Raw genomic sequence first — 144,179 nt, forward strand, 5'->3', positions numbered from 1 at the left:
GGTGTGAGGGATGTTCCGATCTGTATCAAAAGATCACAAGATCAAAAGATTCACGAACCGGCTCCAAAGTTCCGATCAAATGATTCATGCTCCATGAATCATTTGGGTCTGGGGGGGGGGAGGTCTGGAACATTTAACTGTTCATTAGGTATATTGCCCGAGGGAAGAAACTGTTCTTATGTCTGGCTGTCCTGGTATTTGTGGCTCTGTAGCGCCGACCAGATGGCAAAAGTTCGAAAAGGGGATGACATGGGTGTGAGGGATGTTCCGATCTGAATCAAATGATTCGCGATACAGCGAAGTTCCGATATAAATGAAATGATTCGCGAACCAGGTCCGAATTTCCGATCTGATCGGAGCAAATTCGCGAATCATTTCGCTAATTTAATGATACGCGATCCGCCCTCCGAAGTCCCGATCTGATATGACTGTTCATGAATCATTATTCAGAACGGGACTACTGTACACGGATCACGCTCATTCGATTTAGATCGGAATTCCGGAGTGGGTTCGCGAATAATTTCGCGAAATGGATGATTCGCGATTTGCGCTCCGAAGTCACGATCTACATGTAAAATGATGATTCGCAAATCATTATTCAGAATAGAACTACGGAGGGTGAATTGCAAATCATTTAGATCGGAACTTCGAAACAGGTTTGTGAATCTTTTGATTCAGGTCGGAACTTCGGATCAGATTCGCGAATCATTTCGCGAATTTGCGATTCGCACTCCGGAGTCCCGATGTGAAATGATGGTTCACGAATCATTATTCAAAAAGGGACGGAGTGGGTTCGCGAATCATTTCTCTGTTTTCTTTCTTTTCTTTTTTTTTTAAATTAAACCGTAAACATCAAAAAATAATGAAAGAGAGAATACACAAATACAAATCCATGTTTTTGTTCATGGTACAAATCCGTTTCTGGTTACAAATTAACCTCGATTTTATTGTAGTAAAAGTGTATAAACTATGAACCTTTTTTTAACTACCATGGCCTACCATGGTTAAAGTATAGTTACCTTGTACCATGTATATATTATGTGAAATTTAGTTAGCAGAAAACACAAATTAAGTTACATTTTCCTATTCTCTTTTGAGTACTCAAACAATCCAAAGAAAACATCTTTAAAATAGAAAGCAAATACACCTACAAAATAAGATTATAAACATAAAAAATGCCCTTACCAATCCAGCAACTACTAAATTGTCCCTAGCAATAATTTTATCAAACAATTAAATGTCTGTTGTCTGCCGCTTTGTCCACAACAATGCCAAAAAAACACTACCTCACCACAAAAAATAAAATTCTGACCTTTATTTACTCTCAAGTTGTAACCTGTATGTTTCTTTCATCTGGTGAACACAAAAGAAGATATTTTGAAGAATGTTGGAAACTGAACAGATGCTAGTCCCCCACTGACTATTTGTTTTTTTTTGTAAGTTTGTGGGGACCCAAAATTTTTGGGTGAACTATCCCTTTAAGTGTCTAAATACAAATGGGATCACTACATATCACAATATCATTGTATTACCACTTTCAATTAAGAAGGAAGAGGAAAAATGTGTTTTGACACTGGACAAGCTCAGGCTTTTGTTCACAACTGCATTTTATTGTAACAATCAAACACATGAATGATGAATTGTGTACATACCTTCCATGAGAAATGTTCAGCTTGTCATAACAACACTCACAGACATTAATCAAGAACTGTATCACTTGGTGAATAGGCAGGCAAGTTGATTTATAAAAACAAAGCAGAACTGCAACGTAAGAAAAGCATTGTGACCTAACGTTTCATTTAGAATAACACTGATCAACCTTACACATGCCGGACGATCCGTTTGACAGACAGAGTCACTGCAACCTTCAAAATGTCCTCACGGTAAAGGTCGGTTCTGTTGCGGGACGGAAACGGGAGGGGGTGTGTAGCTGCCCCGTGGAGCGACTGTGACGTCACAGGGAAACGGTTGAACTCATGCCGAGATCCACCGCACAAATAAATCCCCCGGTGTGAAGAGGTTATCGGGGCAACGCTCCAGCACGGCACGGCTGTCGTAACTAATCAGCATCCGCACCGAGTGATCGGGACAGTTGCTATAGTAACCGACATCCTCCTAAACCGAAATGAAAGGGTGAAAAGAGCAGCTCCCTCTCGATCTGCTATTCATTCAGAGAGCTTTCCTTTATTTTCCTAAATGTACCCCCTTCGTGCAACTGTTGGACAAAGTAGGAATGGACAGTTTGACATTTACAGCGAAAAATGAGTGAATTCAAATCACACCAAAACCCCACAGGACTGCGCACCACGGCCAAAAACACCACTGTTAGTCTTTTTTGTTTGCTCTAAACATCTTCAAAACTGCAGTTAAATAATACTGAGAAAATAACCAAGTGCAAAAACGTGAGGAAGACAAACGTGAAGAGATTTCAGGGAGCGGTGAAACACTGACCTGAAACCGAAATCATTACATACATGGAAATAAAAAAGAATCAAACTATTAAGTTCATTATAAAACAACATTCTAAAAACTTGTAATAAATCAGGCGTCTGTGGAAGAGTTGACACTTTTGCAAAATGTAAAATACAAATGTGGTTTGAATCCTAAACAATAAATAACTCACCGACTCTTCCTACAAGGAAAATAACAAATCAAAATGGCGACAGCACGTTTTAATACTTAACGATACAGGCGGACGTTTTGTGCTGTTCTTTTCCAGAATGCAAACAAATAAAAACATTAAAACATGGCGGCAAATGACGGATTGTACTACCCAGCTAACAAAATGTTATTAGAACGTTCTGGCAAGATTCTCTCAAAAGTTAAACATTATTTATACATCATCCATGGAACGTTTTTCTAACATTTTTAACTGTTACTACTACTACTTTTAGAATGTTTAGAACATTCAAAAGTAACATTTGCAAAACGATAAAATGGAATGTTCCCTTTATGTTTTCTCTAACGTTCACATAACCAAGATAAAACTGGATGCTTTGAATGTTTAACGCAATGGAAATGTTAGCAAAACGTTCTAAGAACATATTTTTGTTAGCTGGGTAGTTCCTGTCCTTTGAATGTCGATTACTAGCTTAGCCGGATAAATTTCAGGAACACTTGGCCAAAAGCAACATTTTGTTTTTCAAAGCATGCGTTGCATGTTTACGTCACATTTATCAAGGCGGAAATAAATAATTTACCATTTTAATCTCATTGCATGTAAAAAAATCTAATTTAGACAGACCAAATAACAAAAAGAAAACAGATGATATTATTTCCAGTTCATTCGTCTCATGAAAAATGGAAGGTTGCATTGCATTATGGGATACAGCACGCAGTGCAATGCGTACTGCACAGTACAGTAGGTCGTTCCATGCATAGAGAAAACACACGCTATGCACATACTGAAGAATTAGTAGAACGCTAGTATGCCGTTTAATCAAACTTTCCAGTACCTATCCCAGTTCTATGCCAAGTAATCCTGAAACTTATTCATCTAAGAAAGGCGCACTCAAAAAACAGGTCACTAGAGTTAAAAGGATGGGTGTTAGGGGTGGACGAATGGACGGAAGTGTGGGAGGAAGTAGAGGTGTGCTTGTTGGGATGCAGTCCAGACGGCTGGACCGATCCCAGAGGAAAAGCCCAAGTTTTTTTAACCCCCATCCCACCCCATCCTTTTCTCTCTGTAGTGTGTAAATAGTTTTATCCCAGGCTGGTAATGTTGGCCCTGCCACCTGGGGGTGCCACAATGCGCTGAGTGGTACGACGAGGGACGTTGTCGTCAATTTGAGCTCCTGTGAAATGATGGAAGAAGAAAATGAGTTAGATGGCAAGAACAGAGCACACATTTGGGCTATATATTATAAAATTGTACTTTTTTATATGTAAATAAAGTATGCAACAACAAAAAATTGACATAATCAAGCAGTTGAGATTTGCTGTATATCATATATCGCCACATGTGAGTATACTGTAGTCATGCAGAAAAGGTTGGACATATTTATTATCTAACTTTATATTTAGAGCGGGACGATAATAGTTAAATTTTGCGACAATATAAACAATCACGTAGCAAAGATTTGCAATAGAGTAAAATCACAATTTCTAAAAATATCAAGATCTCTGGCAGTGTGATCAAACAATGAGCCAAAACACTGGAAAAGCAAAGTTGAGCACAATGCATTTTGGGATACAGTGTGCCCTGGTTGTACTTTATATTGCATATAATTTTGCAATATTGACAGTGTTATTGAACTGAATTAAACTGACACTAAACAGACTTTAACTGTGTTCAGGACAAACTTATAAACAACTATCACTAAACAAACAAACAAAAAACAACAACAACAACAAAAAAACAGCTGTGGATCATTCAGGTAACAACACAGTATTAAGAATCAAGTGTGTGTAAACTTTTGAACAGGGTCAACTATTATTTTCTCCTGTGGACTATATGTAAACATCTTTTATATGAAATATCTTATTCAGGTCAGTACTAAATAAAAAATAACATGCAATTTGTATGATCCCTCTTGTTTTGATAAAATAATGCAGATTCTGCAAGGTGTATGTACACTTTTGACCTCAACTGTATATAGTAGTATGGTAGTATGCCATTCTAAAAAGTCCTATGGTAGCAAATTATATACATTTCTTTCAAAAATTTGTAAAGAAGATTTATCTGTATACTCACCAGACAGGCTGAATCCAGACTGATGCAGGTTGCGAACTGGTTGAGGAGCCTGTTTGACTGGAGAAGTCTTACCAGAGGTAACAGGGGTCATGACCTTAGGTGTCACAGTGACCTCACATACCGGGCCGTCATATAGACCTCGTGGGACTCCACGCAGCTCAGCAAGCTGTGATAACAGATACCATAAATCTGAGAAATTTCTAATCATTCATGACTCTAATTAAACCACAGTTACATCACTTGCAGCTGCACGTGCACAGTGGTTGCAGAAAAACAGTGGTAACAAGTGGAGGTAGACGGGTAAAATCCATGGAATAAGAGAAAAAAAATTTTTTTGTGCCTTTTGATGCCAGAATCGGAATGCAAGTCAATTTTATAGAATACTATGGATGAAAACACCTATGATAACTACTTTTAAAGCATAAATTTGATTTAAACAATAGGTCTACATAATACTCACATATGCTGTTCATAGGGGATGTATTTGTATTAGCCCTACAGTTACAGCATGACATATTATTTAAACCTATTACTATTAACATTTTTACATAACATTTATTTATTTTATCTCACAATTCTGACTTTTTTTCTCTTAAATGCAAGTTTATATCCCCTAATTCGGACTTTATAACTCGATTTAACTCAACAATAGTGAGTTTGTCAATTCTGAGGGAAAAAAAGCTAGAATTGTGGGATATAATCTTCTATTCTGAGCCGAGGGTAAAAAGAGAGAATGAAGAGTCTCCATAGGCTATGTCTACATTAATCCGGATACATTTGAAAACGGAGTTGTTGTTTTAAAACGCTCTCCGTCCACACTAGCGTTTTCAAGTGTTTTCCAAATGTTTCTCATCCACACTGAAACGTAGGAAAACGTTAAATTCGCCATACTGCGCATGCGTAAAAACTCACTTAGATGATACAGACGGAACAGACATAATAAGTTTTAATGCAGTTCTTGGCAGGATCATTTTATTTACAGAAATATCTCATCATTCGCTGACGTGTCCATGACGCGCGCTCTTATGTTTGATCTAAAAAGCAGCTGCCCTCACGTTTAGCTGCAGGAGTCAGGACAGCAACTTAGTACATTTTCTGTCATCTTTTTAGGACTGTAATATGAAGAGTGTACAAATATGTCTTTAGCAGCAGTGTGAAAGTGAATAGCACATAACAGCCACAATTACCGGTATAAACACAGATATCTTTTGGTACAATATGCGTCAAACATGCGTCATCGTTTTCACAGTCCACACTGCAACGCAAACTCAAAAACACTGTCTCAGTGTGGACGGAAGGCCAGATCGGAGAGAAAAAGATGCGTTTTCAAACTAAAATGTATTAGTGTGGACATGGCCATAGAGAAAAACCCACTTGAAAACCGTCATTTTCTGTCACCACAAAAAAAAAGGTCATCCCTGTTTCCGATCTGTAAGACTATCCCACTATCTAACGTCAATTTCGTTGCATAACAGTGTTTATTGCTGGGTGACAAGCTTGTAATATTCAGAGAACATTTTTAAAGTGACATCTAATCAATATAATCTACAATGTTTTAAATTTTACACATTTTGTACCATATCCCACAAAGGTTATCTTCTGCAACCATGATGCGCGCGCATCCCGAATGTTTACAAACTTATAATTGGTCTATATGCATGTATGTACGATGTGTATATACCCTGCTGCGAGCCTTTATCCTCTTGTAGACGTAGTCAGGAAAGGGTTTACGGGTGATGTAGCGTCCAGAACCCTCAGTGGTGTGGAGGTTCCCATCCTCCAGGACGATCTTGCCCTGGCTGATCACCACCAGAGGAGCTCCACGCACTTCAATCCCCTCAAAGATGTTGTACTCCACCGCCTGAGCAAGACAGAATGAGGGAAAAGCTCTCATCTTTAACTACTAATTTGCTTAAAAGCGTCTATCTTCAGCACAATAGCATGGTTTCGTATATCGAACATTTATCAAACTCATATTATCGTATTATCAAAGAAAATTATCTTGATAATTATTGCCCATCCCTAGCTCAGATAATTCACTCTTTCTATATTTGACATCCTCAGCGTCTCATTCCTGTCAAATTAAATCAGCACAGATCGCAGCATCAGCCTCATTGACAAACAAGAGCCGACAGAGCGAGTGAGTCAGCAGAATACCAAAACAGCTCAGGGCAGAGGATCATGGAAGTCAGAGCTGGTCCAGACCTAATGGTGTCACTCACATTACGGTTCATTTAAAGTGCATTCAGTTACACAAGCAGGCTGTGAGACACTAGAGAGCTTCCTTCTCAGTCGACAAACAGTCTAACAAGTGATTTAGTTGTAAACAAACTCTTCTCACCAGGTGGTGGCTCTTGGCAGAGATGATTTTGGTGGCGTCGGGGTCCCAGAGCACCAGGTCGGCATCGGAGCCCACGGCGATACGGCCCTTCCTTGGGTACAGGTTGAAGATCTTGGCGGCGTTGGTGCTCGTCATGGCCACAAACTGGTTTTCATCCATCTTACCCGTCACCTGTGAAGCAGAACACTCATCTTAACAACAAGGTCAGAAACGTTTTGCTTGAATGATAAAGTGATGAGAGTTATATTGATTTTTACCACAGTATAGATACAGTCAGTCTTTTGTCATGCACGTGATGAAACTACTTCAATGAAATACAATAAAAATTCCAACAATATTAATTAATATATTATTTAAAAATGTATTTATTATTTATTATTAAAATGTGTTATTTTATTTAATAAAAGTAAATTAATAACAGTAATAAGCATAAGAATATTCAATTATTTATATAAATGATTATAATGATCAAAATAATGCAACATGCATGCAATGCAACAAAAAATATTTTTCATTCTTTTTTATTTTTGTCTTGTTTTCTATTACAGTTACACATTTAAAGATACATTAAATCAAGATACACTTGATTTTTTTTCTCATTTTACTTGATACAGAAAAATGTATCGAAATAAATTCAAACAAGAAAAATAAACGTAATTCAAAGTTCAAAATTAAAGATTATTTTTCTTTCCCTACTAACAGATATTCATTCTTCTTTAAAGCATAAACTCACTTAATTTTGATAGTCATTTTGCTTCCCAAGTAAATATATTTTAAAGTTTTTAAAGTTAAAGTTCTTCATATGTGATATATATGAATGTTTTTTCTTGGATTGAAATATAAAATATTTACTTTTAAATGCTTTTTAAATGTTTTTAATAATATATTTATATTTTTAAAATATATTTTCAAAAATACACACACATATGGACAAAAATATATTGGTAGAAAAATATACATTTAAACATTTTTTGGTCTTTTTTTGTATATTTTGAATATATTTAAAAATGAGGCTGCAACTGTGTGATATATGTGAATGTATTTTCTTGCATTCAAATAGAAAATATTAATTTTTAAATGCTTTTAAAAATATATTAATATTTTTATAATGTATATTAAAAAATACACACATGTGGACAAAAATATATTGGTAGAAAACATATACATTTACAGGAGAAACATATTTTAGCAAATATATTTTTTGGTCAGTTTTTGTATATTTTGAATATAAGGCTACAATTGTATTACCATAGCACATTGGTACTTCACTAGTAGTCGGTTCACTAGTTTTTATAATATAGACTGCAAAACTGTTTTTTTTTTTACCCCACTGACAGATATTTATTTCTTGTTTTGGAAATGTATTTATTATTTATTTTAAAAATATATTATTTATTTATAATTTAATAAAGGTAGATTAACAATAATCATCATAATAATAATCAATTATTTATATAAACAATTATAATTACTAAAATAATGCAACATGGCTCATCCAGCCAGATTTTTGAGATGATTTGAATTGATAAATAACAGAATATTGATGAAACAGAATTAAACTGAATATTACTTCAATAAATAAATTAATTATATATACACATATAATAAATAATTATGATACTAAACTCATGATGCCTCATATGAACCTATTAATTTGATAAATAACACGTCTTTAAACAAACTGCTTTAATAATTTTTTAACATGTCCCTTATAATAATAATAAAAATGATAATTAATAATTATCAATATAGTGCATAGTGGATCATCTAATCAGATTTTACATTAAACTACTTAATAAAGGAATAATGATTTGGTGTATGCCTTCTATGCATGTTTTGTATTTTCAACTTCTCCTTCCTATTATCTGGAATAACCTGTTACTATTTAAAATAAAATAACCTGTGCCTTTTTTTCATATGAAAAGATGTAACTACAGTATTGCTGTATAACATTGTTATATTTTGAAACATTTTATATCTAAACGGATATAAATATAGATATAAGATATAATAAACAGATTGTTACTAAAAAAATGTACTGGCTACAATAAACCAATAAAGATAAAAATTTAAATAAAATAAAAGCAACAAATGCATAAACTCCTCATGTCTCATAGAACCTGGATCTGTAATAATACTCATGAACAGATAAAGCAGATAAATCTCTCACCACACACTTGTCCCAGACGATGGACATTCTCTCCTCTGTACCGTTAGTTCCCTCCGGGATGAGGGTGAAATTATCCTTGCCGACGGCCCTCTGGGAAGTGTTGAAGGTGCAGTGAGCGCTGCCAGTCACCTGGAGATCTCCACTGCACAGAAAACACAAGAATAAGTCAAAAGAATAGCTCTTTTTGGAGTAATGGCACCCTCTAGTGATCACCCATAAATGTTCTTCCCTTTGCAATCAGTTGACATACAGTAAGTGCCTAATGGCTGAACACACTCACTGTGCTCCAAATAACCCCCCTGTAGTCTATATCCCATAATGCACTAGAGCAGCTGTGGACACACACCAGGCCAGCAGGGAGTTGAGATAGTCCGGGGTGGTGGGGTCGGGGCTGAGGGGTGGAGATGTGATGTAGGCCGCAGCTTTGGCCCAGTTCTTGCTCCAGTAGTGAGTGCCGTCTGTCCCCAGGCTGGCTGAGATGGGTTCCCCGTACACCACGGTACCTGCCGAAGGAAAGCACTGGGTCAGCGTCACTATAATGGAGATTTAAGAGCTACTTTGTACTTCATACTTAAATGCCTCATGCTTATACAACAACGCTCAGTGATGTTTTAGTGTATAATGTCTTCTAAAACCAGCTTAAAGGAGAACTCAACTTCCAGAACAACAATTCACAAATAATTTACCCACCCCCTTGTCATCCAAGATGTTCATGTCTTTCTGTCTCCAGTTGTAAAGAAATTATGTTTTTTTACTATGAGGAAAACATTTCAGGATTTTTCTCCGTATAATGGACTTCATTGGTGCCCCAATTTTGAACTACCAAAATGTAGTTTAAATGCAGCTTCAAAAGGCTCTAAACAATCCCAGCTGAGGAAGAAGGGTCTTATCTAGTGAAACGATTGGTCATTTTTTTCTAAAAATAAAAATTTGTATACTTTTTAAGCACAAAAGCTCCTGTAGCACAGGCTCTGGGATGTGTGTCCACGACGCTACGTACTATTGAATCACGTTGAGGGGTAGGCCGAACTACAGACCCAGTGTTTACAAAGCCAGTGCGCAAAGACTATGAAAGTGCAAGTAGGTCAAACGCTGTTTACAAACAAAAAGGTACAATGATGTCGGGCGATTCTGAAGTTGTAGGTGAAAATAAGATGGAGTTTTTCGACATACTCTATCTTTTTGAGCCGGAGTACACAGACGATGAACTTGTGGTGATTAGAAGACGTGATTCGTAGCAGTGATGGGATGTTTGGATCATTTTACCGACTTAGACCTTTGAGTCTCATTTTAGCAAAATGAACGACTCTTTTTTCCAAGTCATTTCGTTAATTTTAGCAAAATATAATGAAAACGTTACGTGTTGCTTCCCTAACACATCTACTGCTTACACAAACGTTGATCACACTACAAACAAGACAAAACTATAATGCTATAAGAAACAGAAAAGATTCATTCATTGTTTACCTGGGTCTTTAGTCTGTGATTAGCTCACCTCACCTCTTATCTGACAAGTTTTTGGGTTTGAGTCGTTCGTTCATCACGTGACAGCTCCATAAGATGAACGAACGACTCGAAAAACCCGAAGACTCAAAACAGGTGATGCACACCTGCACAACAGGCATGCACAACTGAACGAATCACTCCCCGAGACGACTCGTTCTTCCCGAGTCACATTGAAGATTCGTTCAAAATGAACGAATCGTTCAAGAACGACCCATCACTAATTCGTAGCATCGTGGACGCGCATCCCAGAGCCTCAGCTATATGAGCTTTTGTGCTTAAAAAGTATTTAAAAAATTGTATTTTACGAAAAAAGTGACCGATAGTTTCGCTAGATAAGACACTTCTTCCTCGACAGGGATCGTTTAGAGCCTTTGAAGCTGCATTTAAACAGCATTTTGGAGGTTTAAACCCGGGGCACCAGTAAAGTCCATTATATGGAGAAAAATCCTGAAATGTTTTCCTCAAAAACCATAATTTCTTGCGACAGAAGACAGAAAGACACGAACATCTTGGATGAGTAAATTATCTGTGAAATGTTGTTCTGGAAGTGGACTTCTCCTTTAACTAGCTAACGATGTGGTCAAGATCCCTTTAAAACCAGCCCACTGAATCAGGTATGACCAGACTGAAAAATTAGCTTAGCTTGAGTTGGTTTTAGCTGTTTTTTTTACAGTAGTGTCACATCCAAGCCCCCCAAAAATAACTCCTTCTTATTGAGTGTTTTGTCTTATTTTGTCTTATAAAGATCTTTAACACAAGTGTGTTTTGTCTTACTGTTTTCACTTGGTTTAAAAATGATGCTAGAACAAGTGAAAAATCTGCCAGCTAGTGCAAAAAAGACAAAATACATTTACACACACAATTTGTGAATTGTGAGGACTTTCCATAGACTTCTATAGTTTTTATACTGACCAAACGATATTGTCTATGCCCTAACCCAACCCGAACCCTAAACCTACCCCTTACAGAAAACATGTTTGCATTGTTACATTTTCAGATAAACATCATTTACTATTTTTAATCATTTATTTACATTGTGAGGACCACAGGACGGTCCCCACCATGTCAAAATTTTCAGGTTTTACTATCCTTTCCTTTACTATGTAGCAAGAACAAGTACACACACGCACACACACACACACACACACATATATATATATATATTAGTTTTGAACATACTCACTTAATTTTTATTTCGTTATTTTTTCTTAGAAAACAAAACTTTATATCTGAAGCTATTTTGCTTCTCAAGTAAATATATTTTGAAATGTTTTTCTTGAAATGTGAATGTGAATTATTTTCGTGGATTGAAATATAAAATACTTAAAATACATTTTCAAAATACATAACAAATGGCCAAAAATATATTGGTAGAAATATACATTTACTGGAGAAACCTATTTTAGCAAATATGTTTTTAATGGTAAATTTTATTTTTTAATGGTACTTCCTTAGTTCACTTGTATTTTGTTGCATACACTGCAAAAAATTATTATTATTATTTTTAACCCCACTGACAGATTTCTTTTTCTTGTTTTGAACATAAACTCCAATTCATTTTTTTTCTTTGAAAAACAAGACTTAATATAATAAGCCATTGCTTCTCAAGTAAACACATTTGATATTTAGTACTGGAAATCAAAGCAAAAATATAATTTTTTGCAGTGCAGTCAGTGTCACATGTCCTTTAGTTAGGAGTTTGTTGATCATTTGAATATAAAACCCATGTGATTTTCCACGCCCTTCTGGGTGATTTATTGAGATGTTGACTGGTTGGACTTTTTTTATACCAAACATCTGCTGTACCTTTTTTCCTGGCCTGTGCGATGACATCAGCGGCGCTCTTGCTCATCACTTTGGTGATGTAGAGCGGGCAGTTGGTCTGATTGGCGACGGTCACAGCCCGGTTCACAGCCTCGGCCTCCACCTATAAAACAACGGCCCGACACTCACTGACCTTCAGCTGAAATTACAGACACGGATGCTGTAAAGCGCTGCTCAGCATCTCCTGAACGCTGACTGCACTTTATGTGCGCCAACGGACCCGGGCTAAAAGTTTCTGGAAGGCTGATGTGCCTGTGATACCAATGATCAATGAGTCTGGCAGCAAAAAACAGTGGGAAAGTGGAAAGTCTGAAATCCCCTGATCCCCGAAGGGAAATAACCCGTAAATGTGTTTTAGTGCAGCACGTTTAAAAGTTATTTTGGAAGCGTTCTCGGGTCTCGATGTACGATGACATGTTAAAAACCCTTCCATGTGGTGCACAGCTGTAATTCTGCAGTGTGATGTGTTGTGAAGGTGTATGTGGTGTAGTCTGGTGTGCATTTAAAGTGTTTTACCTCTTCTGGGCGGCTCAGAACGTGTCCTTCTGGACCAGTGATGCCCAATCCCAGAATCCTCTTCTGCTCCTATAAACAAAAGAGAGTAAAAGAGATTTATATGGATTTCACTGCAAAATAAGTATTTATTTTTTTGCATTGTAAAATGTATTGTCATGAAAATTAAGCACATTTGAGCCCAAATTATCGTAACTGCAACGCAGATTTTTCACTTACTTTATATTTCCCATGTATTCTCAAAGGTAATTTTCATGAGATTATTATCAGTGTCATTTTTTATGATTTTTTTTTATTTAAATCAGCATAAAAGCAGCACAACAAATACTACATTTAATATTATTTAATTTATTTTCACCTACAATAATGAGAGTTACATTTCTTTTTGCATTACAAAATATAGAAGAGACGATAATTTAATTGTTATGCAATTTGACAATGCAAAAAATCTTATTTTTCATAATGCATATTTTTTCCACACACTGTCTGTCAAATGTTATTATACGTATAATAAAATATATTGTATAATTACGATTTTTAAAAATGTTTTTAAAAGAAGTCTCTGCTCACCACGATTGCATTATTTGTTTTTTAAAGAAAACAGCAAATTAGAATGATTTATTAAAGAAAGAGGGAAAGAAAGAAAATAAATAAATAATAGAAATAAATAATATATTAAAATAGAAAACAGTTGTTTTAAATTGTAACAATATTTCACAATATTGCTGTTTTTACTGTATTTTTGATCAAATAAATGCAACGTTGGTGCAAAAAGAGATCTTTTAAAAACATTAAGCAAACATTTATTTTTTAATCAATTATTTATATTCAATTATTTAATCCATTATAAACATATGAATAGTTAATAATATTAACTTTTATTAATTTTATATGTATAATATTACATTTTTAATGGCTTTTTGATCAAATGAATACAACGTTGGTGAGCAAAAAGGAGATATCTTTAAAAACAGTAGTAATTTTTTTCTATAATCAAACATTTAACTTTTATTAATATTATATGTATGTTTTATTGTTTAATAATATTATATGTGTAATATTAAATTTATTCTAATTACAATATATATATATATATATATATATATACTTATTATTATAACTATTAATTAGAATGATTTATGAAAGAAACAGAAATAAATAATTTCAGAATATTTCAGAATATATCAAAATAGAAAACAGTTTGTTTTGAATTGCAATAATATTTCAGAATATTGCTGTTTTTACTGTATTTTTGATCAAATAAATGCAACATTGGTGAGCAAAAAGAGATATCTTTTAAAAACAAAACAAAACTGTATTTTTTATTTCTATAATCAATTATTTTCATTAATTTATTTAATCAATTATAAATATATGATTAATTATTAACATTAACTTTTATTATTATATGTATTATTTTATTATTTAATAATATTATATGTATAATATTACATTTATTTTAAATAATATAATTAATAATATAATATAGTTGATATAACTAAAATAATATATATATATATATATATATATATACTGTATATATATATATATTTTTTTTTTTTTTACATCAGTTAACATTTATTTCAAATAACATTTTTTTTTTAAAAAAAGAACCTAGTTTTACTGAACTATAATGACCCTTGAATTTTTCCCACAGTATGTTTTTGTACCATTTCAGCTCATTAATTTTGTCTTAAGAATGAATGTGAAAATCATCTTTAAAAAAAAAGTTGAGCTCACCTCAGCAATGATGTCTCCGTTCTCTGCGTGCACCTGAGCGATGGCTCCCAAGTCCCTGATCGCACTGAACACCTCATACATCTACAACAGACAGAAAAAAACACAACACTGGGTGTGTCTTCTGTGTTTATGCATTGCAGTTTGTTTTATCATCTGCTCTGGATCTACAGCAACAGGAAATGTGGCGAACATCAGAATGAACGAGACTGCTCCCCTGTGACCATGAGCCCTGCACGCTCAAAACATGGAGAACTCATCATCACTGTACTCTCACTGCACAAAAACACTAGCACTCCTGATTTAGTGCCTAATCCATCTTTATCAGGATAATTAAATGAATATGCATGAGAAATCATGCATACCTGGGAGTCATTTAGCTGGAAAATGTCCTTGTAGGCCAAGTAGACCAGGAAAGAGTTGACGCCTGGGGGAAAAAAAAGACCAGGATGTAAAACAACAGACATGGATGTGCATACAGACAGCAGGAGCTGCTGGAACAAGCAAGGTTGAAGTAATGAGCTCATGGACTTTGAGAAAAGCAAAGACTGTATTCTCGTTAAAGCACTCGCAATGATTCTTCCCTAGAAAATGAATGTAATTTGAACCATTAAGTACCTAAAACATCATTTTGCTATGGGAATACTGTTCTAGGTGTTTGTATATTGATGTAACTGCTGCATTGTCACATTATTTTTGTGAATATTAAGCATTTACCGTGATCTTTGACCAGCGCCTCGAGCTCCTCCTGCATGCCCTTGTGCCACTCCGTGATGTCCACATGCAGAGAGTAATCGCAGCACGACTTGTGGTCGGCCCACTCCCTCCATTGGTTAAAGGCAGCGATCAGACTAACGCCCGGTTCTGGGACCACATGATCGACTGAAACACACATACAAATCAATATATAGTGAGACTATTCACTTCTGTTGAAGAAATGTAAACATATTAAACATGTAACTTGTCCCAGTTTTTAAGGTGAACTATCACAGAGAGTGTCTTGAGGTCAGTGTTATTTTAGTATGAGATTTATACACTATTATAAAATGTATTAATATTTTGAATTTTCAGATTTGCAGTTTTCATTTTAATTTTACATTTACATTAATTCATTTGAAAGGCGCTTTTATCCATAGTGACTTACAGTTGAGAAAAACATGAAGCGATTCATCAATTTTTTTTTAAGGTTTCAGTAAGTATGTTATGTGCTTTTCAATTTGACTGTCATTAAAAACATATTTGATATGTAATATTTTGCTCTTTCCTTAAGAAAGGAACCGGATGCATTAAACATCATGTACAGCATTTTGAAACTAAAAATATTTTTTAGAAACAAATTAGACAGAAAGAATGAACGAAAGATAGATAGAAGAACAAACTACAGACAGATGAACAAACAATACATAGAACAGCATATAGAACGAACAAACAAGCGAAAGACAGAACAATAGATAGAACGAGAAAATGACAGATAGAACGAACAAACTATAGATAGATAGACTGAATGAACTATAGATAGACAGACAGACAGACAGACAGACAGACAGACAGACAGACAGATAGATAGATAGATAGATAGATAGATAGATAGATAGATAGATAGATAGATAGACAGATAGATAGTTAGATGAACTTCCGTCTGGTAGACGGTATAAAGTAGAAGTAGATGTTTATCCCAACTTCCATTGGTATTTTAAATAGGTTTTTAAAATGAATGTTTTTTTGTTTTGTTTTTTTTCTCTCTTTTTTAATGTAAATTGTTGTCATGAGGACTATTTGTATTGTTTTGTGTGCTGAACCTTTTGTCTAAAGACAATTTTCCACCCCATTGGAGGCAGACAGTAAAGCTTTTGAACTGAACTGAACAAACAAAAATAGAATGAGAAAATGACAGATAGATAGAACAACAAACAATAGATAGAACAACCTGAGAATGACAAAAAAACGATATATAGAATAAACGATTGAAAGAACAATAGATAGATAGATAGACAGAATAACGAATGATGGATAGAATAACGAACATTAGATAGAACAAACAAACTATAGATAGATAGATAGATAGACAGAATGAATGAACAAACTAACAGACGACTGAATGCATGATAGAACGACAGAACGACATAGAATGAAAGAACTAACGATAGAATGACAGAATGAATGATAATCTGAAAGACAGATAGACTGAACAAACTATAGATAGATAGATAGACAGAATGAACAAACAGACGTTCGAACGAATTATACATAGAATGACAGAACGACAGAGATAGAACAAATGAACGAAAGAATGAACAATAAATTGAACGACAGATAGATAGAATGAATGAACGACAGAACAAAACAAACAATAGATAGACAGACAGACAGACAGATAGATAAATAGATAGATACAATGAACGATCAAATGAATGATAGAACGACAGAGAGAATGAATAAACGAAATAGTAGATAGAACAACAAAACGAGCGAACGATAGATAGATAGATAGATAGATAGACAGATAGACAGATAGATATAGATAGAATGAATGGTCGAATGAATGATAGAACGACAGAGATAGAATGAATGAACGAAAGATAGAACAACAGAATGACAGAATGAACAATAAATTGAACAACAGATAGATAGATAGAAATGAATGAACGATAGAACAAAACAAACAATAGATAGACAGACAGATAGATAAATAGATAGATACAATGAACGATCAAATGAATGATAGAACGACAGAGAGAATGAATAAACGAAATAGTAGATAGATAGATAGACAGATAGACAGATAGATAGATAGATAGATAGATAGATAGATAGATAGACAGATAGATAGATAGATAGATAGATAGACAGATAGATGATAGATATATAGATGATAGACAGATAGATAGATAGATAGATAGACAGACAGATGATAGACAGATAGATGATAGATAGATAGATAGATAGATAGATAGATAGATAGATAGATAGATAGATAGATAGATAGATAGATAGATAGATAGATAGACAGATAGATGTTAGACAGATAGATAGACAGATAGATGATAGACAGATAGATAGATAGATAGATAGATAGATAGATGATAGATAGATAGATAGATAGATAGATAGATAGATGATAGATAGATAGATAGATAGATAGATGATAGATAGATAGATAGATAGATAGATAGATAGATAGATAGATAGATAGATGATAGATAGATAGATAGATAGATAGATAGATAGATAGATAGATAGATAGATAGATAGATAGATAGATAGATAGATAGATAGATAGATAGATAGATAGATGATAGACAGATAGATAGATAGATAGATAGATAGATAGATAGATAGATAGATAGATAGATAGATAGATAGATAGATAGATGATAGACAGATAGATAGATAGATAGATAGATAGATAGATAGATAGATAGATAGATAGATAGATAGATAGATAGATAGATAGATAGATAGATAGATAGATAGATAGATAGATAGATAGATAGATAGATAGATAGATAGATAGACAGATAGATGATAGACAGATAGATGATAGATAGATAGATAGATAGATAGATAGATAGACAGATAGATAGATAGATAGATAGATAGATAGATAGATAGATAGATAGATAGATAGATAGATAGATAGATAGATAGATAGATAGATAGATAGATAGATAGATAGATAGATAGATAGATAGATAGATAGATAGATAGATAGATAGATAGATAGATAGATAGAGATAGATAGATAGATAGATAGATAGATAGATAGATAGATAGATAGATAGATAGATAGATAGATAGATAGATAGATAGATAGATAGATAGATAGATAGATAGATAGATAGATAGATAGATAGATAGATAGATAGATAGATAGATAGATAGATAGATAGATAGATAGATAGATAGATAGATAGATAGATAGATAGATAGATAGATAGATAGATAGATAGATAGATAGATAGATAGATAGATAGATAGATAGATAGATAGATAGATAGATAGATAGATAGATAGATAGATAGATAGATAGATAGATAGAGATAGATAGATAGACAGATAGATAGATAGATAGATAGATAGATAGATAGATAGATAGATAGATAGATAGACAGATAGATATAGATAGATAGATAGATAGATAGATAGATAGATAGATAGATAGATAGATAGATAGATAGATAGATAGATAGATAGATAGACAGATAGACAGATAGATGATAGATAGATAGATAGATAGATAGATAGATAGATAGATAGATAGATAGATATGCAGTAATTTGTCTCTAAATAACTAAATAAACAGATTTCAGACGTACTGATCATGGTGGTGCCGCCAGCGAGAGCAGCTCGTGTGCCCTGGTAGAAATCATCAGCTGCTGTCATTCCCCGGTCAGGCATCTGGAAGCGGGTGTGAACGTCGATGCCACCGGGTATCAGCATCCTGCCGTGAGCGTCGATGGTCTTCACACCACCAGGAACTATGAGGTTTTCACCGATTTGCCTGGAGACAGAGAAAGAAAATCACAAAGGTCAACAGAGGTAAGCTCTACTGTTACTTGTGAATATAAGATGGACTAGAAAAATTATGACATATAAAACAAACAAACAAACAAACAAACAAAAAAAACACTTGCTTGATGACTCCATCCTCCATATAGATGTCAGCATGGAAAGACTGATCATCGTTCACTATCTTCGCCCCTTTGATTAGAAGTCGGTCACTCTGTGAGAGAAAGAGACGAGAGTCATACAAAAATGCATCTATTTACTGCACTTGCATGCATCTATTTATACCGTAATTTGACGGTAATTCAACAGATATCACATGGTATCAGTTTAAGCACAGAAACACTTTGTCTTGCACAGTATGAACAATAAAACTAAAATGCATGTGCATGTTCACAGTAACATTTCTTTCACTGGTGTTTTTTAAAGGCTATATATATATCAAAGTGATCTGATTTGATAAACGTCTTTGCATGACAAGGTCAGTGTAGTAAACAACCAAATGAGATGCTACGGTAGATTTGGGACATACTACACAGTCACAATCCTGTTATAAACTACACAGCACGCTAAAACATGACCGGCAAGCACTGGACATCAAGTTCAATCAGAGCTGAAGCATAAAGATCGCTGAGGCACATCAGAGAAACATAGTGATTCTTATCATGTTAAATCGATTCTGACACGCCATCATGAGCCCAAACGTCATTTCAGGATGCCGCCATCGACTGCAGCCCGCATGCTTCATTCCTGTTCAGACACGCAGCGCACAGAAGTGCACAAAAATATGGTGCATGTTCAATTTCACATCACTGCAATAAAAGAATCTGATTTAATGTCATAGTATTGACACTTTAACCCTAAGATGACAGTGACGTGGAGGACATGCACACTCATACTAGGGCATGATGGGAATAGAGGGGGGTTTAATAAGATCTCAGTTGCCTTGTGCTGTGTAATTAAGGACCTGATGGGATAATTGTCATGGAAGTCCTATTCTGTAGCTGTTTGTCTGCTAATGAGTAGCCATGAAAAGAGAACAAGTGCTGTGGAGAGCAAGACCGCTGTTGTGAGCTTGCGAACTACAGATGAAACACCATGAATTAAGACCTAAGTTTAAGATGCTTTATGATCAAATCTGAATTAATCGTATTTTACAAAACAAGCACACATGAGTGGAACCACAATGCCATATTTTAACTGGTCGATATGACCAAAATCTTATATCACAATATAGGTTTCATTTCATGGTAACAGTGTGTTTAGTAAAGGTTTTACAATCATTTTTTACACACTGAAAAATAAAACAGTGCATAATTACCTAGAAACAATTTTCACTAAGAAACTGCTAGCAAATTTCACAAATAATTACAAAGAAATGACATAATTTTACATTTTTAAATATTTTCTTATAATCTGTTTTGTTGAACACTTGTTGAATAATTTTTTTAAATATATTTTTTTTGAATAATAAAATTTGCAATACGTTTTTACAAAATTTTCATACCACTAAAATGTAACAATTCAAGACACCAGTTTCAATTATTACATGAGAAAATTAAAACTAGCCTAATTAATCTAAATAAAAGTCTTCTGACTTATTGAAGACTAGTATAGGACCCTATGGACGGAATCACGGAATCCAGTCATAAAAACAGAATTTACTGAATAACGCGGAATGTCACAGAATTTGTCAAAGTTTGAATGAATTAATCAAAAGTAGGTCATTACACTTAAATCAAACCGCAATATGGACTAGTATCTGTAAATATTACGCCGCAAAAATACAATTTAAATGTGAATCCTGCATGTTCTGCCTGTGTCTGTTTTAATGAATGGAGCAGATGAGCGGTTTTGTTTACTACACACACTGAAGCGCACGTGACACTCGCAGTGATTTCAGCATTTGACCGTTCCATTTTAGGAAAACTAGCGTCATATCATACACACACAGAAATGTAAAGGTAGACACGGCAACTCGTCAAAATAAAAGTCCGGTTTAACTTGAAGACATTGTGCCAGCAATATATTACTACTACTACTACTAAAATGAAACGAACATTATTTTTTAGGGTATAATCACACAACATTTCTTCCATGTTTTAATTTTAATAGTAAAGTCCCCTTTTTTGCCAAAAAAAAAATGTGCTTAATTTTCAATAACAAAAAAGATAAATGAAATTAATGTTTTATGCCTTCATTTGATAACCAGAACATTTTAAATACACAACACAGATTTTCTGAGGGTAAAAAAAACTTTCATAAGGCTATTTTAAGAATAAATTTGAATTAATTAAGTATGGATTCAAATAATTAGACATGGAATCCAGAAAAATTTAAACGGAAAAAACGGAATTTGGGAAAAAATAAAATGGATTTCATAGGGCCCTAATAGTAACAATAATCTAATTACAAACAGATTTGTTATAGTTAACTTAAATCATAAACACACACACACACACACTTTGTTAATGGTAATAATATTTTCATTTACATTTAGTTTAACTTGATGTACTAGAATAAACAAAAATTAATAAATAAAAAAATATATACATTTTATTTATTAACACAATTACAAAAATGTAACTAAAACTTCAATGAAAAAAAATAATTCAAACTATTAATAAGAAATATAATAGAATGAAAATAATGAAATAACATCAATTACAAGCAATAGGACAAATGTATATGGTAATACTTCATAATAAGGTTAACATTAGTTAACATTCCCTAGTAAAAAAGTAATACATTTAAAATGCATATATTTTATACTATGTATAGTTCACATCTATTAACATTTACTGACATATCGCTCGATATGTCATGATATATATATATATATATATATAGCTTACTACGTATATGGATTAACCATTTTATAAAAGCAATAAGCCCAATGAAGCCGTGGTATAGCGCTGTTATAAATTCACTGTAAACCACAGGTTCTTAGGGCTTATTGCTTTATTAAGCTTTATTTTGGAGAACTACTTGTGCACAATGCACATTTCTTAATATTAAGCCTAAATATGTTTTAATGTCACTATTGATGAGGATTGTATGACCTTTAAATAAAATCATTCTTTAAATGCAAAATATTTAAAGTGGATCTAAAGTATACTTTTGCAATAGTTCCACTTTAGCACAATCAAATGTACTTTGTTATATTTTTAGTTTGACTTCAGCACTACTTCTGCAATTAAAGTACAAAATTTGTTGTTCCAAGTTAGTAGACTTTAAATAAACCGGGTTAGTAGACAAAAAGTACAATTGCAGGGTATTTTTTATTAAGTACATAATATGTAAATGCATTTGTAGTATGCTTAGCATGAAATAAACGTATTTTAAATACATTTTAGTTATTTATTTTTCACTAGGGTTAGTTAAATACATTACTTACAACTTTTACAGCTTTTATTAATCTTAATGTTAATTTTCACACTCACTATTGCATTATTAAAAGCACAAGTTGTTTAACATTAGTTAATGCACTGTGAACTAACATGAACAAACAATGAACAACTGTATTTTTATTAACTAACATTAACAAAGATTACAGTTTTTCTCAATTGCTTAAACGCATTTCTTGAAATTATGGCTCGCTTTTGCGAAACTCTAAACACAAATCCGTAACTTCTAACTCAATTCCCCGAACTTACTATATTCAGGTCAAAATGAAGCTCTCCACTCAAAACCACTCAATCTTGCTAAAAAAACAAACTTTGCTCTCAGACATGACACACAAACCCTCAAAAACACACACACACACACACACTACAACACAGTTTTACACACTGAGAAGATCAATTCAAAACAATACTACGAAAACTGGTAAAACTTTTGATGATGGACACAACAAATGTACACATTGCAAGTGTTTTAATCCTTAATTTATTGTACTGTAGAGTACAGCACAAAACATCAAACAACAACAAAAATAATTATTCTGCCCCAGCAACCTCCTCAACATTACAGACTAAATTGGCCCTGGACAGGCAGCGGGGTAAAAAATCCTCTTGCATGCCTGACCCAACCCTGGCACGCATCAACTAAAATACATAAGACTGCTTGTTTTCTTGCCCTTGCCCTTCCTATTTCTCTTCCACGTTGTTGTCGTCGTCGTCCTCCTCCTTCTCCTCCTCTTTCTCTTTCACCTCCTACTCTTCGTCTTTGAAATTGCATATTACTGTATCTGCATACTGATATTGATTGAAAAAGACCGGATAGGATTCACAGTTACACTTTTACTAGTGGTCTGACGGAATAATAATAATAATAATAATAATAATAATATATATATATATATATATATATATATATATAAAATATATATATCAACATAAAAAAATAAAATAAAAATATAAATACATTACAAAGTCATTGTGAAATAGAAAAGAAAAAGAAAATATGGGCAAAGACGGAAATATAAATTAGAAAGTCCACTGTCAGAATTTGTAACTCTTGTGTTCTCTGTCTGTATATGCTTTCCAATTGAAGGTTCATGAGATGTTGAGATGTACCTTTGAGCTATTTCAGAGAACTGCTTTATCGTTGGTTGATCTGTAGACTCCACATTAGTGAAAGTCAATATTCACTTGAACAATTCATGGCAAATTTACAAAAATTCTAATAGAAATGTGTAGAATATGCTTGACAGTTTATGACAACTAGATCAAAAATTTAGCATTTACTGCAAAGACATATACAATGAGCTAATGACTTGATGTTTTGAGGGGTAAGACTATAGCACAGAGAACTATATACATGTAATGCAACTTGTTAAAAAAATTAGAAACATTTTATGATGTGCACAAGTGACTAGATGATGTGGAGGTTGAAGAAGTAGTTTTGAGAATTTTATTTTTCTGATCTGAGAAAAGCAACAAACTGTAAACTGACTTTGGCCCTTATATCTCTATCGAAGGTTCTGATTGGTGTGTGATAAATTTTGAGTAATTGTGTGCTAATTGAGCTCAAACTTTGCAGACTTGAGTGAACAATATTGAATGCTAGTGCTTTCTAAATGACCACATGGTGTAAGCACTGAGAAATGTAGGGATTTGTGTGCAGAGTTTTGCAGTAACAGTTCACCAAATCTGACTCATGTGTTAAAGCAGGGGAATAGTGTTTATAGTTCAGGGAAATGGGTGTGCTGTTTGAAAAATGGCATTATGGTTTTGAAATTTTAGTTCAAAAGATTGGTTATAGTGTTTTAGCAATTGAGAAAAACTGTAATACATAGTGTAAGAAATGTATTGTTCATTGTAACAAATGACACCTTATTGTAAAGTGTTACCATAAATGTAATACATCAGATATAGATGAAATACATTTTTCAGGTCTAATCCAAAATATCAACCGGCTAAAAAATTTCTACTGGTTTATTGAGACTATGGGTATATTGTCCAACTCTTATCACTAAAAATGACTAAACACACTTACATATTTTGTGAAAAAGAGAGAAAAATGTTTTTGTTCAGGCCACAATCCCCTAAACACACTTAAAAAAATATCCACATCAGCTAGCAAACATAATCTTTATAGATAAAAACTCTAAAAGGACTATATACGGCATGGAAAACAAACAGCAAACATCCGAACGGAAATCAGGCCTCATTCATCTCTTAGACAAAGTCTTTCTGTTCTCTGCCTTACTATGAAACAGTAGATCCACACCACATTTATCATCATCACAGCCGGCGCTCACTTATGCTGTTAGCTGAAAAACATTCTCGCAAACATCCAAACCATCTTAACTGCGTTAGTCACAGTGGAAAGACTGCACAAGCGATCACGTGGGTTATTTGTGATGTTTAGACGGAGCTTGAGATCGATGTCAGAGATCAAAATGAACTCTTTTTATTCAGCCGTGACGGACACGTGCTCTGTATTGTTGTCGGTTGTTCACTCCTCTACACAAATCCATGACTAACGCTGAGTCCAGACAAACGCTGGCTCATTCTACGGCCGGCATTACGGCCCAAAGGCTCATTAAAACAGACCTTTACATCTGCTTTACTGCTGAGCTTTTGGCTTACACAGCAGTTCTTTAATGTCTTAATGCATATTCGGGAATACGGACCGATTAGAGGATTAAAGAAGGTAGGCGACTTCTCAAAATGGATAATTACAGTTTTGGATGCTAATACAAAGGATAAGCATGTCCAAAATATAACAAATCACACATGGCTGCCTCTCAATTCTGACTTCAGCTTTCCTAGAAAGAATCAAAGCTTTGTCCAGGAGAAGTTATTTGCTTTTAATTAGTAAAGAAGATCGTTTTGGTACAAGCAGACATTTAGTTAAGTATATAAATTGGTTGATTCCCCTGCTGAAAAAAAAAACAACTAAAACCAGCCTAAGCTGGTTGGCTGGTTTTAGCTGGTCATCCAGCCTGGTCTTAGCTGGTCAGGCTGGGAGACCAGCTAAAATCAGCTATTCCCAGCTTAAACCAACTAAGACCAGCCAACCAACCTATGCTGGTTTTAGCTGTTTTTTTTCAGCAGGGTCTTTACTGTCTAATTTCAACCACACAAATGGTAGATATTTAAGCTCTACTGACCATATTTGTGGCACAGTTTTGAAAATAATTGAGTAAACTAATGGCATAAATACGTATGAAGGAAACATATGCATAATTATATATGCAAATATGCAAAGCAATACCTGTAAACATACTTTTCACCAATATTACAGCCTTTTTTCAAGGTATACTAATCAAATCAGATATAAATACTGTATTAATAAATAGATTATTTACTGTTGAAGCCAGAAGTTTACATACACCTTGCAGAATCTGCAAATTATTTTACCAAAATAAGAGGGATCATACAAAATGCATGTCATTTTTTATTTAGTACTGACCTGAATAAGATTTTTCACATAAAAGGTGTATACATATAGTCCACAAGAGAAAATAATAGTTGAATTTGTAAAAATTACCCTGTTCAAAAGTTCACATAAACTTGATTCTTAATACTGTTGTTACCTGAAAGATCCACAGCTACTTTATTAGTAGTATTTTTTTAGTGATAGTTGTTCATCAGTCCCTTGTTTGTCATGAATAGTTAAACTGCCTGCTGTTCCTTCAGGTCCCACAAATTTTTTGGTTTTTCAGCATTTTTGTGTATTTGAACCCTCTCCAACAATTATTTTGAGATCCATCTTTTCACACTGAGCACAACTGAGGGACTCATATGCAACTATTACAGAAGGTTCAAACACTCACTGATGCTTTAGAAGGAAACACAATGCATTAAGAGCTGGGGGTGGAAACTTTTTGAATTTGAAGATCAGGGTAAATTTAACTTATTTTGTCTTCTGGGAAACATGTAAGGATCTTCTGTAGCTTCTGAAGGGCAGTACTAAATGAAACAAATATGATATTTAAAAATGCAAAATGCACACATTTTCATTCTGTTCAAAAGTTTTCACCCCCAGCTCTTAATACATTGTGTTTCCGTCTGAAGCATCAATGAGCATTTGAACCTTCAGTAATAGTTGCATGTGAGTCCCTCAGTTGTCATCAGTGTGAAAAGATGGATCTCAAAATCATACAGTCATTGTTGGAAAGAGCTCAAATACACAAAAATGCTGAAAAACCAAGGAATTTGTGGGACCTGAAGGATTTTTATAAAGAACAGCGGGCAGTTTAACTGTTTAAGACAAACAAGGAAAAATCATGAAATTAAAACACACACACACACATCTGTGGATCATTCAGGTAAGAACACAGTATTAAGAATCAAGTGTATGTAAACTTTTGAACAGGGTCATTTTTATGAATTCAACTATTATTTTCTCTTGAGTGACTTTAATGTAAACATCTCTTATGTGAAATATCTTATTCAGGTCAGTACTAAATAAAACATAACATGCATTTTGTATGATCCCTCTTGTTTTGGCAAAATAATTAACATTTTGCAGATTCTGTTCATTTTGTGTGAGGTCTGCTTAAGCATACCAAAAAGGAAAGTGACACAACTCTGTTGTTTATGTGGAGCCGAGCTGGTAGTTTGCCAGACTGTCTGGAATCGACAAAGCAACGCAAACATCCTGGCATCTGCATATTCATGACATTTGATGACAAACAACAACCAGAAAACAAATATTCTGACACCCATCTGGACAAGCAGTCTTAGCAAAAATAATGATTTAGACAACTTTTTAAAAAGCTTAAATTACATACGTTTGTATGAAAGAATAAATGTAAGTGCTTTAACAAACAATATTTGACAAATGCTGTTGTTAGAGCTGAACCCATATTGAATCCGGAATATTCCTTTAATCCATTGTAAAGCCTGTGAATGGGCTTATTGGGTCATTACGTAACAGTAAAAAGTCCCTCCTCTATATCAAGCGTTACAGTGTTTGTACTAACTAAACGTTTGTTATGGTTAAACGTATTTCCGACAGCTAAGAGCGCCTAGTGTGGCCCTGTTTGGATTAAAGAGACAAATGCAGTACGTAATAATTGACTTTTCCTCAGCTGCACATGTAGTGTGTACTTCAGCCAGCGTGAGGGTCTGCTAATGATGCTCTCCAGAGAGTCCATCCATACCAGAACAAATCCCTGTGACCCACTTACAGCGTATCTGGTGCATACTTTTATCCTAAAGACATACACACTAACTCAAGCTACTCCAATTGACAGTCATAATGGCCCTTAGACGGAGTGCACTCCCATCCCATCCGGAGTGCACAAGAAAAACCGCCTTTCTGAAAGTAATGCACAATGAGAACTAAGAGGTCTGCGGTCGAGTAAGTGGGTCAAACATGCTCAGATTCTTGAAGGTACAGTCACGTCTAGCAGTTAGTGGAAGTGTTTCTGTGGCTGACCAGGCTTGTGTTTTACTTCTTCACGTGAAATGCGTGCATGCATGTAAATGCATGTCAGAATGCAATCCAAATACAAAAATGCATGTGTATTCACATGATTGCATAGAGTATTTTGCTATGGCTTTCAAAAAAATTCAAACGGAGACTGTAGACATTGTACAGATCTCTAGCTCATGCTAAACACAAATGTCCACAGGCAAATGATTTAACCAGGTCAAAGCTGGTTCACCAATTTCATTTTCTCTGTCCACATTTGTGTTTACATTGAGCTTGAACTGCAAATCCAGCTAGGTCTAGAATTTATAGTGTTTTGTTAAGTTTATTTCATACTCCCTGTGGCTGAACTGATATACAGCATTTTGAATGGTAAGAATTATACTTCTAGGAACATAGTCACTATGTTTTAAAATACTTGAGTGTGCAATTCATAACAATATAGGTAAGAAATAATTCACATTAGGTAAGGAATAATAAGAAATAATTCACCCAAAAATGACATTTTACTTAAATTTTCAGGCCATCCGAGATGTAGATGAGTTTGTTTCTTCATCAGATTTGGAGAAATGTAGCATTACATCACTTGCTCACCAATGGATCCTCTGCAGTGAATGGGTGCCGTCAGAATGAGAGTCCAAACAGCTGATTAAAACATCACAAGTAATCCACGCCACTCCAGTCCATCAATTAATGTCTTGTAAAGTGAAAAGCTGTATGTTTGAAAAATCCATTATTAAAATGTTTTTAACTTTAAACCATTGCTTCCGGCTAAAATATAAGTCCATATTCCATCACAATAGTTTTTCCCAGTAAAAAAGTCATCTCATCTGAATCAGGAGAGAAATCTGCATACATAAAGTACCATTTACAGACAGTCCAAAACAGTTCATAACAAATATGTTGTATATTTTGATTTGAGAGGACAACAGAGGATGGACTTGCATTATGGAGGAAGCATTATAATAGTTTATTGACTTCACTATGGATTTCAGTCAGAAGAGATGGTTTAAAGGTAAAAAAACGCCTCAATAATGGACTTGTTTCTTACAAACACACAGCTTTTCACTTCACAAGATGTTAAATGATGGATTGGAGTGGTGTGGATTACATGTGGATTATTGTGATGTTTTTATCAGCTGTTTGGACACTCATTCTGACGGCACCCATTCACTGCAGCGGATCCAAATGACTTTACAAATTTGTAAATTATATAACAATTATTAGTACTAATATACTTCAAAATTTCACTTTTAATTCAGTGTGTTTACTTGCTGTTTCTTTGTAATTATTCATGAAACTGTGTATAACAGTAGCACATAATAGGAGACCCAGAATGTGTCTGTTAAGTTTCAGCTCAAAATACCCCGCATATCATTTTGAAAATGCCTATTTTGAGTGGAAGCAGAAACACGCTGTTTCTGTGCATGTCTCTTTAAATGCAAATAATCTGCTGCTCCCCGCCCCCTTTTCGACAGAGTGCATTTAGGCCACGCCCACACCGGGGGGGCGGGGAAACAATCCAATGCTCACCATTGACTTTGTATTGCGAAAAGCTGCCTTCTTGTCATTTCTGACTTATAACAAAAAACAGAACAATGTCTAAAAGCTGCTATGTGACAAGGTGTACAGTAAACAAACTAAAAAAACAATAAAAATTTAGCTTCTCAATATAACTTGTAGTTATAGTAGGCGTAGTTCTCAGTAATATGAGTAATATGACACGTTGCGCTCTACTTTTGTGTCCGCAAACGCTCATTTTTTGGGTGGACAGCGTATGTACAACTGTAGCTTGTTTACTGTACACTTTGTCACATAGAAGTTTTTAGACATTGTTCTGTTTTTTGTTGTAAGTCAGAAATGACAATGAGGCAGCTTCCCGCAATACAAAGTCAATGGAGAGCGCTGGTATGTTTCCCCCCAGGTGGGTGTGGTTTTCAGATTATGACGTGTGTCTCGTAGCTGAGATGCTCTGTTAAAAACATCTGTTTGGTTTTGCTTATAATGTCTATCATGCAGAAATCCTGCATTTTAAACCATAGTAGTTTCAACTTCTAAAATAGGGTTTTCTGAGCGCACACATCCGAAGAACGCGAATAACTTGCGCCATGGCGTTAGAACTAGTACACCGTTGTTGCTTGCGAAAACAAAATGACGGCACTGTGGGTGGAAACATGCAGATTAAGGGGCGATGATATTATAAGAAGATCCCTTTACCAAGGGGGTAGCAAAATCTGACACACTCGTTTTTTCACATGCTTGCTTACCAAAAGTTACCGGGTTGTCCTTTTTCACGTTTTCTGAGTTAGTAGATGCACTGAGGACCCGATTATAGCACTTCAAGAAAGTCCAATTTTCATGATATGTCATCTTTAAAACATCTGAGTTCACTCTATTCCTGAACATGAGCTCAACTGCTCTGCGCTAGCTGGAAATGTTGAGTCTTTGTTGAGTATTTCTGCGCCAGAGGGTTAATCTTGAGTTCAGCTTCAAATCAGAATGACGTTTTCGGGTTCTGAACTAGCAATCAGTGTAATCTACAGGGTCAATGCTCTGTTGAACATGAAAGATTATCTTCATCGTGACAACTGAGGAAGTATGAATGTTGCAGTTTTAACAAAATAGATGTCAAATTACAGCGAGCAGTTTATCGCCACCTGCCAACAATCAAAAGCACATTAGGTGTCGAAACTAAGTTTATTGGCACAGACATTGTTCTCAGGAAGACATTACATGCTATTACTCTGCAATTTCCTTCAGTGATTTTTCTAGCCACACGTCAACTGCACTGCTATGCTTACACGTGATAAATTCAGGCTTCAAACAGACACTGGACTTTCAAGGACTTTTCAAGCACTACTTTTTTGATTTTCAAGGACTCCAATATCTTTTTCAAGTTCCAATATAAGTTCAATCATTTGCGATGAAAAAACAGTGGATCATGCTACAATGCAATGTTTTTTAAATGGTGTTGAAATTCGAAAATTAATTGCTCTTTTAATTTAATTTTTTTTTTTTGCTAGTGAATCACTTGAAATTGAAAGAAGTCATGAGTTTGAATTAATCTCATGACTTGCATTATTATGGTTTATTGACTTCACTATGGATTTCAGTCAGAAGAGATGGTTTAAAGGTAAAAAAAAACGCCTCAATAATGGACTTGTTTCTTACAAACACACAGCTTTTCACTTCACAAGATGTTAAATGATGGATCGAAAATTAATTGCTCTTTTAATTTAATTTTTTTTTTTTGCTAGTGAATCACTTGAAATGGAAAGAAGTCATGAGTTTGAATTAATCGGAGCGTTTTCATCTTAAATGACTCACTCAATTGATTCGCTTCATCTGTTCCTCTTTTCACATCTTCAGCTATGTTGACATGACACTCAGTACTACTCACTAGTTTTATGACACTAATAGTCAAAAAAGTCGTTTTTAATTGCATGCAAATAAAAAATGAAGCACTTTTTTGATAGATACACTGTTTTTCAATAATTCAAGCAAGCACTTTCCAAGCACCTCTTCAAGAATACTGCTATTTAAAAGGGTTTTCCAGGCCTTAAATTTCAAAAAGTCAAATTCAAGCATCAAGCACTTTAAGCACCTTATATAAACCCTAAAATTACCAAATTTTTTTGTAATATCACAATCACAAAACAAAAATAAAATTTCACAAAGGAGATTTCTATTTCTCATGTTTTTCTACACTGTTGAGTCAGCTTAAAATATTTTTTCACCCTGCTGCCTTAAAATTTTAAGTTGAATCAACTAGGGGTGGGAATCTTTAGGCACTTCACGATTCTGGGAGTCACGATCCGATTCCAAAACGATTCTTGATCTACATTTTTTCCCCAATAAATTTTTCTGCTGTGCAAATACATCTTTACAACCATACATTTTAACCAAAATTGCAGTTTCTGTGCTTTTTGTTTATAGTTGGAATCTCTGTATGCCAGTACTGCGATTTTCATTATCAACCCAATATCACGATGTGTCACGTTCTCGGTTTTCAATATTACTGCACAAGTCTACATTTTCATATGAATTTTATATCAAATTTATTTTGTGCAAAATTTACTTTTTTTTATTATGTAAACAGGCTACTTTTTAAAACAATTACGTATTTAAAATAAATGTTCTTTAAGTATCCAAAAGTTTACAGACAATAGTTATGGGTTTTTCTTTTTTTCCTCAGCATTATTGCCGTTTGATTATTACTGATGAGACCATAGACAGTGGCAGCTTTAAAGGAGAACTCAACCAGAACAACAATTTACAAATAATTTACTCACGCCCCTGTCATCAAAGATGTTCATGTCTTTCTGTCTTCAGTCGTAAAGAAATTATTGTTTTTGAGGAAAGGATTTCAGGATTTTTCTGCATATGATGGACTTCATTGGTGCCCCGATTTTGAACTTCCAAAATGTAGTTTAAATGCAGCTTCAAAAGGGTAGAAGGGTCTTATCTAGCGAAATGATCAGTCGTGTAGCACAGGCTCTGGGAATGCGCGTCCATGGGTCGTTCTTGAATGATTTCTTCATTTTGAACAAATCTTTAATGTGACTCAGGATGAACGAGTCGTCTCGGGGAGTGATTCAAAATGAACAAAATGACCCGAAAAAAGATGATTTTGCTGAACGAGACTCAAAGGTCCAAGTCGGTAAAATGATCCAAATTTCCCATCATTACTACGAATCACGTCTTCGGATCACAAGTTCATTGTCTGTGTACTCCGACTCAAAAAGGTAGAGTATATCGAAAAACTCCTCCTACAACTTCAGAATTGTCCGACATCATTGTACCTTTTTGTTTGTAAACAGTGTTTGACTTACTTGCACTTTCTTAGTCTTTGTGCGTTTGCTTTGTAAACACTAGGTCTGTAGTTCCGCCTACGTTCCGTGTGACCTTTCGACGTGATTCAATAGTACATGAACGCGCATCCCAGAGCCTGTGCTACATGAGCTTTTGTGCTTAAAAAGTATACAAATTTTTATTTTCTGAAAAAAAGGACCGATTGTTTCCCTAGATAAGACCCTTGTTCCTCGGCTGGGATCGTTTAGAGCCTTTGAAGCTGCATTTAACAACATAAAACAACTTAAATGCGCATGTGCAACCTGCACATACAAAGTATACGTACGGTTACAAAAATCAGGTGGTGTCCCTCGCGTACGCATTAAAAGTGAAGTATACTTAATGCACAGATCTATTTCAATATATCAGATGTTTTGTCCTGCTCTGAAAACATAACTGACTGTGTGAACATCAGTTTCGTATAGAAGTATTCGAAAGTGCAAGTCTATTTAACCACAGCCGCAATCGATCTCCAGGACAACAAACACAAAGCGCACGTGAAAGTGCTTGAGTTTCGTGCATCTAATAGTACTGCATTACAAACGGCATTAAGGAAAGCATATCTAAAGTAAAACGCGGTGGGTGGAAACACACACTGTCATCAATGTGCACGCGTCACAGCGCAAAAAAACGAGCTTAGAATCGATTCAGAATCATTGAAGAGAGAATCACAATGCATTGGAGAATCTATTTTTTTCTCCCACCCCTTAGAATCAACTCAAATATCTCAGTTGTCACTTAGCACAACTTGACTTGACGAGTTGACTGAATTTAAAATTTTAAGGCAGCCGCGTAACAAATTATTTTAAGTTTTTTTTACAGTGTAGATGGTTATGAGAATCAATGAAGAGCAAACTTTAAGTTTACATTTTCTGAGAAAATCTCACATTCGTTCTTGGGTTTTCAGAAGAGATCTCCTTAACGTCTCAGACTTTGCTTGGATTCAACAAGATGTCAGCAATCAAAAACCAAAGATCTCAATATAAACACAAACACGCTTCATCAAATTCTTGAAAGTCCAAACGATCCAAAATTACAACTTTTACAATTGACTCTTTTCTATTTATTGTCTTCTTAAAGAATTATACACTGCAAAAAATGATTTTCTCAGTATTTTTGTATTATTTCCCAGTACAAATAACTAAACATTCTTGAATCAAGATTTACTTGAGAAGCAAAATGGCTTCTCAAGTCCTGTTTTCTGAAAGAATAATCAAAATTAAGTGAGTTTATGATTAAAACAAGAAAAATATCTGTCATTATTAGAGTATCTTGTTTTCTAGCACAAATATCTAAACAATCTTGAATCAAGATACATTTAATTGAAATGCAATCTAATTTTTTTCTTAGTTTTTGCTTAAAACAATAAAAACAAAATCTGCCAATGGGGTAAGAAAAATAACCATAGCTCAGAAAACAAGATTATTTTAATTACCCATTGAAATATTTTCTTTTTTTTAGAACACAAGACTAAAGATATTTAATAATTTTGTTTCTCAGGTAAATGTATCTTGATTTCAGAATGTTTAGATAATTTTAATGGAAAACAACACAAAAATACTTAAAGAAAAACAGTTTTTTTCCAGTGCAAGAGAGAACAAGTTGATACATAAATGAAAAATATCTGAGAATTGCTGAGCCGTGAGCGAGCAATAAAAGTTTAACAGCATTGATCGAGATGGCTTACTGACTCACATCTCAGTTTTTTAAGGTGAGTTTCACTGCTGTCGCTAATTCACGCAGGGGTCAAAGGGAACGAACGGCTGCACTTTTATCAAATCAATGAGAGCCTGAGTGAACGACATAAAACCGGCAGACCTCTCAGCCATTCGATACGCTGCGGACGATGAAGTCAGGCGAAGCAGAACATTGTCTGAGCTGCGGGAATGTGATTGCAGCAGAAAACATGGCTAGAAAGTGGGCCATGGGGGTGTATGTGTGTGTTTCAGAGAGAAGGGATCGAGTGCTCAGGCCATGTCTGTCACGAGTGGTGGCGTTGTGACATTGTCAGACAATACTAGAGCGAGAAAGAAAGAGACTGACAGGCTAATGCTCAGGCATTAAAAAGGAAAATCATATTTCCACTTAAATCCAATGCTGCATCAACATTTAGTTACTTTCTTAACCCTATAACGCCTACTGTATCATATATTATACATGAATTTCTAAGGCCTCTGAATGATCAAAATGATAAAACTTTGCCTAAAAACCTGTTTTGTGATTGATAGTTTATTATATGGTCTTTAATAATTGAAAAAACGTCCTCCTTCAGCTTGTGGTTCTCGTTTTTTTTAGCTGTGAAACTGATTTTTATAAAGTAAACTATTATTTTGTTAGTAATATTTTAAGATAAACACTTACTGGACTGAGAAAACGTTGCTTTACTTGATTATCCATACATAATGTTAAATAAAAATTATGTTTAAGTCAAATATGGTCATCAAGCTTTTGAGGAAGGTTTATTCATCTCTCAGTCTTCACTGCATTGCATTATATATGTTCTGAAAGTACAGAGCTTTGATCACATGCATTTGTGACCCTGGACCACAAAACCAGTCATAAGGGTCAATTTTCCATTGATGTATGGTTTGTTAGGAAAAAACAGTATTTGTCCGAGATACAAATATTTGAAAATCTGGAATGTGAGGGTGCCAAAAAATCTAAATACTGAGAAAAACACCTTTAAAGTTGTCCAAATGAAGTTCTTAGCAATGCATACTACTAATCAAAAATGAAGTTTTTATATATTTACAGTAGGAAATGTACAGAAAATCTTCATGGAACATGATCTTCACTTAATAGCCTAATGATTTTTTGCATAAAATAAAAATCAATAATTTTGACCCATACAATGTATTATTTTCTATTGCTAAAAAAATATACCCATGCTACTTATGACTGGTTTTGTGTTCCAGGGTCACATTTAAATATCATGTTATTAGGATATATTATTGGGAGTTATATAGTGACAACTGATATTTATATGCATTTTTTGTAATCTGTTGTTATGTTATTTTAAGTATCTGCTATACTGCTATAAAGATCTAATTCATTTAGAAAATTTAATGTTACTTTTCATCCATATAAATATCAGCATCTGCACCAAATTGCATGTTTTTGCTCAGTTTGGTCGTAAAATCTACATGCTTTTTTCTCCTCAAGTATGAGCTACATATACTCACTATATGAGCCATAAACATCAACAAAAAAAAATGCAAACATATTTTTTAGATTTTTAAAAATATTTTATCTAAAGTTTCAATAATCTGTTCCATTTCAAATTATTTTCCAGCTAATATTTCATATATTACACTACATATCAGTGCACATTATTACTGAAATAAATGCAAAAAATAAATCACAAAGAAATGTTGTTTTTTCTTATTGAATATCTTGCTTCATTCACAATATAACATGCTATGGACATGCAATAGGTTGCAAATGCTATTTCATGTTAACTATAACTTTATCCATGCATAAAAACATCTCTTCTCTTTTTTAACATGCATCTTTCCATAGGCATTTCTTTATAAAGATCCAAACAAAATGTTAAGGATCTTCATGCAGCTCTTTTCCATACAACCTCATTTACATTTCCACATATTTTAACTGGTGCCACATTTACTTTTGATGCACAACTGCTCCTGACAACTTCTAAACAAGGATACAAATGAGATTTTAAAGATTTGTGAAAATTAAATTTAGGTCTGTTCCACATATAAGCTGTCATGTGGACTAGTTAAATGATACATTATGGTGCTTTCTGGAGGTCGACAATGTCACTGTATGCAAAATAATTGCATGAACTCTCCTGTTTTTCCCTGCATGCCAGTTTAGAACAATGACATAACGTGAAATATTCCTTTAAGTCTGTGAGTGTGCAGTACAGTATCGGTGTTTGCCACCCACTGGCAGTCTTATCACCATCCCTTAAGATGGCTGAAGCTTAGCTGACGTCCAAGAGCTAAAGGCAAGATCTAACGGCAAAGGCAAGAGTTTTCATCTTTCTCGCTCCTGTCCCAGATCTGCCCGTTCTTACAGGCCTCCGCTAACCGATCAGCGTACCCTCTAAAACAATCCCAGTGAATATGGGTGCAGTGCACGCTGTCTTTGGACTATAAATGTCACCAGTGGACTGAAGACGTTTTACAGGCATGCATCACCACATACCATGACACACACTTTACATTCACTGACCTACTTTTTGAAAGAGGATTTTCATTCATTTCCTCTGGAGACGGTTCTCTGCATTTAGCATGGCTATCAAAGCAGCTCCGGCTTACAGCGGGGGTGGGTGCAGAGGCCATTGTACTGGCAGCTAAACTGAAGCTGCTTTTTACATTAATAAAATGCACTTTTGAAGGTGAATGTTGTTGATGCATGCACAACCATCACTATTTTGTAAAATACATTCCTGCTACTAAATCTGAAATAGGTTTGGTTTGATTTAAGAATGCATGCGTGCTTTTTAATAAAATGACATTTTGAAAGTATTTTCAGTGCATGCAAAAAAATCATTCACAAAGAACTGCAATGATGCATAGCTTCTTATTCATTGGAAATAAGATACATATCTTGTAAGAATACCTAATGTAAATATATGTTTACTTTAATTGAGGCAATGCATTTTGGTATATTTTTAGAATCTAAAAATACTTCATGCATGCTTAACATCTTGTTTTTTTTAAAAAAAAAAATTAAACATACTTAAGATGGTGAATGTTTTGATGTATGCAAAACCACATTCACAAAGATTTCCAAAGAGCTGCAATGATATGTATGATAGGTATGATATTGTGCAAAAATGGATACGATTTTTTTAATTTAAGGCTATGCAATATCGTATATTCCTAGGATCTTAACATAATGCATGCATGTTTAACAGCTTTCTGTTAACTAAAACTGAAACATAATGTTACCAGTGCATGCAAAACCATAATTCACAAAGATTTCCAAGGAATTTCAAAGATGCATTGCATCATATTTACTGGAGATAAGATAAGAATGGCTAAGAATGATGTTTATTTAATTTAAGGGTATCCTAGGATTTTGAAATAATGCATGCACGTTTAACAGCTTTCCATACAGCTGTTTTTAAATGAAAGAAAATGCAAGTACATGCAAACCACCAGTCACAAATATGCATTAGAACTGAATGCAACACATTATAATATTGCAATTAAAATAACAATGTGGCAGGAGAATAATGCACAATATTCTGTTTAAATGAGGCCTGTTTTATAATGCATGCATGCATGCTTGATAGCTTTCCACAAGGTAACAGATGAATCCAGTGTGACCTATAGAGCTCCAATGGGTGACCCACAAAGAACACACTCAAAAGTGGGCCTGAGCGCATCATATACAGAAACCAGAGATGACAGTAATCCAGCATCTGATGGAATGGTGTTGACACAACTGGACCACTATAAAACCACAAAACCTAACTGAATATTGAGCAGTTCAGCGTTGAAATGCCATTATATGAATCTCTGAAGTCGCTGTCATTTCAACAGCGCGACTTTTTTAGCCCATCTTTCATGCTGACTTGTACTCACAGTGATGCGAGGGATGTTCTTCTTGCCCTGGTATCCGGACATCTCTGCGCTGATGGCTGTAATGGTTCCCGATGCGCGTTTGGAGAAGCGACGCCCCGCAGCTCAATGACACCCGCCGCCGTCGGCACAAAACAACCCGGACGCGATGGAGGAAGGTTTCCAGACAATCCTGCGGAGATTCTTGAAGGTGAATGGTAAAATTTCCCCTGTGTTTCAGATGACGGGCTCTTCTCTCTTGTTCCGGCGCAGCGGCAGGACGCTCCAGACAGACACTGATGGAGATTTACACGGCCAAAGCCACCGTGCATGCGCAACACCCCACCCTGATCCACACACACACGCGCGCGCACTCACGCACACATCTTCATACATGCAGGACAAGATTCATTAGATAAAATGTTGGGAAGACAGTTCTATTTTTATGTATCTATATTTTCTATGTATTTTAAAATATAAAATATTACCAATTTATTTAAAATAATAATTACGTTGATTGTTTTGATTTTGTGAAGCACAAAAGCAATAACAAGTTACATTTTCTGTATAATACGAAATGACAAAAAAATGACTGATTTAGGGCTGTCAAATCGATTAATCGCGATTAATCGGATCAAAAATAAATAATATGTGTGTGTATTGTCTGCACTTATATGTATATATAAATACACACATACATGTATATATTTAATATATATAGATATGATTAGTATTATATATATATATATAGAAATATATATATATTACAGATATTTCTTGTATACATGTATTTTTGTGTATTTATATATACATATAAATATACACAGTATACACACATATTATGTAAACACAAACTTTTATTTTGGATGTGATTAACTGTAATTAATCGATTTGACAGCACTAATATTTATAGAATATGTTGATCGTATTCTGATGTCTCTGTTTTGAATAATATACATTTTGTTTAATCTATAAATATTTTTGCTGTTCAAATAAACAATTCATTTTAATTAAATCAGAAATAAAAGTTACGTTTTTCTATTTTATTCATTATGGTTAGACCATGAGAGACAGATTATTTGTTTATTTCATTTAAATAAAACATTAAATGAAATCAAATCTCAAATCTCAACATTTCCACAAACTTAGAAACTCCTGGCCTGGTTTATTCTTAATAAAATAAAATAAAATAAAATAAAATAAAATAAAATAAAATAAAATAAAATAAAATAAAATAAAATAAATAATAAAATAAAATAAAATAAAATAAAATCTTTAGTAATTTATTAATTTATCCTTAATAATTATTTGAATTATTAAAATGAAATCACAGCTTATAGGAACTGTATTGTGTTGATTTATGGTTTCCTGGCCTGATTTATCCTTAATAAAATAAAATAAAATAAAATCTTTAGTAATTTATTAATTTATCCTTAATAATTATTTTATTTCTTAAAATAAAATCACAGCTTATAGGAACTGTATTGTGTTGGTTTATTGTTTCCTGGCCTGGTTTATCCTTAAAAAAATAAAACAAAATAAAATAAAATCTTTATTCATTTATTAATCTATCCTTAATAATTATTTTATTTCTTAAAATAAAATCACAGCTTATAGGAACTTTGTTGTGCTGATTCATTGTTTTTCATTATTCATTATGGTTAGACTAGCTTTATTTATTTATTTATTTATTTTCTGGCTGATGATTCCAGAAAACCTTATTAAAACAATACATATATATATATATATATATATATATATATATATATATATATATATATATATATATATATATATATATATATATATATATATATATATATTACTGATGTAGATGTAGATATTACTGATGTATGACTTAAGCATCAATGTACATAATTTGTGAAATCTCAACTCACATTTTAGTGTCCCTAATTAATAAAATGCACTTTTAAAAAATGCAAAAGTCACACCTAAATATTATGGGTGAAATGATAATATAATGGGAATATATTGACAAATATTTAATTAAGCATTGGATTTCTCTGTAAATCTGCACACAACCCCTCCACTTCAGCATATGCAACCTCAGAACACCTGCCAGCAGCCAATCACGTGAATGGAAGCCCACAGGCTCCTCCCACTGAGTTTCTATGGTTGCCGTGGGTTACTGGGTAGGCTGGTCCTCTACGCCTGTCTCCCATAAATGAAGACCACCGGCAACACAATGGATCCCGCTCTTGTGTGAGATAATTTGGTATTTCATGGTCCGGTTCTCACTGCATGGCTAATCATTCTTTATTAATGTGAGCAATTTGGTGCACAAAGGAAAAATGAGTGTACAAACTATTTGGAAGCATCTCATCTTGTAGAATAGTATAACAGACAATGACAATGTGATTGTGAAAAGGAGCAACCAGTGACCAGCTCCAGCATCCAGCTATACAAACAGCATTTTTTACACCGTGATTAAAAGAATAAAACCACAATGTGATCTTTCTAATGTTGCTAAGATCTAAAATCACAATGTTCATCCGTAGCTATTGATGGATGTTTGTTTTACTGACACTTAAGTGTTGCATGTTTAACATCATTTTGGCTTTTTAGCCATTAGGAGGCAGTAATGTGCTAATTATCACTGACTATAAGCCCTTTACTATCCCTGCAATATGCATACTATGTAGACTTCTGGTATGGTTTAAGTATGCAACCCTATAGTATGAAAATCAGTTAGAAATACAGTAGAAATATTTGATTCCTAGAATCATTTAAAATATTTACTTTTTTCCCCATTGATTCGTTTTATGATTAGAAATATAAAATAACTTAATTTTCTAAAATCAGAATTATTTAAATTAATATTTTGTCAGGTTACAACCAGTAGTGTGCCTAATTTTTTACGTATTTACGTTCTAAATTAGTATATTTGCAGCGTCCGCGTCATTGATTGGATGAACGCAGCACGCCTTCTGTTTACATAACGGCTCTAGCGTACTATTATTGCAAAATATACTATCAAGCTTGGACTTTTCGGACTATGAAGGTCAGAACAAAACTCTTGGACAGTCCAATTCATAAGTTTTCTGTCACATTTCCCCTCAAACACTGAAATGTAAGTTTATAGAGGTTTAAGTTTATTCACGTACTTCTTGGTTTGGTCAGTTACCCGGATGCACGGCCCTATTGGAGATACTCGGATGTAAACAACAGCATGGAACAGCTACTGAATAATGTTGTTCAGCTAATTTATGCTGTCTAAATCACAGAAAAACCATGTGGAAGCTGCTAAATCAATTAGAGAAGGACTTAATAAGCAGGAAAGGGCACAATATTTTGACAAACTAAAGTTAATAGGTCGTACGAGAAGTATTAATTAAGATATTAGCCTAATATTTCACCTACCTGACTGGAAATGTTAATATGAATGTGAATGTTGTCAATATTCTTGCTCTGGCAATCCTGGTTTGGTCAACCACAAGCCATAAATGCCTTTTATGCCCCAAACATGCTGATTATTACCATTTTCAGCAGCAGCACGATGACACGTCGTGAAAACACTCTGTACAATGCACGGTTTTTTTGCATAACGGCACAAAGCATGTGAATATAAAGTATGCGATTGGCTGTCGGTTGCTAACTATGATATTCTTGGTATTATTCGCCGTGATATTCTTATACCGCATCCTTTGACACAAAAGTGCTGCTAACCCTGTTCTGGAGCAACTTTATCCTAATGCATACTTACTGATTACTTTTTTAAAAAAAAAAAAAAACAGTAGGCGGTATCCACCTTATACTTCAGCGCAGAAGTAGGCCTATGCGCGTGACTTCCGCTTTAGGGAAATAACAAGAAAATTAACAATTACCTGTTTGCACTACAGACCAGTTTGTTCATAATTAAGGTAATGCATTAAAATAATATGGTAAGACACACCAATTTGCAATATCATGCAGTAAAACGAGCCGCTTTGTACAGCTAAAAATAGCTGGACGTGGTTGAGGCTGGAAGTTAGACCCATAAAATGTACAAATGGCCGTGTCCACTCATACAGCAAAAATAAGGTGGATACAGTCTATGATACGCAGTGTTAGATGAGTTGTATCTTGCTAAAGGACATTCATATTAAACAAAGTGTTAGTAAATAAACTCAAAACACTCTTGTAGTGGATATAATTTAACTGCAATATATATGGCAATATAAATACATTCAGAAACGACATAAAAATCTGTTCATCATTTATCTACTTTTAATGCAAACAAAACACCAGACATGATTTACACAAGTGTCGTGAATCAGTCAGTTCAAATTCTACAAAGGCCGGCTAAAATGCTTTGGCAAAAGAAAGCTAACAGCTCAATGTCCACCTATGAACGAGATTTAAACAGAAGTTCAGACCACATGATGAAGAGATCACTGTAATCACTAAAAAAGACTTTATAGCTTTTTAAAGTAAACCAAATCAAAAGATACAGGTTTACATTGTGATCTAAATGTTATTAAATCTATTTAGTGAAAGTAATTATTCACAGTGGGTAACTTATGAGAACCAAAGCTGGTTGTGTTTCAACCAACCATCCATCCAAACAAACACAATAAAAGTTCAGCATGGACTAATTAAGGCAAGTGAAGAAAAGATGAAGGAAGAGGTTTTGGCAGTGGGATAAAAGATTCATAAAAATAAGACAACAATAGACCAGAAATGTAAAATAAAAAATAAGACTGAAACCAAACAGTTTCACATTCTTTGAACAGACAATAATCTGCTTGAAGTACCTATTGGTTCCATCATGATATGAAATATGAACATCACAAATCATCTTTAAACTCAGTCAGTTTGAGTGAGCTCTTAAAGGGACAGTGCACACAAAAATGTCTTAATTTTGTCTCAAACAGATAGATTTCTTTTAAACATGCATTGCATTTAAGGTATACTGGCAAGCTCCAAAAAGGACAAAAGTAGTACATACAACTTCTTCACTATATTCCAAGTCTTCTGAAGTCATATAGTCCTTTATGTGAGGAACAAACCCAAATTTAAGCCATAATCCAATTTTATGATTGTTGTTTTGTTCATGAAACAGGTCTGAAAAATCACAAGGATGAGTGGCAGATTTCTCATTTTTGGGTGCACTTTCCCTTTAAACAAAACAACTTGCTTTTATCTGTTACTGAAGCATTTGTTAGCTTTCCGTATTTAAAGTTTGCACATAACAGAATAAAAGCGTATCCTGTACCATGCGGTTTTCTGTACCTGTAGCATGCATCAGGACAGGAGAGACCACCATCAGAGCGCAGGCCGCATGCTTGCCTGTCTGTGGAGACTTGTTACCAAATAAAAAACACTAAACCCCACATTCACAGTGCTCAACAATCACATGCATTCACAGTTTACACACCCGCTGCCCGTATGCGAGTTATTCCATAAAACACACACTCTTACACCTTTACATCGAGAACTTGCATGATGGGGGTACTATCTTACCTTCACATATGGATAAATATGAACTTAATGGAAATGCTAAAATGGTTTTGCCATAGATTCATTAAGAATTATATGATACATAGGGAATGAAAGGGACAAACATCAACAGCATAGCTGTTATAAGGTTAAGTAAATTTTTTGGTTGCAGCACCCCTTGTGTAGCGTCTCTGTAGCATTTTGACAAGAACATGGAACTGTAATCCAATTAATTACTAGGGCATTGTAGAAATTATTATATATTTTGCAACATGGAAGTAAGTATTTTTTTTTTCTGGTGACAAAAATGCCAGTTTTCAAGTGGAAACCATGGAATAAAAAAATAAAAAAGGTCAATTTGAGTTTATGTTTCAAAATTCTGACTTTATTCTCGCAATTCCGAGATTATATCTCACAGTTCTGATAAGAAAAAAAGTCATTCTCCTTTTGTGTTTATATTCCACACGTCTGGCTTTTTTCCTGCTCAGAACTCGCTATTGTTAAATTAATGTCTGGAAGACAATATATAAACGTGCACTTGCGAGAAAAAAAGTCAGAATTTTTAGTTCAAATAGGTAAATGTAAAATATCTTAAATAGTATTTCATGCAGTAACTGTAGGCTTAATATGTTCCCTATGAACTGCATATGTGAATATTATGTAGACCTATTGTTTAAACCAAATTTATGCTTCAAAAATAGCAGGTTTCATCCATTAGTCTGTCCGTTTAAACGTCTGCGTTTAGCTTCAAATGGCGTTTTTGATGACAGTATTCTATAAAAATGATTTGCATTCTGATTCTGACATCCATAGACCCAGCAATACATTTTTTTTATCTTATTTCATGGATTTTGCCCATTTCACTCCACTTGTTACCAGTTTTTTTCTGCCACCACAATGCACGTTCATCTGCAAGTGATGTAATTGTGACGTCTATTCAAATCGGTCCATCGGAAAGTATATATGTTTATAATTATGATAATAATTTAGAATAACTATCAATAGAAATGAGCATAATGGACTGGTTTTGTACAGGAAAAACAACTGGAAGTTATTGATATCAAAAGCCTCAAACATAGAAGTTACAAATGGCCATATCTGCTCTTATGTTAAAAATAAGATGGTAGTATGTAAAATGTTCTGTGTAAATATATAAAATCATTTTCTGATTTCTTTTGCCATTTGGTGGCTTCATCAGCAATTTTGTTAACGTTTTTGGAGAACCGTATTGAACACGTATCATTAAATTTAGTGACTTTCATACTTACATATGATTTGAGCCAATTTTGACATAGATTGGACTAGGGGTCAACCGATATGTGTTTTTCAGGGAAGATGCCAATTATTACAGAACAAGCAGACAAATAACCATTTTTCTGAACCGATATCTGGTATAAAAATGAAAATGAATGTTAAAATTAAAATTAACAAGGGCTCTGACAAAAACTTTCTTTAATGATTTTTTGGTTTTGAAAACGACCGATACCAATAACCATAAAAATGTCTAATATTGGAGCTGTTAACTGGCCAAGCTGATAATCGTTGGACCCCTAGATTCAGTGTTGCCAAGTCCACAGTTTTCCCACAGAATTGGGCTACGTTAACACTGTTGCAGCGGGTTGAAGCGACCCCAGTAATGCAATATTTAACCCCTGGAATGCTAATTTTACTAGGGGAACCTTGCCAAAAAACATATATTTTACCCCACAGAATGTAATTTTTATAGTGGGACAGTCCTCAAAACAAGTGATCCAGTTTTGAATTACAATTGGGCGGGTTTTGTTGTGAAAACCTGGCAGTCCTGCCTGGATTGGACAAATTTAGGGGACCAGTAAACAAAAAATGATGAATAAAATCCATTAAACTTGTAGAAAGGCATAGAGTGTCATTGTCACCAAGCTGATCTTGTGAGTATCAGAGTATTATAGGAAGTTTAACGGCAATACCGTTTTCCGTTTAGAGTCAAATTTGGCTTTGAGAAACATCCTCTCAAAAACTGAACTGAAAGCTGCTGAGAGATGGAAAATTGAGTTTGGCGGAAATTAAACCACCAGGAGCTCTGAAGAGGGGAAAACATTGTAAAATGTCATTTCTAAGCTAAAGACACTTGTTGGTCATTTACATTTACGCATTTGCCAGATGCTTTTATACATAGTATTTAAGGTATACATTTTATTAGTTCATGCATTCTCCTTGGGAAACAAACCCATGACCTTCACTTTATTAGTGCTATTCACTATTAAAAGTCACAATTTTAGGATAAAGGGTAGCATTTCAAATAGGACACAATCTTCATTTCTCTACAAATTTTTTCAAGACTATTTGGTTAGGATTTGGACTTTTATGAAGTTTGAGACTGTCTACAGTTGTTTGTTAACCAATGCACTCTCAATTTTAAGCCATTTACCAGTGTTTTCCAAACTGGGGTTGATGCTAAAGCTGCAGGGGCTTTGTGAATTGATGAAATACAAATAATTATTAAATCATAAAAATATAAATAAATAAAATAAAATACAAAAAAATTTAAATTGCATTTCACATAAACAATTACCAACATTAAAGAGTTCTAAACATGCAAATTTGTTGTTAAATTATTAAAATATGAATTTAAAATCTAACATTTAGGCAAAGGGAATCCTTGCCATACAGCACCAAATTAACTATACTGTAGTTTTAATCTACATGCACATTAATGCACAAATTTTTAAATAATGAATATAGGGAAGTCAAACAAAAAGAATGGGTTTCATATAACTTTCTAACTTGTCACATGGCAAAAGCAAAACACAAGATGGAATGACAACAAAAGAAAAGATGAATGTCAGGTTATATTTTAATATCAGTTCACTTTTCCTCCAATACCAGCGAAAGACAAGAAAGTACACGTTCATTGCTTCATCACTCCAGTCGCTATTGGAATTCAAACGAAACACATGGTGGAGCTGTCAATCACGAGGGCCCCGCCCTCCAGTATCCACGCTCATGATTAAAGCCAAAACTCAAAACAACAAAAGAGAGATATAACAGAGAAAGAAAACATCATAATGTGCGTAAAACATCTCGTATGGTGATCCCGCCCGACACAGATCGGGCAGGGCTAGTTTATCGTATCTGACATGAGCTACAGCTATTCCATTCACAGTTCTCATTCCGCCCCACGCAGGGGAAAACTTCACTTCAGTCGCGTTCCCAATGTGGATTCTCTGAACACACGCATGCAATGGGGCTCAGAAAAGGTGCAAACAAAAGTCGAGGCACGGTTGAAGTGACACTAAATTGGCCTCTTGTATTTCCACTCCCCCTCTGAGAGAGAGAAAAAAGGCATGAAAAGAGAGTAAAGAAGTAAAGTGTGGCACAATGACACAGACGGCCTTAATGCAAAGGGTGACCTGTTAACTGGACTATTTAATTATTAGTTTTTTTTTGTATGAAACACTTTGCTTAGTAGAAGTGTTACTAGATACTGTGAGAGTGAATTATAAAACTTGTCAAGAATTGTCCAGGTTATCTTTTACCCATAAGTCAAAAGTAAAAAAATTAAATATAATTAGATATTTCAAACTAAAACTAGATTTATTACTTTTTTTTTACAATAATTACTGAAAATGACTGAAATATGTTTTTTGTTTTTTTTTAAATTAAAAGCCACATACAGTTGAAGTCAAAAGTTTACAAAAAATCTGCAAAATATTAATTATTTTACCAAAATAAGAGGGATGTTACAAAATGCATGTAATTTTTTATTTAGCACTGACCTGAATAAGATATTCAAAAGGAAACACAATGCATTAAAAGCCAGGGGGACTTTTTGTATTTGAAGAACAGGGTAAATTTAACTTATTTTGTCTTCTGGGAAACATGCAAGTATCCTCTGTAGCTTCTAAAGTGGAAGTACTAAATGAAAAAAATATGAGATTTAGGCAAAATAAGAAAAATGTACACATCTTCATTCTGTTCAAAAGTTTTCACCCCATGGCTCTTAATGCATTGTGTCTTATTGAAGCATCAGTGAGTGTTTGAACCTTCTGTAATAGTTGCATATGAGTCCCTCAGTTGTCCTCGGGGTGAAAAGATGGATCTCAAAATCATACAGTCATTGTTGGAAAAGGTTCAAATACACAAAAATGCTAAAAAACCAAAGACTTTGTGGGACTTTTCAGGATTTTTCAGAAGAACAGCAGGCAGTTTAACTGTTCATGACCCCCATTTTTTATAAATTCAACAATTACTTTCTCTTGTGGACTATATGTAAACATCTTCAGGTCATTGCTAAATAAAAAATAACATGCATTTTGTATGATCCCTCTTATTTTGGTAAAATAATTAACATTTTTCAAAATTCTGCAAGTGGATGTAAACTTTCGACTTTAACTGTAAATACATAACCACAACATAACCATGATGTAATATTATGTTAAAATGTAAATAATTTTATTAATTATAGTTATATAATTATGGGATAAAATATGACCTGGACATGTTCGAGACAAATTTCATCTGTAAATCAGTGAGTGTAAACCTGTTAATGTTTTCTAAATCAGTAGTTTTGTCTGTAAAACTACACCACATTGCATATACATATGTACACAGAGTGTGGATCTGTGGCCTTGACAAAAGGCGTATAATACACAACTACAGCAACGCTATGACTAATATCAACAGGGTGTTCACAGTAAAACCAAAGGCTTTTGTAAGGTTGTCAAAAACGGTGTGACCGACAGGATAAATAATCCACTCAAACCAGACCGAGTCTATGAGAGGTGCGAGCGACTCATGTTGGGTTGGCGGTGGAAACCCTTTGGCACTAAGAAACACAGTCAGAAACTGCTGCGAGCAGGATATGCATCAAGGCAAGCCAGAGCGTGTGAGCGTGTGTGTGTGCCGCTTCCCTAGAAATTTAAAAGAACAACTAACCTGACCAGTTTGGCTCTTAAACATATGTACGTCCATGCTGATCTCTTTAGCTTAAGGTCTTTTGATTAGAAAAACATGTACTGTTAATGTAAATTTGTGATTTACTTATATATTTTAATGCTATAAAGCTGCTATAAAGTGATGCTTCAGTTTTGTGCACGTCATATTGGAGCAAACAGAAAAGGGCCTAAAACAGAACCTAAAGATTTACGTTCTATGCAAAATAAGTCTCTAAATAATTGTCGTAACAGTCCAACGTAACGTAGCGTACGCAACGAATGATTTGGTCTGTCTTTAAACAGTCGTCGTCCTCCTATAATCGTAATTGAAATGACTCTAACTTCGCATAAGAAGGGATGTGAATGAGTTCAACTGCGCAATATGAGATGATACAATTAAGAGTCAACATACTTCCAGGATATCCAGGGCCACATCCAGACTCTATTAGTTGCATATGAAGTGCGTCATGCAGAAATATAAGCGTATTATGGTTGTGGTTGTAGTGGGGCTCTAACTTGTATAGTAGCGTATCATAAAAAATAAATGTCAGTGAATAGTGCACTACGTGTCCAAATAAAAGCATCTAAAACATGTCTGTAAGCCACGGCGTTAGAAGGGAAAAAAATGCAACACAGCCAAAGGTCAACAAGCAGAATGTCTCCCAATAGAGGGTGTGATGGGAAACCAGGACTGTGGGTTAAAGAAATGATAAAGAGAAAGTCAGAGAGGGGGAGAGAATGAGAGAAAGAGAGAGAGAGAGGAATCATAACACGATTGGCCACTGCTGTGCCACCGCTGCTTATGATGGGGCGTCCAGGCACTGGGGTCTGTTCAGGTTTAAAATGAGCTGGTGGAGGGCGTGGTCAACCGCTTCCCAATGTAGACCCTAAAAAAGGACATAGATTTAATAGTGTATTTAGTTACAGTACTGTATCTTTATTTATATGTACACTGCTGTTCAAAAGTTTGGGATCAGAAAGATTTTTAATATTTTAAATACTTTTCTGCTCATTAAAGCTGCATTTATTTGATTAAAAATACAGCAAAAAACTGTAATATTGTGAAATATTATTGCAATTTAAAATAGTGGTATTCTATTTGAATTTACTTTAAAATAAAATTAATTTAAAATACTCCAGTTTTAAGTGTCATATGATGCTTCAGAAATAATTCTAATATGCTGATTTATTATCAATGTTGGAACCCAGAAAAGAGAAAATAGAAATGTTTGGAGTCAGTACTTTTTTTCTTTCTTTCTTGGAAAGAAATTAATACTTTTATTCAGCAAGGATGTGTTACATTGAAAAAAAGTGATAGTAAAGACTTATATTGTAAGAAAAGATTTCTATTTTAAATAAATGCTGTTGTTTTTAACTTTTAACTCAAAGAATCCTGAAAAGAGTATCACAGGTTGCAAAAGAAAAAATTAAGCAGCATAACTGTTTCCAACTTTGATAATATATCATCATATGACACTGAAGACTGGAGTAATGATGCTGAAATTAATTATTTTTAAAAAATTAATTATATTTAAAGTATATTAAAATAGAAAACTCTTATTTTAAATTGCAATCAAATTTCATAATATTACCTTGTTCTGTATTTTGGATCAAATAAGTGAAACTTTGATGAGCATAAGGGACTTCTTTAAAAAATTAAAGATTAAAAATCTCACTGATCCCAAACTTTTGAACAGCAGTGTATTTGCAATGCAACTCTAAATGCTGGATGAATTCATTTTTTTGTGAATATTGCTGTCCAAAATAACTGAATTTGCAGCAGCTTTTCTTACATTATATTCCCATTTTGTAGTGTTTTTGCACTGAAAACTCACCAGTTAAATGTCAGTATAAGTAAGAATACAATTATTTACTAGGGATGCACAATACTGGATATTTTAAATCTCATTTTGGCTGATGCCAATAACGATATATTTCCTTTGTTTGGAAACAGCACAAAGTCTCTCCGGTGCAGAAATTATTTTTCATTTTGGTTCATTTTGAACAAAAATTTATTGGTTAGAGTTAAATAAACATAATGAAGTTCCTTATAAAGACAGTACACTGAAGCTTTGAAAAAAAAAAAAAAAAAACTTTTTTTTTTTTTTTTCAGAAAAGTGCAGTGGTAAAAGATTTAACATTTGTAGATGGTCTAAAACAAAAAAAAAAAGTTGTACAAACTTTAAAAATCTTTTAAAGCTCATAATTTGTTTAAAGCGGTCGTCGGATGCTAAGTTCACATTTACATTGTTTGAACAATAATATGTGTTGGCAGTGTATGGTAAAAATCCATGCAGTGGTTTTTAATTAGTCTGTAAAAATAATATCCCCTTTTTCAAATCGAGCCGTTCTCAGATGCCTGTCGTTGTGGCGTCACACCCACAGAGGCCGCTCACACGATAGTTCATTGACATGACCGTTTTACCTCAGATCAGCTGTAACAGTCCGCCCTCTTTGTTTCAATGCCGGAGCAGGGATGTAAGTTAGACAAGAATATCTCCGATTGAGGTGTGTTACTGGATGTAATAATGAACGTAGTGGTCGTCATTTACTCCTGACATCTGAGCCGCTGAAGATGCAGTTTGTTTGTGAAGGGAATGCGCCTCCCGATCTACATATATCCGTCTATGTTCACGCGAATCGTTCATGATCCAGCTTCACTTACAGCAGAAGCGAGTATAAGGAGTTTTTTTTATGAATCTTTGTGATCGCCTTGCCTAATAATGTGCTAGTTAGCAAGTTTAGCGGTTAAACGTGGCTAAAATAAACAGGCTCGTCACTCCACAGAGAGAAGAAAGGGGCGGGGCGAGCAGAGCTGGGGGATCGGTTTATGATGGATTAAAACTTCACGTTCCGTTCACGTTCCATTCGAATTAAGTACGCAGTAATCATTAGAATATGTCTTCTCCTGTCTGAAAATGTCCGAATTTGAAATCATCCTGCAAACTCTCATTTTACTAGGCATCTAAGTCAACTGGATGATTACGGTGCATTGAAAATGTACATGACTGGAAATAACTGAGCCGTAAGATTTTAAAATGGAAGTGTGTCACGAGGCTCAGTGCAAGTAGTCCATTGCGATATCGGTCTGATCATTTCATGCATCCCTGTTATTTACAAATGATTTAGTCCATTTTAACTGAACATGCAGTAGGCATTAAGATAGAAACACATCAAAAAAGTAATAGCCTCTTGATTATATTTTGATAGAGCTGGTACAGGTGTGTGTGAGTGTGTGTGTTGACACTCACCCAAGTCCCAGAGCCAGGAGGTGGGTGAGCAGCAGCGAGGGCATAAACACTTTGAGGAACTCGGCGGAGAACACACCTCCCTTCTTCATAGCACCTGTCTTTCTCATGCTCAGAGACACTGATCCAGAACGCTTCGGGTGGCGGAAGTGGAATTCCCTGCGGACGGCCAAAGAGGATCGTTATATTTATATCTCACCAAACGTCTGTTGTGAGTACTTTACTGAGAGTTTGTAAAATAGCAGTTAAATAAAATAAAATGTAAAATAAATAATATTTATTTTTTAAATAAAATATTTTAAAATATTTTTTTTATAGTTTTTAATTATAATTATATTATAAAAATTTATAAAATTATAATTAATTATAAATTAATAATTATATTATTAATATATATATTAATTAATAATATATTAATATAATTATAAATAATATTTTTTTAAATAAATACTATTTTTAAAGGAGACATCAGATGAAATTCTCACTTCTTCATAGCTTTTTTGTATTTAGTTAGGTTTCTGGCATGGCTGCCAGCTCAGAAAAGCTGAAAAGAAAACATACAGCAAGTTTGTTATGTAGATAGTTAGCTATTTAAACGAGACTAGCTCCAAGATATATACACTACTAGTCAAAAGTTTTTGGACAGTAAGATTTTTAATAGTTTTTAAAGAACTCTCTTCTGCTCACCAAGTCTGCATTTATTTGATCAAAAGTACAGCATTAACAGTAACATTTTGAAATATTTTGACTGCTTTCTATTCGAATATATTTTAAAATGTAATTTATTCCTGTGATCAAAGATCATTTTCAGCATCATTACTCCAGTCTTCAGTGTCGCATACTGAATACATAATGTTTTTCAAGAAATATTTATTATTATTATGAATATTTAAAACAAATATTTACAGAGTCCCTTGATGCATAGAAGGATCCAAAGATCAGCATTTATCTGAAATAAAAGGCTTTTGTAACATTATACACTACACCACTGAAAAGCGTGGAGTCCGTATATTTTTTGTTTTGTTTTTGGCCGGGAAAGAAATGATAGAAACTAATACTTTTATTTAGCAAGGATGCTTTAAATTGATTAAAAGTGATGATAAAGACATTTATAATGTTACAAAACATTTCTATTTCAGACAAATGCTGTTCTTCTGAACTTTCAACGTAATAATAATAATAATAATAATAATAAATGTTTTTTAAGCAGCAAATCAGAATATTAGAATGATTTCTGAAAGATCATGTGACTGGAGTAATGATGCTAAAAATTTAGCTTTGAAATCACAGGAATAAATTACATTTTAAAATATATTCAAATAGAAAACAGTTCTTTTAAATAGTAAAAATATTTCAGATTTTTCTTGTTTTTGCTGTACTTTGGATAAAAAAATGCAGGCTTGGTGAGCAGAAGAGACTTCTTTAAAAAACATTAAAAATCTTACTGTCCAAAAATGTTTGACTGGTATGAATATTTACGTGTCTCGTGTCTTGGCGAGGTGAGCAGTAGCTCATTATCATTTAAAGAGACATGCACCAAAATGAGTCACTGTAAACAGAGCTGTTTTTGACAAGGTAAAAAGGGTGTTGTTTTACACAATCATTGATAGGTATGTTACAGACATTTCATTTTATGTAGAAAGAATAATATCAAATTGTGGATCTGATGTCCCCTTTAAAAATAAAGACATAAAATATTTTAATACAAAAAATGTGTTAAATTTATTTTTAAATAAAATTAGAATAATAGAAAACATTTTTAATAAAATAAAATCTTATATCTACTTTTCACAAAGAATTAGTTATTTTGTTGAAATCATTATGTTGGATTTGTTTAGAAATGAATACATTTTTCATGTGGAAATATGTTATGAAACTTTGAACATACACACAAAATGGTTATACGTTCTTACTTCGGGGGAATGTTCTCTGGTCGACTGGACCAGTCTGCCACCCAGCTCTCCCCTTTATTCATAAGGATGTCATCCTCTTTGTCCTTCTCCAGACTGTCATCATCTGACTGAAGGAGATGAGGAAAGACCAGCATGTGTGATGAAGTGTGCTTATTATGTAACGATGCCGCCATGCTGTATTGTTCTTACAGCATGTAGACCAGGGGTGGCGAACTCCGGTCCTGGAGAGTTCAGCTCCAACCCTAATTAAAACTCACCTGCCTGTTGCTTTCTAGTAACCCTTCAGACCTTGATTAGTTTGTTCAGGTGCGTTTGATTAGGGTTGAAGCAAAACTATGCAGGGCTGTGGCTCTCCAGGAGCGACGTTCGCCACCCCTGATGTAGACAGTAGTTCAGTAATGACTGTGTGCTGCTCTCACCTGACAGTCTCTCTCGCTGGGCATCTCCACATCAAACGTGATCTGCCCCTCATCCTGGTCAGGACTGTGTGGTCGTGGTGGGCTGTAAACACATCAAAGAAATGTAAAACACAGATTAGAGAAAACAAGAACCACAGATGGCTGAATCATTTAAGGAGTGAATTAAACTACTGAGAGCTACATTTATGAGAAGAATAGAACCACTAAATAGGTTACAGATTACAGTGTACTCTATTTAAAATGTAATAATTACTTTAATTCAATTACTTTATTAAAGTAATGTAACTAATTAATCTTCTAAATTAAGTTAATCATTTTCAAACATCTATTTTTAAACACTGATTACTGTCAGACTTTCAAAATCCTTCATCAGTTGAATTAAGATTATACAAATTTAATTTTAAAGCACTGCCAAGACGAAATCAGACTTTAGCACCTTGTTTACTTTGAGATCGTTCTGAGGTTAAATACTGATTTAAATCATAATAAGATATAGTTTAATAGCCGTGATACTGTTTTTGAAATCAAATCTTTGCATATTTATGACAGGAAACACTGGCATCTAACAATGCCTTGGAAAAAAACAGTCAATCTTAAAAAAATAAAGCATATACGCAATCACAAAGAGAAAATAAAACCGTTATTAAATAAACATGTTTCCTATACTGTGTCCTAAACTCCTGAAACACTGGTGTCTCGTATTTTAGAGCAGTGCAATTTTGGAAAGAAATTAATTAAAGGAGAAGTCCACTTCCAGAACAACAATTCACAAATAATTTACTCACCCCCTTGTCATCCAAGATGTTCATGTCTTTCTGTCTTCAGTCGTGAAGAAAATATGGTTTTTGAGGAAAACATTTCAGCATTTTTCTCCATATAATGGACTTAATTGGTGCCCCGATTTTAAACTTCCAAAATGTAGTTTAAATGCAGCTTCAAAGGGCTCTAAATAAAAAAATTTACTTTTTTTAAATACTTTTTAAGCACAAAAGCTGGTGTAGTACAGGCTCTGGGATGCACGTTCACGACGCTATGTACTATTGAATCACGACAAAAGGTCACACGGAACTACAGACCCAGTGTTTACAAAGCAAATGCGCAAAGACTAAGAAAGTGCACGTAAGTTTGTTTACAAAACAACATTGTTTACAAATAAAAATGTACAACGATGTCCTTCACTCAAGTTGTAGGAGAAAATAAGATGGAGTTTTTCGCCATACTCCGTACACAGACAGTGAACTTACACGTGATTCGTAGTAGTGATGGGAAGTTCAGATCATTTTACCGACTCGGACATTTGAGTCTCGTTCGGCAAAAAGAACAAATCTTTTTTTGAGTCATTTCGTTCATTTTAGCAAAATATGATTAAAATGTTACGTGTTACTTCCCTAACACATCTACTGCTTACACAAACGTTGATCAAACTACAAACAAGACAAAACTATAATGCTATAAGAAACAGAAAAGATTCATTTATTGTTTACCTGGGTCTTTAGTCTATGATTAGCTCACCTCACCTCTTATCTGACAAGTTTTCAGGTTTGAGTCGTTCGTTCATCACGTGACAGCCCCATAAGATGAACGAACGACTCCAAAAACCCAGAAGACTCGAAACAGGTGAATTAATTCCAGTTCAGAACCTAACAGGATGTTGCGCATGCGCGACTGAACGAATCACTCCCCGAGACGACTTGTTCTTGCCGAGTCACATTAAAGATTCGTTCAAAATGAACGAATCGTTCAAAAACGACCCATCACTAATTCGTAGCATCGTGGGCGCGCATCCCAGAGCCTGTGCTACACAAGCTTTTGTGTTTAAAAAGTATACAAATTTTTATTTTTCACAAAAAAAAAAAAAAAAAAAAAAAAAAAATACGACTGATCGTTTCACTAGATAAGACCCTTCTTCCTCGGCTGGGATCATTTAGAGCCTTTGAAGCTGCATTTAAACTACATTTTGGAAGTTCAAAATCGGGCACCAATGAAGTCCATTACATGGAGAAAAATCCTGAAATGTTTTCCTCAAAAACCATAATTTCTATGAGTGAAAACAGAAAGACATGAACATCTTGGATGACAAGGGGGTGAGTACATTATTTGTGAATTGTTGTTCTGCAAGTGGACTTCTTTAAATCTTTGTTTGTATGTGTGTGTAAGTGTGAATATATTCAGATGTAACTCCTTTTGTAATCATTAACATTTTTTTTAAGTAGCTGCAACTTAATTACACATTTTTTCCCAGTAACTGTAACAGATTAATTACATTTATTTTGACATTAAATTACTACATGTAGTTCCATTACATGTAACTAGTTACTCCCTATCACTGATTATTCACTCTTCCTTAGTCATTATGACAAACAGACAGGTAACAATGAATGAATGTTATTCATGAAATGGGTGTACATGAATGCCATAGGTGTGTCATAAAAATGGTAAATATATCAAGCTTTAACTTTAGCACTTAATTTCTTATACTAGAGCTAAAAAAAAAATCTTCCTGTCCTTATCTTAAAAATAAGAAATAAATATGAAATGTTGGTGCATGAAAACCTGACTGACATTATACAATTAAGTGGACCTCAGGGACATAATTAAAATGCTAAACAGTGTAAAATATGGCCTTTTCAACAGTCCTCTAAATGTTTTTTTTTTTTATTACTACCTGATTAAATTCACTGAAACTCTGTTGTTATTGTTAACTAAAACTGATTAAAATAGTTTTCAGCAGTTAAAATAAAGCTGAAATATTAGAAAAATATAAATATTAGATGAAAACAAACTGAAATATGTTTACGCTTAAGTGTTAAAATTACTAAAACTAAAGCTTACATAAGAATACATAAAGCTAAATAGAAAAAAACATTACTGATTAAATTATTAAAAAAACATAAAAAAATTAATAAATTAAAATAAAAACTAAAAATGTGAAAATAAAAGACAATTTAAAATATGAATATATATTTTAATATTATATAAATAATACTTACATAACACTGAAGTCTGAGGCAGTGTTATTTTATCATCACTGAGACACTTATAGTTTTTATTAATAGTTTAAATTAGTTTTATATTTTTCATTTTTATTTTGTTGTGTTTTTACATTAATAAGTCTATATAGTTTTTATTATTTTTTCTTTTAGTTATTTTAACATTAAGAACATTAAGCTAAACTAAACAAAAATGAGAAATGTTTCCTTGGCAACTAGCGGAAATAAAAGTATTAATTTCTTTTAAAGGAAGAAAAAATTACTGACTACAAACTTTGAACGGTAGTGTATATTGTTAAAAAATATTTCTATTTTAAATAAATGCTGTTCTTTTCAACATTTTATTCATCAAAGAATCCTGAAAAAGTATCACAGGTTCCAAAAATGTAAAAAAAAAATTTAAAAAAAATAAAAACATTAAGCAGCACATCTGTTTCCAACATTGGTAATAAATCAGCATGTTAGAATGATTTCTGAAGGATCATGTGACACTGAAGCCTGGAGTAATGATGGTGAAAATTCAGTTTTGCATCACAGGAATAAATTCTATTTTAAAATATATTAAAATAGAAAACTGCTATTTTAAATTGCAATAATATTTCACAATATTGCAGTTTTTTCTGTATTTTTAATCAAATAAATGCAGACTTGATGAGCAGAAAAGTCTTTAAAAACAATCAAAATCGTACTGATTTCAAACTTTTTAACGGCAGTATATATATATTATATATATATATATATATATATATAATTTTTATTTCAATTAACATTTATTTTATTTTAAGTAACAAAAATGTTATTATGGTCCAACAGGTTTTTATAGCCCACTCAGTTTTAGCCAATCAGAAACATTCTCTTCCCGTCAATCATTTTGAGTGTTCTGCTTTGAAGGGAGGAGTTTCTGATAATAAAGGAATGTGAGCAGCCTGTTTCTCTGCTCGTACCTGTTGCAGGACGAGCTGCTGGGGCTGGACTCGTGCTGGGCGTCCAGTAGGATTTTCTCCATGTCTCCGTTATGGATAGAGGAGGAGGAAGGCACATGCTCCAGTCCTCCTGTTAGGACCTCCTCTTCCTCCTGCACGGCCTCCAGGGCCTGTGAAGCCTGGGGTTCGCCTTGGTTCCCGTTCCCCAGCAGCGAGGGCAAGCTGGGGTTTGGCTGTTGAGTGTTTCCATTCATCTCCAGCTCCACCCAGGACCCTGAAAAGATCCAAATGGTCATTAGCATCAGCTCCTGCTTCACACGACTAATGCATCAATTATTTTTAATCCAATGAAGTCCACTGTAAATGAGCTTTTATGAGAGTTTCTTAGCGTACATGTCTACCGAATTGAACCGTTTTCAATTCATTCTTTAGGCAGGATTGTGGAATTGACATCAGCACAGAATAAGCAATAAGAGAGCACCTGAATTTTAAAGGAGAAGTCCACTTTCAGAACAACAATTTACAAATAATTTACTCTTCCCTTTGTCATCCAAGATGTTCATGTCTTTCTGTCTTCAGTCGTAAAGAAATTAAGGTTTTTGAGGAAAATATTTCAGGATTTTTCTACATATAATGGACTTCATTGGTGCCCCGATTTTGAACTTCCAAAATGTAGTTTAAATGCAGCTTCAAAGGCTCTAAACGATCCCAGCCGAGGGAGAAGGGTCTTATCTAGCAAAATGAACGGCCATTATTTTTTTCGAAAAAAAAAAAAAAAATTGTATACTTTTTTAAACACAAAAGCTTGTGTAGCACAGGCTCTGGGATGCATGTCCACGATGCTACGAATTAGTGATGGGTCGTTCTTAAACGATTCTTTCATTTTGAACGAATCTTTAATGTGACTCGGGAAGAATGAGTCGTCTCAGGGAGTGATTCGTTCAGTCGCGCAACATCCTATTAGGTTCAGATAAGAGGTGAGGTGAGCTAATCATAGACTAAAGACCCAGGTAAACAATCAATTAATCTTTTCTGTTTCATTATTATGTAGCATTACAGTTTTGTCTTGTTTGTAGTGTGATCAACGTTTGTGTAAGCAGTAGATGTGTTAGGGAAGTAACACGTAAAATTTTAATTAAATTTTGCTAAAATGAACGAAATGACTCAAAAAAAAGATTTGTTCATTTTGCTGAACGAGACTCAAAGGCCCAAGTCGGTAAAATGATCCGAACTTCCCATCACTACTATGAATCACGTCTACGTTCATTGTCTGTGTACTCCAGGTAGAGTATGGCAAAAAAACTCCATCTTATTTTACTACAACTTCAGAATCGTCCGACATCGTTGTACCTTTTTGTTTGTAAACACCGTTTGACTTACTTGCACTTTCATAGTCTGTGTGTGTTCGCTTTGTAAACACTGGGTCTGTAGTTCCGTGTGACCTTTCGACATGATTCAATAGTACGTGGACGCGCATCCCAGAGCCTGTGCTACACAAGATTTTGTGCTTAAAAAGTATACAAATTTTTATTTTCCAAAAAAAATGACAGGTCATTTTGCTAGATAAGACCCTTCTTCCTCAGCTGGGATCATTTAGAGTCACATTTAAACTACATTTCGGAAGTTCAAAATCGGGGCACCAATGAAGTCCATTATATGGAGAAAAATCCTGAAATGTTTTCCTCAAAAACCATAATTTTTTACGACTAAAGACAGAAAGACATGAACATCTTGGATGACAAGGGGGTGAGTAAATTATTTGTGAATTGTTGTTCTGGAAGTGGACTTCTCCTTTAGGCAAAGGAGAGCCAAAAATGCACATTTTGCTCAAAAAGGAACATGACTTGTGAGAACAAACATCTACTGCAAACATGAGACACACGTGTGTCCCGTCTGACCCTCACTGTTGCTAGGCAACACAGAAAGATCCACAGACAGGTCCCATGATGCTTTAATAACATGATGGCGTGATGGGATGTTGCTAGGGCATTGCTATGCGGTTGCTAGGGTGTTCTGGGTGGTTGAGTCCACCTTGAAGTCTCTGCAGCTGCTCCAAACTAAATAAGTCATTTAAAATGTGTACAATATCAAGGGAAATAACAACATTTGTCATAATCACACAGCACTATTAAGCCAGCGTCCTGTTTAAATCAGCACATCTTATTATGGCAAAATCCTTCACCAGCCCACAACACTGAACTCTTGTTATTTGCCCACAGTTATGGGCATGTTGCCATGGCAGAAAACATTCCAGCAGCTCTTCATCTTTGAGCATTTGTTGTCTCGCTGCATCACAACAACACAAAATGGAGAAGACTTCAGACTTGCATTGAAAGAGGGACCCCAGCCAAATCTGCCAACTAGATTACCACCTAGTAACCACTCAGAACACCCTAGACAACCTTTTGACAAGGTTTTGCATTGGCAGGCACCACCCACATGCGTAAAAAAATGGATTTCTAGTTTGTTTACTGTGGAAGCTCATTTCTGTCACTGAATAAAAAATATAAAATGTGATTTTTTAATTTCACAATTCTGACTTTTTCGGCAAGAATTGTGTGATATAAACTCACAACTGTGTTAAAAAGTCACAATATATATGCTCGCAATTGCAACTTATAAAGTCAGAATTTTGAGATATTAACCCACAAAAGAAGTGCCACTTTTTCCTCAGAATTGGACTGAATTGAACCAAGGGAGTCCGCCATTAAAAATTGCATTCCAGGGTGAAAAAATATACATTTTTGTCAGGGTTCCCCTGGTAAATTTGCATTCCAGTGGCTAAGTTTGACATTATTGGTGTTTTTGAGGTATTACATGAGAAACAACCCACACCAATGGTGTTAAAGTAGCCCAATTCGACAGGAAAACCATGGACTTGGCAACACAGCTTATAATTCGCAATTGCCGGTTCATATCTCACAATTCTGAGAATAGAAGTGAGAATCGTCCCTTCGCTAGGAGTGTGACTGACAGGCGATCTGACCAATCATAATGCCAAATCTGCCATTTTGCCCAACAAAACTCACAATTCTGAGAACATATCAGTCTTTTTTTACTCAAAATTGGACTTTATAACTCACAATTGCGAGTTTATATCAATCCTGTCAATTATAATATCAAATATATCACAATTCTGAGAATTGCTAGGAAAAAAGTCAAAACTGCGAGAAAAAAAGTTAAAATTGTGACTTTATATCTTGCAATTCTGACTTTATTTCTCAGAATTGTGACTTTATCTTACAATTCTGACTTTATAACTCGCAATTGGCAATTTATATCTCACAATTCTGAGAAAAGAAGTCAGAATTATTCTTTCGCTGGGAGTTTGATTGAAAGGCGATCTGATCTGACCAATCAGAACGCTGAATCTGCCATTTTGCCCAACAAAACTCACAATTCTGAGAACATATCAGTCTTTTTTTACTCAAAACTGGACTTTATAACTCGCAATTGCGAGTTTATATCAATTATGTCAATTATAATATCAATTATATCACAATTCTGAGAATTGGTAGGAAAAAAAGTCAGAATTGCGAGAAAAAAGGTTAGAATTGTGACTTCATATCTCGCAATTCTGAGAAAAGAAATGAGAATCGTCCCTTTGCTGGGAGTTTGACTGACAGGCGATCTGATCTGACCAATCATAACGCTGAATCTGCCATTTTGCCCAACAAAACTCACAATTCTGAGAACATATCAGTCTTTTTCAGTACATTCCAGGGTGTAAAATACACATTTTTTGTCAGGGTTCCCCTGGTAAATTCGCATTCCAGGGGCTAAATTTGACGTTATTGGGGTTGCTTAAACCAGCAGACATGAGAAACAACCCACGCCAACAGTGTTAAAAAATTCCACTGCTTATATCTCGCAATTGCGAGTTTATATCTCGCAATTCTGAGAAAAGAAGTGAGAATCGTCCCTTCACTGGGAGTTTGACTGACAGGCGATCTGATCTGACCAATCACGATGCTGAATCTGCCATTTTGCCCAACAAAACTCACAATTCTGAGAACATATCAGTCTTTTTTTTTCCTCAAAATTGGATTTTTTCTGAGTTTATATCAATTCTGTCAGTTATAATATCAATTATATCACAATTCTGAGAATTGCTAGGAAAAAAAGTCAGACGTGCAAGAAAAAAAGTTATACTTGTGACTTTATATCTCGTAATGACTTTATTTCTCAAAATTACGACTTCACTCAAAATTGCTACTTTATTTTATCTGACTTTATATTGCGCAATTGCCAGTTTATATCTCAGAATTCTGAGAAAAGAAGTCAGAATCGTCCCTTCCCCGGGAGTTTGATTGACAGGCGATCTGATCTGACAAATCACTTGCCCAACAAACCAACCAGATAGGAGATTAACAAGTTTACAGGAAGCCAGTTTGCGCCACAAAATATATAAAAAAAAAAAAGACTGTGACTTTTTATCTTACAACTCTGACTTTTTTTTTAATCAAAATGTCAAGGTTTTTTTTTTGATACAAGCTTGCAATTCTGAATTTTTTTCTTAGAATTCTGAGACATAAACTCGCAATTCTGAGAACATATCAGTCTTTTTTCCCCTCAAAACTGTACTTTATAAGTCACTGTTGCAAGTTTATATCATTTTTGTCAATTATATCACAATTCTAAGAACTGCAAGGGAAAAAAGCCAGAATTGCGAGAAATAAACTTGCAATTGTGAGAAATAAAAGTCTGAATTGTGACTTTATATCTCGTAATTCTGACTTTATTTCTCAGAATTGCAAGTATATCTTATGTATCATGCAATTTTGAGAAAAAAGTCAGAATTGCGAGATAAGAAGTCGCAATTACCTTTTTTATTTTTTATTCAGTGGCGGAAACAGGCTTTTATATTGATGCTGGTGGACTTGAACTTGAAAAATGGTGTGTACTGATGTCTTTCCGTGGTTGAAACAAGATACTTTCTGATGTTTATTCATGTTTATGTCATGCTATAACTAGTAGTAAAGGAAAAGGAAGAGATGATTGAACCGAGGCTCTACAGTGATCTGTCACGACACATTCAAGAGCCACAAAACAGTATTTATTGTTTGAATTTCTTACAAAATTTGAAAGAAAATGAAAAAAAAAAAAAATTGTGAGATATAGTCGCTATTTAAGTCACCTTTTTATCCCATTGTGGAAACAGCCAAAAGAAGTTGTGAACAACTACATCAGTGTGGTAAAATATTCAACTGAACACAGAGATAACACACCAGCTCTAGTTACACAAGTAAACACACTGATCCTGGAGCAGCTCTGATGGAATTCACTGCAGGACCGGAGCGGGACGGAGGGAGGGATTATGTAATCTCTGGCACATCAAACCCTCTCCCATCCCCCTGCTGTGTCTGTAACCCAGATCTGTCTGTGCACCACAGACGCCCATAAACCCACCATTCACCCTTACTAAACACTAACTAGTAAACAGGATGACTCGTTTTCATGAGTTTGCACCTTCCGAAAGACAGACTGCATCCTAAAACCTATTGAGCTGCCTATCTAGACAGCATTTTGGGGTATAGTAGGTTAAATGCTGTCTAGGTAGGCAACACACTAGGTTTTGAGAAACAGCCTGTGTTTAGCCTGCATGTGTAAATCTGATGTGTAAACAACACTGGAATCTAGTCAACAAGAAAAATCACTTGTAATTTCTGCATTGAGTCGAATTTCCAAATGCAACAGGATATTGAAGAAGAATGATTGCAGGGTGGGACTTGATTTTACCCGTCAGCAATTGATTGTATGGTGAAAAGTGTCTCTATTTGACAGGATATTTGAGAAGAGGGGCTGAAAAATAAGAAGTCAGCAAGTCTAAAGGTCATAAAAACAAACTATTATTCTTCAGAATAATGTGCACTGGTGAATTTTGCACAACAAGATCATGAACATGTATTAAGAAAACATAAAAGCATTTTATATTACTTATACTGACTTCTTGACAGATTTAAGACGGATTTAGAGAGGCGTCATAAATTACACAATAGACCTTAAATTATGTTATTACATCACTTTACAACTAGTGGGAAATGTTGTTACCTACAGCTGCAACACAAGAAAACATGCACTACAAACCTTAAGGGTTCTTCTAAAAAGAAGCCCACAAAAGAAGGAAATGTGGTTTGAACTTATGGTACATAAGGAATGTAAAAAATGAAATCGGACCAGTAAAAGATTTTTTTTCTAATATGAAACGATCAGTATTACAAGCTTATTGCTTACACAGAGCTGTTATATAATTCTGTTAACAGTTTAAATGTTTCAGTAATGCTTCCTAAACACAAGCACTAATAGCTCATTGTTCTCGCACCACAGTCAAAGCGATTCAGTGGTATCTGAGTAATAAATGAAGGTTGTGGCATGCAAGTGCACAAATCTGTATAATTGTGTGAAACTGTTCCCAACAATGAAAAAAAAAGGAAAAATTCCTAATAAATTGCTGTTTTCAGGACAGAACATTGAAAAAAAATCACTTAAGTAATGACACTGTTTTTTATGTATTCAATATATTATAACATGTGCAGGGGGGAATGAAAATACTGCTTAACAGGAATTACCCTGCTACTAAACATCTAAAACAAAATAGGGCACACAATAAACAAATATTAAGGCAATACCCACCCAATTTTGCAATGAATTCAGCTTTTTTATTTATTATATTTGTCCTTAAAAACTGTCGTTTAAAGTAAAGCTTAATTAAATGTTCCCAACAATAAAAATAAATAAATAATTTTAAAAAAGGGAAAAAAAGAGGAAAATGTCCTAATAAATTGCTGAAAATAATTGCTGTTTTCAGGACAGGACATTGACAAAATTCACTTAAATAATGACATTTTAAAATACTCTCTGTGTTCACTTAAATGTGGTATTATTGTGATTTTTTAATGTATTCAATATATTATAACATGTGCAGGGGGGAATGAAAATACTGCTTAACAGGAATAACCCTGCAACTAAACATCTAAAACAAAATAGGGCACACAATAAACAAATATTAAGGCAATACCCACCCAAATTTGCAATGAATTCAGCTTTTTTATTTATTATATTTGTCCTTAAAAAACTGTCAGTTTAAAGTAAATCTTAATTAAATGTTCCCAACAGTAAAACATAAATAAATAATTTTTAAAAAGGGGGAAAAAAAGTGAAATATTTCCTAATAAATTGCTGTTTTCAGGACAGGACATTGACAAAATTCACTTAAATAATGAAACTGTTTTAAAAATACTCTTTGTGTTCACTTAAATGTGGTATTATTGTGATTTTTTTCATTTTTTAATGTATTCAATATATTATCAGATGAAGGGGGCATGAAAATACTGCTTAACAGGAATAACCCTGCTACTAAACATCTAAAACAAAATAGGGCACACAATAAACAAATGTTAAGGCAATACCCACCCAAATTTGCAATGAATTCAGCTTTTTTATTTATTATATTTGTCCTTAAAAAACTGTCATTTAAAGTAAAGTTTAATTAAATGTTCCCAACAATAAAAATAACTAAATAATTTTAAAAAAGGGGGAAAAAAGTGAAATATTTCCTAATAAATTGGTGTTTTCTAAATAATTTTTTAAAAAAGTGGTATTATTGTGAAAAAATGAAAATACTGCTTAACAGGAATAACCCTGAAATACCCACCCAAATTTGCATTTCCTAATAAATTGCTGTAGTCACCCAAATTTGCTTTTTTAAAATTTGTCCTTAAAAACTTCAGGACAGGACATTGACAAAATTCACTTAAGTAATTAAATTACTTAAAAATACTCTTTGTGTTCACTTAATTGTGGCATTATTGTGATAAAAAAAAAAAAAACTATTTAATACAATTTCATTTTTTTAATGTATTCAATATTTTATCAGATGAAGGGTGCATGAAAATACTGCTTAACAGGAATTACCCTGCTACTAAACAACTAAAACAGAATAGGGCACACAATAAACAAAAAAAAATGATGGTAAAACCCTCCCAAATTAAATCGCAATGAATTCCGCTTCTTTATTTACACGCCCCCCGCCTCCATTTTTCTTAGATCCCCTCTTCGCCTTGTTTTGATATCAGCGTAGCCACGCCTCCACGGCGCTGGGCTAATAACGATTGGCTTACGTGCCATCAATCACTCTGGGTTGCCCAGCAACGCCACAGCGACTCCCGCTGCTGATCAATCTCATTCGCTCTGGCGTCACGACGCCATCTTTCGCTCCCTCCCTTTCGCCCCTCCCCTTCGAGCGAGGAGGAAATTCCAGCCATTGAGCGAAGTGAGACAATAGATGTTGCATAACAGCGTTTTAAAGCTCCAGAGAAACATACATCCCACACAAAGAACAGCTTTAAAGCGACATTAGGATCCCGCTCGAGTTTGCCCTGCAGAAATACGGACGAAGGTTTACCGTTGAGTCCCGGTTCTTCATTGTTGTTCAGCTGCGCGGCGGCTGTGGTGGACATGTTGCCTTTCCAGTCACTCGCGTCCGTCAACACCGCACGCTCCCGCACGCTCCTCGTGCACGCGCACACGCGACGTCATCACATTCACAACTTTAATTTCAGCGATGCCTGCTAAATAAATGAAGGGTGCAGTACAGAATGCGCAAAACAGAAATATGATTTTAAGGTGTAAAACTGATAGACCGAAACAAAGTGACAGACAGAAAAGTAAGCTCTCGTTTCTATACAAAATACATATATTACAGATAGACAGAAAGATATATATTTTTTTAATAATAAATAAAAAGAAAATGCTAGTGTTAGAGAGTATTTTTTTTTAATAAACAGAGAATGCTATTGTTAGAGGGTCAATTATTATTTATAATAAATAGTAGAGGGTCAGTTATTTTATTTTAAATAAATAAAATAAAAACAAGAAGATATAATAGAAAAAGAATAGAGAATGCTTATGTTAGAGGGTCAATTATTTTCATTTTTTATAATAAATAAAGAGAAAACAAGTAGATACAATAGAAAAAGAAGAGAGAATGCTAGCGTTAGAGAGTCAATTATCTATTTTTTTTAATAAATAAAAAGAAAACTAGTAAATTAGAAAAAGAACAGAGAATGCTAATGTTAGAGGGTCAATTATTTTCATTTTTTGTAATAAATAAAAAGAAAACAAGTAGATAAGAATAGAAAAAGAACAGAGAAGTATTAGAGGGTCAATTATTTTTATAATAAATATTAGAGGGTCAATTATTTTATTTTTTAATAAATAAAAAGAAAACAAGCAAACGAAATAGAAAAAGAACAGAGAACAGAGAGTGTTAATTATTTGATTTTTTAAGTAGATGAAATAGAAAAAACAGAGAACGCTAGTGTTAGAGGGACAATTATTTTTGGGTTTTTTTAATAAATAAAATGAAAATAAGTGGATAGAATAGAAAAAGAAATAGAGAATGCTAGTGTTAAAGGGTCAATTATTTTTATAATAAATATTAGAGGGTCAATTATTTTATTTTTAATAAATATAAAGAAAACAAGCATATGAAATAGAAAAAGAACAGAGAGTGCAAGACTTAGAGTGTAAATTATTTTATTTTTTAATAAATGAAAAGAAAACAGATTAGAAAAAGAACAGAGAACGCTATTGTTAGAGGGTCAGTTATTATTTATAATGTTAGAGGGTCAATTATATTTTTTTAATAAATAAAAAGAAAACAAGCAGACGAAATAGAAAAAGAATAGAGAACAGAGATTCTTAATTATTTGATTTTTTAAGTAGATGAAATAGAAAAAACAGAGAACGCTAGTGTTAGAGGGACAATTATTTTTGGGTTTTTTTAATAAATAAAATGAAAATAAGTGGATAGAATAGAAAAAGAAATAGAGAATGCTAGTGTTAGAGGGTCAATTATTTATTTTTTTAATAAATAAAAAGAAAACAAGTAGATAGAATAGAAAAAGAATAGAGAACGCTAGTGTTAAAGGGTCAATTATTTTTATAATAAATATTAGAGGGTCAATTATTTTATTTTTAATAAATAAAAGAAAAAAGCATAAAATAGAAAAAGAACAAGTACAAGACTTAGAAATTATTTTATTTTCTAATAAATAAAAAGAACAGAAGCTGGTGTTAGTGTCCATAATTTTATTTTTTAATAAATAAAAAGAAAACATAGATTAGAAAAAGAACAGAGAACGCTATTGTTAGAGGGTCAATTATTTTTTATAATATTAGAGGGTCAGTTATTTTATTTTTTTAAATAAATAAAATAAAAACAAGAAGATATAATAGAAAAAGAATAGAGAATGCTAATGTCAGAGGGTCAATTATTAAATAAAGAGAAGACAAGTAGATACAGTAGAAAAAGAAGAGAGAATGCTAGCGTTAGAGAGTCAATTATATATTTTTTAATAAATAAAAAGAAAACAAGTAAATTAGAAAAATAACAGAGAATGCTAATGTTAGAGGGTCAATTATTATTATTTTTTTATAATAAATAAAAAGAAAACAAGTAGAATAGAAAAAGAAAAGAGAACGCTGGTGTTAGAAGGTCAGTTATTTATTTAATAAATAATAAATGAGGGTCAATTATTTTATTTTTAATAAATACAAAGAAAACAAGCATATGAAATAGAAAAAGAACAGAAGCTGGTGTTAGTGTCCATTATTTTATTTTTTAATAAATAAAAAGAAAACAAGTAGATGAAATAGAAAAAGAACAGAGAATGCAAGACTTAGAGTGTTAATTATTTTATTTTCTAATAAATAAAAAGAAAACAAGTAGATGAAATAGAAAAAGAACAGAAGCTGGTGTTAGTGTCCATTATTTTATTTTTTAATAAATAAAAAGAAAACATAGATTAGAAAAAGAACAGAGAACGCTATTGTTAGAGGGTCAATTATTTTCATTTTTTATAATAAATAAAAAGAAAAGTAGATAGAATAGAAAAAGAATAGAGAATGCTAGTGTTAACGGGTCAGTTATTTTTATAATAAATATTAGAGGGTCAATTATTTTATTTTTAATAAATACAAAGAAAACAAGCATATGAAATAGAAAAAGAACAGAATGCAAGACTTAGAGTGTAAATTATTTTATTTTTAATAAATAAAAAGAAAACATGTAGATTAGAAAAAGAACAGAGAATGCTAGTGTTAGAGGGTCAGTTATTTATTTTTTTTTTAATACATAAAAAGAAAACAAGCAGATAGAATTGAAATAGAATAGAGAGTGTTAGTGTTAAAGGGTCAAGTTTTTTAATAAAAACAAGAAGATAAAATAAAAAAAAATAGAGAACGCTAATGTTAGTAGTTCAATTATTTTATTTTTTTAAAACAAAGAGAAAACAAGCAGATAGAATTGAAATAGAATAGAGTGTGTTAGTGTAAAGGGTCAAGGTTTTTAAATAAATAAAAAGTAAACAAGCATAATAGAAAAAGAAGAGAACGCTAGTGTTAGAGGGTCAATTATTTTATTTTTTAAAACAAAGAGAAAACAAGCAGATAGAATTGAAATAGAATAGAGTGTGTTAGTGTAAAGGGTCAAGGTTTTTAAATAAATAAAAAGTAAACAAGCATAATAGAAAAAGAAGAGAACGCTAGTGTTAGAGGGTCAATTATTTTATTTTTTAATAAATAAAAAGAAAACAAGTAGATAAAATAGAAAAAGAATAAAGTATGTTAGTATTAAATGGTCAATGTTTTTTAATAAAAAAAAACAAGTAGATCAAATAGAAAAAGAATAGAGAATGCTAATGTTAGAGGGTCAATTATTGTTATTTTTTAATACATAAAAAGAAAACAAGTAGATAGAATTGAAATAGAGTGTATTAGTGTTAAAAGATCAAGTTTTTTTTTAAATGAAAAAAACAAGTAGATAAAATATAAAAAGAATAGAGAATGCTAATATTAGAAGGTCAATTATCTTATTTTTTAATAAATAAAAAGAAAACAAGCAGATAGAATTGAAATAGAATAGAGAGTAGGGCTGGGCGATATATATATATATAAATTTGGTATCTCGATATTGTCAAAATTTTTATGATATTCAATATATATCTCAATATGTTTACATTTGCTTTTAAATAATAAAAAAACATGATTTTCTTTTGCCCCATTTAAAAACAACAAAAATAGAGTAGAGAACGCTAGTGTTAGAGGGTCAATTATTTTATTTTTTAAAACAAAGAGAAAACAAGCAGATAGAATTGAAATAGAATAGAGTGTTAGTGTAAAGCGTCAAGGTTTTTAAATAAATAAAAAGTAAACAAGTAGAATAGAAAACGAAGAGAACACTAGTGGGTAGAGGGTCAATTATTTAATTTTTTTAATAAATAAAAAGAAAATGAGTAGATAAAATAGAAAAAGAACAGAGAATGCTAATATTAGAGGGTCAATTATCTGATTTTTTAATAAATAAAAAGAAAACAAGCAGATAGAATTGAAATAGAATAGAGTGTGTTAGTGTTAAAGGGTCAAGGTTTTTTTAATAAAAAAAACAAGTAGACAAAAGAAAAAGAATAGAGAATACTAATGTTAGAGGGTCAATTATTTTATTTTTTTAATACATATAAAGAAAACAAGCAGATAGAATTGAAATAGAATAGAGACTAGGGCTGGGCGATATATATAAAAATTTGATATCTCAATATTATATAAATTTTTACGATATTCAATATATATCTCGATATGTTTGCATTTGCTTGTAAGTAAGAAAAAAAAAATTATTTTCTTTTGCCCCCATTTAAAAACAACAACAAAAACAGTAGAATAGAGAATACTAGTGTTAGAGGGTCAAATTTTTTTAAATAAATAAAAAGAAAACAAGTAGAATAGAGAAAAAAGAAAAAAAAAGAATAGAGAACACTAGTGTTAGAGGATCACTTATTTTATTTTTTAATAAATAAAAAAACAAGTAGATAGAAAAAGAATAGAGAACGATAATGTTAGAGGGTCAATGTTATTTTTTAATACATAAAAAGAAAACAAGCAGATAGAATTGAAATAGAATAGAGTGTGTTAGTGTTAAAGGGTCAAGGTTTTTTTAAATAAAAAACAAGTAGATCAAATGGAAAAAGAATAGAAAATGCTGTTAGAGGGTCAATTATTTTATTTTTTTAATAAATAAGAAAACAAGCAGATAGAATTGAAATAGAACAGAGAGTGTTAGTGTTAAAAGATCAAGTTTTTTTTTTTAAATAAAACAAGTAGATAAAATAGAAAAATAATAGAGAATGCTAATATTAGAGGCTCAATGTTATTTTTTAATACATAAAAAGAAAACAGAATTGAAACAGAATAGAGTGTGTTAGTGTTAAAAGATCAAGGGTTTTTTTATAATAAAAAACAAGTAGATAAAAGAAAAAGAACAGAGAATGCTAATGTTAGAGGGTCAGTTATTTTATTTTTTAAAAACAAAGAGAAAACAAGCAGATAGAATTGAAATAGAGTGTTAGTGTAAGGGTCAAGGTTTTTTTTTTAAATAAAAAAACAAGTAGATCAAATAGAAAAAGAATAGAGAATGCTAATGTTAGAGGGTCAATTATTTTATTTCTTTCAATACATATAAAGAAAACAAGCAGATAGAATTGAAATAGAACAGAGAGTAGGGCTGGGCGATATATATTAAAAATTTGATATCTCGATATTGTCAAAAGTTTTAAGAGATTCAATATATATCTCGATATGTTTGCATTTGCTTTTATGTAATAAAAAAAAACTAAACTTTCTTTTGCCCCCATTTAAAAGCAACAAAAATAGAGTAGAATAGAAAATGCTAGTGTTAGAGGGTCAATTATTTTATTTTTTTAATAAATAAAAAGAAAACAAGTAGAATAAAAAAAGAATAGAGAACACTAGTGTTAGAGGATCACTTATTTTATTTTTTAATAAATAAAAAAACAAGTAGATAGAAAAAAAATAGAGAATGCTAATGTTAGAGGGTCAATGTTATTTTTTTAATACATAAAAAGAAAATAAGCAGATAGAATGGAAATAGAATAGAGTGTGTTTGTGTTAAAGGATCAAGAAAAAGTAGATCAAATAAAAATACCAGATAGAATATGTTCGAGGGTCAAGTGTAGATGAAAGTAATGTGATATCTATCTGCAAACATTACATAAACATGATCACAGGGGTTGTATTGAGTTATGTTGCTCCTATTTTAAACAATAGACACCATCCAGTGTTTACATGCAGTGTCATCACGACAACCTAAAAACTCGTTACTTCAGTTCACAGATCACAAACTCCTAAAATAGCTCAGGCACAGATTCATTTCTGGCTGCCCTATTTGTTGCTGCTAACCTAAATGTGGAGCAGATGTTCAAAGACCTCCATATTGGATTTTCCTTCCCCGACCTCCGAACGCAAAAACGAGCCCATGCTTTCAGTCTTAAAATTAAGTTTTATTTTACATTTTGGGTTGTACAACTATTAAGATAAAGGGAACATACTTCAGGGTTTGTTCATATACAGCAGGCCTGATTTCCATGTAAACACACTCCATTATACAGAATCATTCTGCACCAGTCAACAGCATTAATACACCGAATACTGACATAATTTCAATTCTCGAAAATTCATATAAAAATATCTAGAGCATTCTTTACCTCATAGGAACCATTCTGTATTAAAAAGCTGCAAATAAAACGTCACGCGTCAACAGATGCCGGAAATCATAACACATGCACATCTGCACAAACATTTACGTAAGACTTTAAACATTTGTGTGTCTCTATAAAATAATTAAAAGAGACCGATTAAAAAGTCTCCCCTTCCTCCAAGACTAATATATTGCATAAAATTAATGCCACGATTAGTTGTACCCATTAGGGTCTTAATGTAGGGAATAATGGAGCTATCTGGGAACCCTGCTTCAAGGCAATTGCACTTGTGGACGAATGTCAGGCGTTAGACTGAGCGTTTGGTGAAGGAAACGTCCCGTTGCACCAGGCCTGAGTTCAGAAGGGAGCGATCAGTGCGTGAGGAGTCGAATTGATTCGTTATGATTCTGCAAACTTATTAAACAGGATTCTTCTGGTTGCTCGCAAGTCAGTTGTGTGTTCGTAACCCAGAAATGACTGATGTTTCCGATTAAAGCTAAAACGGACAATGTGCAAAATAAAAAAAAAAGAACAAATACAGTAAGACCAACTAAAAATCCCTTCTTTCCGGCCTACAGTGTTTCAATTAACGTAATAGAGTAATCCAAAAGGTTTTTCGTGTACTACAGTGGTTAATATTAAGACTATGAGTTTCAGGAGAGACGTTGTGCTTAGCGTGTGTCCCGTCTGACTCTTGCAGCTAGGAATGGGGACGAAGCCGTTTGAAATCCCTAATTGGGTTTCTCCTGGAATATGTAAAGGTTATTGACTGTCGCCAGCGCGACGATGTTATCCTGAGGATGCCAGGAGGTGTACAGGATCTTTCTGCTGAAGTCCAGGCAGTCGACGCCGATCTCGTTCCTCTTGCGCCGGCTCCCCGTGCACACGCGCCAGGTCTTGAGCGGGCAGCCGGGGGAGCCGTTCTCCCACGAGGCCTCTAGGGTCGAGTCGCGCTGGGCGTCGCGGTTGAACATCCGGAAGAAGTTGTTGTAGGAGCCTGTCATGACCTCGCTGAGAATGACAGAGATGGAAAACGATGAGAAAATGATGGACGCATTACAAACGTTTTTTAACATTTTAAATAATTTGCGTTATAAATGTAGGGCTGAAATATATAAATATATATTCTATGTGACCCTGGACCACAAAACCAGTCTTATGTAGCACGGGTATATTTGTAGCGGTAGCCAAAAATACATTTTATGGGTCAAAATGATCATTTTTTCTTTTATGCCAAAAATCATTAGGATATTAAGATCATGTTCCATGAAGATATTTTGTAAACTTCCTACTGTAAATATATCAAATCTTCATTTTGATTAGTAATATGCATTGCTGAGGATTTCGTTTGGACAACTTTAAAGGAGATTTTCAAATAGTCGTATCTTGGCTACATATTCTCCTATCCTGACAAAGCATACATCAATGGAAAACTTATTTATTTATCTTTCAGATGGTTTTGTGGTCCAGGGTCACAAATATTAAATAATGAAGTAAACTATTTAGAAAAAAAAAAAAAAAAAAAAAAGTGTTTATTAAAATTAAAAAGAAATTATACTTATTTACAAAAATTATTACACATTTTTCATTTAGTGTAACTTGATTTTTAAAAAATAAACTAATATAAACATTAAAAAAAATTAAAAGTTAATCTCAGGAGGGAGAGGGAGAGAGAGAGAGATAGATAGAGATTTAATTTATCATTTACATGTATTATTTTAATTTATAAATTAGAATTTTAATTATAAATGTAGGGCTGAAATATATAATACTTAAATTCTTAAATAATGAAATGAAAACATTAAAATTTGTTACTTAAACTTTAACTGAAATAAAATAAAATTCTTAACATTTTCTTTAAACTAAAATGAATATAATATAATAAATAAATAAAACTATATAGACATATACAAAAGTAATAAAATGATGACACGGAATTACTAATGCTTTAAAATTACACTAAAAACAGAAAACAAAAAAATAACACTCAAAATATTGATTTAAAATATTAACTATTAATTATTATTAATGAAAACTAGAACAATAAAAACACTGATTGACATAGATATATATTATGTATTTGCTTTGATTTTTTTTAGGGGGTAAAAAAATAAATTTCCACCAAAAAGCCATTGTTTGTTAAATAATTTGACAAACTTTGAAATAAAATAATATATATATAAAAAAAATACTTATTTTGTTTAATTTACTTTTTTCAATAACTTACATTTCAAATTTCATTACCTTTATATTAAAACTATAAAAATTAATAAAAACTTTAAATTTAAAAGAAACAAAAGCTAATAAAAATATCAACACAACAGGACACATTACTGATACTTTAAAATGAATGAAAATAGGAAATATACAAAATATACATATAGCTTTTCAGTAAACAGATAAAATAATATTTAAAAAAAAAAAGTTTGTTTTTAAATATATTTAGTGCATTTAGGATAAAATTTTGTTGTGCAAAATAAAGTTTAAATTTATTCATTCCATTTTAGCAACTATTACTGCCAGTAAATTTTATTATACTACCTTTCAAATATATGAGGTTGGTAAGATTTTTCCTTTTTTTGAAGAAAAAAAAAAAAAAAAAGTCTCACCAAGGCTGCATTTATTTGATCAAAAATTCAGTAAATACAGTAATATTGTGAAAAATTATTACAATTTTGATTAACTGGTTTATATTTAAATACATTTTAAAATGTAATTTACTCCTGTGATGCAAAGCTGAATTTTCAGCATCATTACTCCAGTCTTCAGTGTCACATGATCCTTCAGCAATGATTCTAATATTCTGATTTGCTGCTCAAGAAACATTTCTGATTATTATCAGTGTTGGAAATGTTGTGGTGCTTTATATTTCAGGATTCGCTGATGAACAGAATTTATTTTAAATAGAAATACTGTGACATTTTAAATATCTACTGTCACTTTTGGATTTTTTTTGAATATTTCATATATGATGCAGTTACATGTACTCTACTGGATTTACTGGAAATGAGGAAGTTCCTGAAACAGTGTAGTGTGTCAGTAAATGTGAGCGCTCTGTTAGTCAGAGATAAAAGCTTTAGTCTGATAGACTCTCTCTCTGGACACAGCGATACAGGGCCGTGTGCACAGCTCATGTCTGTTTGAAGTTTGCTTTGTATTTGCTTTTATCATGAACTGAAATGCGCTCAAAGATGCTTTCGTCATTATCAGAATGCGTTAGCTGGACAGTAACGTCACGATGGCTCTCACGCTACTACTGAACTCCTCACCTGTCGTCGCCCCTCCAGCAGCACTCAAACTTATCAAAGATGCAGTCGTTCTCATAGAGAGAGCACAGCTTACTCCTGAGATAACCATGGACCTGAAGAGAGACAGATCAAAGTCACAAAACACGCTAAAGTCACGCATACCTATAAGCACAGGACAACAGGGAAAGGCAATGAATACTGACATTTCCTAATACAGGGCTACAGTCTTTAATCAGTGCATTCTGGGTCATCACAGCCATAAAAATAATGTCGTATAAGTAGACCAAGAAGCTTTAATTTCAATTACTCGTAGTAAAAATGCTGTATATGTACACACAAGTCAAAAGTTTTTGAACAGTAAGATTTTTAATGTTTTTTGGAAGAAGGCTGCATTTATTTGGTCCAAAGTACAGAAAAAACAGTGAAAATGTAAATATTTTCTAATCGAAAATATTTAAAAATTAAATTTATTTCTGTGATTTCAAATCTGAATTTTTAGCATCATTACTCCAGTCACATGATTCTTCAGAAATCATTTTGATATGATGATTTGCTGCTCAAAAACATTTATTATTCTGTTGAAAACAGCTGAGTAGAATTTTTCAGGTTTCTTTGATGAATAGCATTTATCTAAAGTAGTCTTTTGTAACATTGTAACTGTCGTAATCATCACTTCTGATCAATTTAAAGCATCCTTGCTAAATAAAAAAAAAAAAATAAATTCTTTTATACTGACTCCAAGCTTTTAAATGGAACAGGGCATAATGTTACAAAAGCTTTTTATTTCAGATAAATGCTGATCTGTGGATTTTTCTACGCATCAAAGAATTCTGAAAAAAAACAACAACAAATGTACTCAGCTGGTTTAAATATTGATAATAATAATAATAATAATAATAATAATAATAATAATAATAATATTAAAAAATGTTTTTCTGAGCAGCAAATCAGCATGTTAGAATGATTTCTGAAGGATCATGTGACACTAAAGAGTGACGTCAAGATGCTGAAAATTTTGTTTTGATCACAGAAATAAATTACATTTTAAAATATATTCAAATAGAAAGCCGTTATTTTAAATAGTACAAATATTTCACAATATTACTGATTTTTCTGTATTTTGGATCAAATAAATGCAACCTTTTTAACATTAAAAAACTTACTGTTCAAAAACTTTTGACTGGTAGTGTATATGTATTTAGAGAATTTTGAGTAGATTTTGTGCAAAATAAAATTTCATTTTACTCCATTTCAGAAAAGACAAAAGTACATGTCAACAGTGAAGTCAGTCATGCATAAACGTCAACTGTAATTTAACATGCAATTAATTCAAATTGGTAAAGTGGCATAATTAAGTTTATAATTAATTATAATCACAGTAATTGCAGTATGCCATTAATGTAGTGTATCATACGCAACGTTTTATATAAAAATATTAAGGATGGGCATTTTGGGAAATTTCTCATTTCGATAGGTTTCAAAAACGATTGATTGAGTAATCGGGGGCAGGGCTTGGGCGGGGGCTTCTGCATTATTATAACATCACGCTTACGTTACACGCTCATGACAGTGAACTGCAATGAAAGCAGATATAATTTACTATACATTTCACATTCTAAAAAGTTCTAATTAGAATGCTGTGTTCATGAAATGCCAGGGAACTTTGTTACGCGCTATAGTGAGATAGCAAGTGAGCTATAGCAAGTGAGCTCCGTGATGTGCTTTCATAGCCATACGAATTCCGAAAACAGCTGAAATTGAAGTATGCATACTGTTGAACAAATATGACTAAAAAAAGGACTGCTGCATTATTATGATATCAGTATTTTTTTTTTTAAAAAAAGAAACATCTAAAAGCAATATGACCGTCTCAAACTCAATATCGGGCATTGCATTTGAGCATTAAACTAAACACTGGTAATATGCTGCACATTCAGCATGTTAAATGTTAATATCCCAACGCATTCTAATGGATGAAGCAGATATGCATGTAGTGAACCCACACATCACTACGTGACTTCAAAGCCATGCATGTCTCTCTTCTCAAGTCGATATTTTGGACTGCATGCTAAACAATTACAGCTCAGCGTGCTGCCCAATGTGCTGCTACAACCAATCAGAAATTTTTTTTTTTCCATGATCATCGTTTTCATGATCAATCATTGCTGTCACAGCCGAGTACTTGATCGCGGTTGCACATCCCTAATATATATATATAAATATATATATATATATATATATATATGAATGAAGAGTTCAGATGCAAAACCAGCTAAAGGCCATCTCGGTCAAAAATGAGATAATGATAGTGAGTGAATGCCCTCGACACATATTATACATCCATCAAATACTTTTTCTTCAAACTCGCTAAAATACCAGCCTCAGCCCAATCAGAAGTACCAGTACTTACATAGAAACCTATACATCTGAGCCTGATAAAAATGCATTTTTTAAAGAAAGACGTCAGATGGATTTAGCTGGTTTTGCATCTGAACTCTTCATATATATATTTTTAAAAATTATGTTTTTTTCATTGTGCATTCCAATTAATCTCAATCAAACTGCAGTTGGGTTATTTTGATTAAGTAAAATAACAACAACAACAACAAAAAAAATATATCATATATATATATAAATATAATTATATACATATAATATATATATCTCAGTCCTGGACCACAAAACCAGTCTTGGGTCGCTGGGGTTTATTTGTAGCAATAGCCAAAAATAGACTGTATGGGTCAAAATTATTGATTTTTCTTTTATGGCAAAAAAGTAAAGATCATGTTTCATCAAGATATTTTGTAAAATTCCTACTGTAAATGTATGAAAACTTAATTTTTGATTAGCAATATACATTGTTAAGAACATTATTTGAAGAACTTTAAAGGTGATTTTCTCAATATTTAGATTTTTTTTGCACCCTCAGATTCCTGATTTTTAAATAGTTGTATCTCGACCAAATATTGTCCTATCCTAACAAAGATAAGTCAATGAAAAGCTTATTTATTCAGCTTTCATATGATGTATAAATCTCAGTTTTGAAAAAATGACCCTTACGACTAGTTTTGTGATCCAGGGTCATATATATATATATAAAAAAAATGCAGAATACCTATATAAAGATGGTCAAGAAATAAATTCATGACGCCACCTAGTGGTCAATGTTGCTAAATTATTATTCCATTTATGGTATTTGTGTACATAACCTTCTTGACTTTCTTTCTTCTAAGGGAAAAGAAAACCTTAAAGAATCTCCTGGATGTTTTTCATTTATGTAACTACAAGTAATAAAGAGCATTCAAGGTTACAAACATTGTTTCATAAGAGCAATTCTTCTGAAACTGATTCATAATTTCATCACATTTCTCATAATTGCACTCATAAAACAGCTTCGATTTAAGTTGTCAATCACTGATAATCACCGCTGCCCTGAGCTGAAGCTGAAAACAAGATCTGCGTGATTTGAGAATGAATCAACTCAGACTGGATCAACCTATTTAATTACGAAACGTTACGCTCCTCTCAAAGCACTTTTTATAAGCTCAAAAGCCTCAGTCCAGATTAACTGTAATTGCATGGATAAAACAACCAGAATATTCAGCATTTCTTTTTTTGTGTCCCACACTAGCCAGTCACACAAATTAGACCAGCATGAGGCTGAGAACATTACGACAACAAATCCTTTACAACGATCAGCTTTGGTACACCAAAGCTATATGGATTACTATTTGCTATAGGGTAAATCTCCCACAGAGACACAAACTGCACCTGGTAAGTTTCCACCGGTCGACTCTCCATGTGCAGGTCCCAGATCTTGAGGGTCAGGTAATCTCTAGTCATCATGTATCGGCCGCTGTGGCTGAACTTGACGTCGGAGATGGATGAGATGATTTCAGAGAAGAAGGATCGTGTGCTGGGATCCTCGGGTTCCTCAAACACTACATGGAAACACATGATACATGAGTTACGACGACAAAAGTATTTCTAATTATAGTCTAATGTGTCATTATGTGTTTCTAATAAGCAGTGAAACTTCTCAAAAATGTACATTTCGAGTGTTGGTCACACAGCGCGGACGCCCTCATGTCACACAGGCGCACGGAGCCCTTGCTGCTGCCGTACACAAACGTGTTGCACTGGAGCGGGTGAAACTCCGAAGCCGTGATCACCTCCGTCAGCTCCTCCATGTTGGCCGGCTTGATATCAACAATGTCTGAGTCAGCAGTTAAGGGCAAACTTTAGTAATGCTATGAGGAATGCAAAACAGTGTGTATTATGAGGAAAAAGAATGAAAAACAATTAAAAGTCACTTTTTTTTTTAGTTCAACAACTACTCATATGCTACATAATATAATTACAAAGGTTTCTGGTCATACAGTATTTGTTTTTAGTAAAAATGAATAGATGCATACATTAAACTGATCAAAAGTGACAGTAAAGACATTTATAATGTTACAAAAGTTTTCCATTTCAAATAAAATCTGTTCTTTTGAACTTCTATTCATTAATGTGGAAATTATTGTTTTCAGAGCAGCACAACTGTTCATTACTATATTTTAATAAGTTGTGTTTTTTCACTCATTCATTCACACTTGCTGTTTATAATTAACGTTAATATAATTTGTGTTTAGTTTATACTTACACACTACCAGTCAAAGTTTTTGGACAGTAAGATTTTTAATGTTTTTTAAAGAAGTCTCTTCTGCTCACCAAACCTGTATTTATTTGATTCAAAGTACTGCAAAAATGCTAAAATTCATAAATATTTTTACCATTTAAAATAACTGTTTTCTATTCAAATATATTTCAAAATGTAATTTATTCCTGTGATTTCAAAGCTTAATTTTTAGTATCATTACTCCAGTCATTAGTGTCACATGATCCTTCAGAAATCATTCTAATATGCTGATTTGCTGCTCAAAAAAACATTTATTACTATGTTGAAAATAGCTGAGTAGAATATGAATAGAAAGTTCAGAAGAACAACAATTATCTGAAATCTTTTGTAACATTATAAACGTCTTTATCATCACTTTTGATCAAGTTAAAGCATCCTTGCTAAATAAAAGTATTAATTTCTATAATTGTCACTTCACATATACACTGACTCCAAGCTTTTGAATGGTATAGTGTATAATGTTACAAAAGCTTATTTCAGGTAAATGCTGATGTTTGGATCCTTCCATTCATCAAAGAATCCTGAAAAAAAAATTTACTCAACGGTTTTAAACATTGATAATATAATAAATGTTTCTTGAACAGCAAATCAGCATATTAGACTGATTTCTGAAGGACCATGTGACACTGAAGACTGGAGTATTGAGGCTGAAAATTTAGCTTTGATTACAGGAATAAATTATATTTTAATATATTCAAATAGAAAGAAGTTATTTAATAAAAAAATAAAAATATTTCACAATATTACTACTTTTGCTGTATAGGTTGTTTGCACATGACGTCATTGCTGTGGCACGAAATGCAGCTGGAGGGCAGGAAGTGATATTTCTCCATAGGAATCAATAGCAGAAACTCAAAAATGCCTATGTTTTGTGTTGTTTATGGATGCTCAAATTGGTCAAACCGAGAAACCACAAAATATCTTTTATCATGTATGAACATTTGCTGTTCATAAGGGCGGAAAGGCAAGAAATTGACTGAAAAGCGCAGGAAAAAGTGGTTTGTAAACTTCCGTCTGTGGTCAGGAGGAGAGTCGGATAATGCTTGTGTGTGCAAATGGTTAAGAAAAGATATAATAATATGTTAAGATATTAATAAAGAAATATATAAATATATACAGGGTGAGACAGTGAGAATTCACCTAATGCTAGTCGCCACACGTAGACACAATGCAAGATATTATATTTGTAGCTCCAAGAGCGTCATTCATTATAAGGAAACATTGTGAGATTGCAATAAATTGAAGTGAGTGACAGCTTTTTTGTGACTATATGGAAGCGCTATTTGCTCGCTTTCTATAATCAGTTCAGAATTTGAATAAAAGTTTCGCTTTACGTGCTGCTAACAAAACCAATAGCCACAAAACCCTGCACATGCAGCGAACTTTCAGGAGTGACTGAAAAAGCAGAACGGATGAGATGGAGGAATGTCTGTACTGTACAGGAGAAACGTATAAACAGAAAATCACAACATGTGTTGGATGTGATCCTTATGTTATGAAGAGAAGTGATTTTTGAACTAAACTGAAGTAGCTGCCTCAGTTGCCTGTCATCGAGACTGTGGAAATAAGCTACGCAACTAAGCCTGATAGCAAACAAACTCTTTCAAAAGTGATTCCCACATTTATATAAAGGATGAGGGTATATGTCACTCCTAAAACTACTGCTGTACAGGGTTTTTGGCCATTGGTCCTGTTAGCAGCATGTAAAGCGAAACTTATTTCAAATTCTGAATTGATTATAGTCTAGAAAGCGAGCAAATAGCGCTTTCATATAGTCACTAAAAAGCTGTGACTCGCTTCAGTTTATCGCAATCTCACAAGGTTCAATTGTAATCAACTGCAAATATCTTATTTGCATTGTATGTACATGTGGCATTTAGCATTGAGTGAATTCTCACTGTCTCATCCTGTATCTGTTTATATATTTCTTTATATCTTAATATTATTAATCTTTTATTAACCATTCGCACACACAAGCATTATCTGACTCTCCTCCTGACCACAGACGCAGGTTTACAAACCACTTTTCCCAGTTTTTTTTCAGTGAATTTCTTGCCTTTTCCTCCTTATGCAACAGCAGATGTTCATACACGATATGAAATAAAACTTCTCGTTTTGACCAATTTCCATAAACAACTGAAAACATAGTCATTTTGAGATTCTGCTATTGATTCCTATAGAGAAAAATCACTTCCTGCCCTCCAGCTGCATTTCACGCGTCCTCAGAATCACGTGATTGCAAACAACCTATTGTGGATAATGCAGGTTTGGTAAGCAGAAAAGACTTTGTTAATAAACATTAAAAATCTTACTATCCAAAACCTTCTGACCGGTTGTGTATTTTTCATTCTTGTTCTGTTCTGAATACCATTAAATTATTTTTTTAAATATTAAATATTATTTAAACATTTGTTAAATATTATTAATAAGGTTACTGTTTAGGTTAAATATTTGTTGAGTGAGGGGAACTAAAATAAAAGTTTATAGTATTTATAACATTTAATTTACTGGCATTTTATGCAATTTCTGAATGCAATAAAGTGTGACCTATGCATTGATTCAACTTAGCTGTGCTTTTTCTCTCAACAATGCAATTTTTGAGCAGGTGCGACTGGAAGTCCACTTCCAGAACAACAATTTACAAATAATTTACTCACCCCCTTGTCATCCAAGATGTTCATGTCTTTCTGTCTTCAATCGTACAGAAATTAAGGTTTTTGAGGAAAACATTTCAGGATTTTTCTTCATATAGTGGACTTCATTGGTGCCCCGATTTTGAACTTCCAAAATGTAGTTTAAATGCAGCTTCAAAGTCTCTAAATGATCCCAGCCGAGGAAGAAGGGTCTTATCTAGCGAAACGATCGGTCATTTTCTTCGAAAAATACATGTTTTTATACATTTTAAGCACAAAAGCTTGTGTAGCACAGGCTCTGGGATGCGTGTTCACGATGCTACGAATTAGTGATGGGTCGTTCTTGAACGATTCTTTCATTTTGAACGAATCTTTAATGCGACTCGGGAAGAACGAGTCGTCTCGGGGAGTGATTCGTTCAGTTGTGCATGCGCAACATCCTATTAGGTTCTGTACTGGAATTAGTTCACCTGTTTGGAGTCTTCAGGTTTTTCGAGTTGTTCGTTCATCTTATGGGGCTGTCACGTGATGAACGAACGACTCAAACCCGAAAACTTGTCAGATAAGAGGTGAGGTGAGCTAATCATAGACTAAAGACCCAGGTACACAATGAATTAATCTTTTCTGTTTCTTATAGCATTATAGTTTTGTCTTGTTTGTAGTGTGATCAACGTTTGTGTAAGCAGTAGATGTGTTAGGGAAGTAACACGTAACATTTTAATTATATTTTGCTAAAATGAACGAAATGATTCGAAAAAAAGATTTGTTCATTTGGCTGAGTCGGTAAAATGATTCAAACTTCCCATCACTACCACGAATCACGTGTAAATTCATCGTCTGTGTACGGAGTATGGCGAAAAACTCCATCTTATTTTCTCCTACAACTTGAGAGGAGGACATCGTTGTACCTTTTTGTTTGTAAACAGCGTTTTCTCTCTTTGCACGTTCGCTTTGTAAACACTGGGTCTGTAGTTCCGCGTGACCCTTCGACGTGATTCAATAGTACGTAACGTCGTGAATGCGCATCCCAGAGCCTGTACTACACAAGCCTTTGTGCTTAAAAAGAATACATATATATATTTTCTGAAAAAAAAATGACTGATCGTTTCACTAGATAAGACCCTTCTTCCTCGGCTGGGATCGTTTAGAGCCTTTGAAGCTGCATTTAAACTACATTTTGGAAGTTCAAAATCGGGGCACCAATGAAGTCCATTATATGGAGAAAAATCCTGATTTTTTTTTCCTCAGAAACCATAATTTGTTCTAAATTAAACGACTGAAGACAGAAAGACATGAACATCTTGGATGACAAGGGGGTGAGTAAATTATTTGTGAATTGTTGTTCCGGAAGTGGACTTCTCCTTTAATTTACTGAAAATATGAATGATATCTGAAGGATCACATGACTGTGAAGCCTGGGTAAAAAAATTCAGCTTTGCATCAAAGGATTAAATTACATTTTATAATATATTCAAATAGAAAACAGTTATTTTAAATTGGAATAATATTTCGCAATATTACAGAATTTTGAATAAAATAAATGCAGCCTTGGTGAGCAAAATCCTTTTGAACGGTAGTGTATGAATGAACAAAAAAAATTGATAAACAGGATACTGAAGCTACGGTCGGTGAAGTCCAGGTGCCACAGATTGATCCGGAGGTCATCGGCGGACAGATACGTCTCGTTGTCGCTGTTGACTGAGATGGAGTTGATGTGGTAGGTGTGAGCGTTGGCGTAAACCCGCCGCGGACTCGCCTCCACCATCAGATCCATTGGCTGGAACACTGGAACCTGTGCGGAGCAAAGCCTGTTACTCCTTCGGACTTACTTATGCATTACATAATCCATAATGTGAGTGCGGGTTGTGAGTGTGTTCACACCCGTAGTGTTGTGAGGGATGACGGATGCCTGTAGCGGCCGTCCTCTTCTTTGAGATTATATCCCTCTGGTCGCTTGTCTCGTTCACTGATTTTCCAGAGCTTGATGGTTTTATCTGCATGCAAGAAAACAACAGAGCATTGAATAATCTACATATTCCATAAGAGAGCAATCTACACATATAAATGCATAAATGTGTCTGTGCCAGCATTGTGGTTATTATTAACTAAAGTACTAAAAAAAAAATTGATAATATTATATGAAAATTTTATGAAAAAAAAATAAATAAATAAATAAACATTTTTAAGAATAAAAATGAATAATTAGTAAAACTTGAAAATTAAAATGAAAGCTCATTCTAAATATGAATAAATAATACACAAATAATACTAAAAAATGTGCATTTCATCTGTTAGCTCACCGTTTGTCGACAACAGGAAGTGTGCAGCATTTTTCTGAGGAAGCCAGCGGATCTTATTGATCTTTTCCTCAATTTCCAGACTCTTCAGATAGTCAAACTCCGGCTCGTGACTCTGGAACGTGCTGTAGACGTTATACTCGGCACGGCACTGCGGCAGGTTCTTGCTCTGATAGGACAGAGAGATGTCACATCACCTTTTAAACATCCTGTATGACATTCATGATGCTGACAAAGAGTCAATATTGCTAAATAACTAAAAAAAATAATAATAATTGTTTTGTTAACTGAAAATATAAATGTAAATAAGTTAGAAATAAGTTGAAGTACTAAAATAACTAAAACTTAAACTAAATTAAAGCTAACAGAAATATAAAAACATCAAAAATTAATAAAAATGACAAGCTTATAATAAAATGACTAAATGTTAAAATAAATTATTTCTAAACTTAATAAAATTAAATATATACATTTTTCAAATATGTTTATTACATAATGGCATATAAACACTAAATATAAATGGCATATAAATACTAAAACAGCATTGCAATGTGTATTATGAAAAGCAAAATCTAGCTAAACTACTCTCAAATTTGCATATTTAAATATGTGCCATAATTAATCATGAAGAAGACACGACAACTAACAACGGTATGTCATGAGGTGCCAATGACGACGACAATTATAATAATAATATTTTTATTATTATTATTACTGTTATCATTATTATTACTATAACTATTACAAAGAGTATTTTCACGATAGAAAATTCCTTTATATTTTTAGTTTTCACTGATTTCCACAAATATTGCAGGGCTATAAAATCACAATTTCATATTAAATGTTTTTAATAAAAGTAAATACTAAAATAACTAAACTAAAATAAAAATAAATTAAAGCTAACAGAAATATTTAAAAAAATCCAAAATTAATAAAAATGACAAAATCTTATGATAAAATGACTAAACGTTAAAATAAATTATGTCTGACCTTAATAAAATTAAATGTATACATTTTTCAAATATGTTTATTACATAATGGCATATAAATAATACTAAAACAGCATTGCAATGTGTATTATTAAAAGCATAATCTAGCTAAACTACTCTCAAATTTGCATATTTAAATATGTGTCATAATTAATCATGAAGACACATGACAACTAATAATGGTGTGTCTTGAGGTGCTAATGACAACAACAACACTATTATTTTTTTATTACCATTATTATTATTATTATTATTATTATTATTAACTATAGAAAAAATCCATTATATTTTTAGTTTTCACTGATTTTCACAAATATTCCAGTTCTATAAATCACAATTTATAATCAACTTAAGAACCTTGATGGAAGCATGTCTGTTTGTATACCTATGCAAAATACTACTACTACTACTACTACTACTTTATCATTATTAATAAAACACTACTAATAATAACATTTTATATCATTTTATTTTGTATAACACCTTTAAAAGTTACTTTCTCAAAATTAATAAAAATGTCAAAAGGTTATAATAAAAATGACTAAACTTTAAAATAAATTACATCTGAACTTAAAATAAAATGTATACATTTTTCAAATAAGCTTATAGCATATAAATTATACTAAAACAGCATTGCAATGTGTATTATTAAAAGAATGATCTACTTAAACTACTCTCAAATTTGCATATTTAAATATGTGTCATAATTAATCATGAAGAAGACACACGACAGCTAATAATGGTATGTCATGAGGTGCCAATGACGATGACAACAACAATAATTATTATTATTACCGTTATCATTATTATTATTATTATTATTATTATTATGAGTATTTTCACTATAGAAACTTCCATTATATTTTTAGTTTTCTCTGCTTTCCACAAATATTCCAGGGCTATAAATCACAATTTATAATCACCATAATAACCTTGATGGAAGCATGTCTGTTTGTATACCCATGCATAATAATAATAATAATAATAATAATAATAATAATAATAATAATAATAATAATAATAACATATATATATATATATATATATTTTTTATTAAATACTACTTATAATAACACTTCATATTATTTAATTTTGTAACACCTTTAAAAGTTAATAAAAATCAATACAAATGACAAAAGCTTAAAATGACTAAATGTTTCAATACATTACGTCTGAACTCAAAATAAAATATATACATTTTTCAAATAAGCTTTTATTACGTAACAGCATATAAATTATACTAAAACAGCATTGTAATGTGTATTATTAAAAGAATAATCTACCTAAAACACTCAAATTTGCATATTTAAATCCAACGTGTCATAATTACTCATGAAGATGTCACATGAGAAATAACAATGATGTGTCTTGAGGTGCCAATAACAACAACAACAAAAAAATTATAATAAAAATAATAATAATAATAATAATAACAGCCATTTGTATTTTTTTGTGTGTCTGGCTTCCGGTCTCATCCACTTCCAGCTATTTTTAGCTGCACAAAAAGCTCATTTTGCTGCTTGATATAGCAAACTGGTGTGTCTTACCATATTACTTTAATGTATTATCTTAATTATGAACATTATGGATTACGAACCAGACGTCTAACACATTACCAGCATGAACTTCCGCATTCAAAAATAAGGTGGATACCCATGCAAAATAATAATAATAATAATAATAATAATAATAATAATAATTTTGTTTTATATAACGCTTTTAAAAGTTACTTTCTCAAAGCACTTTACATAAAAGCATTGCACAAAGGCAAACACAACAAACACAGCACTCAAAAATGCTCTCATTTGCATGTGTGGCAAATTTGTGACATAATCAAGGGTAACTGATCACAAGATACGCGAGAACCAATAGCGTTTTGCGTGGCGTGTCTGTAGGTGCCAAGTTTGCATGTGTGGACCTTTTGCATTTCAAGCCTGAAAAGCTCATTTACGCTCCTCCCTTTAATTGTTGTGTGTAATGGACTGTAATCCATCTCACCTCTTGCTCTTGCTGGAAGATCACTATTCTTCCACCTCGATCTCCTGTGGCCAAAAGCTCCCCGGAATGATTGAACTCCACCGCAGAGATGATGTCAGCTGCAACACACACAATAATGTCTTCTTGAAAGGAGCAACTATGAGAGCATATTGTTTCTCTGAATGTTTTTGAGGAGATAAGTGACTGCTTGTGTCTGAGGGCGTGGGGGCGGGAACATGCGGAGCCTGGCATTAAAAGCATCTCGGGCATCTGCACACACAGTAATGTCCAACAACCCCCCCATCACTGTCTTCCCTAACAATAACAATCTCTCTCTCTTTCTGTCTGTCGTTTTATTGTGACGGGCGGCAGCGTGGTGCTGGGCCGTGCCATGTTCTGACGCAAGCCGGAGAACAAATCCTTCATGTTTATAACACATGCACAATTTAACCTCATATAAATATAATAAAACATATTTTGACACAAACAGTCGCAAGTCAGAGCCAAAGTACAACGGAAACGCCACTTATCATTTAGTAGTATTATAAAAACATTATAAATGTCATTCTCAGACCTTTTGGACTTGACGTTTCTAATCAACAAGAATTAGATTATAAATTATTTTATAAATACAGCTCTCAGACAAGACATTTTTATTAGTACTGAAATTAGTAAATGATAAATAAAAATTATATCACTGATGGAAACATGCTTACGTACTAACGCAAAATGTATCAATTTATAAACTTTTATGAAAAGGCAACCAATAAATAAGTAAATAAATAACTTCATTACAGCAGTAAAACTTTGTTAACTTGGATAGTATTCAGCACGGTTCTCAAAAATCATGCTAAAATAACAAAAAGAAAGATTGCACAATCTTTGAAGATCTCAATTGTGAGACTGTTTTTTTGTAAATAAATAACTAAATTATTTAAATTATGAATAAAAAACTCATCAACCACACTAATGCTTTGAAGATCCTATAGAAATGTATTATGGTTTTACAATTTTGTGGGGTTTTTTAGAAGTCAATAACAGATTTATTATTACACGTACACTACCAGTCAAAAGTTTTTGAACAGTAAGATTTGTAATGTTTTTTAAAGAAGTCTCTTCTGCTTACCAAGCCTGCATTTATTTGAAAAATTACTGCAAAAGCAGTACAATTTTGAGATATTTTTACTATTTAAAATAACTGTTTTCTATTTGAATACAAGTAATTTATTTCTGTGATTAAAGCTAAATCAAAAGTGATGATAAAGACATTTCTAATGTTACAAAAGATTTCTATTTCATCAAAGAAACATGAAAAAAATCTACTCAGCTTTTTTTAACATAATAATAATAATAATAATAAAATGTTTTTTGAGCAGCAAATCAGAATATTAGAATGATTTGTGAAGTATCATGTGACTGAAGTAATGATGCTGAAAATTCTGCTTTAAAATCACAGGAATAAATGATATTTTAAAATACATTCAAATAGAAAACAGCTATTTTAAATAGTAAAAATATTTCTGTTTTTACTCTACTTAGGATCAAATAAATGCAGGCTTGGTGAGCAGAAGAGACTTCTTTTGACTGGTAGTGTATATTTAATCATAAATATTTATAAACTGCATAAACAATTATTACATAAGATCAAAACAAGAGTAAAGCTTTGATAGCTTTTACTAAAACAACTAAAAGAAAGATTTTACGAGCATCGAAGAACGTTTAACTTAATTGTGGTACTGAGGTTATCATGGTGAAGCAGGGACGTGTCTTACCTTCGGCTACATCATCATCTACGGCTCCTTTGACCTGGGACAGACACCAGCGGCTCTGGCCGTCTCCATCTCCTGGAACCGAAGACAAATTCAGACTGTATGTCCAACACGAAGACCACATTAAAAACCCTTATCTGCGTCCACCACCACACTTGTGAAGGACCAGAGACGTATGTAGTTTACATCGACAGATAAACACTAAAATGTTGATGAAAAACAAAAATATCCCGTAAGTTCGCATGGATTTGAGGGAGAGCTGTTGATCAGGTCTGTGTCCAGCAGTCAGTGCCAAACATCTGACCACAGCAGCATCAAACATCTGATGATCTACACATGCATTCATCATAACACAGAGGTGGGACCGCATTTCTGATTCAACATCATGTGCAATTCAGGGCATGTTCAAATCAAATTCAACACAAACAAATGAACTCATCTGCAAACAATGGTGAACACTAAACGCTGCCGAAATAACAGCGTTACGTTAAAGCAACGTAATACACAACCAAACCTTACATGTCCGTATGAATCATATTTAAACGATGTTAAGCGAAATTAAAGTTACATGTACCGTCCATGCTGGGCTGGATCTGATTCAGTCCTGGGCCTGTTTATTTTTCGATGTTGATTTCAAGCGTCTTTTCCACTAACTCGGTTATTTCATAAAGATACTTCAGTAAGACAAGGTTGGATTTCTTAACAAAGTGCTGGAATACGGTTTGATTTCATAATTCCCTCCGTACAGAAGCGTGTTTAGCTTTTCTATCATTCTATCACCACACGCGCTGGCTGTGCGTGCTGCGCTGACGTCACGACTCACGCACGATGCCCGACAGCGACCACACGTGGTCACGTTCAAAACCGCTAGTTTTTGGTGAAACCGTGACGACAATTTGTAGTCCAAAACGGAATTTATTAATAATTAGTAATAAAGTTTAGTTGGCTTGAGAAAGCCAACTTACTGATATGCTATTTAAACTTATTATTATTATTCTTACTAAAACTGTTAACTCTGGGAAAAATCCCATAGATTTACATTGACTGAATGTTCAAATGAGCAACACTTTTCAAATTCCAACTGTCAAAACTCCCAGAATCCTTTGAGACTCAGTCAAACTTCCCTTCTATGTACTGTATTTCTAATCCATTCAAACTCATTCAAACTCTATCCATCCATCTATCTATCTATCTATCTATCTATCTATCTATCTATCTATCTATCTATCTATCTATCTATCAGTAGCCAAACTAGAGTCATGCTAGTAGCCTGCTAATCATGCTAGAAACTGGCTAATCATGCTAATAACATGCTAACAACATGCTAATCATGTTAGAAACAGACTAGCAACATGCTAGTCACTTCTTAATTATGCTAGAAACATGCTAGCAACATGCTAATAACGTCTTAATTATGTTAGAAACATGCTAGCAACATGCTAACAACTTGATAATCATGCTTGAAACATGCTAGCAACTTTGCTAATCATGCCAGAAACATGCTAGCAACATGCTAACAACTTGCTAATCATGTTAGAAACAGACTAGCAACATGCTAGTCACTTCTTAATTATGCTAGAAACATGCTAGTCACTTCTTAATTATGCTAGAAACATGCTAGCAACATGCTAATAACGTCTTAATTATGTTAGAAACATGCTAGCAACATTGCTAACAACTTGCTAATCATGTTAACAACTTGCTAATCATGCTAGAAACATGCTAACAACTTGCTAATCATGCTAGAAACATGCTAGCAACTTGCTAATCATGTTTGAAACATGCTAGCAAAACGCTAACAACTTGCTAATCATGCTTGAAACATGCTAGCAAAATGCTAACAACTTGCTAATCATGCTAGAAACATGCTAGTAACTTGACAATCATGCCAGAAACATGCTAGCAACATGCTAACAACTTGCTAATCATGCTAGAAACTTGCTAGCAACTTTATTAATCATGCTAGCAAAATGCTAGCAACTTGCTAATCATGCCAGAAACATGCTAGCAAAATGCTAACAACTTGCTAATCATGCTAGAAACATGTTAATAACTTTGTTAATCATGCTAGAAACATATTAGCAACTTGCTAATCATGCCAGAAACATGTTAGCAACTTGCTAATCATGCCAGAAACATGCTAATAACTTTGTTAATCATGCTAGAAACATGCTATCAACTTGCTAATCATGTCAGAAACATGTTAACAACGTGCTAACAACTTGCTAATCACGCTAGAAACATGCTAGCAACTTTGCTAATCATGCTAGAAACATGCTAGCAACTTGCTAATCATGCTAGAAACATGCTAGCAATTTTGCTAATCATGTTAATAAAATGGTAAAATGTTAGCAACATGCTAGTAAAATGCTAAACATGTTAGAATCATTCTAGTAGCTTGCTAATTATCTATCGCTGACAGACTGTATTGCCTTCAAAAGATTCTAACTCTAACCTTTTAAAACTACTTTAGACTTCAAACTATTTCAGACTGAAAATCATCAAACTTAAAACTTGTTAAACTTTTTAAACTTTATAAACTCTTCAAACTTTTTAAAACTCTCTGTTCCAGCTTTCTCAAGCCAACTTAAAGTTTGTCTCGACAAACTTTTTTATCTAGTTTATACGTTGTTTTTCTTTCCCCTTAATATCTGTCCTTTTGGTCTATAGACCAAAAGCCACGATCCTCCAGGATTCAGTAACATCATTTTGGTGGAAAAACAACAGCCCCAACATCAATAAGTATTAGCAATGATTTTGACTAATTCTTTGTTGTTTTGTGCTATTAGTTGGTTTATTTCACTCTAAAACACCCATTCCTGTTTGGTGAAAATCACACAAATTATGATATATAAGTTTGATATATTTTCAAAAAATTTTGAAATATAAATGAACTTGAAGCTGATGAAATTAACAACATAATGTCCACATGCAAGCAAACCTCTCATCAACAATGACTAACTTTAGGTTTGTTTTTTTGTTGTTATGTATATAATTAAGTTATAATTAAAACGTTTGCGTTAAGTACCTTAAATTACAATAGAAAACTTTTTTAGAAGCTTTTAGGCCAGCGACTTGCGTTATTATTAGGCTACTTCAGCAAAATCATAATACATTATGATCTATAAATACAAATATAATGTTCTGTAATGATAGTGAGGCCTATATAAATATTATATATATATTTAATATAATCATTACAAAATTATAACACCATAATTTAAATCATATTTTAATATATAGATAAAATCTCTTTTTATTTCAGAGTTTGCAATAGAACTGAACTTCTTGCTGCTAGAATGATAAAGCTAGAAGCTGTGTGTCAGAAAATGCCAAGGGCAGTTCTAGGATTTCATCCAAAGGAAGGCTTAGCCCTCAGAGAGACCATTAGATACAAAGATGGAAATTACTTAAATAACAGTGATTGTGAAATACAGCTTTGTGTTTCCGGCTGCTAGCTAAATTTCGCATACATAAACAAACATTTACTGGCTCTAAATCTCTCTTTTCTGTATTCAGAGTTGATCTAGACAAGTAGGCCTATTTGGAAACTATCTAAAGTTCTGTTAAGTAGTCAAAACTGTATCTCTAACTCATCCTGTGTTGTCTCAGAGCACAAGTATAGCTCAAACATATTTAGACTTTTTCTGAGTAATAAGTCAAGTATACTCAAATGTCATTTTAAGTATATTTCTGATAAGTACATAAAGCACATTTCTGAGACGTACATAAAAAGTAGACTGAAAGTATACTTTCCTATTTTTAGTTTAAGAGAAGTATACTAATAGCACACTTGAATTAACTTCTTTTTTGTAAGGGTAGTTCCAATATGACTCAAATGATTCGCGACACGTACTCCTAAGTTCTGAACTGAATCAAATGATTCACACACTCGCTCAGTCTGCCTCCCAATCTGCATACTATCCATCCTAAATTCTATGTGATAGTAGTAATTTTCAATACTATTTAGGGCAGATAGGGTGGATAGTCTGCACACTGGGACGCAGGGCCAGTTTCAATGACTAAAATGATTTGCGACACGCGCTAAGAAAGTTTCGAACTAAATCAAATGATTCATGAACCCGCTTAAATCCCGATTTGAATCAAAAGATTCATGAACCCGCTCCGAAGTCCCAATCTGAAACAAAAGATTCACGAACTCGCTTAGTTCCGATATGACTCAAATGATTCGCGACATGCACTCCGAAGTTATGAGCTAAATCAAATGATTCATGAACCCGCTTCGAAGTCCCGATTTGAATCAAAGGATTCACGAACCCCCTCCGAAGTCCCAATCTGAAACAAAAGATTCATGCCCTGCATCCCAGTGTGCATATATCCACCCTATCTGCCCTAAATAGTATTGAAAATTACTACTATCACATAGAATCTCGCTTAGTTCTGATATGACTCAAATTATGCCCGCTCCGAAGTTCCGAACTGAATCAAATGATTTGCGAATCTGTTGTGAAGTCCCAGTCTAAATCAGACGATTTATGAACATGCTCCGAAATCCTGATCTAAATCAAATGATGGCGATTCACGTTTTGAAGTCCCGATCTAAATCAAATGATTCACAAACCCACTCCTAAGTTTCGATCTGAAACAAAAGATTCACAATCCCACTTAGTTCCGATATGACTTGATTCACGATTCGCGCTCTGAAGTCTGATCTGAAATGATTCGCGACCCCCCTCCGAGGTTTAGATCTAAGTCAAATGATTCGCGAACCCACTCCGAAGTCCCGAGCTGAAACAAAAGATTCACAAACCCACTTAGTTCCGATATGACTCAACTGATTTACAATAGAAGCTCCAAAGTTCCAATCTAAATCAGTAACTCGCGATTCACGCTCTAAAGTCCGATCTGAAATGATTCGCGAGTCGCGACCCCCCTCCGATGTTTCGATCTAAGTCAAAAGATTCGCAAACCCGCTCTGAAGTCCCGAGTTGAAACAAAAGATTCACAAACCCACTTAGTTCCGATATGACTTAATTGATTTACAATAGAAGCTCCAAAGTTCCAATCTAAATCAATAACTCACGATTCACGCTCTAAAGTCCGATCTGAAATGATTCGTGAGTCGCGACCACCCTCCGATGTTTCGATCTAAGTCAAATGATTCGCAAACCCGCTCTGAAGTCCCGAGTTGAAACAATAGAGGTTGACAGTTATCAGTCATCCATTCATACCATTAAAGTGAATGTTCAGTTTGTCAGTATATAATTGTAATAAATATTTGAGAAATTATTGTTGTATCTGATTGTATCTGATAGTCTATATAAAGTGATGGTCAGTGTAAAGAGAGCAAATGGGAGAAGCAGATAAACACAAAACAGGTGAAATGTGTTGAAAAGATTCATTGAGAATGATTCCTTGACACATGATTCAGTTCAGTAGTGTGTTTTGTTCCAGTACTCATGAATTAGTGGTCTTGTGTTTGTCAGATGTACAGTGCTGTCTGTTCATTCTCGCTCATGAGTGTCTCTCCTCTTCTGCTCTGCAGTATCTGTTTATGGATTACTATGTTGGTGGAGATCTGCTGACGTTGTTGAGTAAGCTTGGTGATCGTATCCCGGAGGACAGGCACAGTTCTACCTGGCTGAGATGGTGATGGTCATTGATTCAGTCCACAGACCCGGTTATGTGTACAAGTATCTGTACTAACACTGATCAGTTCACCTAAACATGGAAATCATGACAGAATGTTCATCTTTGGGTAAATGATGCCTTTAATGTCATCAGACAGTGGTTCAGAAAGATCTGTAAAGGATGTGTTTAGTAAAGAGTCAATGGGAAAACAGAAACAGAAAAAAAAGTATGTTTATTTAATTTAATTTACCTGTGTTTAATTTCACTTCTAATATGTTTATTAATTTGTTTATATATTTTATTTATATGTTCTTGCCCTGAATATAGACCATTTATTTAGCTTTTTTTAAATTAGCTAATCAAATTATTTTATTTTTTATATGTAAATGAATGATCCTATTTGGAGCCTATAATCATAGTCCTATTTGGATCATAATGTTTTTTTTTAGCTTGTTTATATGCATGTACAGTACACACACACACAAGCTGATGAACATTAATATCAATTTTCAACAGAAATATGAGATGAGGAAGTCATATAAAAATACAAATTCCTGTGGCATTATTGCAAACAGACACTTCAAATGTAAGTTTATACATGAAATACAGTTTACATATTAAATACAGTTTATATATATACATATATATACACACACATATATATATATATATATATATATTAGAGGTGTAACGGTACACAGATGTCACAGTTCGGTACGTACCTCGGTTCGAGGGTCACAGTTTGATACGATTTCGGTACAACAGAAAAAAAACAAATCTATGCTAGGTTTTTTTTTTTTATTTATTTTAAATTTTTTCCACCTACATGTGAAAATACTAAATATTATATCAAAATGTCATATATAGGCTATAATATCTGCATATATACATACAAGGAATAAATACTTGAAATATATTTAATTTAGTTAACTGATAGACAAGGGCAAAAGACTGCGACATGTAACGTAGCCTATATTTGCTGAATTTCAGTTCAGTTTTGTGACAGAAAGGAAACTCAAATGGCAGAAAGCGACATTCTATTAGTTTTTTGTTTAAGTTGATTTTGCTGGTGTGAGGAAAGTTGAAGTAATCACACCGGCGCACACAAACACAAAACATATCAGTTCCAGGCTTCTAGCATTGCTAACTTGACGGCACAGTTGGTACTTCATCAAAATAAAACACACTGAACCAAACATCAGTGCATCCGCCTCACTGTGTCACCATTACAGCGCGACTGAAGTACAAAGCCTATAATTTACATAATAAATAGTTTTGCATTTGGATGCATCGCAAATATGGAAATGTGCTCAATGAGAGAGGTAGGATACAAGAGCATGAAGCTCTGTTTCGGAGACAGTTGAGTGTGCAAGCCTTTAAAGCAGACCTGGGCAAACTCGGTCCTGGAGGGCCGGTGTCCCTGCAGAGTTTAGCTCCAACCCTGATTAAACACACCTGAACAAGCTAATCAGTTTCTTCAGCTTTACTAGAAGGCTACAAACAGGTGAGGTTTATCAGGGTTGGAGCTAAACTCTGCAGGGACACTGGCCCTCCGGGACCGAGTTTGCCCAGGCCTGCTTTAAAATATACTCCTTTGTCAGTGAGAGACGCGTTCAGAATCAGCACATGATCACTGTCTAGTGGTCTGTGTTTTCAAGTGCACAACTCCTGGCATTCGCTGTTCTTCTGCCGGCGGTTATCAGACAGAGTTGCATTACTGCGGGCGCTCGTTTTGGATTGAGGGTGAATTGCCTGTATTCGTTGTAAGCCCTCATGCACCAAACTGTTTGGTATATATATATATATATATATATTTTTTTTTTTTTCCTCAGGTATAGTAGGTGGTCTACAGGAGAAGACCATGTCCTTGTTTCAACGATTATGGCAACAAGATGACCAAGCAGTAAATGCTCAATTTGAGAGGGCTACTGAGCCATAAGAGACTTTGAATCAGAATATAAACAAGTGAAATACTTCACAAAAACAGGGTGTTCAATCGAGCCTGTAGCTGTGTACTTTCCAGGGGTTTCCTACTGTCAGCGACACGACTCTGCATCTGGCATGGTTAAACAAACAGCAGTACCTGATCCATTTCAGTAAATTCTATTGTGTCCACTTCTGAAAAAAAGTTCTTAAAACACTTGGAACAGTAAAAAACATCACTGACTTTCAGAACACAGAGCATGATGCTGGCGTATTACCTACTTTCATCCCACTTCTTTTGTACAATGATGATTGTGAAACTGTTAACCCCCTGGGCTCCAAAACCATTGTGCACAAATTAGGACTAATATTCTTCTAGATCAAATGTTTGCCCCCCATGCTGATGTCTTCATGCTTTCTATTAGCTGCCTATAAATCAGATGATGCTAAAGCATATGGCATAGATTCCTTTCTGCAGTGCATAACTGACAACATTATGGACTTGAAGTAAGGAGACTGTAAATTGACACTCCAGAATTGTGTGGTACTGTAAAGATCAATGTGCCTCAAGTTTGTGGTAACAACTTAAGGCTGAATTCACTTCCTGGTTACTCAGAAAGTTTAATTGCTAACCACTGCTGTCACTGGTGTAAGGTGCACAAAGAAACCCAAAGATGGATTCAAACCCAAAGATGTTGTGTAGTGCTCCAAATTATGCATAGGACTTGGCATCCAATAACCATTCAGAAACAGAAATCAAATGAAAATGTGTCTTGGATGAGCTGAAGTACTTCAGTGTTATGGACAATGTAGCCCTGGACATCCTGCATGACATTCTTGAGAGAATTGGACCACTTTAAGTCAAGAGACCAGAAACACCTAACGAAACATCTCATTGCAGAAAACCACACTGTATTCTTGCAGATTTACCCATATGAACCCCAAACACCACTTTCTCCTCCATTATCCAAGAGCCATTCGGAAGACTGGTCCATTAAAACAATTTTGGACTATGAGATTTGAGGCAAGACATAATTTCTTTAAATAGCTGAACCATATAGTATGGCATTCAGGAATCAGATGATGTTGTGCTATACCACTTATTGACAGAAAGTATTTTCTGTTTTTTAGAAACACAGTATTTGCACCAGGACATGGCTCATTTCTTGCTGCAGTTTGTGAAGGGTCTTAAAGAACCCCCATTTGCTCAGGTGTATGTTCCTGATTCTAAACTATTGTGTTTTTCAACAATAAGGATATGCAGCAGATTTTACAGAGTGCACATAGGTTTCCATTCTGTCCTCTTTGAAACAAAGCCACAACTTATGTCTTAATTGAAAAAAAGGTTTGCATTTTGGTGTCCCATTTTTAATGGAAAAGTTTGGAGAATAGAAGGTAATGTTTTATTCATTGTTCCACTTTAAATAAAGTAATTCAATACAGGGCCTCACAAAAAAGCCTGACGTCCTGGGGCTGTTGTGTCTTCCAGTCGGGCTACCAAAATGTATCACCACCCTGTGCAATGGGCTTAAATACAGGGTTCCTGCAGTTCCGAATCTTCAATTTAGTTGTATCAAATTTAAGGCTATCTTAACAGGAATCAAAACAAGCATTTGTTGATTTGCAGCCTGTAGTTACATTTATGACAACACATTTTGGGTATTATTTGATCCATGTGTGCATATATAAAATCTCTATTTAAAGTTTACATCATTCAGTATTTGGAGGAGGACTGCTTGTTGACAAAGTCAATTGCTCTCAAGCCTTCGAATTGTTAGAGGAGGCTTTTATAAGCTGAGGATACATACATGCTTTAAATTATTTTATGTTTTGTTTTTTTGTACATTGAATATCCCAAGCCTGCTGCTGCTGTTTGGCAGTTTACAGCACACAATATATTCTGTGCCAGGTGTTCCATCAACACATGGTCACATACTTAGGCAGTTTATAATTGGATATGCTGGACTAGCTTTTTTTGTACTACCTGTTTCATAGAACCAAAAACATAATTGCAAATGAATACATTTGTAACAGTATATTTCTGTGCCTGGCAGTGTTTCCTCAACACATTGTTGGCTTATGAAGCAATTCATAATTACATTTCCTGGACTGTCATTTTTTGATTACTATGCCATGTACGCATCATCAGTGATTTTTCATGCACAATGAAATAATTTCTATTAGAAACGCAGAATTGCTGTCTGCACATCCAACAGTGTCTACCTATGACAAGAAGCGGTGTTTTCCCATCCAGGTTTAAACGAATTATAAATAGCAGGTATTAAATACATGCATTTCAAATTTATTTGTGTTTGATTATTTGTTGCAAGCATTTTTGGTTCGTAAAAACTTAGTTTTCGTTGCATTTACACTGTTTAAACAGCAGGTGTCGCCGTCATGTGGCATTTCGAGCGCTTTGAAACTGAATCATTTCAATCATCTTGCAAAGCAACTAGTTTAAATGTTTTGGAGATTGAAAACTATCTTTATATTTATCCTATGTGTTGTCTTAAGGTGTAAATGTATTACTTTTTAACTGTACTGCATATGGTGTGATGCTTTGTACTACAATAAGAAAAGGAAAAGAAATGAATTATGGATCTGAATCAAAAGAGTAAGGATCTGAATCAAAATGATTCGCGAACCATCCGGAGCGCCTCCCAAAATGATTCACAAACCCGCTCTGAATCAAACGACATGCGCTTCAAATCCCGATCTGAATGATTCGCGAACCATTATTCAGATCGGGACTTCGAACCGCGCCCCGATCTGAATTAAAGTGATTCATGAACCCGCTTCTAAGTTCCGATCTAAATCAATGATTTGCGATACACTTGAAGTCCTGATCCGAAATGATTCGCGATACACCTGAAGTCCCGATCCGAAATGATTCGCAAACCCGCTTTTAAGTTACTATCTCAATGATCTGCGATACACTCGAAGTCCCGATCCAAAATAATTCGCGAACCCGCTCCAGTTACAGTCTAAATCAATGATTTGCGATACACTTGAAGTCCCGATCCGAAATGATTCGCGAACCCGCTTTTGAGTTACTATCTCAATGATTCGCGAACCGTTATTCAGATCGGGACTTCGGTCCGAGTCCCGATCTGAAATGATTCGCGAACCCGCTCCTAGATTCCGATCTAAATCAATTATTTGTGATACACTCGAAGTCCCCATCCAAAATGATTCGCGAACCCGCCCCTAAGTTCCGATCGAAATTAATGATTTCCGATACACTCAAAGTCCCGATCCGAAATGATTCGCGAACCCGCCCCTAAGTTCCGAACTAAATCAATGATTTGCGATACACTCGAAGTCCTGATCTGAAATAATTCGCGAACCCGCTCCTAAGTTCCGATCTGAATCACGAACCCGCTCCTATGTCCCGATCTAAACATTGATTCGCGATACGCTGTTAGATCACTTCAAAACATTGATTAAAAAAATCCACGAACCCGCTTCAAAGTACCGATCTGAAATGATTCGCGAACCTGCCCCTAAGTTCCGATCTAAATCAAATGATTCGCGATACGCGCTTCGAAATCCCGATCTAAAATGATTCACAAACTCCTCCAAAATGTAAATCAAATGATTCGCGATCTGACTATGATTCGCGAAACATTAGATGGGCACTTCGGGGCGCGTTCAGATCTAAAAATGATTCGCGAACCGGTTTCGAAGTTCCGATCTAATGATTCGCGATACGCGCTTTTGAAGTCCTGATCTGATTCACATGATTCGCGATCCGTTTAGAGCGTTTCGAAACAGTTGATCATTTGAGACGCACTGGGTTAACTGATTCGGAGTTTCGAAAAGCGCCGTTTCGCAAATCATTACCTGCTTTTTAAAACCATTACAAGCGATGTCGAAATTAAAAAAATGAACGGCTCTTTTAAACTGTTTCTTAGTTAGAGAATAGCTTTAACCGCGCGAAGTCACGAGTTTGAATCAGTTGGAGCGTTTCCGGCGTGACTTCAGCCATGTTTACTTGACGCTGTCAGTACTACTGGCGTAGCTTGCTAAAAGATTAACTGAAATAATCGGCAAAAAACATTGTTTACACATAAAATATCCATATTTTCAGTCCGAACTGCTTTCCACGTCGAAGACATCCAACACAAATCGACACCATTCAGGTAAGGTAACCGGTTTACTGCTAACTAGTGAAAACACTCCATTAATATGACGACTGCAACTCAAAATACATGTTAGATTTAAATATTGTACATTATGATCGAGTTTGTAGCATAGTGAAATATATGTAATTAAGTTGGCTTGAGAAAGCCTTACTGATCTACTATTTAAAGATTATTCTTCTTCTTCTTCTTCTGAGCCAAATTTCGGTTTTTACCTCCTCCTAGAGCTTTCAAGCTAGAATCACCAAACTCGGTCCAGATCTTCAGACTGGTCTGACTCGGTGTGCTGTATCTTTTCTAACTGATCCGGCTTACGGTTTTCATAAACCAGACTTTCAAAACCACCAAAAATCCCATAGACTTACATTGACGGAATGTTCAAATGAGCAACACTATTCAAACTCCAACTGACAAAATTCAAATCTGAACTCCCAGAATCCCTTGAGGCTCAGTCAAGCTTCCCTTCTATGTACTGTTTCTAATCCATTTAGACTCATTTAAGCTTCACTCTAATATTTCTAATCCATCTAGCTATCTAAATCATGCTAGCAACATGCTAGTAATTTGCTAATCATGTTAGAAACATGCTAATAACTTGTTAATCATGATGGAAACATGCTAGTAACATGCTAATCATGCTAACAACATGCTAATTATGTTAGAAACATGCTAACAAAATGCTAGTAACATGCTAATCATTTTAGAAACATGCTAACAACATGCTAATCAGCTTGCAGCATGCTAGTAACTTGCTAATCATGTTAGAAACATGCTAATGACTTGCTAATCATGATGGAAACAAGCTAGTAACATGCTAATCATGCTAACAACATGCTAATTATGTTAGAAACATGCTAACAAAATGTTAGTAACATGCTAATCATGTTAGAAACATGCTAACAACATGCTAATCAGCTTGCAGCATGCTAGTAACTTGCTAATCATGTTAGCAACATGCTAGTAACATGCTTATCATGCTAGCTAGGGTTGTCAAAAGGTACCGGGTTCGGTACTTTCGGTACTGAAATTTTAAAAACATCCATTTCCCGTTTCACCTTTGAGCGCTGTTGAGCAGATTTTTAAACATCGCTGATTGGCCATAGTGTTCACGTGCTCAACAGACATGACTGTGATTGGCTACAATAGTAGCGTTCACGCTCCTCACCGAGCGCTCACACATAAGCATAACGAGAGTGTTTTAAAGCCGCGTGTGTCAGCGGATCCCTAATACATCTGCATATAGACTTGCTTTATACATTCTTGCTAATCATGTTAGAAACATGCTAGTTACATGCTAATCATGCTAACATCATGCTAATAACTTGCTAAGCATGCCAGAAACAAATCCAGCGACATGCTAATCATGTTAGAAACATGCTAGCAACTTTGCTAATCATGCTAGAAACATCTTAACAACAAGGTAGTAACATGTTAGCCATGTTAGAAACATGCTAGTAACATGCTAATCATGTGCGAAACATACTATCAACATGCTAATCAGACTAATCATGCTAACAACATTCTAGTAACTTGCAAATTATGATAACAACATGCTAATCATGCTAACAACATTGTAATCAGCCTATAAAAATACAAGCAATAAGCTAATCATGCTAAAACATGTTAACAACATGTTAAATCATGTAAGCAATGTGTTAAATCATGCTAGCTGCTTCCATACTATTACAACTGCTTCAAACTTTCAGGCTAGGCTTTCTCAAACTTTACTCATCTAGTTTGACCACTACAATTCAGTTGCATTAAACCACCCACTCACCTCATACCATTGAAGTGAATGCTATATTTATCAGTATATATTGCATTATTGTTGTACCTGAGTGTACTACTAGTGTGTATAGAGTAGGGGTGGGCGATATGACCTAAAATTAATATCACGGTATTTTTCATCTTTTGAACGGTGACGGTATAATATCACGGTATAACTTTTTTTTGGTACATTTTTGGAGGAGTAGCCTGTCCTGTCTCTTTAGTATGTGAATAAAGTTAATATTTTTATAATATAATAAGTAAATGGTAGGTATCCTTATCAAAAAGAGACATGGGAGAGTATTATGCATTCTCAACATTTATTTTGCAAAAAACCTAAAGATCTTACTTAACAGTGTACAACAAAACAAAAATTAGCAGTGTAATAACACAAGAACAGTGTAATAATGTGTACTTTTCTCAAAAACTAACTCTCTCTTCATCTGAACTCTGATGAAACTAGACATTCAAGTTCTTTGCCAGGAACACCAACCTGTCAACATTTTCTGGCTTCAGTGATGCCCTGGAGCTTGTTACAATATTGCCCCCTGTGCTGAATGCACGCTCGGAGGGTGAGCTTGTGGCTGGGATGCATAAGTATTTTTTTGCCAGACGGCTAATGCGCGGGAAGTGGGAACATTGGAGACGCCACCACTCCAGTGGATCAGAGTCACTGTCAGCCGTCACCATCAGCAGGTAGCCATCTAGCTCCATGTCAATGCCCTGCTGCTTTGGTGGTGCACTGCTACACTTTTTGAAGAAACTGCCCAGGCTGTGTTTGGGCTTTTTCAGTTGTACAGGAGCAGTGCTAGTTTCCCTCTCGCTTTGGTCCTCTGTGGAAGAGGCACCTGTGGCTGTCTTCTCCTCCAGTGCTTTGGTTTCTGTAGCTACTCTGCTCCTCACTTCCTCCAACTTTTCAGGTGACATGTAGGTGGTCTTGAACCGTGGGTCCAGGAATGTTGCCATGGTGAGCAGCTCATCAGTGGCAGGATCTTTGTATTTTTCATTCAAATAATCCAAGACCCTCTTCTTGATGTCCTCGCACAGTCCTGCTTTGTCTTCTTCAGGCTTCAAAATGTTTGTATTGAGTAGATGGAGGACTGGCTTAACATAGGAGACACTAACATACTCCTCTCCTGACAGGGCATCTGTAAAATCTTGCAGAGGCTTCAGTGCTTTGGTTATGGCCTCCAACACATCAATGTCTTGCCAGGTGGGTAGAAGGTGGCGTGACTTTTGGTCTGCTGCCAGGACTTGAGTGATGGCCTTCTCCTGCTCCAACACCCTTTCCATCATTTTGACACGGGACCCCCACCTTGTTGGGGATTCTGTGATCAGCTTGTGGGGGGGCAGGTTCAGCTCTCTCTGTGCACTGGTCAGGGCATTCTTCTTTTTCCAGCTGTAGGAGAATGTGCTGACCACTTTTTTGCACATACCTGTGGCCCGTGCAACTCGAGCATCATGTTGGACACTCCTCTCTGGGAAGTAAAAAGAACGGATAAAAATATTAGCATAAGTGGGAAAAGTAGGTTATCATAGTTGAAAAATAAAAATAATAAACCATCAACTGTAGAGCAGCATAAGTATTTATTGTATGGACACACTGAACATTAGGCTATTACAAATCTAATAGGCCATGTTGTATGTATGTTGGTCAATAGTTTGCACATTCCTGCACAAATAGTACAGCTTTTTCATTTTAAATACATTTATATTGTACATATTTTTAATAATATTTTTCATATAATCTGATGATAATTGAATTTTATATTTATGTTTTTTTTTACTTTCTGATCCGGTCCCCAGAGAAATCACGGCTAAACAATACTAACAATGAAAAATACAATACTAATGTGGTGGCCTTAAATTTGTTTTTGTTTTCTTTTTTTAATACAAACAGAAAAGGACTTGACAAATTTTCTGAATATAAAATGTTAGGTTTAGAAAGTGTAACTTACCAATAGCGTTGTGCAGTCTGTGTCCAAAACATGCAAGTCTCGTCCATTTATTGATTTCCAGAGCGCGCACCATGTTTGCACCGCTGTCAGTCGTCATGCACACCAGACGCGCTTCATCCAAGCCCCAGGCGGAAAGTGCATCCTTCAGTCCTAACGCAATTATTGCTCCGGTGTGGTCTTCGGGGAAGAAGGCGGTCTGTAGGCATCTGCTGCGCAACTTCCAGTCATCGTCAATGAAGTGGATGGTGAGGCTAATGTATGGCTCAGTAGTTCGGCTGGACCATAAATCAGTAGTGGCCGAGTAGGCTTCAAGGTGGCGAATTTCGTTCATGACTCTGTCCCGTACCTCCGTGTACAGCTCTGGCAGACACTTCTGGCTAAAAAATTTCCGACCAGGCAGCTCGTATCTTGAGTCCAGAGTGTGAACCACATGTCTGAAGCCATCTCTCTCTATGGTTTGAATGGGCACCATGTCCTTTGCGATATATAGCGCAATTGCCCTGGTAATATCTTTCCATTTCTTACTACTCTTGTCGTAAGGTGTAGCAGCAGTAAACGATGCCTGCAGTGAAAGCTGTGTAGTCTTGGGACGCGCTCCGCTGGTGCTGCTGGTCCCACTTGCGCTCGTTTTGGCCCGGGTTGCCTCTTCATATTCACGGGCGTGCGTGTTTTTTAAATGATGAAACAGGTTGCTTGTGTTTCCACCTCTTGCTGTCACAACACGGCGGCAAACCTTGCATATTACTGAAGTTTGCTCCGTGTCGGATGATTTAAAACCGAACCAGTTCCAAATAACGGAGGTTCCTCCTCTTTTTGGAACGAGAGTTACCTCTACAGCGGCCTCGGTCTCTCCGTCTGGTTCTGACACTTCACTCATCTCTTTTCAGATAGTATATAGGCTACAGGCCCGACCTTTCTTCACGATGTTTCACCAGTCGTTTAATGGCCACTCCGCTTACCTACCACGTGCAAGGCTGATACGAATGTGTTTTACTTTTTTATTTACAACAAGATATATAGTATAAGGACAGGTATTCAGACCACAACTGAACGTTTGAAGAAAATTTAATGCCTTATTATTTAGAATTAGATATTATTGATGTAAATGCAGCCGTTCAAGGAACATAATTGATTTATTACGGTATTGACGGTATTAGAAAATCCATGTCGTGGCGCAATGTCACACCGGTGATGACTATGACACCGGTGTACCGCCCACCCCTAGTATAGAGTGATAGTCAATGGAGAAGAATCACAAAACAGGTGTTGAAAAGATGAATTGAGAATGATTCATTGACACATGATTCAGTTCTGTAGTGTGTTTTGTTTCAGTACTCATAATTCAGTGATCTTTTGTTTATCAGATGTACAGTGCTGTCTGTTCATTCTTGTTTATGTGTCTCTCCTCTTCTGCTTTGCAGTATCTGCTCATGGATTATGTCGGTGGAGATCTGCTGACACTGCTGAGTATGTTTGGTGATCGTATCCCGGAGGACAGGCACAGTTCCACCTGGCTGAGATGGTGATGATCGTCAGTTCAGTCCACAGATCCGGTTATGTGCACCAGGTATTTGAACTAACACTGATCACCTATTGTATTTGGGCAGTTCACCTGAACATGGAATTCATGACATAATGTTCATCTTTGAGTGAATGGTTCCTTTAATGTCATCAGACAATGGTTTATTCAGAAAGTTTTCTAAAGGGCGTTTAGTAAAGTGTCAATGTGAATTTCTCAAAAAAGTGCAACTTAAAAAATTGGTATGTAATCACATCATCATTTCCACATCTTAAATAATACAGTTTCTAGAATAGGCAGAAGTGGTGAGAAATCACAGTGTGGTTTTTGATTTACCAGTAATGCATTATTTTTGAAGTGCTAAAAGTGCCCATTCAAACTGTAGCTCTGAAACCAAATTAGTATCAATCCAGCAGAATAAACTAAATTTAATATGTGTTTGTTAGTGCAGCCCAGAGGCTTTATTTGTATGACATGGCCCATAAAGATTAATTTCTCCTATTAAACAGAACACATGGTGTCTAGTCTTGAATCTGAATCCTCGGGTCTTTCTACCAAGTGCATTGACTTAGACCAAAACAAAAGCTTTATGAGCCTTTCATTTTCATTGCAATTCCCTTGATCCTAATTAGCACAACTATGCAAGTTAAATGATTTTAAACAAAGGCCACTTTCAGTGTGTAACACTAGTGTACTCCGTTCTGTATAATATATACTGCATATTTGCAACTGTATAATATGCAAACACTTCATATAGTAGGATGCTACATTGTTGTCACATGACCTCATGTTAATTCAGTGAGTGGCGTTCAGGTATTATCTCAGGAATACAGTATTTTGCATTTCTAATTAAAGTTGTGTAATAATGTCTTATATTTAGCTCTCAAATGAGAGTCAAGAAAGAGTTACACAGCTGATATTACTTCAAGCTGAGCTCAGTGGATTGTGGGATGCAGAATACAGTAAACTCTGATCTAATTGGAATCTTACCTGCTGAAAAAAATCAACCATTTTTATTCTTTCCATTAACAGCTGAAGTGCTGTCTTTGTTGCCTTCAGGATTTTATCATGAGGTCATCTTTCTAAACTGGATATGCTTTTAATTCTTCAGTGTTATTTTAGTATTATTTGTGTACTATTATAATATTTATTAGTGTTTTTAATTAGCTTATATTTTTATATTTTTAATTTTAACGCTTTAGTAATAAAAAAAAAACCTTTGCCATTTTTATTAGTTTTTGTTTTAAAAAATATTATATAAAAAATATTTAATTGATTTAACACATTTATTATTTTTGTTATAATAAATTTTAAGAAATGTATTTAGGGCTGTCATGATTCCTCAATTTAAACTTTGAGTACTCGAATATAAAAAATCCTCGATTGCATTACCAATATAATAATTAATGACAGCCCTAAATTTATTATAGTAATTTATTTATATTAATTTTAGTATTTTTATATTTTTAAATGTTTGTTTTGCATTTTTTTAAATGTTTGTTTTTAATTTAATTATTATATTAAAAATATTTTGTTTATTTAATAATCTTTTTTAAAATAATAATACATTTTAATACATTTATTTAGGGCTGTCATGATTCCTCAATGAAATTTGAGTACTTGATTATAAAAAATCCTCAATTGCTTTACCAATATAATCATTAATGACAGCCCTAAATTTATTATAGTAATTTATTTATAGTAATTTTAGTATGTTTATATTTTTAAATGTTTGTTTTACTTTTTTAAAAATGTTTTTTATATTTTTTAAAATGTAAATATTACATTAAACATATTTTATTTATTTAATGCATTTATTATTTTTACATTTTAATACATTTATTTAGGGCTGTCACAATTCCTTGATAAAATTTGAGTACTTATTTATAAAAAAAATTCTGGATTGCACTTTGCATAACTAGTATAATTGTTGATGAAAGCCCTAAATGTATTATAGTAATTTATATATAGTAATTTTAGTATTTTTATATTTTTACATTTTTGTCTAAATTGTTTTGTTTTCAATTTTTTACTTTTCAATTTTTTTAATGTAATTTTGTCATTTTATATTTTGTTATTATTTTTCATTATTGGTTGTCAATTTATTTCTTAAGAATATTCCTATTATTCCCATTTATTGCATATTTTATTTATTTTTAATAATATATTTGAATAATACTTTAGTAATTTAATTTTAGTAATTTTGGCACTTAAGCTTAAATGTATTTTATTTCACTTAGATGCATTATCATTCTAATGTTTATTTTGTTTATTTATAATATTTATATAATATTTCTAATATATTTTTTTAAACTAGGCAAAACAGCACTACACTATACTTTAAATACTGTCTGTAAAGGGAGTGTTTCTCAGGTTATGAAAGCAGTAATATTATGCTTTAGTTGTATAGTGTACTGCACTTTTTCGCAAATGTAGTGGGTCACATGCCCCCATCAATTTTTACCCCTAAATAGTAATTTTAAACATAGGGCTAAAAATTTGACATTAGATTTATTGCATTATCCAAAATATCTTCATAATAATCATAGTACCGTTTTTTGCGCACCATCATCTGTTAGTGGAGACACAACAGCCTCATCATGGTTGTCATCACAGATCTGGCCGGCAGGTGGCAGTGTGTTCCTACTAATGGAACCAGACCAGACTGACTCTGGCAGCTGAACCCTTTACCTTATCAATAATTGAATAGATAATTGAGACACATTTAACCAAATGCAAGACCTAACACCCTGAGAGGATTTTGTTAATGATTACTGTAGATTGCTGAATTAATGTCCAGGAAAAATTGCCATTTCTCACGCCAAGCCCTGAAATCAAGGCTGTTGAAATATTAATGCAATAACTAGCATGAATACATAAATATATTTCATAGGTTAAAGCGTAACTGTTTTTCAGTGAGTAATTACATGATTTTCTTATGGGGTTTAAAGGCAACTAGAAATCAGGCTTGCTTTATTTTTAATACATATCTCTGGTATTATTGTGCTTGACTAATCTATGCATATAACTTCAAAACAAAAAAGTTTACCATAATAATCAAAAATAAATAAATATAGTTTTTTTTAAAGTAATAATCAAAAATTACTAGATTTAAAAAAAAACAAAAATTATCCTCATAAATATAAAGATAACATTCTATATTGTATCTATGTATTATATCAGTAATACAGATTTTCACATGGAATATCCTGTTTCACTCACATATGCATCAGACTAAAAAAGCAGAATAGATTATGAAAGGTTTTTCATGTCAAGTTTATATCTGTGCCTCAAAAAATGATGTACAGTGCAGCATCTCTCAGTGTTCAAGGTGTCTAGTGCACAAGTACATGACATCATGCAACATCTGTTGTACATTCATATGTGTTAAAGGCTAAACTTACTTATGCTACATAGTCATTAGTATCTTCAGTATTTAGAGATGATTTTAAGAAACCTAAAATTTAAAAAATTGTAACTTGTTCTACTCATTTGGGGGTACTAATGTAATGTATGCAAGGTATGTAAAAGTATGTCATTTGCTGCCATTGAACTGCAAAATGCAATAATGAGTGTTTCCAAACAGGCTGAACCAGACATTGACGTGTGGGATGCAAATCAAACAGTGTCAGTGTTTACTTTAGCCGACTTTGCCTATTACATAGTAAATAAATAATAAACTTAGTATGTAAATCATCTGTTGCCATCTGTGCTACTGTCTTGAATGATATAGATCATGCTATTACTTTTTAAAGTAATCAGATTACATGTAATCTAAATTACAATAATAGGTTTTTACCTTTTAGATGATGAGAAAAAAATTCTATATTCAGGCCATATCTAGAGACTAAAATATCTGCACTAACAACCACTTTGAACACCCTGGCAACAGCATAGCAACATCCTGGGAATTACATTGGCAATTATTGTTGTCATGATATTGGAATTTTTAAAATCAGTATGATACCATGAAAAATATAGATTTTTGTAACCATTGGGAAAAACTGCCACAACATTAATGACATAAAATGTTATATTTTTATTGAAAGATGAATATAACAAGGCTAGAACATGACAGTGTGGTATATTTTTACATTAATGCAAACTTTCTTCTTCATTTCCGCCACTGAATCTACAGTAAAAAAAGGTAATTGCGACTTTTTATCTCACAGTTCTGGCATTTTTTTTTTTCGTAATTACGAGTTTACGTCTCACAATTCTGACTTTTTTTCCTCAGATTTGTGAGATGTAAACTCACAATTCTGAGAAATAAAGTCAGAATTGTGTGATATAAATGGGCAATTCTGACTTTTTTTTCCTCAGAATTGCGTGATATAAACTCGCAATTGCAATGAGAATTGCTTTTCATAATAACTTTTTTTCTTTGTGAGTTTATATCTCAGAATTCTGACTCATTTTTTTCTCAGAATTATGTGATACAAACTTGCAATTCTGACTTTATTCTCAGATTTGTGAGATATAAACTCACAATTTCGAGTAATAAAGTCAGAGTTGTGAGATATAAACAGGCAATTCTGACTTTCTCAGAACAGTGTAATATAAATTTGCAATTGCGATGAGAATTGCTTTTCACAATGACTTTATTCTCAGAATTGCGTGTTTGTATCTTGCAGTTCTAACTTTTTTCTCGCAATTGCGAGTTTTTATTTCACAATTCTTACTTTTTTCTCTCGCAATTGCGAGTTTATATCATGCAATTCTGACTTTTTTTTTCTTGCCATTGCGAGTTTATATTTTGCAATTCTGACTTTTTTTCTCACAATTGTAAAATATAAACTAGCAGTTATAAATTTTAAAGTCCAGTTCTGAGGGGAAAAAAAGAGTAATATTTTCTCAGAATTGTGAGTTTATATCCTGCAATTCTGGCATTATGTCTGCCATTATTCTGATTTTATAACTCACAACTGTGCACTCTGAATGTTCCTTACATTGGTAATAGTCAATGTTGTGTCGTGGAAATTCTCACAGACGACTCAAAAACTAAATAACTATAGTATCTTGAGCTAATTCCCAGAATTCCTTGAATACAATATAATCCAATACTTCCCTGAAGTATGATGACGGCATACCATCAAGAACCTACTACCACTACCTCAATCACACGTGAGCACACAGGTCTTTAGCATCTATACACTGTAGGTGTGTAAGAAAATATCGATACACGTGTGTACGTTGTTTGGCGATACTGTATCGATTCTCAAAAACGGAATATCGATATTATAAAAAAAATAATTATACAAGATTCATGACAGTTGCTTCGTTTTGAGCTTATATCCTGACCGCTAGATTGCAGTCTTCTTATCTCTGAACTTAAACAGTGACAGGAAATACTAGCATAAGGGCACGCCACTAACGTTCTGTGCAGCAGAAGCGCCCCATGCAGCCGAGGTGGCACCCACGCCGCGGTTCCGCTGCTTGCAACGTCCCGTGGAAGGGCCTTCGCGCCGGGCACGGTGGGGTAGCTGCGCGACTGCATGCCGCTTTCTCTCGTGGTGGGTCTGTTTTATGCAGTTGAGGCGGTGCTTGCGTCGCGGTCTCGGCGACTCCACACAGAGCATAATTACAAACAGAAAAACTTGCAAAATCCAAAACTTGTGAAATTCTCTGAACAAAAAGGTTCTTAGAATGTCCAATATCTGTATTTATTTTATTGTTTTACAATACTTTTTTTTTTTTTTTTGGGAATCCTGTAAGCACTTTATTTTTTTATTGATATTAAGCTGATGTAATTCTTAAGTTCAGATCAAAATGATCTGACATGGTTACAATTGTAAACTTGTAAAGCAGGGTCTAAAAATATATATGGTCTGTTTATAAAAACTTACATTTTATACATTTAATAACTAAATAATCTTGCAAGCACTTTATTTTCCCCCTTTATTCGCACTGGTTTGCATATGGTGGTGTGTTCTTAATTACAGCCTTCCTAAAATGATGTACTATTCGTAAAATAAGAAATATCCCAATATATCGTCTTGTTTACAATATCGCAACGTATCGCAACATATCGTATCGCGATACGTATCGTATCGCCAGATTCTTGGCAATACACAGCCCATTACACTCTCACCGCTCTTCTCAGCTGTACGCTGTTACCTCAGTTTGAGGACGGCTCTATAGTCTTCCAACACTATCACTGTCTTTGCGGTGGTCTTTTGAGCGTAGAGTCTTTAGTACTCCTATTCCTCAGCTGTGCAGCATATACCAGGCACCACTCCCAAGTTGCTCTTTGGAGGAATGACAGTTTTATTCACGGCCGGGAGCCCACTGGTCACAATAACTAAGAGAGACTCCCTGAATAGAATGATACATGCACATTTATACCTTGTAGTTGAGTAAAAATCAATATTACTCAAGACTTCACTGTGATTGGTTATACTGATCCGGTCATTGGTTTGTCATATGACTTAGTTCTACTGTTTTAAGCACTTTTTGGGTAAGTATAGATTATTTAATCATGGAGACATGGTCTTTGATCTGAGCATCACTTAGACTGCACTTTTCTGAACAAGTCTTATATTGAACATTCCCATATTTTAAGGCCATTAAATCAAAATTTCCATCACAGTTGCCATGTCTGTGGTTTTTCCACAGAATTGGGCTACTTTAACACTGTTGTTGTGGGTTGTTTTTCATGTCCGTGGGTTGAAGAGACCCCAAAAACGTGATATTTATTCCCTGGAATGCCAAAGACAACGTTTATTTTATCCAGCAGACGTTTTTTTTTATTTTTTTTTTTAACGGAACACAAAACATGATTAAGCTAGTTTTGAGGAGCAATTGGGTGCGTTTTGTTGTGAAAACCTGGCAACCCTGGTAATAGACTTGATTATTCGTAATTGACATTATAGGAAATCCCTAATTTGGCCAAAGGCATCCAGCTAACGCTGTCGTTTAAAAACGCTTTAACTTATCAAACAATGTATGGTTTATCTGTGTACTTCAAGCCATCTTGGGTTTTGGGTAAGAATAAAGTCTTTTAATAATGCAGTGCTATTCGAGGTAGCATGTATTACAGTAGTATATTATGCAATAATATTTTTTTGGCCTCATTCTGTGATAAGAAGCCACATGAGATTGCAAAAGGAAGTTATTTCAAACACTCGACTGATGTTATGAAGTAAGTTTAGAGCAAAAATATGTTGTTAAATGTGTATTTGTTGGACAACAGGTTTATAAATGCGTCTCATTACACTGTGGAGAAGAGGGAGAGAAAGCTGCAGATATTGGTGTATTTATACTTTGAAAAAAAGAATATTGAAACTGTTTTAGAGTCGTATAAACTCGCCTAGCATCCACAGAGCAATGGCCTGGCAGTCACACAGAGCCTTCCAGTATCATTGCACAGGTAATGTGATGTTTTGTATAAAAATCTAGTTCAGCATCTGTACTCTCTGGCCCAGATGTCCTTGCAGAAGTGCTTGTTTAGGCCCTGAATCTCACAGTCACACGGGATCAGCAGATGGTGAGAGAGAAAGCGAACACGTCCATGACCTGCTGCACTGACTCACGACAAAGAAGAACCGGCTGCAGTTTTACCTTTCTGCCCTAGTATATAAGATCACAAACATGGCCTCCTGCCAGTGGCTGCCCATATGTCACGCTCTCCCTCCACATCAATTCAGCAGTTTTTACTTTGATTAAAATATAAATCATAATTTATGTACTGCCCAAGGCCGCCATTTCATCAAACGCTGATAAATACAAAGAGTAGAGCTGGAAAACATGCAATGATGAGTAAAGAAAACCCCAGGAACTCTTCAGGGCTTTCGAGTTCACTGTGCCTCTCGTGCACCGCTTTGACCTCTGCATGAAACGCATTGCCGACAGCATCGCAGACGGACGGTTTTATGAGGTTGCTAGGTAGCAAGGTGTACACAGGGAAAACGGAACATGCATTTCAGCTTAGAATTGAAAAAAGTCCTGCCGTTTGCTTTAATGCTTCCGCTTTTCATCTGATTTTTGCACCCACTCAATCATGCGTCATGTTCAGTGTCATGTAGTCATCGTATAGGTCAGTGATAATGGGGTTGAAGTTGAAATCGTGCAGCACTTGACTTGGAAGCAACGTGGCGCTTTAAGAAGCTGTTCTGTATATGCATTTATATATGTATGTGATCCAAGAGCATGGGAGGTCAAGGTCCTAGTACGAAGCATTGGCTCTGCCAACCTGAATAGCAAATAGAGAAATACGCTTTACTCAGCAAAGCAGTTTCATCATTGGTGTAATCCAAAGCCTGACGCAGCTAAAGAGTTTCAGTGCGCTCAAGTGTGTTTGCTTGTGTACCAGATATACAAGAACGCACTGAAGCTTTAGACAAGATATTGTCCTGTTGTTGTAAGACTTTGTATGCGGATAAAATCATAAGCCAGCTGGAAAAACCAGGTCACATCCGCTTAAAGTCAACTTGAACCCGTTTTGCTTCTTTAATCAAAGTGTTTCTAAGCGAAACAGGATTTTTAGTAAGCAAAAAGTGCAGGAATGAACTTTATGTGAAGGAATGGGTTTATATATACATATTAAATTGTATATATTCCCTAAAAATATTTAATTATTAAAACAGCATATTTCTATAATTATATTATTATATATTATGTATTCAATCATTTAATTATATATTCAATCATTTGAAGTATATGATTTTGTTCAAAAATCTAAATTCAAAATTGAATATATCAACGTGATTATATTTTTATATATATATATATATATATATATATATATATATATTGTAAGAATGCATTTTAATAAGAGCCGTATTTCTGCGTGTCTTTTAGTGAATGGCATAGATGCGCAGTTTTGTTTACATACGCATGACGCTCGCTGTGTTTTCAGCCTCTGCCGCCTCAATATATGAACACATGAACATAATCTCTAGAACTGCTCTGAGAGTCACCTAATGAACATTTCACCGTTTCTTTTGCAGAAAACTATCGTCATATAATGAAGATTCTAAAGGTCTTCACAGCAGCCCGTCAAAATAAAAGTTTGGTTTAACTTGACAGTAAGACATATATTAATATATGACTTAATGTTAAGATACTACTACTACTACTAATAATAAACATATTATTAAAACAATGTTTAAGGAATATTTACCAGATATTTACCTGAATTTATTTACAAGAAAATTGTAAATACACAACACAGTATTTCTGAAAAAAAGAAATAAATAGCCTGTAATTAATTCTTTATCAAATCTAATTATCCTTTATAAATTCATTAGACATGCTTTTGATTATTAAAATGTAATGAAACGATTAAAATAGAATCCAGAAAATTAATGGAAAACAGATTCACAAACAAAACTGAATTTAAGAAAAATAATAAAACAAATTTCTTAGAGCCTTAAAAACTTGATTTTTGTTAAACTTATAATAAATTGATGTTAAATTCTGCAAGTTTCATGATTTCAATTAATTAGACATGTTTTTTGATAAATCTTTTAATGTAACCATTAAAATAGAATTTAGGAAAATTAAAATGGAATTTAGGAAAAAATAAAACTGATTTCATAGGGCCCTCTTTATTTCATTTGTGTCTTTGTTTTATTGTAGTTGTCCTTTAGTTTGTTACTTGCATCTAGTTTCCTATTATTAATAACAAAGATAAAATAATAAAAAATGACTATGTCATAATATAAATTGTTGTTGTGAAGTAAAATTACTATATCATGAAAAAAGATTTGGCTTTATCCTTTAAGCTAACTTACCAATATAGCAAAGATCTCTACATACCTGTAAGATCAGTAGTTGTTCACCATAATCCTGTGTAGTGGCACTGGCATGTGATTATTATTATTTTATTTATTTATTTATTTTTTTAAAGGGGGGTTGCTTTGTTTTAATAGATAAAATAACTATGATCTCCATTTGGATCATCTATTATTCAATTACTTTTCCTGTTGTTCAATGTTTTTTTCATAGTATCAGTTCAGTAGTAGTATCGTGATATTTTAGTCAGGTATTGTATCGAAGTAAAAATTTTGGTATCGTGACAAAACTAATATGTGTGTGTGTATATATATATATATATATATATATATATATACACGATACCAAAATTTTTACTTCGATACAATACATACATACATACATACATACATACGCAATATATTAATAATAATATTATAATATTATAATATTGAGTATCTATTGAAAATATATTCTAAATATAATTATTATATTGAAATTACTATAACACATGTTTATTACTAATATAATATATATTAATAATTATATTAGTGCTGGGCAATGATTAATCGCATCCAAAATATATTGTACATTTATATTCATGTCATTTGCATTATACATAAATATATTTAATATATAAACAACATTTTTCTTTAATATATATATGCATGTGTGTGTATTTATATGTACATGATAAATATACACAGTACACACATATTACACAAAAACTTTTATTATTCACGATTAATCGTCGGTCAGCACTAAATATATATTAATATTTAAATTTATATATTAAATTAATAATAATGAATTTTTTTATTATTATTGTATGACTGTGTATGTATGTGTGTGTGTGTGTAAATAAAAAAAAAAAAATATATATATATATATATATATATATATATATATATGTGTGTGTATATATGTATATATATATATATATATATTATAACAACTAGGGATGTGACGAGATCCAATGTGTCTCGCGAGACCAGTCGGATCACGTGACGATATCCTTGCAAAACATTTAGAAGTGTTTACATCAGAGCTGCACGATTAATCCCTAAAATATGGAGCTCTCGATTCAAAGACCCACGCAATCTTATTCCTGAATGACAACGATTTAGTTATTTCTGTTGGGACTGTTTCACATCACGAGTGTCAGTGGAGCGTGAGAAGCACGTTTTGTCGCTGTCCATGTTAATGTATCAGAGGGTCGGGGTAAATGTGAACACAGAAAGTCTTTTCAACCACATTATAGTCATTATTTCTGTGTTACAGACATTTAAATAATAGAAGTACTGGGATAAAAGTTTATAGTTAGGTTATAAACACTTATTGTCCACAGTAGCGATCAAAACGAAAGTATCTTAACACTTGTATGTATTGTAACGCTTATCCTTTTCCGCCAGGAGGTGACGACAACTGACCGTTTAAAAAAAAAGTATGTCATTGAATCATTCATTCAGGAGATTTCAATAGTCAAACAAGTCTTAATGAAGTGAAACACTGACTCCTTTATTGAATGTTTTTTTTTTTTAAATTTTGTTTAAATTAATATATGTTTTTAAGAGACTTAAGCAATAAACAGTTTGTGAGAACCACTAGTAAATTACGCTATTTTGTTTAGTTTTCTAATCTTTTTTTCTCCAGAATCGTGAGAGAATCATGGTCTCCAATTTATTTAAAACAACTGGGATTCTTAATTTATCCAGAATCATGAAGCTCTTGTTTAAATGTTGTTTATTACTGCATGTAATTCATTAAAATTAAAGTTTAATTTCATAAAGTTCAAAATGCAACTTTTAGTTGAATAAAAGATTATTTTCCCTATATATTTCATCATTGAGGATTTCTTAAGAAAAGTCTAAAAATCTCGTCTCGTCTCGTTCTCGTGAACCCAGTCTTGTGTCTCGTCTCGTCTCGTGGGATAAGTGTCTCGCCACACCCCTAATAACAACGTATTTATATAGTTACAATTAAAATGATTCTGTAATCAATAATTTCTGGTATCTATTTGATCGTATTTGTATAATATATAAATTGAATAATTCAAAGTGATTTATTTAAATCAAATAAAATATATTACAATTATTGGAATATTACTATTAATATATTAAAAATATATTCTAAATATAATTATAAATATATTGAAAGTACTATAACACATATATTCATATCATATATACTAACAATATATTATTACAATTATAATGCTTTTATTATTATTGCATAACAGTGTGTGTCATTCATTTGCAAAAAACGGATAATGCAGTTTTTAATAATTTTCAAAAATCATGTTTTTTTCATTGTGCTTTCCAATTAATCTCACTGCAGTTGGATTATTTTGATATAAATAAAGTAAAAATAACTAAAAAATACAGTAACTAATACAATAAAACACAAGTTTATTTTGCACATAAACTCTTCTTCACATATATATGTTCATATATATATGTATGTATGTGTGTATATATATATATATATATATATATATATATGTATATATATATGTGTATATATGTGTGTGTGTGTGTGTATATATATGTATATGTATGTACAGTCGTGAAAAAGTTCGGACACCCTGTTGAATTTCATGGTTTTCTTTACCAGGACATAATAAAAAATTATCTGGTCCTTGAGGTCTTTAAATTTGGAAAATAAATCCTTAGATAAACATCATCACATGACATATCACACAGTGTCATTATTTATTTAAGAAAAATACAGCTAAGATGGAAAGGCCATGTGTGACAAAGTTAGGACACCCTATGAGTCAACTGCCTGTAGCAGCAGTAACCTGAAGCATTCATTTTCTGTGTGACTTTATCAGTCTCTCACATCTTTCAGGAGGAATTTGGACTACTCTTCTTTTCAACGTTGCTCCAGTTTATTGAGGTTTGTGGGCATTTGCTTATGCACAGCTCTCACCACAGCATTTGAGTCAGGATGAGCTCTGGACTTGGACTGGGCTATTGCAACACCTTGATTCTTTTCTTTTCAGCCATTCACTTATAGATTTGCTGGTGTGCTTGGGATCATTGTCCTGTTGCATGACCCAATTTTGGCCCAACATTAGATGTCCGACAAATGCCCTCACATTTGACACTAGAATACTTTGATATACAGAGGAGTTCATGGCCAACTCAATGACTGTGAGGTGCCCAGGTCCTGTGGCTACAAAACAAGCCCAAAATGATCAGCCCTCCTCCAGCATGCTTGTCTTTTGGTATGAGGTGTTTGTGCTGATATGCTCTTTAGGCTTTCACCAAACTTGGTGCTGTGCATTATGGCCAAACATCTCCACTTCAGTCTCGTCTGTTCAAAGGACATTATTCTAGAAGACTTGTGTTTTGTTCAGATGCATGATGTGCTTTTTTTTTTTTTTTTTATATGGAAGATGCTTTCCTCTGCCAAGCCTTCCAAACATGCCATTTTTGTCCCATATTTTTCTAATGGTATCGTCATGAACTTTATCATTTAACATGTTAACTGAGGCCTGTAGAGTCTGAGGTGTAGTTTTTTGGTTGTCTGCCATTTCTCTGAGCTTTACATGGTCTGATCTTGGGGTGAATTTTCTGGGACGTCCACTCCTGGAAGGAGAGGTGTCTGTTTTAAAATGAATAACCTTCAAATTGTTTGGAAATGGCCGTATTATTCTTCTCAGATTGATGGCAGCAACAATTGCTTCTCTAAGATGATTGCTGATGTCTTACCTCCTTGGCATTGTGTTAACACACACCTGAAGCTCCAGACCAGCAAACTGCCAAAGCTTATGCTTTTATAGAGGCGCTCAGACTGGCTGATGATCAGTTAATCAAAGGTATTTGATTAGCAGTGATTGACTGTTATTTACCCTCTTAATTCCAGTGTTAACAGTAAGGGTGTCCTAACTTTGTCACACATGGCTTTTCCATTTTGGCTTTATTTTTGTTCAGTAAATAATGACACGGTGCAATTTGTCATGTGTTGTTGTTCATCTGAGGTTTTATTTTCAAAATTTTAAGACCAGCCAAGGACCAGTTTTGTTTTAATAATGTCCTGATACGGAAAACCATGGAATTCAATAGGGAGTCTTAGCTTTTTCACATGACTGTGTGTGTGTATATATATATATATATATATATATAGTGTGTGTATATATGCAATAGCTTCTAAATCCATCTGACATTTTTCTTTAAAATAAGCATTTCTTTCTGCCTACTTTCTATAGGTTTCTATGTAAGTACTGGTATTTCTGATTGGGCTGAGGCTGGAATTTAGCGAGTTTAAAGTAAAAAATATTTGATGAACATACAAGATGGCTTTTAACTGGTTTTGCATCTGAACTCTTCATACATATATATATATATATTATATATATATATATATATATATATATATATATATATATATATATATATATACACATACATATACATACATATACATACATACATACATATACATACATACATATACATACATATACATACATATATACAGTACTGTGCAAAAGTCTTAGGCCATTAGGTAGGTCTCTTGAAGCATCTTGGAGACGTTGCCACAGTTCTTCTGGATTTACTCTGTTTCAGTTTGTTCTGTTTCTTCATGTCATTCCAGAGACAGACTGGATGATGATGAGATCAGATCTGTGTGGAGCACTGGCTGTTGTCAGACTCCTTGTGCAAACAAAAATCTCACTAGATTATTACAATTAATGGCAAACAGAATGTTTGGAAATGTAAACTGATTTTTTTTTTTACTGACACACTACAGCAAAAGATAGAAATAACTGACTTTAAACCATTTTTTAGCTGGTGAAAATACTAGTGGCCTAAAACTTTTGCACGTGTGTGTGTGTATATGAACAGTTTATTTATATACACACGCACACACAGGTTGATTGACATGGTCTATCAGGTCAGTATCGGCAGCTAGTTCAGCTGATCCTAACTTCCTAAATCAGCTTGAACCAGCTACAGTATAAACCAAGTACAGCTGTATTTTGCAGGAGGAAACTTGATATAAAGGTTACAGATATCTATAATCATATATTGAACCCTGTCATTTCTCATTTCTATTTATTCAGGATGCCTCTGCTGAATTCGACAGGCAGTTCGTCTGTTGAACTTGTCTCACCAAGCGCTCATGAGGGTTCAGTCTGTTGTCTGAGACAAATCTAATAGCAGTGACAGCAACCTGCATCATACAAGTCAGATATAATAACAGCACAAGCACGGCAGTCGCTTAAGCCGAGTGGAGACGCCTCTGGATAAAGAGGAATCCACGGAGGCCTGCCGAGACTCGACGCAAGCAGCATAAGTAGCTGCTGAGGTGAGTCAAAGGGCTCGGGGGCAGGTGTTAGTAATTACCCACGAACAAACTGATTATGGTGTGAGTTCCAGGTTAGAGGACTCTCTAGACAGTCAATTACTGAAACAAATCAATGGAAAGCCAGCATATACAACAGACCTGCGGCTGTTGATCTGAAAGGCTGCGTTTGCATTCCTCAATGTCACTGGTGTGTTTTTTTATGTTTAAGCAGTCATTAAGGGTTAATCTAGTTCCTTACAGTTTGTCATGGGTAAATAAAAGCGTATTCGATGCCTCGTTTGAAGTCAGAGCAAAATTAAAATCGACCTGTTTACTTTTATTAAAGGAATTGTTTCTTCATCAGAAATTTAACCTTGCATCACTTGCCCGCCAATGGATCCTTTGCAGTGAATGGGTGCCGTCAGAATGAGTGTGAATGAGTGCAAACAGCTGATAACAACATCACAATAATCCACAAGTAACCCACACCACTCCAGTCTATCAGTTAACGTCTTGTGAAGCCAAAAGCTGCTTGTTTCTAAGAAACAAATCCATCATTAAGACATTTTTAACTTCAAGCTGTTGCTTCCAGCTAAAATATGAGTCCTCTATCCATAATATTGCTTTCTTTCACTGGAGGAAGTGTTATTTTGGAATATGGACTGGTTAGATGTTTGCTTCTTAGTTCGATTATACACTTTATGGTGTTATTTGGTTTATAGAGTGAGCAGATTTTTGATAGTTATCAGCATATTTTTCCATGCATTCATTTTTTCCCTAGGTTTTACCTTGATTTTTTGGCTCAACATGCAGTTTGTATGTTGAATTACATGTCGTATAGTAACTTACTTACTTTTTACTTTTAACTTACTATTTAGTGGTGTTTACTAAGGAAAAATGATCATACATTTACAATGATTTTCTTCTGAAAAAGTTCACATCTAGTTACTTGACCTGATATTATATCAAACTATTTTTTGTTGGTCCTTTAAATGTAATGTAAAATGAGTTTTGTTGGTCAGGGTTTTTAGAGTTAATAAAATAAAATAAAAATAAATAAAATTAAAAAATGAAATATAAAAAATATTACATAGCTGTTTCTACTTGATTTAGTCTATAAAATGAGTTTTGTTGGTCAGGGTTATTATAGTTAATGAAATTAACTGAAATAAAATTAAGTATAAAATTTTTTTAATTTAGCTAGTTCTTAAGAAAACATTTCTCTTTTTTTATTTAGTTTAACTAGATTTATTAAAATAACTAAAATAAAAATATAAACAATGAATAATAATTTTAATAAAAAAAAAAACGACTTATTTTTCTACTTTTTAAAATATTTCTACCTGATTTAACCTACAAAATAAGTTTTGTTGGTCAGGATTATTATAGCTAATGAAATTAAGCTAAATACATACAATTAAATTTAAGTAAATTAAATAAAATATAGCTAAAACCATAAAAAAGAAAAATTGATAAATAAAATAAAAGAAATTTTAACTGAAATAAAAGCAAGTATAAAAATAATTTTAATTAAGCTACTTCTGAAGAAAATATTTCTTTTTTTATTTAGTTTAACTTCATGTATTAAAATAACTGAAACTGAATACAAATATTTGTAAAGTAATAATAATAAAAAATAATTATATACACACACACACACACACACACACATATGTATGTACATATATATATATATATATAATAAAAAGCTGTTTCTACCTCATTTTAACCCAAAAAAATGAGTTTTGTTGGTCTGGGATTTTATAGTTAATGAAATAAAGCTAAATAAATAAAATGAAATATATATCTAAAACCACAAACAAACAAAAATTGTTAAATGAAATAAAAGTTTAGTTTAACTAGATGTATTAAAATAACTAAAATAAAAATAAAAACAATTAATAATAAATATATATATTTAAAAAAGTTCTGAAGAAAACATTTCTCTTTTTTATTTAGTTTAACTTGATGTATTAAAAGAAACAGAATAATTTTTTTTTTACAATAATAATAGTAATAAAAAAAAATTATATATATATGTATATGTACATGTGTATAAAATATAAAAAAATAATAAAAAGCTGTTTCTATCTCATTTAACCCATAAAATGAGTTTTGATGGTCTGGGTTATTATAGTTAATGAAATAAAGCTAAATAAATAAAATTAAATACATTTAAATCCACAAACAAACAGCATTTTTTAAATGAAAATAAATAAATAAATAAATAAATAAATAAATTACAAGAGTTTAACTAGATGTATCAAAATAACTAAAATAAAAATATAAACAATCTACTTATTTTTTCTACTTTTCTAAATATTTCTACCTGTTTTAACCAATAAAATGAATTTTGTTTGTCAGGATTGTTATAGTTAATGAAATAAAGCTAAATAAATTAAATTATAAAAATAATAAATAATAAATTAAAGTCAATTAAATGAAATATAGCTAAAACCATTAAAAAAATTGTTAAATGAAATAAAATAATTTAAATTTACATAAAATCAAGTATAAAAAATAATTTTAATTTAGCTACTTCTGATGAAAACATTTCTCTTTTTTGTTATGGGCATTTAAAAAACTAATAAAAATGATAAAAACAAAAAAAGCAAAAACTGAAATAAAACAAAAATAAATACAAATTCACGCAATTAATAAAAACGATAGTATCTCATTCATACTAAAACAATGCAGTTGTTTTGATTAATTCAGTGATGTTAAATAATATTTTCGGCTTCAGTAAAACCAGTAGATATAGATGTTATCGTTTTTGTTTTTTTAAGAGCACTACCGCAACGATTGTTTAATAGCATCAAGTTATTTAATAACACTCGGAAGATAGAGTCGTTCTCAAGCGCTTACATAACATCATGTTTCAAATGTCAACCTGTTTTTCTCCTTCCGTTCTGTGATTGTGTCATGCTTTTCAGGGCTGAAAGCTTTTAACGTTTTACTCATGTGGGTTGAATTGACCTGAGCGGCTGCTGCTCCGTGATTCAAAACAAACCAGGTTTGAGAGAAAGACGAGTGTCATCCGAATCGCTCGCTTTTCCAGAACAGATTGCCGTACAAGTGTCTTTTTTGACCTGATGACATCAGAATGGGCAGCACTTTACCCCGTCTTGATTGGTGGAAGAGGGTAACAAGCCGTCCGATTGGCCCTCTTCCCTTTTTCATCGCCGCTCCTCATTAAACAAGCAGAATTCATGACTGATACCAGCCATTAACTGCCCCGAACAGCAGCGGGAGAGATGGAAGATTACGACATTATGCAATATCATTGTCCCATTTGATTAGTCGGCACTGCTGTTACCTCCGCAAAGTGAATTAGTTCATTCGAGAGATATGTCAGTGGGTAATATAAAGCGGAAATTAAAAATGGCTGAGCTGTAGCTCACATTCGGCCTGTCCTGTTCCACCGAATCCCACCGTTGGCTGGCGGCGAGGCCATATGATGGTGTTGGAAAATGCGAGGGCCGGTTTGCATTGCCACGGACAACTGCTGTTCTGTCTATTGAGTTACAGGAGAGACTGCCAGACGCTGCGGTCTCGGGCCCATGAATACGGTAAAAGCCTGTGAAATGATGTCAGCGTCAAAGTTTTGGCCAGTATACGGCTCCAAACTTCAATCTGGAATCTTTATAGGCCGTCATATTTAATTAAACCTAATAGGCCTCGGATGTAAAAAGTAAATAAATGTTTCATTCAGAAATCAAATTAAAAAAACCTGCGGCCCGAACCGACCATTTAGAGCGCTGTGCTTTAAACCCGTCTCTGTGATTGCTGGTAAATGTTTAATTTCTTTATTAAAGTCTTATGAGTCGAGATGGGCTGAATAACGAGGCCTGAATTTGATTTCAGATCAAATCATCAAAATTAAAACACCCTTTCATGGGATTTCAATAATTTATTGTGAATTATTATTTTTAGTAAAGGTTTGCTTTGTTATGCATAATTAACTGGCAAACAGCATGGGAAATGCTGTTAATCTGAATTTTTTTCAAAGCAACATTTATGCACATTTATTACTGTTATCTATATATTATTTCAGTTTATTCACACATTTGGTCAGTGAGGGAAAGTTTATTCTTCTGTAAAATGTATTTAAGAATGATAATTTATTATTGATATAATTTATGATTTATAAAATATTACACACATACATACAGTAAAACAGAACAAGTGAATAAATGGTGATTCAAAAACGATTATAATAAAGTACAATATATATAAATTACATATTTAAATTATTATTGTTCATACACTTTTTTTTTTCTTGTAGGCAATTTATAGACGTTTCAGTGTCAGACAATATTATGTACAACGTATATTTAGATTTCTATCCTTCTATTCAAAAATTATGTTTTATTTTTCATATGATTTATTATAATTTATATAATACTACACATGCATACAGTAAAACAGAACAAGTAAATAAATGGAGATTCAAACATTTTAAAAATGTATATTAAATATAAATTTAAATTGTAGTTTATACAGTTGTTTCTTTCTGCTGTGGGAAGTTTGTAGAAGCTTCACTTAAAAATTTGTCTATCTGAAAATAGTATATAAATCATCTAATTAGATTTCTATCTTTAAACAAATGTGTTCAAAAATGATAATTTATTATTGATATAATTTATTATGATTTTTAAAATATTAGGCCTATACATACAGTAAAACAAAACAAGTAAATAAATGGTGATTCAATTGTAATAAACAATTAGTAAACAATTATAATAAAGTACAATATATTTAAATTACGTATTTAAGTTATTATAGGTTATACAGTTTTTTTTGTAGGCAATTTATAGACGTTTCACTTAAAATATTTGACTGGCAGACAATATTATGCACAACATATATTTAGATTTCTATCCTTCTATTCAAAAATTATTTGTTTTATTTTTCATATGATTTATTGTAATTTATATAGTACTGCACATACATACAGTACAACAGAACAAGTAAATAGAGATTCAAAAGTGTTTAAAATGTATATTAAATATAAATTATTATAGTTTATACAGTTATTTCTTTCTGCTGTGGGAAATTTGTAGCTTCACTTAAAAATTTGTCTCTCTGACAATATTGTATAAATCATATATTTAGATTTCTACTTTTAAACAAATGTATTCAAAGATGATAATTTGTTATTGATATAATTTATGATTTATAAAATATTACACATACATACAGTAAAACAGAGCAAGTAAATAAATGGTGAGTCAAAAACAGTTATAATAAAGTACAATGTATTTAAATTACATATTTAAATTTTTAGTTCATACAGTTTTTTTTTTCTGTTGTAGGAAATTTATAGACGTTTCAGTGTCAAACAATATTATGTACAACGTATATTTAGATTTCTATCCTTCTGTTCAAAAATTATGATTTATTATTCATATGATTTATTGTAATTATATGATACTACACATACAGTAAAACAGAAGTAAATAGAGATTCAAAAACAACTTTTTTTTTTTAAATGTATATTACATGTAAATATTTGCATATTTAAATTATTATAGTTTATACAGTTGTTTCTTTCTGCTCGGGGAAATTAGTAGAAGATCCACTTAAAAATTAGTCTGACAATATTGTATAAATCATATAATTAGATTTCTATCTTTAAACAAATGTATTAAAAAATGATAATTTATTATTGATATAATTTATTATGATTTATAAAATGTTACACACATACACTACCGTTCAAAAGTTTGGGGTCAGTAAGACTTGTAATAGTCTTTAAAGAAGTCTCTTATGCTCATCAAGGCTGCATTTATTTGATTAAAAATAAAGAAAAAAACCCGTAATATTGCAAAATGTTTTTACAATATAAAATAATGTTTTTTATTTTAACATACTTTAAAATAGAATTTATTCCTGTGGTGAAAAGCTGAATTTTTATCAGCTGTTACTCCAGTCTTAAGTGTCACATGATCCTTCAGAAATCATTCTAATATGCGGATTTATTATTAGAATGATCAATGTTGGATAATATCAACAGTTGTGTGCTGCCAAATTTTTTGGAACCTGTGAACCTTTTTTTTTTTTTTTTTCATGAATAACAAGTTTAAAAAGTACAGTGTTTATTCAAAATATAAATATTTTATAACAATGTAAATTATTTATTATTAACTTTTAATAAACTTTTAATTATTAACTTAATACATCCTTGCTGAATAAAAGTATTAATTTCTTTAAAAAAAAAAAAAAAAGAAACAATAAAAATGTACTAACCCCGAACTTTTGAACGGTAGTGTACATACAGTAAAACAGAGTGAATAAATAAACTGTGATTCAAAAACAATTATAATTAAAAAAAAAAAATACAAAATATAAAAATTATGAATTTAAATTTTTAGTTTGTACAGTAATTTAGAGACGTTTCACTTAAAATATTTGGCTGTCAGTCAATATTATGTACAACGTATATTTAGGTTTCTATCCTTCTATTCCAAAAATTATGATTTATTGTAATTTTATATGATACTACACATACATACAGTAAAACAGAACAATTAAATAAATAGAGAATTAAAAACAACTATATATATATATATATATATATATATATATATATATATATATATAAATCTTTTTTTTTTTTTTTTTTTTTTTTTTTTTTTTTGTAAAACAATTATATTTTTAAAAAAAGTATAATATAAATTACATCTTTAAATTATAGTTTATACAATTATTTTTTTCAGTTGTAGGCAGTTTATAGACGTTTCACTTAAAATATTTGACTAACAATATTATGTACATATATTTAGATTTCTATCCTCAAATCTATTAAAAAATAATTTATTATTCATATGATTTATTGTAATTTATATAATGCAACACATACATACAGTAAAATAGAACAAGTAAATAAATAGAGATTCAAAAACAACTGTAATCTTTTTTTAAAAATGTATGTTAACCTTTTAACTGTCACTCCCATTTTTGAACACAGACATAAAAATTTACTACCCAGACTTAAATTTTTATAATTCATGAATGAAAACATTTTGCAATATTATTTTAATGTACATTTTCCGTGGTGATGTAATGTCTGATTTTAAAATGCCTTTCAAAGGATGAATTTTGAGATTTTAAGTTTTGAACTGATATATAATTTCTTATGATTTCTAAAACATGGTAGGGAAAAAGGTTTTGTGACAAAGGTCAGAACTCATGTTATGATGTAGATTTTTTTAAGTTGCACTCTTGACATATATTAATCTATTACTTTTGCTACATAATTTGTAACACAAAAATATGGTAAAATATCTATTTAGGAGTCTTAGACCTTTTCAACGATATATAGTTTGTCATGATTTAGGATTTAGATTAGGATTTATTTGTAATATGGTGAAGTAAACTTCAAGTAAGCGTGAAGAAAAGCATCCCACAGAGGGGGTGGTGACAGTTAAAGGGTTAAATATGAATTACATATTGAAATGATTATAGTTTATACAATCATTATGTTTTTCTGTCGATTTCATATGATTTATTATAGTTTATATAATACTACAAATACATACAGTAAAACAGAACAAGTTAATAAATAGAGATTCACAAAAAAGTATATTAAATATAAATGATTTATTTAAATTATTATAGTTTATACAATTATTATTTATTTTCTGCTGTGGGAAATTTGTAGAAGCATCACTAAAAATATTTGACTGTCTCACAATATTATATAAATCATATATTTATATTTCTATCCCTAAAAAAAATATATTCAAAAATTATAGTTTATTATACATATGATTTATTGTAATATATATATATATATATATATATATATATATATATAGTACTATACATACACAGTAAATCAGAACAAGTAAATAAATAGAGATTCAAAAATAACTATAATTTTTTTTTTAAATGTGTATGTATTTAACTATAATTAAAAATGTATGTTAAATATAAATTACATATTTAAATCATTATATTTTGTAGTATTTTTTTTTTATCTGCTGTGGGAAATTTGTAGAAGCTTCACTAAAAATATTTGACTGTCTGACAATATGATGTACATCCTATATTTAGATTTCTATTTTTAAACAAATCTTTATAAATGATAATCTATTATTTATATAATTTTTATAAATTATAAAATATTACACATAGATACAGTAAAACAGGACAAATTAAAAATTACTGTAATTTTAAAGTGCCCCTATTATGCGTTTTCAAATATGATCTTTCATGCAGTGTGTCATGTAGCTGTATGCGAACATAAACTATCTGCAAAGTTGTGAAGCCGACAGTGCATGATAAATAAAGTTATTGTCTATCAAAAAAAAGAGTCGACTCACATTTGCCTGAACGAGTCGTCAGGAATTCAAATCTTTGTATGTTACGGCCACACGTCACAAAGTAACAGATTTGCATAATGTCCACCCACGTTCTACGTCGCGAACAACTTGCCCGCCTATACATTTCCATGGGGTTCACGTCACATGGAAATTTACATGTACATTATACGGAAGACGTTGTATCATACGTTGTGAGTAAAACTGTTTTATATTCACTTCCAAAAGATGATGAATCTACAAAGATTGTATTTTCTAGCGATCGTTCAAAATACGTAGTTGTGTATGTTATGTTGTGTAACAACCCTGCACATGTCATGCTAACCGGCTAAATCATGCTTCTGTAGTTCTGTTGTTCAGCTGTGGACCCACTGTAGTCTGACAATTTGTGATTGATGCAGCTTGACTGTCTGTCTGTCTCATTCGTTTAAGTGATGATAAAGGATGGCGCACGAAGCGGCTTTCACACCGAATGCGGAAAGCGCTGTGCTATGAAACCCATTCGTTTCAATGCCTTCTGCAGCGCGAGGACGGCTTGTTTCGGTCTCGACCAAAGCGGACGCGCAGTGGAGCGCGCACGCCACGGACAAAGTTCAAATGAGTTGTTCAAAGAGCCGCTGTGCTCTGAAGGGCTGCACTGAACCCAGCGGCCAGCGCAGCGCTTTCCGCGTTCGGTGTGAAAGCCGCTTAATGCATCATACAATGTTGAAGTTTACGACATAGAGGTGTGCCCGGTTCGCTTACATAAGCAAATTGCAAGCACTTTCCACAGTAGTCCGTGCTAACTTGTCGATCAGCTACTTCAGCCGTTTCATCGTCAGACTCTGGCTCGAATTGTTATGGTAAAATCGATGCCATCTTTTCTATGTATTGACAAGTCTCCAGGGCTGTCAGTCAGTTATGGCAATAGGCGTTTCGTTTTCCGACACGCCGTACGCGGTAGAGCAATCATAAAGGACTGCGTCATCTGACCAATCACAGCAGGAGGAAAGGAGGGGTTTAGAGAGACTGATTCTTCTAACTGCTTCGCACGAGTCGTTTAGGAATCATTTAGAAATGGGGTAAAATTCAATCTATTTTTGGAGAAAACTGAAGTGTTTTTTGACCTTGCATACATGTAAACCTGTTTTGGGAGTCTATTAAAAGACTATTAGCAACCTTTAAAATGGCATAATAGGGGCACTTTAAAAAATATATATTGAATGTTAATTACATATTTAAAATGTTGTAGTTGTTTTTTTAATCGCCATTTATAGATTAGTTATTTTTTCCTGCTGTGGGAAATTTGTAGAAATTTCACTAAATATTTCACTAAATATTTCAATGGTCTGACAATATTATATACATCATATATTTAGATTTCTCTCTTTAAAAAAAATTATTCAAAAAGATCATATAATTTATTATAATTTTTTTTTAAATTATTACACATACATACAGTAAAACAGAACAAATTTAAAAAATGTGTAAATGCATATTGAATAAAAGTTACATATTTAAAATATTGTAGTTATTTTGTATCTCCATTTCTGTACTTTTTTTTCTTTTCTGCTGCTGAATCTTTGCTTAATTTTATTGCATCATATATTTAGATTTCTATCTTAAAAAATATTTTCAAAAATGATTATTTATTAATTTAATTTATTATAATTTGTTAAATATTACACATGAACATACAGTAAAACAAAATACAGTAAAATAATAAATTGTAGTTATAAATAAATATTGTAGTTATTTTTATCTCCATTTTTTTCTCCATCGTTTTGTTTTTGTTATTTGAATTTTGTAGAAGTTTCACTTAAAATATTTGACTGTCTGACATTATTAAATACACCATATATTTAGATTTCTATTTTTAAACAAATATATTAAAAAAAATATATAATTTATTATTCATAAAATGTATTATAATTGATAAAATATTACACACACAGTAAAACAGAACAAGTATATGAATGGAGATTTAAAAACAACTAAAATTTTAAATTGTATTTTGAATATAAATTACATATTTCAAATATTGTAGTTATTTTTTTTTTTTATTTCCATTTCTAGATTTTTTTTTTTTTTTTTTTTTTTTTCATCTGTGGTGGGAAATTTGTAGAAGTTTCACTTAAAATATCATGTACATCATATATGTTTAAATATAAATTACATAAATATTTTATTGAAACAAATTTGAACGAACAGTAAAACAGAATCTGTAAATACATGGAATGGAAATTAAAAAATAACTTAAATTTGAAATAATATATATTAAATATAAATAACATAATTACAGTATTATGGTTATTTTTAATCTCCATGTTCTAGGTCATTTGTTTAGTGTGTGAAATGTTATTTGGTGACATTTTTTGTTTTTTTTGCCGTGTGTTTTGAATCACAGAGCCGTTTGGTAGTGTTAATGAATTAATTGTCTTTTTCCTAAACTGTGAAAGGTAATTTCAATTACGTTTCTGAGAAAAGCGACCATCCAGAGACGACGTTTTGGGCTGCATCTGGCAATCTCATGTCTATTTAAGTTCTGACAGAAGCTGGAGGCCTTCCATCTCTCCTCAAACATCTCGTTTGTTCATCAATGTGATTCTCGTAGTCCGTCGTTAAACGAGCACAATTAAGTCCTCTCACTTCTTTAATTGAAATGAATGAGATGAAAAAGCAAGCTAGATTGCAAAACGAAAGCCGACGCAAACAATCTCTGACATCAGACGAGGTTGTTATACTCTTAATGACATTACCGACATGACGAGCACAATAACAACAACAGTCAGGCGAAATAAAACTCAATAACACGCCTGACGGATATCAAGCTGGAATATGAAAAGCACCTGAAATAATTGTTTTTCCACCTCATTATAATGGCGCTAATCTCTCAGGGGACGCCCGCGTTACAGCCAGAGGGTTCTTGTGGACTCTGGTTTAATTTGTGCTAGATTCAATATTAACTGTTTAATTAACACAGCTGAAGAGCATTATTGAATTGGAAATGAAGATCTACGCGAGGTAACCTCGTTGGTCCGTCGCAGATGAATGCAGGCCGAGCATAAATGAACTAAATTAAGAATCAGGAAGACACAGCTGTTGTCTTGGAAGACGTTCTCTCAGGAGACCCGAGGCACCTTTGAGGAGCAAAGGAGCAGAAAGGAGAGGCTTTCTTGTCCGGAAAGATGAGTCTGCCGCGTGTTCCTGAAACTGCCCTATTTTTCCCAAAACAGTCTGGAGAAAAAAAGCTGAGATTGTGCCTTTTTTTACCCTCACACACACTCTTCTGCGAAACCCAAAATGTCGTCTTCAGCAGTGTTGTGGTTTATTCAGAGATGTAGGATGATGAAATCCTTGTGTCACACTGCTGCGTTATGGGCCGTTGCTGTTTAAATGCTACTCGTTTAATTAATCAAATGAACATGTCTAATGAAGCCACTTTGATAATCAAATAACACACAGGCAGCGCACATCAAATTTATGGATATGTAGTTCTTTTCTAATAAAAATAGCAAACTTGCATACTTTTAGTTAGTATAATATGAAGTATTATATCTGTCTATCTGTCTGTCTATCTATCTATCTATCTCTATCTGTCACACGTTATTATATATTATTCCTTATTGTATACACGCACGCGCATATATATATATGTGTGTGTGTGTGTGTGTGTCATATAAAATACATATATTTTTCTAATAAAATTAACAAATTTGTTTTACTTGTCATTATTTTATCTTTTAAATAGTACAGTATTATATATTCTATCCTTAATATGTATATATCAGGGTTCCCACACCTTGGTTAACTTTGGCCATATGACAGAGATCTGATATTCTATTTGTCCTATTTCTGTTTTGCATAAAACTGAAGAATATTCTGCTCTGCACCTGGCCAAGTGATGGTCCTTTGGATCTCTGACAAGCCGTTCATGGCCTGAAAATGGCCTGAAAATGGCCTGAAATTCAGCGGGAGCGGGATCAAAAACCAGTCCCGCATAGGGCTTTAATACAAAAACGCACACAATGAATGGCGACTGTAGAAAGAAAAAGCCAAATCCCGGACATTTTGGGTCATTTAGAAATCCCAGACACATTTTTTGTAGGTCCAAAAAGAGGACATATGGTCACCCTAACTAACGCAAATCAGTCAAGCTAGTATGCATAGTCCACGAAGTGTTGGCGAAACACATGAGCAGACTGAAGGAAATATGGAATATTTTCCAGAAAACTTCTTGCAAAAAAATTCAAGAACTGTCAAGGACCTGTATGTATGTAGGTTTATTTTTAAAAACTTTCCAGGGCCTTTTTTTTTTTTTTTTTTTTTTTTTCAGATTCACAAACTTTCAAGGATTTGAAGGACCCGTGGGAACCCTGATATATGTATATTTGTATTTATATAAGTAGAAAAATAACTAGTTATATGTATAATATTTCATTTTTTTAATTATTATTTATTGTAAATGTTTAAATGTGTAAAATACACACATGTGTAAATCATGTAAAATTTAAATCTTTTATATACACATACATAAATAGGTAAAAGTAAATATAAAGTTAATTAACAATTAAAATTAACATTTGTTTTTTTTTTTTTTTACTGGTCATTTTTCATATATATATATATATATATATATATATATATGTATATGTGTGTGTATATGTATATATATATATATATATATATATATATATATATATATATATATATATATATATACACACAGTCATGTGAAAAAGTTAGGACACCGTATTGAATTCCATGGTTTTCCGTATCAGGACATCATTAAAAGAAAGCCATGTGTGACAAAGTTAGGACACCCTTACTGTTGACACTGGAATTAAGAAGGTAAATAACAGTCAATCACTGCTAATCAAATACCTTTGATTAACTGATCATCAGCAAGTCTGAGCGCCTCTATAAAAGCATAAGATTTGGCAGTTTGCTGGTCTGGAGCTTCAGGTGTGTGTTAACACAATGCCAAGGAGGTAAGACATCAGCAATCATCTTAGAGAAGCAATTGTTGCTGCCATCAATCTGAGAAGAGTAATACGGCCATTTCCAAACAATTTGAAGTTTATTCATTTTAAAACAGACACCTCTCCTTCCAGGAGTGGACGTTCCTGAAAATTCACCCTAAGATCAGACCGTGTAAAGCTCAGAGAAATGCCAGACAATCCAAGAACTACACCTCAGACTCTACAGGCCTCAGTTAACATGTTAAATGATAAAGTTCATGATGATACCATTAGAAAAATATGGGACAAAAATGGCATGTTTGGAAGGCTTGGCAGAGGAAAGCATCTTCTATATAAAAAAAAAAAACCATTGCAGCCCAGTTTAGGTCTGCAAGGTTGCATCTGAACAAAACACAAGTCTTCTAGAATAATGTCCTTTGAACAGACGAGACAGAAGTGGAGATGTTTGGCCATAATGCACAGTGCCAAGTTTGGTGAAAACCTAAAGAGCATATCAGCACAAACACCTCATACCAAAAGACAGGCATGCTGGAGGAGGGCTGATCATTTTGGGCTTGTTTTGTAGCCACAGGACCTGGGCACCTCACAGTCATTGAGTTGGCCATGAGCTCCTCTGTATATCAAAGTATTCTAGAGTCAATTGCGAGGGCATCTGTCCGACATTTAAAGTTGGGCCAAAATTGGGCCATGCAGCAGGACAATGATCCCAAGCCCACCAGCAAATCTACAACAGAATGGCTTAAAAGAGTCCAAGTCCAGAGCTCATCCTGACTCAAATGCTGTGGTGAGAGCTGTGCATAAGCAAATGCCCACAAACCTCAATAAACTGGAGCAACGTTGAAAGGAAGAGTGGTCCAAATTCCTCCTGAAAGATGTGAGAGACTGATAAAGTCACACAGAAAATGAATGCTTCAGGTTATTGCTGTTAAAAGTGGATCTACAGGCAGTTGAATTATAGGGTGTCCTAACTAACTATAATATAAATATATGTATGCATACATATATATGTGTATATATATATATATATATATATATATATATATATATATATATATATATATATATATATATATATATATATATATATACAGTGGGTACGGAAAGTATTCAGACCCCCTTAAATTTTTCACTCTTTGTTATATTGCAGCCATTTGCTAAAATCATTTAAGTTAATTTTTTCCTGATTAATGTACACACAGCACCCCACATTGACAGAAAAACAGAATTGTTGACATTTTTGCAGATTTATTAAAAAAGAAAAACTGAAATATCACATGGTCCTAAGTATTCAGACCCTTTGCTGTGACACTCATATATTCAACTCAGGTGCTGTCCATTTCTTCTGATCATCCTTGAGATGGTTCTACACCTTCATTTGAGTCCAGCTGTGTTTGATTATACTGATTGGACTTGATTAGGAAAGCCACACACCTGTCTATATAAGACCTTACAGCTCACAGTGCATGTCAGAGCAAATGAGAATCATGAGGTCCAAGGAACTGCCTGAAGAGCTCAGAGACAGAATTGTGGTTACAGAAAAATTTCTGCTGCACTTAAGGTTCCTAAGAGCACAGTGGCCTCCATAATCCTTAAATGGAAGACGTTTGGGATGACCAGAACCCTTCCTAGAGCTGGCCGTCCGGCCAAACTGAGCTATCAGGGGAGAAGAGCCTTGGTGAGAGAGGTAAAGAAGAACCCAAAGATCACTGTGGCTGAGCTCCAGAGATGCAGTCGGGAGATGGGAGAAAGTTGTAGAAAGTCAACCATCACTGCAGCCCTCCACCAGTCGGGGCTTTATGGCAGAGTGGCCCGACGGAAGCCTCTCCTCAGTGCAAGACACATGAAAGCCGCATGGAGTTTGCTAAAAAACACCTGAAGGACTCCAAGACGGTGAAAAATAAGATTCTCTGGTCTGATGAGACCAAGATAGAACCTTTTGGCCTTAATTCTAAGCGGTATGTGTGGAGAAAACCAGGCACTGCTCATCACCTGTCCAATACAGTCCCAACAGTGAAGCATGGTGGTGGCAGCATCATGCTGTGGGGGTGTTTTTCAGCTGCAGGGACAGGACGACTGGTTGCAATCGCGGGAAAGATGAATGCGGCCAAGTACAGGGATATCCTGGACGAAAACCTTCTCCAGAGTGCTCAGGACCTCAGACTGGGCCGAAGGTTTACCTTCCAACAAGACAATGACCCTAAGCACACAGCTAAAATAACGAAGGAGTGGCTTCACAACAACTCCGTGACTGTTCTTGAATGGCCCAGCCAGAGCCCTGACTTAAACCCAATTGAGCATCTCTGGAGAGACCTGAAAATGGCTCTCCACCAACGTTTACCATCCAACCTGACAGAACTGGAGAGGATCTGCAAGGAGGAATGGCAGAGGATCCCCAAATCCAGGTGTGAAAAACTTGTTGCATCTTTCCCAAAAAGACTCATGGCTGTATTAGATCAAAAGGGTGCTTCTACTAAATACTGATCAAAGGGTCTGAATACTTAGGACCATGTGATATTTCAGTTTTTCTTTTTTAATAAATCCGCAAAAATGTCAACAATTCTGTGTTTTTCTGTCAATATGGGGTGCTGTGTGTACATTAATCAGGAAAAAAAATGAACTTAAATGATTTTAGCAAATGGCTGCAATATAACAAAGAATTAAAAATTTAAGGGGGTCTGAATACTTTCCGTACCCACTGTATATATATATATGTATGTATGTGTATATGTGTGTGTGTGTATATATATATATATATATATATATATATATGTATATGTAAAACAATATGTGGTTTATAACTAAATGTATCCTACATTTTAAACATGAAGTTGTCTTTTTGTGTTTTTTTTGGCAGAACACACTTTTGCTATTCTTTCTACAATGGAAATGAAATATTATATGGGACGTTATTCTCAGCATTGTTGCTCTCATATGTATTTGCATGTTTCTTTCACTCTTCTGTGCAGTTGATCTTCAGGCAGCCCAGTGGAGTTTAAATCCAGAGACTGCGCTGGCCTTTTCAACACAGTTGTTTCTTCACAGTCTAAAGGTATGTTTTGGCACATCTTGCTGTAGGATGAATCCCTGAGCAGCGAGGCGTATACCAGAGGGTATTGCATGATGCTGTAAAATGCTTTTGTCGTGCTTGTGGTTCAGGGTGCCACTCATTCATTCACTGAGTCTGGATACAGCAAAAGAGCCCAGGACCATCACGCTTCCACCTCCACGTTTCACAGGTTCCTCCTCCGTCCTTTCACCTACGCAACACTTTACAAAAACCCTGCGTGACAAACCGAAGATTTCACATTTTGACTCATCGGTCGTGACCTTCCATCTCCAGTAGTCCACTGACATTGCCCAGGTAAACCTCTTCTTATTAATTTCTCTTTCCTTGCAAAGTACATACACTCTCAGAAAAAAATAAAATTAAATAAATTGGTACCTTGTGTAAACTAAGTTTGCAAACTATACTAGTTTTATTTATTTATATATATATATATATAATATTTATTAAAAAAAACATAATATATGAAATACTTTTCAAAATAAATGTAAAATATATTTAAATATTAAATTATTTTTAAAATTCATTATTTCTAGAAATTATTCTTTTTATATATAATATACTTTGTACTATAATAAAATATAAAAGGTATTTAAAATCATATTTCACAATATTATAATGTATAATATTGTATAATGTATAGGATTGTAATATTATATTATTTTTAGTTTTGCTAATAGTAAACATTTCATATATTAAATACATTTAAATATACATAAATATTTAATATAATATATAAAGTATTTTATATTCTTTTTTGTAACTATATTCTTATTTTTATTCTTATGTAATTAGTAGAAATTATATACAGTGTTTATAATATAATAATATAATGTACAAATGATATTTTTATATATATATATATATATATATATATATATATAATACACACAATTTTGTTAATAATTCTATTTAAATATTAAATACTTTTTAATAATTATTTAGTATTTCTAGAAATTATACCTTTTGCCTGTAGTAAATTATTCTAGAAACAACATAATTAATACATTAAATATTGCATACATTTTTAAATGTATTAAAATTGAAAAGTTTTAATATGTAATATTTTAAGTCATATTTCACAATATTATGTATAACATTTTATAACGTTTATTATTATTATTATTATTATTTTATTATTAGAATAATATTTTTCTAGAAACACAATATATTAAATTCATATTCATATAATATTAAATATAATATAAAATATTGTTATTATTTTTTTCTGTATCTATGATTTATAGAAATTATATAATTTATTTATTTAATTTATTTATTAAAAAACATACATTTTAGATAGATGTAAATTATATTTAAACATTAAATACTTTTTAATAATTATTTCTAGAATTTTTGAGAATATTTGAGAAACATATTAAATACATTTAAAAATTAAATGTGTAAAATACATTAAAACAGAAAAGTTTTTTGAAATTATTTTTTACAATATTATAATGATATTTTGTGCAACACACAAAAGAATAACTTATAAATAGTCCTGTATTTTACAGTAAATATTTAGATTATTTGTCTTTCTTTAAGAAGAGGATCATCATATGTGTAGGCCCTTTGCAGTACAAACTTTGACTAAGTATTTACTTGCATAAGTAACTTACACTAAACTGCATGTAAGGTACCTTCACGTCATAACACGAGGGAATTCGAGCAGAAGGCCACCTAATTGCACTTGATTGTGCATGATGTGTCTGAACGAAGACAGCATAATTACATCTTCAGGTCTCTCAAACAGATGGCCTTGTGAAAATGAAGCTGCGTTTCCACAATAGAAACTTCACACCGCCTAACCTCATTCAGCAGCCTCTAGGAAGAGGTAGACTGTGATCTCGGTTTCTTTCATTCATTTAAAAACGGCACCTTTTTATCCTCTCCCGCTCTCACAGCGAGGCTAAGTATGGAGAACAATGTCACCTTTCTTGTCTTCGAGGATTTGCGTCATTGTAACCTCTGCGGCCCCAGCCAATCATGCATGTCTGATATTAGAAAGCTTCCGCTTTAATTATCTCGTCTAGATTCTCCATCCTTCATTATATTAGGAAGGCATTATATTCTGTGCCCTTGACCTGTGGAAGGTGCATTTCTAGGTTGAGAAGAGCGACACTGAGGAGTAACTAACTAAAGCAGCAACGCTTCTAACTAAATTTGTCACTAGCATGGCATTTACCTTTAGTCATTTCACATTTAGTCATGATAGTTGAGTTTTGCCAGTAATTAGCTATTTTTTATCTAACAAGTAGTGGTGTAGCTTGACCAAACGCTGCATCGCTGGTTTTTATGTCTTATTGTTTCTGCACACAGTTTTTGTGAGATGTATAATCAAATGCACTGTTAAAATTTCCAATTACTCTCATGTAGTGCTGGGAAGTCAGGGAAACGGTTCATTTGAGCAATGCATCAGCACTACCGGCCAAAGGTTTAAATAAGTAATGTTTTATATTTATATAACTTTTTAAAAAATACAGTAATATTATGAAATGTTATTACAATGTAAAATAGCTGTTTTCTATTGGAATATATTATAAAACGTAATTTATTTCTGCGATCAAAGCTGAATTTTCAGTCTTCAGTATCACATGATGCTTCAGAAATCATTTGAATATACTGCTTTGCTGCTCAAGAAATATTTCTGATTATTATAATGTTGCAAACATTTGTGCTGCTTAATTTTTTTGTGGAAACTTATACATTTTGTTTATTTCAGGATTCTTTGATGGATAGAAAGAACAAAAGAAGAGCAGTTATTTAAAATAGAAAGCATTTGTAACATCATGGGGTTTTTTTTTCTGTCACTTTTGCTTAATTTCATGCATGCTGAATGAAAGAATAAATAAACGAACGAATATCAATCGAAAAGAATACACGAGAATAAATAAAATAATAAATATTCCAAAAAATGTAATCTCTTCATCATAATATTAAGAAAAAAAAAAAAAAACTAAAAATAAATGGAAGGAAGGAGGGAAGGAATGAATAAATAATATAAAGAAAAAGAATATAAATAAAAAATAAAATAGGATAAATAAAATAATACGTTTTTTTCATCATAATATTAAGAAAAACATAAAAATTAATAATTAAATAAAAAATGTAATGAATGAATGAATGAATAAATAAATGAATAAAAAATATAAATTCTAAAAATATAAAAAAAAATCCTGTCACTTTTGCTTAAGTTCATGCTTCCTTCTGAATAAAAGAATACATAAATAAATGAATATCAGTTCTAAAAAATATTAATGTTTTCTTTATAGATATTAATAAAAAATAATATAGATAAAAGTAAATTAAAAAATAAATGAATAATAATAAATAAATGCTCCAAAATATAAAAATCATTTCTTCATAATATTAAGAAAAATAAAATAAATAAGTAAAAATAAATGAAAGGACAGAGAGAAGGAATGAATAAATGTTCTTTATAGATGATATAAAGAAAAAGAATATAAATAAAAAATAAAATACAATTATACATAAGAGAATAAATAAAATGATTTTAATTCCAAAAAATATAAAAGTGTTTTTTTCTTCATAATATTAAGAAAAATATAAAAAATAAATAATTAAATTAAAAATGGAATGAATGAATAAACAAACAAACAAGCAAATAAATAAATAAATAAATGAATGAATGAATGAATATCAATTCTAAAAAATACAAAAATAAATTTTCCTGTCACTTGTGCTTAATTTCATGCGTCCTTGCTGAATGAAAGAATAAATAAACAAATGAATATCAATTCTAAAAAATATAAATGTTTTCTTTATAGATATTAAGAAAAAGTCATATAGATAAAAATAAATTAAAAAATAAGTGAATAAAAGAAAACACAAGAGAATAAATGAATAATAATAAATAAATATTCCTAAATGTAAATAATTTCTTCATAATATTAAGAAAAATAAAATAAATTAAATAAAATATGTAATAATTAAATAAATAAATGAATAAATATCAATTCTAAAAAATATAAATGTTTTCTTTATAGATATTAAGAAAATATCATATAGATATAAATAAATTAAAAAAATAAATGAATAAACGAAAACACAAGAGATAAATGAATAATAATAAATAAATATTCCAACATGTAAAAATCTTTTCTTCATAATATTAAGAAAAATACAATAAATAAATAAAAATAAATGGAATGAATGAATGAATAAATAAATAAATAAAAATGTTTTCTTTGTAGATAATATTATGAAAAAGAATATAAAAATAAAAAAGAAAAGAAAAGAATACATAAGAAAATAAATAAAATAATATTAATTCCAAAAAATATAAAACTGTTTTCTTCATAATATTAAGGAAAAAATAAATAAATAAATAAATAAAAGGAAATGTAATGAATGAATGAATAAATAAATATAAATTCTAAAAAATATAAATGTTTTTTATACATCATTTTAAGAAAAATAATAATAATAATTAAAAAAATAAATATGAATATAAAACTTTTCTTCATATTGTTAAGAATGAATGAATGAATGAATGAATAAACAAACAAATAAATAATTGTAATGAATGAATAAATTAATAAACATAAATATCGACAACTCAGATTTGTCATGACAGGAATAAATTACATTTAAAAATATGCTCATAATAAATAAATATCAATTCTTAAAAATATAAATGTTTTTTATACATCATATTAAGAAAAATAATATAATAATATAAAATAATTTATTAGCTACATTTAGTGTACTTTTTTTCTGTTTACTAAATTCTGAAAATATATGTTGATGTTAATTTAAATCCTCGCTGTTGTGCCAGATAAATTAAAGAAGTTGTGATCTATAATTATGATTATTCAATTATATAATTAGCTCTTTTAACAGTTTACTGTAACAGTTTACTTGTTCTTGCAGCCAAACAACATTCACATATAAGTAAAGCTGTGTTAAAGATGCCAGCCAGTGTTTTTTATCAGCCACGTATTTTGTGAATCTCCTAGACGTGTGTGTGGGTGCTGAAATGAGATTTATATTGCTTTGAGAGGCCCAACTAGGTACGACAAACAATATGAACACGCTATAACTTTATTGCAGCTTTATTGCGTCTCGGAAAACGCGGCCCCTCGTGTATAAGCAACTGCCAGAGTTAGGGATGTTTACAACTTTTGTTTCGGGGACAGAAGAAAGCGCAAGTAAATAAATAAATAAACAAATCCATAATGCGTAAAAAAAATTTGTCACCCGTAGCCCCGGGACAAAAGTGGGAGGATTTCGATGAAATTGGAGTGTCAGGCGGATCCAGTCTACTGGAATGACACGCCCCGTAGCTACTGTCCCACAATGCAACCTGTTCGCCTCATAGGGGTGGTATTACCTATTCATCAGAGCAGCCAGGCTACTCGCTATGCAAATGGAATGCTAAAACTTCCAGCCGGTCTCCGAGGCT

The 144,179-nt window shown here is 33.1% G+C and overlaps 4 protein-coding genes across 4 annotated transcripts; all 4 read right to left on the reverse strand.

Moving 5' to 3' along the window:
• Window positions 1-1,750: 1,750 nt before the first annotated feature.
• Window positions 1,751-38,855, reverse strand: dpysl2a (dihydropyrimidinase like 2a). The gene is made up of 14 exons (XM_051117915.1): window positions 38,529-38,855; window positions 19,419-19,507; window positions 19,101-19,285; window positions 15,502-15,666; window positions 15,150-15,211; window positions 14,788-14,868; window positions 13,051-13,119; window positions 12,517-12,637; window positions 9,551-9,707; window positions 9,205-9,346; window positions 7,035-7,205; window positions 6,375-6,554; window positions 4,694-4,859; window positions 1,751-3,794 (listed from the first exon to the last, which is right to left on the reverse strand). The coding sequence occupies exons 1-14, from the start codon at window positions 38,568-38,570 to the stop codon at window positions 3,703-3,705; spliced, it is 1,722 nt and encodes a 573-aa protein (XP_050973872.1). The 5' UTR covers window positions 38,571-38,855; the 3' UTR covers window positions 1,751-3,702.
• Window positions 38,856-42,713: 3,858 nt separating this feature from the next.
• bnip3la (BCL2 interacting protein 3 like a) lies at window positions 42,714-66,876 on the reverse strand. The gene is made up of 6 exons (XM_051117937.1): window positions 66,754-66,876; window positions 58,371-58,623; window positions 54,437-54,518; window positions 54,018-54,124; window positions 52,108-52,263; window positions 42,714-49,743 (listed from the first exon to the last, which is right to left on the reverse strand). Exons 1-6 carry the CDS (start codon window positions 66,806-66,808, stop codon window positions 49,695-49,697), a joined length of 702 nt encoding a protein of 233 aa, XP_050973894.1. The 5' UTR covers window positions 66,809-66,876; the 3' UTR covers window positions 42,714-49,694.
• Window positions 66,877-72,570: 5,694 nt separating this feature from the next.
• Window positions 72,571-91,336, reverse strand: ppp2r2aa (protein phosphatase 2, regulatory subunit B, alpha a). The gene is made up of 10 exons (XM_051117922.1): window positions 91,070-91,336; window positions 90,499-90,570; window positions 88,748-88,845; window positions 85,764-85,929; window positions 85,345-85,457; window positions 85,078-85,255; window positions 80,201-80,365; window positions 79,921-80,090; window positions 76,171-76,262; window positions 72,571-73,912 (listed from the first exon to the last, which is right to left on the reverse strand). The coding sequence occupies exons 1-10, from the start codon at window positions 91,074-91,076 to the stop codon at window positions 73,633-73,635; spliced, it is 1,341 nt and encodes a 446-aa protein (XP_050973879.1). The 5' UTR covers window positions 91,077-91,336; the 3' UTR covers window positions 72,571-73,632.
• Window positions 91,337-104,117: 12,781 nt separating this feature from the next.
• On the reverse strand, window positions 104,118-107,095 carry LOC127169279 (E3 SUMO-protein ligase ZBED1). Its single transcript, XM_051116520.1, has 2 exons — window positions 105,878-107,095; window positions 104,118-105,430 (listed from the first exon to the last, which is right to left on the reverse strand). Exons 1-2 carry the CDS (start codon window positions 106,752-106,754, stop codon window positions 104,379-104,381), a joined length of 1,929 nt encoding a protein of 642 aa, XP_050972477.1. The 5' UTR covers window positions 106,755-107,095; the 3' UTR covers window positions 104,118-104,378.
• Window positions 107,096-144,179: the final 37,084 nt, after the last annotated feature.

The sequence above is a fragment of the Labeo rohita genome, chromosome 8 (genome assembly GCF_022985175.1).
Source record: "Labeo rohita strain BAU-BD-2019 chromosome 8, IGBB_LRoh.1.0, whole genome shotgun sequence".
In the NCBI taxonomy this organism is placed as follows: Eukaryota; Metazoa; Chordata; class Actinopteri; order Cypriniformes; family Cyprinidae; genus Labeo; species Labeo rohita.

Coding starts and splice junctions, on each gene's coding strand:
- LOC127169279 (XM_051116520.1), bottom strand. CDS start 106,754: ATGAGTGAAGTGTCAGAACCAGACGGAGAGACCGAGGCCGCTGTAGAG. Junction 105,431..105,877: donor CAGACTGCACAACGCTATTG/GTAAGTTACACT, acceptor TTCCCACTTATG/CTAATATTTTTATCCGTTCT.
- dpysl2a (XM_051117915.1), bottom strand. CDS start 38,570: ATGTCCGGATACCAGGGCAAGAAGAACATCCCTCGCATCACT. Junction 15,212..15,501: donor GGCGCTGGTCAAAGATCACG/GTAAATGCTTAA, acceptor TTTTTCCCCCAG/GCGTCAACTCTTTCCTGGTC. Junction 14,869..15,149: donor TCCAGCTAAATGACTCCCAG/GTATGCATGATT, acceptor TGTCTGTTGTAG/ATGTATGAGGTGTTCAGTGC.
- ppp2r2aa (XM_051117922.1), bottom strand. Junction 85,458..85,763: donor CTTCCTGTTGTCGACAAACG/GTGAGCTAACAG, acceptor TCTTGCATGCAG/ATAAAACCATCAAGCTCTGG. Junction 80,366..85,077: donor CTTCACCGACCGTAGCTTCA/GTATCCTGTTTA, acceptor CTGCTGACTCAG/ACATTGTTGATATCAAGCCG.
- bnip3la (XM_051117937.1), bottom strand. CDS start 66,808: ATGTCCACCACAGCCGCCGCGCAGCTGAACAACAATGAAGAACCGGGA. Junction 52,264..54,017: donor CCAGAGAACATTCCCCCGAA/GTAAGAACGTAT, acceptor GGCCGTCCGCAG/GGAATTCCACTTCCGCCACC. Junction 49,744..52,107: donor CTCCTGGCTCTGGGACTTGG/GTGAGTGTCAAC, acceptor GTCCTTTTTTAG/GGTCTACATTGGGAAGCGGT.